The sequence below is a fragment of the Otolemur garnettii genome, unplaced genomic scaffold, assembly GCF_000181295.1.
Source record: "Otolemur garnettii isolate 467f Iridium unplaced genomic scaffold, OtoGar3 scaffold00007, whole genome shotgun sequence".
Lineage (NCBI taxonomy): Eukaryota > Metazoa > Chordata > Mammalia > Primates > Galagidae > Otolemur > Otolemur garnettii.
Window position 1 is genome coordinate 14919391 of NW_003852402.1, and position 127344 is coordinate 15046734.

Sequence of the window (127344 nt, forward strand, 5' to 3'; positions counted from 1 at the left end):
GTGGTGGGCGCCTGTAGTCCCAGCTACTTGGGAGGCTGAGGCAAGAGAATTGCTTAAGCCCAAGAGTTGGAGGTTGCTGTGAGCTGTGATGCCAGGGCACTTTACCAAGGGTAACAAAGTGAGACTCTGTTTCAAAAAAAAAAGAAAGCTACAGTGAAAGCAGCAAGATAGACATACCTTCACTGTCATACACTCTGAAGTGGGCTATGCATAGAAGTAGGCATTGTCATCTTTCAGGGAAAGTCATTTACAGCTAATTTATGATTCTCTACTTGTATGTTGCATGTTTCTCTCATTTGTGAAAGTCAACATTAGACTTCAAACTTACACGTGTTTTGGGGGGTTTTTAAGTTCTACAATGCTATGGAATTTCACCCAACATGAGTGCTTTTGTCAATGGTTAATTTCCAGGCTAGTGCCCCAAACCTATTTTATTCATATGTAGCGGAAACAAATTATATTTGAACTGAAAATTGCAGGAAGCAATACTGTTACATTATTTAAGGAAACCATTTGCATAGAAAGCTACAGCAAATGTGTATTTCATATGCATAGTGGCTCCTTAGGAAGGGTTGGTCCTGCTAAAGTGGCTTCATGGTCTCAAGCATTCTCCTTTCTTCTCCACTTTCCCAATCTTCTTCTCTTGAACTCCTGGATTTCATCAAAGCCAGGAACCGTAACCTTCTTTTTCCCTTTTTGCCAGTCTTTCTAATAGTAAAAGCTCTTAGAAAGAAATAAATTAAAACTTAAAAATTAAACTATTTTTTTTTTTTGAGACAGAGCCTCAAGCTGTCCCCCTGGGTAGAGTGCCGTGGCTTCATAGCTCACAGCAACCTCCGACTCCTGGGCTCAAGCGAGTCTCCTGCCTCAGCCTTCCAAGTAGCTGGGACTACAGGCACCCACTACAACGCCTGGCTATTTTTTGGTTGCAGCCATCATTGTTGTTTGGCGGGTCCGAGCTGGATTCGAAACTGCCACCTTAGGTGTATGTGGCTGGCATTTTAGCCACTTGAGCCACAGGTGCCAAGCCTAAACTATTTTTTTTAATATTGGTGTCCCTGGAGAAGGGGAATAGAGGGTTGGGGATCGAGCTCTGATAATTCAGTTTACAAACTCATCCTAGAAAAAGTGCTATGTAAGTCATTGCCAAATATCACTACAGTCGCCTTTGAAATATTGCAGCTGGGAAGGTATACACCGATGCCAGCCTAGTCCACCCTTCAGCAACTTTGGAACTCTTTTTCTGGAATGGCGTTCAGAGCTGTCATCTTATCAGATCTGACAATTAAGCTATCGGACTTGCACTGTGTGCTTTTGTTGGCAGCACTGTACAAACAACTTGGTAAGGTTTTGTAACTTTGGTATATCAGGGTCTCATAGCTGTGTTCATGTTGCCGTATGGTGGTGTCATGCTGAATGGAATTCATTATTGTTGTTGCCTGGTTTTGTGTGCCATACAATGAAAGCACTGATGGTTCTTCCAGAAGAAGAATCCCCAAATTGCTTTGGAAGGTGAACTAGGCACTGGGGTCAGTGCATAGCTTCCCAAGGGGAGTACTTCAAAGGTGACCATAGTGATACTCAGCAAGAAGGTATGTAGCACTGCTGCCAGGATGAGTTCGTGAACTTAATTGTCATACCTTCTATATACAAATGATTATATTTAAATTTGTTTGATTTATTAAAATGACCCAATTTAGAGCCCAGTTTCCCTTAAGCCTTTGAAGTTCAACATACAAGTCTTATTATTCTATTAATAAGTAGCACATCAAAATAAGGGGGCTTTGATTAATATTCTCAAGTTGAACCAACTAAACTCCCTTCAACCAGCTCTGTTTACAAGCTTAGTTTAATTAAATTTCCCTTAAAACATGTGAAACTGCATTCATAAATTGAACATTTTCGATTTTCTTTTTTTAAAACACATTAATCACCTACTCTGACAAGCAAAACATTCCCAAGTACTAACAGACTAAATTAAATTTATAAATACAGTATAATGAATTTAACATTTCAGTACTATACCGTTTGCAAACCATAAAATCCTCTTACACTTTTCAGCAATAAATTGCAAATCTAAAGTCAATTACTCCACTACATATTGCGAGTTGTAATTAGAAGGCTAATCTCTCAGATATTTTTATATGCCCAATAATTTTAAACATTATAAATTCTATAAATGTGAAATATACGCAGATTGTTTCTAAATTTAATATGAAAGTGTTAATACTGTGAATTTGTGCTCTTGTTTTTCCTATATTTAATTCTAAATCTTCTCAGAACTAAAGCACTTGTATAGTTAGATCATCTCAAAATGAGTTGCTGCTCTCATTCCAAGCAAGTTGCATTGATTTCTTGTCAGAAATCTTTGGCCCAAGGCAGAACATGAATTCCAGGGTGATTTTTTTTCCTGCATCAAAAATGGATGCATTTGGTCTTTCAAAAAATTAGTCGCTTACTCCAACTGGAGACTTCATGTATAAACCTTTCCAATGGGGCCAGGCATGGTGATTTATGCATGTAACCCCCACACTTTGGGAGGCTGAGGTGGGAGGATTGCTTGAGGCTAGAAGTTCAAGATCAGCTTGAGTAAAAGCAAGATGCCATTTCTACAAAAAAATAGAAAAATTAGCCAGGCATGGTGGCACGTACCTGTAGTCCCAGCTACTCAGGAGGTTGAGGTAGGAGGATCCCTTGAGCCCAGGAGGTGAGGCTGCAGTGAGCTATGATGAAGCCACTGAACTCTAGTGATGGCAGTCTCAAAAAACAAAACAAAAACACCTTTCCAAGGGAAATTGTTAGTCTAAGTTACAACACGTCTTTAATGTTATCTTAGGGCAAAGGCTGTTTGATTTACTGTTAGATTTCCAATACCTAGCACTTGTCTGGTAGGTAATTGTTACACAAAAATTGTAAGGTAGAACTGAATTGAATTTGGAACTCAAATATTTAAAATCAAACAAGAAATGGTTTACTTTGAAAGCTAGTATTTGAGAAAAACAGGCTTAATGAGTAGTCAAATGAAGATTTCGAAATTGACATATATAAAGAGTAAACTTTTTATTGCTGTCCAGCATACACGGAAAAGTGTCTAAATCCTCAGTGTCCAGCTGGATGAACATTCACATCGTGAACACTCCCGTGTAACCAGCCCCAGATCAAGTCACAGACCCTCCAGCACCTCAAAAGTCCCCTTTGTGTCCCCTAACAGTGACTTCTGAGAAAGGACACCAAGAAAAGGGCTTCAAGGGGCGAGGAAGGAAAACCCATGGAACAAGGGAGCCTGGAGGGCCCGTAGGTTCCTCTCAACCAATAAAAAAGGGCAACAATGCCTGGTCGTGCAAAGAGACCAGTGAAAGGCAACCAGTGTCAGACTGAGAGGGAGGGGCGTTTACACCCCACACTGCCCTTGTGTGTGTCTCTCTCTCATCTTTTCTTTTCCATGATGGGGACCCACTTCCAGCTCTCTTTGGAAGTACTCTAAACTGCTTCTTTGTTCTTCCTAAATAAAATCTCTCTCTGTGACCCTACAATGTGTGTAGGTTATTTTTGCTCTCTATCCACTCTGCCTGGGATGCTCCAGTTTTTCACTTTCCACTCACTTTTGCTTTCAATTGCTGCCACCGTGCCTCAGTTGAACTTTCTAGCTCAGCCGAGTAATTGAACCAGGTCAACAGGGTTCAGAGAACCGGACCCCTGACCCCCAATGGCTTCCATTTTTTTCAACTTAATTTAAAACAAAAAAAATTCTGATGGTGCTTTACTGCTTGTAGAAGGTAATAGCGCTGATATGAATGTAGGCTCTCAGGCAGGTGGATCTCTCTGTGCCTTAGTTCCCTTATCTGGAAAATGGAGATAAGAATAGTAGCTTCCTGGGAGGCACCTGTGGCTCTGAGTAGGGCACCTGCCCTGTATACCAAGGGTGGTGGGTTCAAACCCAGTCCCGGCCAAACTGCAACAAAAAATAGCTGGGTGTTGTGGCGGGTGCCTTTAGTCCCGGCTACTTGGGGAGGCTGAAGCAAGAGAATCGGCTAAGCCCAAGAGCTGGAGGTTGCTGAGATACCAAGCATTCTATCAAGGGCGACAAAGTGAGACTCTGTCTCTAAAAAAAAGAAAGTAGCTTCTTATTCCTAACAGAGTTGCTCCTAGAATATGCAATAACTATAAGTTTCTGGGTGCAGTGACTCACACCTGTAATCCTAGCACTCTGGGAGGCTGAGGAGGGTGGATCACTTGAGCTCAGGAGTTTGAGACCAGCCTGAACAAGAGCCAGACCTCATCTCTAAAAATAGCAGGGAGTTGTGGTGGTGCCTGTAGTCTCAGTTACTTTGGAGGCTGAGGCAAGAGAATCACTTGAGCCCAAGAATTTGAGGTTGCTGTAAACTACAGCACTCTACCAAGGGCAACAAAGTGAGATTCTCATAAAACATCAAACAAACAAACAAACAAAAACTGTTAATGATTGTGAGAGAGGATACTTGGATAAAGTAAGGTACAGGCGTCCTCAAACTGCGGCCCGTGGGCCACATGCGGTCCCCTCAGGACATTTATCCAGCCTGCCAGCTGTTTTTGCTGCCGCTGCAGGTCCTGCTTAGCCACTGCCTATCCTTTTCAACTACAGTCCGGCCTTCCAACAGTCTGAGGGACAGTGAACTGGCCCCCTGTTTAAAAAGTTTGAGGATCCCTGGCAGAGGTCTTCTCCAGGAGGGCCCAAGGACACAGCTGCAAGGTGTGGTGAGGACTGTGGTGACTTAGCTCTTAGGAATTTGTGGAAACTTAACTTCCAAGGACCTGAAAACTTCTTGCTTCTGCTTCTGTAAAAGCCCACTGTTCTGTAAAAGTCAAGCCACTTCTCGGGCTTGATTCCAGCTGACCCACGAGACAGGTACCTGTGTGGGCCACGGAGTTTTGACTGGGGATAAAAAGTGGAAGACTGAGGCAGGGGGGAAGTGTGGCCATTTTGGACTCTTGTCTGCCCACACTCCCTGGCCAGAATAAAGCCCTTCCTCTTTTAAATACAGTGTTTGGGTATTCTTTCTCTCCATTGGGCCTCATCTTCCTGCAACAATTGAATCAGTAAGGGTCCAGCCAGAAAAGAACCTCTTTAAATCTTTCAAACAAAGAAAAATAGCAAAGCAAAGTGATGCTGGAAGGGCTAAGAAGCCCAACAGGCTTGGGAGGCAACCCAGAGACCACCAAGAGCAGTAAGTGGATACTGGCCCTAGGCCTGGCTAAGCAGAACGGAAAAAATTGTCTTATTAGAGCCAATTGACTTGACTAGGTGGGAGCTGGTACCCCCAAGGGAGGAGCTGTCCAGCAGGTCACAGAACCGTGGAAGAATCACAACCACTGCCAGAAATAGTGGTGGCAGTGAGGGAAGGAGGGTGAAGATGAACCCTGCCTTCTCCTCTCCGCCCGCCTTCCAGGCTAATGTCAGTGCCTCCCACTAGCCAAATCTATCTGGAGGCCGGCGGGCAGGGAGTATGCTGGCAAGATGGCTCAATGCGAATGGAAGGAGGGCAGATCGTGAGGCTGTTAGTTATCATTATTGTCTCATTTCAAGATGTATGCCTTTCCTTATTCTTGATTTTAAAAAAGTGTTTCGTTAGCACTAATCTTCCATTTATTAATAAATATTAGGATCTCTGTGGGGCTTATGTGGGAAACTGAAATATGCCTCCCTAAAATATCCTTCTTTGGCATATTTCAAAATGGCTATTCAGCGGGTCTGGAGACTTTGGAATAGCTCTGAAAAGCTGTCCTCTGTGGGGGAGATTTGCATCTGCGGAGGAAATGTACATCAGTGAAGTAAACAGCAGATGCAGAGGCGTTCTCTGAGGTCCCCTTATCCAGATCTAGAAAAAATTAACTCACAGGGAAGGGACAGTAAAGCTTGATACTATTAGCAGGCTGACAGAGAATCATTTATCTCGGGGTACCATCTATTCTTTCTAAAGGCTGCTACCTGTGAGGCCTCATCTGCATAATAAGACAGCCTTTCCTCCGCCCCCTCCATACCTGTGACCACACTCCAAGCCTCCATTCCTTTCTGTGGGGTACGACAACTTTGATCATCTCATAATTGTGGGACTCCCATGTTCATTAATAAATTTGTTTGCCTCTCCTCCTGTTAATCTATCTATTGTCAGTTCATTTCTTGGACTGAAACGTCAAACTTGCAGAAGAGATAAGAAAAATTCCCACATCCCTACACTCACCAGTGGTGTTCCCGTGACCCCGTAACAAACGGCTCCACAACTGGGTGGCTTAAAATAGCAACAGTCACTTATGTGAACAGAAAAGAACCCAGACTCTGTAAAATAAGGTAAAGAGATTCATTCTGGGCTGAATACGTGTGATGATCGTCCAGAGAGCCTCACCCAAGAAGCCTTCAGCAAATGGCCTTGCTGTGGTTGGGGGATAGTTCGGTTTTTTATATTCAGAGTTAAGAATTATCTGTAAAGTCATAAGTTGATACATGAAAGGCAACATTGGTTTGGCCCAGGAATGTAGAATATCTCGAAGTCGGAGGATTTACAAGTAGGTTTAATGATTCTTTGATTTGTAATCTGTTAAAGAAATGAAGCTTTATCTTCATTGGGAATGTTTTAAGTTAAGAGAGGGAAGTCTGTTAATCAGAGGCAAGCCGCTGGACACGTACTGAATATATACCCAGACTTACACGATCTGTTTGTCGACAGAAAAGAAGTCATACTCTGTAAAATAACTTAAAGTGGTTTATTCTGAGCCAGATTTGAGGATCATGACCCAAAGCCACACACAAGAAGCCTTGAGCAAGCAGACTGGAGGAGGTGGGGTTACGGTTTGGTCTCATACATTTTAGGGAGACAGGAATTACAGATGAGGTCATAAAGCATTATGTGGAAAACATACACTGGTTTGTCAAAAAAAAAAAAAGTGGGACACCTGGAAGTGGGGGGCTTACAGGTTATAGGTGAGTTTAAAGATTCTTTAGCTGGCAATTGGCTGAAAGAGTTAGGCTCTGTCTAAAAGACCAGGAGTCAGTGAAAAGGAATGCTTAAGATAAAGTGTCTGTTAATTAGAGACAAAGTACCAGACAGACTCAAGTGGTTTGCCGTGTATATTGAGAACCTGCAAGTAGGTCTTGCATGGCCATAGGCCTGATAGTGCGTCATAAAGGACATCTTGAAGAAGGGGAGAGGGCATGATGAGACATGTCAAATCCCCTTGCTCATGGCTAGCAACTCAGTTTTCGGGATCCTCTTGGCCAATAGGGGGGCCAGTCAATCAAGATGGAGTCTTAAGATTTTATTTTAGTTCACACAATAAAAGTTTTTGCCTGGACAAATCAATCTCAGCCTGAAACTAGCCCTACTTCTACATTATCAGTCATTTGAGCCAACTTGAGTATTTTTTTTAAGTCAGTTTGAGCTGTATTTTTTGTAGCTTCTGTGGACTTCCAAGGCTCCCCATAAGGATAATTTATAGTTAAATAATTAAATTAATGATTTTGGGAATGAGATTCTTCTAGGCATATAAACAAATCGATGTAGCATCACTTTCATCTTAACTTTTAATTCAATTTTGTGAGTCTGTGTTTGCCCCTATGACCATGACTCCAAAGGGAAGGTTCAGGTCAAGTCCAAGGGAGCCTGCAGGGAAGAGAACGGTGATTACAAAGGAAAAGAAAGTGGAAAGAATTAAGCATTCAGAGAAAGGCCAGAAGCCATCATTCATTGGAAAAACATTAGATTCTACTATTGAAACAATTATAAAGGACAGAGTGAGAATAATGGAACACGAGAAGGCAGTGTTTCAACAAAAGCATTGATCATTACTAAGCAGTGTAGTGGATTAATTATTGAAATGGAAAGGTTATTATTGATTTGGTTAGAAGATGAAAATAAGCATAACTTTCTATTAGCCTAGCACTGATGAGACATTCAATGAGTGTTAACTATTAATACTCTTTCTTGGAACTTCTCCTATCTCCTATCTAAACTTTTCACATGAGTTTGTTGTTATGCTCTGTTTGCTTGAATTAAAGGAAATAGTAAAAAAAATAGAAAAAAAAGAAATAGCACAATAGTTTCTGTAACTTTTTAATAAAGTATAGAGATATTACTATAGCATTATACTGTATTATTACTACCACATGAACCATTATTGTATTATTATTATTATTATCATATGTATGCTGTTCATCAGGGATCTGAGTTACATACAAATCCAGCCCAAAGATGTTCTCAGGAACACATGTTGTCTGTAACCTGGGGACTGCCTATACTGTGTAGAATACCCATGATTCATCTTGTCTCTTGTCTTCATTTAGCCACGGCCTCTGTCTTAGACATGAAGTTCTTTCACCTGACTTTTGTTTATTGAGTTCTCATCACCATATATCAATAATTTCACCTTGTTCTTATACCCTTTACATCAAGCTAGCTGCACTTTTGTATAGTAAATCTTTATGTTTAATTAATTTTCCTTTTTTTTGTTTTTTGAGACACAGTCTTACTGTCTGTCAGTCTGGGTTCAGTGCTGTGGCATCATAGCTCACAGCAACCTTAACCCCCTGACTCAAGCTATCCTCTTGGGTCAGCCTCCTGAGTAGCAGGGACTGCAAGTATCTGCCACAATACCCAGCTAATACTTATTTCTTTAATGACAATTAAACTTGTGTTTAGAATTGTGCTGTTATTTTGCTAAGATTGCTATTTTGAAAGTGCTGTGGTTATCAAGTTGCATACATTTTTAAGTGGTCTGTTCCAACCATGTGCAAGTCACAGAACAGAGATTTTCTGAACATAATAAAATATAGATTCTTGCAGAATTTCTCGTACTTCATGCACCAGCCTCCAGGTGGCATCACCAACAACTTTGCTGTCCTGGGATTCTGGGAGGTTGGGAACCAGGGAAGTAGCAAGTTGGGGAGTACCTGTTCTCACAAACAGCATTTGTATGTATTTTATCTTTTCTAAGATTTGCTTCTTAGTCTTATCTGCCAATTATTCTTACTTAAAAATCTAAATCCTGGCTTTGGGGAAGAAAGGTTGTTCTTTCCTCCCCTGCCTGGAGCTTATAATATTTGCCAGTTGTGCATGTTTTCTTTAAAGAGCTCCTACCAGTTCTTACCCTGACCACTCTCCAAGTACTACGATTTTAGTACAACAACCCAAGGAGTGGCTGGTGTCTCCCTTGCTGAATGCCGACGTTTTGTGGAGCTGAGAGTTCAGAAGCCCTTCGCTGGCTCTGAGTAACACGTGAGATGATTTCGCGCCATCTCTCTCTTCTTTCTTCTCATTTCTTCCTCTTGCCTACCAACAGTCTGTGTTGATGTGCCGCTATAACAAATACCCCCCCAGGTTTCTGTCTCTCTTCTCTAGATTTCAATTTATATACTTGATAACTTTTTCTTACATATACATACAACACTGCTTGAATTTTTTTTTTTTTTTTTTGAGACAGAGTCTCACTCAATCCTACTGAGGTTGAGTGTCTTGACATCATAGTTCACAGCAACCTCAAACTCTTGGGCTCAGGCAATCCTCTTGCCTCAGTCTCCCAAGTAGCTAGGACCACCAGGTGTGGGGCCCAATGCCCAGCTAGTGTTTTCTACTTTTAGGAGAGGGTGGGGTCTCGATTTTGCTCAGTCTTGTCTCCAACTTCTGAGCTCAGGTGATCCGCCTGCCTCAGCCTCCCAGAGCTCTAGGATTACAGGTGTGAGTCACCATGCCTGGCCCCACTTGAACATTTTAAATAAATACATGATATTGCCATATGCTGTGCAACCACTGACTCCTTTGAATCCTTTCCTTTGTTCTTTTTTTAAAAAATTATGAGAATCATTATTGTCATTTGCACAATATAAATACTACTTTCTGCAAAAAGCCTTCCCAGGTTTTCCTTAACCAGATTATTCTGTCTTCCCCTATGCTCTGATAGTCCTTGGGTCACACTTATATAAAAGCATCTCAATGCTGGTGTGGTGGAGGCAGTAGATTGTGCCGGACGATCCACAGCCTCTGGAGTTGGGAGAGCCTGGCTTTGTTTCCTGCCTCTCCCACTTTCCAGGATAGGTTATGATAACTTAACTGCTTTGGGCCTCAGTTTTCTCATCTATATAAAATGGGAATAGTCATCTCTCACATGGCTGTTGTGAAAAGTGAATGAATGACGTATCTATGGGTACCCCGCAAAGTGCCTGATGTAGTAGTGTCTGGCACATAGTAAGGTTTCACTTGATCTTGGATATTATTTATGGTATTTGAGTATTTATTCATTCTTTCACCTAGTATGGTGGGTGTCAGGAGGCTGGTTTGGGCTTGCTTTCTGTGGGCACAACTAGCAAGTGGTTCCTAGCAACTGCAGAGTGGTTTGACGCAGCCAGCACAGAAGTACAAAGCAAGTGTGAGCTAACAGCACAGTTTTTACTTATTTTTAAGCAGATAGAACGTTCAAAAGAGAGGAATGGGCCTCTCCCTCGTGGGTGAGAGAGGACCCTGTAACAAACTTTTCCCCTTGTACTTATTCCCTAATCCCTAGCTTTGCCCCACCTACTTCTAATGTGTATGCATTTCTTCATTCATGATTATTCATTAGCTATGGTATATAAGACTTCTATCCCATGATAGTTCCCACAATTCATTATCTGCAGGGGTGGTAGCAAATGTCAATGATATTGCAATGAAGAACTTCAGTCAGCGGTAGGGGACCTTACTTAGGACTGCACGTGCTGGCTGTCATCATAAACCACAGATGCTCTTGTGGTTTGACAACTAGCTCTTACGGTCTAGTCTGCACCTGTCACTGGGATCCTATTGTCCAAAAAGGGCTCTGTAAGCTGTACCAAAGCATCTTGGGTTAGGCAGGTTCCTCTCTACCAGGAACCATCTGTTCTCTCTTTTTAATTATTCTTATTCCTGTTTTATTTTATATTTTATTGTTCCTTCTCTCATCCTGTTCCCTGTCTGTCCCTAACAGCGGGGCTTATTCTAGTGAGGGGAGACAGAGGTGACCAAATAAATACATTTGTCATATAATGACGAGTTGAGGGGATACAGAAATCAGAGACCGAAGAGGGGTGTAAATACAGCAGATAAGGAAAGCCTCCCAAAGGGGGTGACACTGGCACCGACACCTGACGGCAACTGCAGGACACAGCCATGAAAACATCTTGGGAAGGAACATTCCAGGCAGAGGAAATAGCAGGTGCAGAGGCCCTGAGCAGGGAGCATTCCTGGCCTGCTTGAGGAACAGCAAGGAGCAAGTAAGGAGAGGTGGAGAGGATGGGGAGTAAGGGAGGTGGGGAGGATGGGGAGGCAGCCAGCTCGCAGGCCCTTGGGTATGTCTTTGAAGTTTCTATAAGACTTGGCTGGACTTTGTAGCAAGTACTCTATTTTTCAGTTCACAAATCAGAGTTGGAGAGTAACTGTCTTCATTTTTCTATAGCTAAATTTAGTTTCGGTTCAAAAGTCTCAGGCTGCTCACTGGCTGAAAACTGGGCTAGTCAAATAAAGGTCTTCCCAGTCCTTTCAGGATTATTCTACCATTTCAAGTTTAATGATTAAATCAATCCTGGAAAGTACCTTCTTTCTCCTGCTTCGCTTCAGGGTAGCATCTAAGTTCCCAGATGCTTGAGGACTATCACATCTTTATGAAGGAAGGGTGTTGGTATGATCCTGGCTGACTCTCAAGTGTTGTTACCTCTCCAGGCTGGCCTCTGCTGAGATGCCCATGTCCCCATCTGATCTTTGGCCACAACCTCTCGTGACACTTTGTTCTATACTGTCCCTTTGACATAACCCTTTGGTTAGCTGGTTTTTTCTTGCAGCTAACTTTCCCAGCCGTCTAGGGCAGAGAGGAAATCTGGGAAAATCCAGCGTTCTTATAGCCAGCAGGGGGCTTGGCAGGGTTTCAAGGCCTTCTCTGTCCCATCGTATCCCATGCAGGCTTTTGTGCTGGGCCATAGAAAAGTGGCATGAGACTTCCATGGACTCAGCCTCCAGATTTCAGATGGGAAGTTACCACAATCTCTTCTACCCTCAGATCATCCTAAGCTTATCTAAATATCTGGAGTTAATCCTAGATAAGGTGAGATACTATCTTCATATTTTAGTTAGAATAAATAATTTACCATATTTTCCTTGTACTCATATCCCACCCCGGCTTGCAGACATATACAATGTTGAGAGAAGGAGTGGGAAGCAGCAAATCTTTCCTGTTTTACAAGTGGGCCAAGACTTGTGAATTTAGAACAAAAGGTTTGGACTACCTTTGCGCTCTAGTTCTGCCCCTCTGAGGTAACAAGAGTTACATCCAATGACCTGCATGGAGACGATCCCAGGACAAAAAAAAAAGAACTGCAGGGGAAAGAACATTGGCTATTATTTCACAATATCATATTGCCACATTTGTAACTATTTACACTTTCTAAATGCTCGTGGCCAAGACAAAGGATAAGAGCAAGCAACTGTTTATGAGAATATCCTTGTGGACTGGTCAGTTCATGGACTGCATCAGTTGGTGTCTGTCTAATCAGGAGGCAGAAACTACACAGTAAATCCAACAGAGAATATTTAACAAAAAGAATTTTTAGTTATTAACAGGTGATTAATTAAAAAGAGGTAACAGGAACTCTAAAAAATACCCCAGGATTAAGGGATAAACTCGGAACGGGGATTACAGGGGATTCTCTCCAAGGTGGGATTCAGGCTTCATTGGAGGTATGACAGAAGCCCCTGGGGGATAAAGAACTTGGCTGGGCCAGGTGCGGTAGATCATGCCTGTAATCCTAGGACTCTGGGAGGCTGAGGTGGGTGGATTTCTTCAGCTCAGGTGTTCAAGACCAGCCTGAGCAAGAAAAAGACCCCCATTTCTAAAAATAGCCAGACATTGTGGCAGGTGCCTGTAGTCCCAGCTACTGAGGATGCTGAGGCAAGAGGATCACCCAAGAGTTTGAGGTTACTGTGAGCTATGATACCATAGCACTCTACCGAGGGCAACAGAGTAAAACTCTGTCTCTCAAAAAAAAATAAAAGTTGGCTGGGTTGCCTTGGGCCAGAGAAGGCAGAGACTGGTAGGCAGAAAACCATGGTTGAGAATGGCCCCAGGAAACACCTTCCCAGAATGCAGATGGGTTGAGGCTGGGTAGCCAACTGCTGGTTTGCTTGCAAGACTCACCAGAATCCACCAAAAGGGATACCAGTGAACCCTGATAGAAGTAGTGCCACTGGATGTCCCTCCTCCAAGTGCCTCTGTCATAGTAGAATAGGAACAAGAAAAAGAAAACACAGCAGACCCCAGAACTAGGAAAAGCCTCTTCCTCATGCAAATTCACTCCAATGTCACTACTGACAGTGTTTAACATCGTGCCAGTGAAAAGATGAAATCTTGACAGAGTCTAGTTCTGTTAACACAGAGGAGGCAATGAAAGGTAAATTAGGAGCTGAGAGGCCAAAAAATGATAACCGACCTATGGATGAAGTAGTGTCAACTGTGATCAGTTGGCTGTTATCAGGGTCCCTAGAAGAACAATTTATTGAGAGCTGAGTACCAACCAGGCACTGTGGCAGGAAGTACTGACATGATAAAGAATATTCTACCCTCCTGGAGCCCGCATTTGGGGCAGGGAGCCAGAGATTGACTGACAATAAATAAACAAAAAAATACAAATGAGAATTGGTGCCATGATGAAAGAAAATGGAGAACTATGTCAGAAAATCAGAAGGGGGACCTTGTTCAGAATGAATGGGTGGAAGTGGAGGACCTCCTCCAAGGAGGAGGCAAATTGGGAATGATTTTGAAGTGGGCAAATAAGATTACTGGGTCTCTTTACTAACCCTTCAACTTGTTCTCTAATTGTATGATTTCACCTATTTTTGGTATCTTTGAGCTATTTTGCAATGCTGTAAATTACAGATAATTGATACCAATATAAGTGAATTCTGTCTATGGACATGCAAACGAATTTTGTCCTGTGAAAATGCAATTGATCTCTCTTCCCTTATCCCTCTGTGGATAAAGCCAGGTTTGTGTGTACATGTTCTCTCTCTCATATATGTGTTTATTTATTTATTTATTTTTGGAGACAGCGGCTCATTCTGTTGCCCAGGCTACCGTGCCATGGCATCAGCCTGGCTCACAGCAACCTCATACTCCTGGGCTCAAATGATCCTCCTGCCTCAGCTTCCCAAGTAGCTGGGACTACAGGTGTCCACCACTACACTCTGCTAATTTTTTCTACTTTTAGTAGAAATGGGATCTCACTCTTATTCAGGCTGGTCTCCTGAGCTCAAAGGATCCTCCCACCTTAGCTTCCCAGAATGCTAGGATTACAGGCCTGAACTACTGTGCCTGGCCTCAGTTTTGCATATACACATATTAAGCAAATTCATTTGAGCATTGTAATTGATGTTTGAATTCTCTTTTTAATCCATTGTAGCATCTTAAGGATTCTCTCATCATTAATGAGTTAAGTGATTTTTTTGATTTTTAGACCCAGGTCTAACTCTTTTACTCCTGATAGAATGTAGTGGTATCATCATAGCTCACAGCAGCCTCCAACAAGGATTGCTCAAACAATCCTCCTGCTTCAGCCTCTTGAGGACCTGGGACTATAGGCACTCACCACCATGCCTGGATAATATTTCTATTTTTTGTAGAAATGGGGTCTTCTTCTTGCTCAGGCTGGTCTCAAACTTCTGACCTCAAGCAATCCTCCTACTCAGCCTCCCAAAGTGCTAGGATTATAGGCATGCACCACAGCCCCCAACCTTAAGTAAAATTTTTGACATGTGTTCATGTTACATTTGTATATGAGTCATAAATTACCTTTTTAAAAATAATTATCTTTTAACACATTTAAATCCAATCCCCCAGGACTCCAGTGTGAGGGGTATTCAGCCAACATTCATATCATATCCAGACTGAATGAGCTGATCCGACTGTCTATACCTTTATTATTTGTGTGTTGATACATAAGTAACATATGCCAAACATCACCCCTGGAAAATGGAGTCAAGAGAGAAAACAAGCTTTCAATTTAGAGACTGACACTTTTAACAAGGGGGCTCATGAAATCAAGAAGATAATTGATTTTTCTCACATTGATGGCAGTTAAAAGAATGTTTAACAGCACTCATCTTGAATATTTTTGAGCCTCAGGCATGGTTGTGTTCATTGAATTTTAAACAGCATAGAAAACTTAGAAATCATCTAGTTCAATTCCCTCCTAGACAGGCTGAGAAAGCCTTGGTAACCTGCTCAAGATCATCAACTAATTAATGGCAAGCTGAGATATAAAGTCCTGTACTCTTTCCACTACCACCATAATGTTGGAGCCAATCAGAATTTCACAAGTGATTCTTGAAAATCCTCCCCCCACTCCTTCTTTGTCCTTCATACATAATATTCACTCTGAAGAAAAGGGAACTTGTGAGTGTCGATAAGGGGCAGTATATGTTAAGGAAAGAGCATGGGATTCAGAAGCAGCCTTGGTTTTTCATCTGGTGGGCAGATGTGGGCACGGATTATTACTAAATAATAAAAGACTGCATCATAAAATTATTACAAGGATTAATAATAATCTATATAAAGAACATGGCACATAGTAGGCACTTAACAAATCATAGGTAGTATTAAATTGTAATTCCTCCCCCCCCATTCCAGATACATTAAAGTAACCATCTGTGCCATAGAAACCCTTCAGTGCTTGAGGAATGCACAGTTGACAGTACTGACACTTTTATAATAAGTACTTTTATGTTTAAGTGAAAGTTACACACCCACCCACACACAGCTGTCTGTTAAAGAAAATCCATCTTTACTGAATGAACAATCCACAAACATAAGTCAACTCTACACCAATCAATATTCTCTCTACCTCCTACTGTTTCATTTGGATGCTGAAACAATTCTTGGGTCTTCAGACACATTTCAAACCACCTAAAATGAAACATAAGACATTGTATTTGTATTTATTTTTTAAAGACAGAGTCTTACTCTGTTGCCTTGGGTAGAGTGCCCCGGCAGCATCGTAGCTCACAGCAACCTCAGTGTCTTGGGCTCAAGTGATCCTCTTGCTTTAGCCTCCCGAGTAACTGAGACTACAGGCGCCCACCACAATACTCCATTAGCTTTTCTATTTTTAGAGACAAGGTCTCACTCTTGCTCAGGCTGGTCTCAAACTCCTGCACTCAAGCAAACCATCCACCTTGACTTCCCAAAGTGCTCAGATTATAGGTGTGAGCCACCACATCTGGCCAAATATTGTATTTTTAACAGTACAATAATATGCGCTAGAGCATGAGGCAATCCAAGTGAGGGCATAATCTCTGCGTGTCATATCTTCTGATGAGAAGCTTAGAGTAGTGATTAACCAAAACTCATTCCCATCAGTAAAAATGATCAATATTTGTTTCATACACACACACACACACTTTTTATTTTTAAAGAAATAAAGTCTGGCTCTGTTGCTGAGGCTGAAATGCAGTGGCACTATCATAGCTCACTGTAGCCTCCAACTCCTGGGCTCAAGGGATTCTCCTGCCTCAGTTTCCCCAATAGCTAGGACCACAAGAGCTTGACACCATGCTCGGCTAATTAAAATTAGAGATGAGAGTTTTGCTATGTTGCTCAGGATGGTCTTGAACTCTTGGCCTCAAGATATCCTCCCACCTCAGCTTCCCAAAGTGTTGGAATTATAGGTGTGAGCCATCACACCATTCATATATATAATTTGTTAAGTGTTCCTAGAGAAACCAAAGAAAGGATGATATATAATTCTCGTGGCAATAGAAACTGAGGTAGGGAAGAATATTCAGACATACTGGCTCCTTAGATTATTGAATTTGCTCTCATGTTGTTAGTTTGCTAGGGGTGGCATAACAAAGTACCACAAATTGGGTGGCTTAGAACAACAAGAATTTATTGTCTCACAGTTCTAGAGACCAGAGGTCCAAAAACAAGGTGTCAGCAGTGCCATACTCCTGAAGTCACTAAAAAGGATCTGTTCCAGGCTTCTTTAAGCTTCTGGTAGTTCTTTGGCTTGTGGCGGCATATCTCCAGTCCTCACATGGTGTTCTCTCAATGTGTGTATTGGTTTCTGTGTCCAAATTTCTCTTTTATATAAGGACACCAGTTACACTGGGTTAGGGCCCACCCTAATGGCCTCAACTTCATGACTTCTGTACCTGCGAATGTGACCTTATTTTGGAAATATGGTCACATTCACAGGTACTGAGGGTTATTTGAATTTTGAGAAGACACAGTTCAACTCACAACAGTTGCCATTTCCTTCCTTCTTTTAACCATGCCAAACACACTGATGTCCAACAGGACTCACTCATTCATTCATGTAGCAAACATTTGAACACGTCAGGTTCTGCTCTTGATGTTGATGATGTAAAAAGTAAACTGAGGCCAGGCCAAGTGGCTCATGCCTGTAATCCTAGCACTTTGGGAGGCCAAGGTGGGAGGACTGCTTGAGACCAGAAGTTTGAGACCAACTGGAGCTAGAGTGAGACCCCATCTCTACAAAAAACAGAAAAATTACCTCACTGTGGTGGTGTACAACTGTAGTCTCAGCCACTCTGGAGTCTGAGGCAGGAGGATTGCTTGAGCCTAGGAGTTTGAGGTTGCACTGAGCTATGATGTCATCACCATACTCTAATTCAGGAGACAAAGACCAAGATCCTGTCTTAAAAAAGAAAAACTGAACTTAACTGAACAGAGACCCTGTCCTTGAGAAATCACATTTTGGAGAGAATCACAGACACATTATTATGATAATAACTACTATCATTGAGCAGGTATTGTAGGTATTTTAATGGGCACTTTTATCTAATATCTGACATCTATATTTATCTAATATCACATTATTTAATAATGTGATAAGTGTTGGATCCAAGACATATGGGGGGAGGGTAAGGAGGTCCTAAATCCGGCCTACGGGTCAGGAATATTTTCGTAAATTAGGCATCATTTCATCTGAGTCAAAGAGGTGTGTAGAAATATACTTAGTAGCTCAAAAGTGGTTGTACTGAATAGTGGATTTTAAGGAAGAGAATTTTATGGAGGAAAAAACAGTACATTCGAAGGTTAAGAAACAAATCGTAAATCCCACCAGGGCCGGGTTTTTTGTCTGTTTTATTAAGTATCTTCCGTATCTCCAATGCTTTGACGACCAGTACCTGGTTCATTCGATAATTAATCTGAGTGAACATAAGAACATCGTATGTCTAAGGCATAGTTCATCGTTGCTGAAAGGTAGACAAAGACGTAATCATGAACCCTGTAAACCACGGTAAATGTAAGACTGTACATTGATGATATAACCATAGTACAGAAATTTCAGAAGCCCAGGAAAGCCTGGCACTCGTCCTGCCAATCATTTCACTTTCTCAGAGCATATACAAGGACGTGGGCCCCAAAGGCCAGCAGAATAGTAGGGGCGTCAGCTCCAAACCTTCCAAAGTGGGGTTCTCGGGCCAAAACTGTTTTAAAGCACATGGTTTGGGCTGTAAATGTAAGTGTAGCCCCTTTCATCCCATCCCGCCCGAATTCCCCGCCCTGCTCTAATGTTGATTCTCGGATGAAATCGGAGTCTTCAGGCTTCCCCAAATATCGTAGCGAGACTCCCCGAGGGAACTCCAGCCGCCGCCAGGGTTCCCTTTCCCTCTGCAAAGCTAGAGCGCACGCGCACCTTCCAGAGAGGCGCGCGCGCCCGCGAGCTCGCATCCCCGTGCTCATCCGGGTCTCAGCGAGCCTCAGCCAATGGTGACGGCTCGCGGCCCCCGGGGGCGGGGCTAAGCCTTCCCTCACAAGGGGCCTGGGATCCCCGTGGGTACCTCTAGGGGACCGCGATCAGTTGACACAGCAAGGGGGCAGAGGCAGGGAGCGGAGCATTTAGCCGAGGAGCGACGGTCTTGGGATCAGGCGGCTGCTGCTCCTCTGGAAACGTTTGAAGAGCGAGCAGATTGCCCAGTCTGAGCCAGTGTAGTAAACACACTTCAGAAACGTGAGGTGCCGGTGGTCACGTGGGGAGCGCGCCCTCCAATGCGGAGTCGGGGGCGGGGCCGAAGCCGCTGACGCGGCGGCGGTGGCGGAGTCACCCGGGCAGCCTTGGGACCGGTCACCGGCCGGCAACTGTCCAGCGGCCTCGACCATCGCCCTCCTCCGCCGTCCTCCGTCGTCTCTCCCGGGCCGAGAGGCAGCGTCGCCGACGAGGGCTGGATCCTGTCTCGTTCCTCTCGGTGACTCACCACCGGCGGGCCGTTTTGTCCTCAGGGGACGCCTCGGTGGGGCGAGGTTTCCGTGACGAACCTCCTGGGGCTGTCGGTGCGGGCTCGGGCCGTCGTGGCGGCTCACGCTCCTGGAACTTGCTCCCGCTCCGGAGGTCCGAGGCCCTCGAAGTTATGCGTAGGCAGCGGGCGGTTGCAGCGGGCTCCGGCTCCTAAAGGGCGTCACACCCGGACTCCGCCGACTGGGCCACCTCCATTCATCTTCCAACTGCGCCTCCAGCGCCCCCGCCTTCTCCGGTCCCCTCCTCAGATTCATTTTTTCCTGTCCCCCCTCTGGCGCCCTTCGCTCACTCTTTGGGTGAGGCGATTCTCCTGGAAAAGAAGGCATCGGTTATGAGCTGGACCTTCTTTCCTTAAATTTCTCGGTGGAGGAAGTCAGCGGTGACCAGCCGCCCGCCGCGCTTCTCGGCATGGGGGTGAACGCTGTGCACTGGTTCCGAAAGGGGCTCCGACTCCACGACAACCCTGCCCTGAAGGAGTGCATTCAGGGCGCCGACACCATCCGCTGCGTCTACATCCTTGACCCCTGGTTCGCCGGCTCCTCCAATGTGGGCATCAACAGGTGGCGGTGAGTTAAAAGCCCCTGGCGAATTGATTTTGGTGTTTAATGAATCAGATGTTAATGAAATGATACGCGATTAGCCAAATCTGAAAATTTAGACCTAGGACTGCCTTGTTTGTATCTTTTAAAAATTGTAGATGCTTTGAGTATTACATAGAATTGATTTCATAGTTCTCTGGCCGGAGAGAAATACCTTGGCCTTCATGGGTGAATTACTGTGTCTCTGCATTAATGGGAACTCTTCTTTTGAATATATGGAGAATTCTTGGTGGTGGAGTTAAAGAAACACCCTCCTAGTGGTGCTTGAGTGGCCTGTGGATCGATTCCCTTGGCCTCTTTGTGGCACTCGAAAGATTGTGGTCTTTAATGTTTACGTCTGTGCGTGTCTAGGTAACTCCTAGTATGGAGAAAAATCATTCATTCAGTACATTTGGTTCCAAATCCAGTTTTCTTCCACCTTGAGGTCACTGTCGGAAAAGCAAGAGAAAGAGCATTATCTGGTTTCTCTTCGCTAAGTTCTTCCTCTCAACTCCTCCTTGTGGTTGGTTAGACAAAGCACAGCTTTTTCTTTCTAGAAAGTATAATCTTTCTAGGGATGAGAGCCCTGGAAGAAATCTTAGAGAAACTTTATGATCATTTCCTGACATCGTTTCCTTTATCATCATTTCACAACACAGATGATTGTTAGCCCCCCTGGGGGGAAAGAAAGCATTAGCTCAACAGATTGTTGATCACTTTCTGTGTACTAGACACTGATTTAAATGCTAGGGGTATATAGCAGTGAATGAAACAGACAAAAAAGGCTCGTCCTTTTCAGAAATTGTAATGTATATAGTACTTTAGGTGCTGATAAGCGGTGTGGAGAAAGATAGAGTAGAGAAAAGATATAAGGAATACAAGGGAAGGATAGGGGTTGCAGTTTTAAATATGATCAGGGAAAAGTCACAGAGAAGATGAGAGTTACCTGAAGGAGGTGATGGAATGCAGATCTAGAAGAGCATTGCAGACAAAGGGAACAACAGTAAGGGAAAAGCCCTTGGGTGGAAATGTGCTTGACCTTTAGGAGGAACAGCAGAGGGAGCCAGTGTGCCCGGAGCAAAATAAGTGAGGGAAGAGTAGTAGGTGATGAGGTCAGAGTTGTCATAAGGCCAAACCCAACAGAGTTTTATAGCAATTATCAAGGTTTGGGCTTTTACTCAGAACGATGTGGGAATAATTGAGGGATTTTGAGGTGGACAAGAAGCAGGAAGACCAGTGAAGAGGCTGTTGGTTGATCCAGGTGAGAGCTGATAATGGCTTGGAACATAGTCATAATGGTGGATGTGGTGAGAAGTAGTTGGATGCCAACATAGTCAGATGCCAGCTGTATTCTAAAGGCAGATAACACAGTATTTGTTGGCAGAGCGGGTATGTGGTATGAGAGAAAGAAAAGGAGTTAGGAATGATTTCAAAGATTTTGACTTGAGGAACTAGAAGGATGGAGCTGCACTGTGCTAAGGAAGTGAAGTCAGTTGGAGAGGTTATTGGAAGAGGGAAAAGTTTTTTTCTTCTTTTAACACCTTCAAGTGGAGATAGCAAATAGGCTGTTGAATATATCTGGAGCTCCAGAGATCCAGGAAAGAAGTATAAAATTGAGAGTTACTAGTTTATAGATAATATATAAAGATGTTTATTCATCCATCCATTTTTCTGAACAAATATTTGTAAGCACTTAACTAATGCTGGGTGCTATTTTAGGTGCAGGGGACTCACCATAAACAAAATAGCCTCACATTCTCACCTTGTTGAAACTACATTCTGGTGGAGCCATGAGACTAAGAACATTGAGAAAATGAATGTAGATACAAAAAAAGAGGCAGTTCAGCAACTAAGCCTTGAATGCTCTTGGTTTTTTTTTTTGTTTGTTTGTTTGTTTTTTTGAGACAGAGTCTCACTTTGTTGCTCTTAGTAGAGTGCTTTGATATCATAGCTGAGAGCAATCTCAAACTCTTGGGCTCAAGTGGTTCTCTTGCCTCAGCCTCTCAAGTAGCTGGGATTACATGTTCCTGGCACAAGGCCCTGTTATTTTTAGAGACAGGGTCTCACTCTTGCTCAGGCTGGTCTTGAACTCTTGAGCTCAAGCAATCCACCCACCTCAGCCTCCCAGAATGCCAGGATTACAGTATGAGCCACTGTACCCAAATACTCTCTTAATGTTTAGAAACTGTGGAGCTGCCAAAGAACCAGCATAGATAGGGGGGCTGCAAAGGAGCTGCTAGTAAAGTAAGAAGAAAACCCCAAAGAGTATGTGTCTTAGAGGCCAAGTAAAGAAAGTTATTTCAAGGAGAAAGGAGTGTTTTACCTATGTCAGATGCTGCTGATAGGTCAGGTAAGATGAGAACTGAAAATTAAAAATTGGGTTTACCAATTTGAGGTCATTTGTAATTTTGTCTAGAGTGGTTTCAGTGATGTCAGGCAAAATTTTTTTGAAATCACTCAGGCAAGACTCATAGCACCAAATTCAGTGCTTTTTGTATAGTAGTCTGGTTACTATTTATTGAATGAAGTGGTATCTTAGAGTCAGAATTTTTACATTTGAACAGCTTTATTAATTTCCATATTGACCATAGGATAATGCCCAAATGTCTTAGCCTGACATTCAAGGTCTTTCTTTTGACCTATATATCTCATCTCCTACTGTTTACAATATTTGCCATCAACTCTAGTGGTGGAGGGTGACCTCCCTAGTTTTCCTTAGATGCTTTCTTATATTTCCTTCAATCTATATTTCTTAGACTTTTGGATTTAACAGAAAAGCAAAAAAATATTTTTAAACTATTTTATTCAATAAGTGTATTAATAAAATTGCCTTTTGATATTGCCATTTAAATCCATTAATCCATTTAAAAGGATTTTTACTTTTTAGTCAAGGTCTCGCTTTGTCACCCAGGCTGGAATACAGTGGCATGTACATAGCTCCCTGCAGCCTTCAACTCCTCAGCTCAAGTAATCCTCCTGCCTCAGCCTCCCAAGTAGTTGGGATTACAAATACTAGCCACTGCTGCTGGCTATTTATTTATTTAGAGACAGGGTCTTGCCACATTGCTCAGGTTGGTTTTGAACTCCTGGCCTTAAGCAATCCTCACCCTCACAAAGTGCTGAGATTATAGGTATGAGCCACCACACCTGGCCAGAAAAGATGTTTTAACATTAAAAAAAAAAAAAAGTTTAGAGGACATAATCTCACAGTAAAGTGCTTTTGCCTTGGATAAATTTATATATCCATATATCAATGCTTATATATCAATGTTCAGAGAAGCATTATTCATAATACTAAATAGAAACAACTTAAATGTCTATCATCTGATGAATAGATAAACAAAATATGATATATTCATGTGATGGAGTATTAATGACTATAGAAAGGAATAAAGTGCTAATATATGCTACAGCATGTATGAATGAACCTTGAAAACATGCTAAGTGGAAGAAGCCAGTCACTAAATTCCATGTATTATGTGATTTTATTTATATGACATGTCTACAGTGGGCAAACATACAGAGACAGAAAGTAGTTTGGTGGCTGCTTAGGGTTGGGGAAGCTGGGGGAGTTGGGAGGTGACAGCTAAGTGGCAGAGGATTTCTTTTTGAGGTGATAAAAATGTTCTAGAAGGTGATGGTTGCACAGTTCTGTGAATATACTAAAACCCATTGAATTGCACACTATGTATTGTCCTCCAAGCTCCTCCAAGCCTCCTTTAATCTCATTTTTTAAAAAATCTCATTCTTGAGGGTGAGCCCTGCTGACCTAATCACCTCCTATAGACCCCACCTCTTTTTTCTTATTTGTTATTATTTAAATAAAAACTCGACCCAGAAGGCTCCACCTTTTAATACTATCACATTGGGGAATAGATTTTAACAAATGAATTTGGGGGTGAGGGACATAAACATTCAGATCATAACAGGTATAGTTTTTATATACCCCCCTCATTTAGCAGAAGAGAAGTTAACATTTCCTTAAATTTTATCTTGTATCCCTCTATGTGAGAGACACTGTTTCTTGGTGCTGAAATACAAGTGAATAAAACAGGAAAAGTCCATGTCCTAGAGAACTTTCAATCTGATGGGGGAAATAGATAATAAAACAAATGTATTAATAGTATGTGAGGCGGTGGTAAACGCCATAGATAGAAAAAAGCAGACTGAGAACAGAGCTGAAAGGAAATGAGGAACAGCTATGCGGAGACCTGAGGAAAGAACCCATTTTGCATTCTCCACAGCATAGTGTCTTGTACATAGTAGACATTTGATAAATATTATTTTTATTTTCTTTATAAGGCTAGGGTTTAGGAATGGGGCAGCTACTTTATTTAACTTATATGTTAATGTATATTCTAAACTCATAATTTAGAAAAACTTTTCAGTGAACAGATTACTTTCAGTGTTTAAACTTTGACATATTCATTACACTGTTGAAGCTATCACATGTCAATTCTCATAATTTTCAGTTACCAAATCTATAAATGTGCCTGCATCCTTACCCGTTCTTCTATTGTATGATTTCAGTGGAAGATACTGCCTTTCTAGTGTATGGTTTCAGTGGAAGATACTGCTGCTTGTATTCAAAACTGATTCCTTTGTCCATGCTGTGTGTCAGAGACTTCGCTTGTTTTGTATTATTTCTTCTCAGCTTTTCTTTTGCTCCATCCTCTTTTTTTAGCTTGTCTCTAATCAACATTTAACATGCATGAGTTAAACAAACAAGATCAACAAAAAAGGAATAAAACTTCTCTTGACTACATTACTCTCCTGCAACTATGTGTCTCAGTTCCTTTATAGCCAAACCTCTTGAGCAAGATGTCTGATAACTGGCTGACTTCACTTCATCTTTTACTCAACCTTGAATCACCTCCATACTAAGTAGCCTCCAGTTCCATCCCCACCCACTCTGCCAAAACTGTTTTTATGCAAAGAATATGTTTAATCTTTTGCTCCCTTCCTCTTTTACAATGTTTGACACATTTGACCACACTTTCCTCTTCTTCCTTGGCTTTAGAGGACCCTCCTATGTTAGTTTATCTGTCACCCTCCCAAAGTGTTAGGATTACAGGTGTGAGCCACTGCGCTGGCCTCTTTAACATTTAAATGCCCTTGTAGTTTGTGATCTCCATTCTCTTTTCTTTTTTTTTGGCTGGGGCTGGATTTGAACCCACCACCTCCAGCATATGGGGCCCATGCCCTACTCCTTTGAGTTATAGGCGCCGCCCTTCTTTTCATTTTATATGTTCTTAGGCAGTCTCATCTCTTCTCATGAAGTCACTTATCTTCTATACACATATGATCAGAATTCTCTAGTCAGTATCCTTAGCTCAAATTTCTCTTCTGATCCTCAGATGTGTGTGTAATAGTGTGTATCCTGCATATCCATTTGCCAGCTTGAATGTGTTACCTGTTACTCACCTTGCTCAAAATAGTTCATCTCCCTTCTCTATTGCTTGAAAACAAATTAAAAAAGCCCCGAATTGACTTTTTCTGTGTTTCCTATCTTCATAAATGATACTTTGCTTATGCAGTTGCTCAAATAATTTACAGATTATAATGTTAGTTATATATTCATTCATTCCAGAAATATTTGAGTCTTTACTATGTGCCAATTACTTGCTAATTTCTGTGGGTAAAATGATAGATAATTTCTAGGCTCTCAGGGAGTTTACAGTACAGAGGAGGACTTAATTAGAAATGAAATAATTATAGAAATGCATTCTTCTCTCTCCATTGCCTCTTCAGCCCTTAGTACCATCCTTGCTCTTCTTTACTTCATTCTCTACACAGCAACCAGAGTGATCTTTTAAAATTGCAAATCAGATAATGTCGTTTAAAACTCATGAGCAACGTTTCTTTACCCTTAGGTTAAGGCTCAGCAAGCCATAGCCTGGTTTAAAATCCTTGTGTAATTTGGCCTTTTGCTTTTTTTTCTAGTCTTGAGTGATTATTTCTCTGAGGCATTTGAGCTGAGCCTTGAAATATAAGGTAGATCTTAATAAGCTAAGTATGGAAGGAAGAGGATTCCAAACAAAGGAAGAAAATTCCAAACTGAAGGAAAGTAAGGAAAGACACAGAAATCTGAAGTTGGTGAGGAGGCTGATGTAGCTGAGTCATTTGGTGCCTGAAAAGATAGGAGGTGTTGTTTAGTCCTGTTTTGGTTGCTACTGGGTTGCTAGAGTCAAACAGGCTTAACCAAAAAGAATGTTTATTAGTAGATGTAAGTGGACAATCCAAGGAAACTGGCTTCAGACATGTGTTGATGCTAGGGCTTAAAAGATACCACTAGGATCACATTTCTCTCTTTGCATCTCTGAACTTCATTTATTCTGCTTTGGCTTCTCAGACAAGCTGTCCTTTGGTGGTAAAATATCACAATAATAATAGCAGTTTTGGGTAGCACCTGTGGCTCAGTGGGTAGGGCGCCGGCCTCATATACTGAGGGTGATGGGTTCGAACCCAGCCCTGGCCAAACTGCAACAAAAAAATAGCCAGGCGTTGTGGCTACTTGGGAGGCTGAGGCAAGAGAATCACCTAAGCCCAAGAACTGGAGGTTGTTATGAGCTGTAATGCTATGGCACTCTACCAAGGGCGACAGGGTAAGACTCTGTCTCTAAAAAAAAAAAAAGAAGAAAAATAATAGCAGTTTCAGCCATAAAAAACATACGCCTGTGCCTCAGAGTCTCTGCAAGTCTTGTGGCACTTCAGTGGCTCTGTTGGGGTCAATTTCAGAACCAATCATTGTATGCTTCACTAGTGGAATCAGCTTAACTGTACTGAAATAACTAAAGTAGGAATAGGTGGATACCCTGAAACAACAAATGCCTATTATATAAGAGCTGAGATCAGAAAGTGTGTACAGTTCAGGAAACCTTTGATCCCTGTTTGGGAAAGTACAACTTTGGCAAATGAGTGAATAATAGAAGAGAGAGACAAGAAACCAATTTGGGGTCTATCAGTAATTCAGGTGAAAGGTAGTATGTACTTGAACTAGGGAAAAGGCTATGAGGAAGGGAAAGATACAAGAGAAAGATTATTATAGAGGTGCTATTGATAGCTTAGGACCCAAATGACTGCCTGGGAAAGATGCTTTCATACAGGAGGAGGGTAAGAAAGAAAAGAGAATGTAAGATCCTCATACTTTGTGACTCTGACAATTACAGGACATTAACTAAGTTAGGGAACACAGAAATAGACCATTTTAAGATGAGGAAAAAATGACCTTAGTTTCAGTCATTGATGAATTTGACTGCTAAGATTTTGATATATAAAATGGAGAGCATAGAAATTTAAGTCCGGATTGTAGATGTTAGAGCTGTGCATGTGGGAATAATTCCTATAATAAATAATGGATGAAGCATGACTGGATAAGAGTGGATACAATAAGGCCCAATCAAAACCTTGGTGAATACTATATTTAAGATGAATAAGAACCAATGAAGGGGGCTCGGTGCCTGTAGCTCAGTGGCTAGGGCTCTAGCCACATACATCAGAGCTGATGGGTTAGAATCCAGCCTGGGCCTGGCAAACAATGACAACTACAGCCAGAACCAAAATAGCTGGGCAGTGTGGCAGACACCTGTAGTCCCAGCTACTTGGGAGACAGAGACAAGAGAATCACTTAAGCCCAAGAGTTTGAGGTTGCTGTGAGCTGTGATGCCACTCTGTCTCAAAAAAAAAAAAAAAAGAAGAACTGGTGAAGGAGAGAGAAGGGAGTCAGAGCTAGGAGAGTGTTATATCATGGAAACTGAATGTAGTGAGTTATTTTTTGTTTTTGCATTGTGTTAGAGAAGTCAGATTAGGATTAATTTTGACAGTTATGCATGAAAAATATAAAAGACTTGGAAGTGGGCAAAGGAATTACTGTATATTTAGCATGCTAAATATTGTCTAGAGGACCATCTAGGAGTGATATGATTCTGATTAAAGGATATGCTTTGTCTTTGATTGACAAAGCTGTTTTACAACTCTATCAAAAGGGATGAAAGTTAAATTATAGAAAACTGATAGCAGTTCAAATGTTTCCTGCCTATACTAATCAATGCAAATTACATTTGTGTGGTACAAATGGATTTTGTACAGTGGTGAATAGTAAATGATATTCTCATTTGAACCAGTTTTAATATTTTATGTATTTCTTCATTCGTTAGTGAATTGAATAAAATTTACAAGATATTCATTTTATGAATGATTTTACCATTTTGAAAATTATACTTTAACTGTTACATAGGCTTTTGGTATACTTTGAGAGAACACTTCAATGTAGTTGTAAGGACAGAAATCAGATTTTATAGGAATTTGCTAAAAGTATGTGTGGGAGATGAGGGGAAAGAGTGGGAGAGATGACCAAAGGTTGGAGTGTGAGGAAGGGCTTTTATGGGAGAGGTGAGAAATGAGCTAGAGGCACAGGTTCTAGACAGACTGAGGAAAAATGAATTTTGGTCAGGTCACCAGACTTGTAGTCAAAACTGAGTATAGTGGATTCAAAGGATGATAAACAGGAAATACAATACATAAGTAAGGCCAGGCTCAGTGGAGCTAGAACATCTGGCTGTACAAAGCGCTAGGCTGTAATCCCTGCTTTCCTATTAGTATCAGTGGAAACAACCTTGGGTAAATCATTCTTCCTTCCCTTATTTATTCAGGAAACATTCAGTGAGAGCCTATTATTTGCCAGATACACTCACAATGCTAGGAATTGGGGATACAAAGATGAAGGTCATGGTTCTTGCCCATAAGGAAACTTTTACACCACTAAAAGGTAAATAATTATATAGAATGTTAAAAAGGACTTCTGTAGAAGTATGCAAAGACAGTTGTGAGAACACAAAGGAGAGACAACTCTAAGGTCATAGGAAAAGGAGTAAAGGTGATAGGTGTATGTTGAAGAGGATACACACATCTGCATGTGTGCTGGAGAACACAGAGTGTGAGATACTGGTTTAAGAGAGGAGTTCCAGAAAGTTTCAGAATGCTTTTTTTTTTTCTTTTGAGACAGAGCCTCAAGCTATCCCCCTGGGTAGAGTGCTGTGGGATCACAGCTCACAGCAACCTCCAACTCCTGGGCTCAAGCGAGTCTCCTGCCTCAACCTCCCAAGTAGCTGGGACCACAGACACCCACCACAATGCCCAGCTATTTTTTTGTTGCAGCCATCATTGTTGTTTGGTGGACCCGGGCTGGATTTGAACCCACCACCTTAGGTGTATGTGGCTGGCGCCTTAGCCACTTGAGCCACAGGTGCAGAGCCCAGAATGCTTCTTAATGGATGTTCAAGTCAGTGCCTTCACATGAAAAGGGAGGTACTAAAATAAACCCTCTCTTATTTGATACCATTGACCTGAAGTTATTTGAAAAAGGCTCTCATCATAAAAAAAAGAGCACATACAAAAATGGGTATTAATTTGCTAGGTTTTGATGTAGAGCTTAATTCCACTTAGCAGTTCTGCTAACTTCTTCGACCACGTTTATTCCTTGGGTAATCTCTTCTAGTTCTATTTGAATAGTTGATGATTTCCTACTGCGCATTTCCTGCACCAACCTCTATCTCGAATTCCAGATCTGCATATTTAGTATTTTTATTTTGATTACAAATAAACATCTTAAGCTTGATTTTATCCCTATTTTTCCCACCTCCCATGATTTCTCTATATTGCAATAAATGGCAACATTTACCTAATTATTCTGTAGAAGCCTAGGGGCCACCTTCTCTTCATTTCTTTTGATCCCCAACCCCTTATCTAGTCCTTTAGTAATTGTTATAGCTTATCTTTCCAATTAAATCTATACCTATTCAAATATCACCCTTTCACTGCTACCTTACTATTCAAACTACCAATATTTCTTGCAGGACTACTGTTTCCTAATTTCTCTACTTCCATTTTTGTGCCTATTTTCCCAGTCTGTTCCTTGTAGAAGCCAGAGTAATATTTTAAAAACCATAATCAGATTAGGTCATTCTGAGGCTCAGAATCCTCCAGGGGCTTCCAGGGCCTTTACATTTTCTTCTCCTTTCTGGAACATTATTCCCTGAGACCTTAGTATGTCTCTCATTTCTTCAATGCTCCTTTCTCACAGAGACCTTTTCTGGCTATCCTATGTAAAATAATTACTCCTATTCCTTCCCCTCCCCTCCCCACCTTTCACTCTCTATGTCCTTACTTGTTTTATTGTTCATGGCATTTGTCACCACTTGAAATTATTTATTATTGATTTACTTTTTTAATGTCTTGCTCCTTCAATAAATTACATGAGAAGAGTCAATATGTGTCTCGTTATTGGCTTCTCAGCCACATAACAGTGGTTCTCAGAGAGAGGTTCAGGATCTGTTATGGGTCCCTGACACTCTTTCAGGTTATCTGTGCAGCCAGACTATTTTCATAATGAAACTAACACATTTTTGACTTTCTCAGTTATCCCCTCACATGCGTTCAATTGAGTTTTCCAGAAGCTGCGTATGTGATGGCATATTGCTATGAGGCTAATGGAATGTGCACTGCTGTATTCGAGTTTGTTTTCAGCTGTAATTTCTTATATGGTAAATATTAACAGTTATTTACCTATAAAACAAAGCTCTTTGGGGTTACTTAGTAATTTTTAAGAATATGAAGTCTCCTGAGACCAAAATGTTTGAGAACTGCCACCCTAGAACAATACCTGGCACAGAGAAGATGTTTGATATGTCCTTGTGGATTGAATGTGTAAATGAATATTGTTCCGCTGATTTTTTTTTGGAGTTTCAGGTTGACTTTCATGCATAAATTATACCCATCGTTTAGTAATGCCAATCATTTTCTCTGAAGTTGATTAAAAGCTTAAAGATGCTTGTAAACCAAACTTGGGTACAGAATTCCTTTAGTACATTTTTCCTTCCCATCTACTATAGCTGTATTATCTATAGACAATTATTAGACTTTATTTGGTGACTCACCTGAAGCATTCAATTAGTTTTCAATACAACTTTATTTTTTACAGTCATTTTATCAGCTTATATAAAGCTTAAGCAAATTATGGTTTATAATAAATTCAGCTGGCATGAACAGGTTTGAGAAACTCAACTGACAATTGGTATACCTGGAATTTTTTTTTTTTTTTGAGACAGTCTCACTTTGTCACCCTGGGTAGAGTGCAATAGCCTGTCCTATTCTCTTCAAATTAAAATTAGCCATGGCTATCCATCAAAATGGTCTTTGTATGTCTTAAATAGAGTATGGAGATGGACAGCATTTAGTTATTTGGGTGAATCGATAAATGATAGATAACTAGATATTTTAATGCATTAATATGTTAGCTGCATAATTGCAAAATTCTCTTCTACCTCTAGCATCATATGATTTCTGTGATGGTAATGCCAAAATAATTATTAGTAATACAAAATATATTAACTACAGCTTCAAAAAATTATGTATTTTTTTCTTATGGTGTCTTGCTTTGTTGCCCGGACTAAAGTGGAATGGCATGATCATTGCTCACTGCAACCTCAAATTCCTGGACTTGCGCAGTCCTCCTTCCTTAGCTTCCCAAGCAGTAGCTGGGATTACAGGCATGCGCCACTATGCTTGCCTAAATTTTCTATTTTTTGTAGAGAGAGAGTCTTGTTCTTGCTCAGGCAGGTCTCAAACTCCTCACCACAAGTAATCCTTCATTTTGGCCTTCCAGAGTGCTACGATTGAGCCACCATGCCAGCCACTATAGGTTTTTAAAATATGACATTTTAAAATTTATTCTTGCCTCAGCACCTGTAGATCAAACGGCGAGGGGGCCAGCCATATACACTGGAGCTGACGGGTTCGAATCCAACCCAGGCCTGCCAAACAACAATGACAACTACAACCAAAAAATAGCCAGGTGTTGTGGTGGGTGCCTATAGTCCCAGCTACTTGGGAGGCTGAGGCAAGAGAATCGCTTAAGCCCAAGAGTTGGAGGTTGCTGTGAGCTGTGATGCCACGACACTCTACCCAGGGCGACAGCTTGAGGCTCTATCTCAAAAAAATAAATAAATAAAATAAAATTTATTCTGATGTCATTTGGGGTTTTGTTTGTTTGTTTTTTGAGATTGAGTCTCACTTTGTTCCCCTCAGTAGAGTAGTGTGGTGTCACAGCTCACAGCAAGTTCAAACTCTTGGGCTTAAGCAATTCTCTTGCCTCAGCCTCCCAAGTAGTTGGGACTAGAGGTGCCCACCATAACAGCTAGCTGTTTTTTTGTCGCAGTTATCATTGTTGTTTAGCTGGCCCGAGCTGGGTTTGAACCCACCAGCCTCGGTGTATGTGGCTGGCACCTTACCCACTGTGCTATGGGCGCTAAGCCATGTTATTTGGTTTGGATTGCATATTTTTTTATAATTGGATATTAGGGTTTCCTAGAGATGAAAGCAAAAACCTGCTATTTTAAGAAGCAGATCTATTGACTGTAGTTATTTTTGTCATTTTTATCTTATCCTAGCTCTGTCCTCTCAGTAGCAACAATAACAACAAACTAAATACCTTAATGACATTTGTGTTTTTATTTAGTTTTTTTGTTTTACATGATACAGGCCAGCAGGAGTTAAAAAGCTATAATATTAAACTTAATATTAAATTACTGTGCAGTAGTGTACACAAGAAAGTGTGCTGCCCAAGCCTTTTATTGGCTTTAACATATGGTGACTAGTCAGATTGTAATTTTGAGGTAGAAGTACCTTTTTAATAATAGGATGTAGTTAATGTTTTTTGTAAGGAGAGTTGTAATTTTGGGTGATGTAGTGGAAATAAGAAGGAAAGAATGAATAAAAGGGAGATATTGGAAAGGAAGAATCATCAGTTTGGTGACCTACATGGAACGTTTTAGAAAAGAGTCAACAGTTATTTCAAATCCGAGAACCCAGGAAGGCAGACATTTTGGAAGTCAGGATGACAAGCTCGGTTTTAAGTGTATTGAGGTTAACAGCAGGATATCCAGGTATAGTTGGTTACCTGGGACTGAAGGTAGGAAGAGAAGTTGGGACTAAGTATGTACATATAATTGGAAACAATATTTTGAGAAGTGATAATTAAAATTAAGGGAATAAATGAGAACACTGACAGGGGAACTTGGGGAAGACAGAAGGAATAGCAGTCTTTATCATTTTAAAAAATAAAGTGTGCATGTTAAACTTTTTTGTAGTACAACTTTTATGGTTTAAATCAGTAATGATAAGCTTCAAAAGGCTTTTCCTGTCCCATGATGATAGAAATATTTATCATATTAAACTGTCACATCGGAACCTCTACTGAAAAGAATTTAGCCTCTATTTTAGTAGCTTGTGTCTCCAACCTGCTTTTTCTCTTTTTACTCAGTTTATTGCACTGGTTCTCAACCTTCCTAATGTCGCGACCCTTTAATACAGTTCCTGTGGGTCGTGACCCAAAGGTTGAGAACCACTGGTTTATTGGGTAAAAAGTCAATATCTGACCTAAGCTGTACCAATTTGGAATTTGAAAAAGGAATGCAGAGACTGTAGTCAGTTGGTGTTGGGCCTTGACACTGGCTAAGCAGTCATACTGTAAAAAGCTAGGTATCTTAGCATCAAACAGTAATTGCAGAAAGAAAAGAATGAGCACATATACAGAACTAAACAAGCAAGAGACAATTCAATTCCAAAAAGAGGTATCCTGGGTTATAACGTTCCAGATTTCTCAGACTTGACTTTACTTCTTGAACACAGGTTCCATGAGATACTCCTGTATTCTTTTAATACTCTTTTTTTTTTTTCTTGACCTAGTTTGAGTACGTTTCTGTTTATTGCAGTAAAATAATTCCTAACTTAGGTCATCTTTGACATACTTTTGTTTTTTGTTTTTTTTTTTCTTTTTTTGAGACAGAGTCACACTGTGTTGCCCAGGCTTATCTTGGACTCCTGGGTACAATCTGTCCTTCCACTTCAGCCTCTGAGTAGTTGAGACTACAGGCCCACACCACTATGCCTAGCTAATTTTTCTATTTTGAGTAGAGATGGAGTCTGACTCTTGCTCAGGCTGGTCTCAAACTCCTGAGGTCAAGTGATTTTCCCACCTTGGCCTCCCAGAGTGCTAGGATTACAGGTGTGAGCCACCACATCTGGCCTGTTTATTTTTAATTGAGACAGAGTCTCACTTTGTAGAGTCTACCCTCAGTAGAGTGCTATGGCATCACAGCTTACAGCAACCTCAAACTTTTGGGCTCAAGCAGTTCTCTTGCCTCAGCCTCACTAGTAGCTGGGACTACAGGTGCCCGCTACAAAGCCTGGCTATTTTCTTGTTTTGTTTTATTTAGTTTAGTAGGCCTGGGCTGGGTTTGAACCCACGAGCTCTGGAGCATGTGGCCGGCACCCTAACTACTGAGCTATGGACACCCAGCTTGGCCTGTTTATTTTTAAATGGAGATAATATTACCTATCTTAGTCTGTTTGTGCTTCTATAACAATCACCCAGACTAGGTAGTACCTAACAAACAGAAATATATTGTTCTCAATCAGTTTTGGAGGCTGGGAAGTCCAAGGTGTAGGGGTTGGCATCTGATAAAGCGTTCTTGCTGCATTATCCCTTGTTGGAAGAGCAAAGAAGAGAAGAGGGGGAGAGAGAGAGGGAAAGAGTGCGCGCACACTGGAGAGAGGACTGGACTTATCCTTTTATGAGGAATTCACCCACTCCTGTAATAACATCACTAATCCATTCCTGAGGGTGGAGTCCTCATGGCCTAATCACCTCTTAAAGGTCCCATCTTTTAATACCATGACATTGGGGATTCAGTTTCCAACACATGCTTTTTGAGGGATGCATTCATATCATATAGCACTATAATTCTATCTCATACAATTGTTTGAGGATAAAATGAGATAAAGAAAAATATTTAACAAATGTATCTGGGAAATTATACTCAGTAAAAAGAAGTATATTTATTAATACCATCAATGCATATAATAAATTATTCTTTTGTGTTTTGAGTGTGTAATTAGAAAGAATGGGGAGTAGAGCTGGTACTGATTCAAATTAAACATGATCTCCTCAGGTTATCTTTGAGATCCTTAGTTCCAACGTATTTATTCATACCCCCCCCCCACTCAGAGGATGCCAAAAACATGTATACACATTTTAAAGAAGGAAAAAACTATTAAAATTGCAATACTCAATATATACCAATAATAAAAGATGAATACAAGTCACACTTCTTGTAATTGCAGAAGTCAAATGTAACTTGAGTATTACAAATTTCATATGATCTTTTCCTTTCTTAAAATATATACACATTTTGAGCAGCGCCTGTGGCTCAAAGGAGTGGGGCACTGGCCCCATATACCGGAGGTGGCAGGGTCAAACCCAGCCCCTGGAAGAAAACTGTAAAAAAAAAAAGAAAATTTATATATATATATATATATATATAATATACATATAAATATAAATAATATTATTTATTATTATATAAACATATATGTATTATATACATATTACATATTTATTAATATATACATTAATATTAAATGTATATACATATGCATATGTATATATGCACATATGTGTGTGTGTATATATATTCAAATGGATATATATACACACACACTTTTTTTGGCACTCTCTGTATTTACTAAAAACTATTACTTATAGACAAAGACTGAGTATATGGGCAGATTGCATTGAGGATCTCATCATAGCTATGAAGTTAACTAAAGCCTATAGGTCATTTGACTTGCTGCCAGGCTGTTTTTATTTGTTGATGGTAATTCTGAACCTAGGTGCAGAGCCTTACTTACTTTTGCAGATTCATCTGATTTTGGAATGTAGTGTTCAGCTGTTTGGTATAATTCTTAATTCTACCATTGTGAGATTATTGTACTATTTATGTCAGATACATGTTATCTACGGATTTAATATCATGTATTATTTAAATTGGAGAAATATTTATAAAATTTTAGAACTATACAGGGGTCACTACCAAAGTTTTGAGACAGACTGTATTATAGTCCATTATTTTACTTCCAAGAAACAGTCAACAGTGTGCTTTCTGATTTACCCAGGCAAGTTGCAGCATGCTCAGTTTATTGTTGTGGCTTGAAGGCTTCATTTGTTTCCATCTGCATGGATTTTACGTTTAATTTTACTTCCCTCTATGCATGTATGTGCTTGTTGGTTAGTTCCTATTTAATAGTGAGTACATGTGGTGTTTGTTTTTTCATTCTTTTTTTTTTTTTTTTTTTGCTGTACTATCGTAGCTCACAACAACCTCAAATTCTTGGGCTCAAGCGATTCTCTTGCTTCAGTCTCCTAAGTAGCTGGGACTACAGGCACCCACCACAATGCCTAGCTATTTTTAGAGGCAGGGTCTTGGTTTAGCTGAGGCTGGTCTTGAACCTGTGAGCTCAGGCAATCCACCTGCCTCAGCCTCCCATTACAGGCATGAGCCGTTGCATCCAGCCATATTTTTCCATTCTTCAGATACTTCACTTTGGATAATAATCTTCACTTTGGATAATAGTCTCCAGCTCCATCCAATTATTGCAGAAGGCAATACTCATCTTCCTTCATAGCTGAGTAGTTATTTTATGGTATACATATACCACATTTTGGTAATCCACTATCCCCAACCTTTTTGGCACCAGGGATCAGTTTCATGGAAGACATTTTTTCCATGGACATGGTAGGTGGGCAAGGGACAGAAGACAGAGCTCAGGCCATGATACCGTGGGGCTGAGTTCCAACAGGCCAGAGATGGAACCTTTTTGGCACCAGGAACCAGTTTCATGAAAGACTTTTTCTATGAATGTAGAGGGTCAGCATGGAACAGGAGATGGAGCTCAAGCTGTGATGCTGTGCAGCTGGGTTCCTAACAGGCTATGGATTGGTACTGGTCTGAAGCCTGGGATTGGGGACCTCAATGTTAATCCACTCATGAATTGATGAGCCCCTGGAAGAACTAAAAATAGACTTACCACTTGACTCAGCAGTCCCACTTGGGTATTTACCCAAAACGAAAGAAGTCATTTTATCAAAAAGACATCTGTATTCAAATGATTATTACATCATTTTTCTCTAATATGAATCACTGTCAAAAAGTTTAAAAGTCACTGATTTAGTCTACTTATAAGGTGAGGAAATAGGTTGTAAAATTGCCTATTTACAGTCAGATAAAACCACTTGCCTGAGGCCATGTCTATGCTTATAGTATCTTATCAGAAAACATGATTGATTACATTCTATATTCTAGCTTCTTTGTTAAATTAAAAATAATAATGAAATGATCAAGAGATGGGTAGATGAAGAAAGCTTGTGGTACGTTTAGTATTAGAGTCTTCATTTCAGGTTAATACTTACTTATTCAGCAATATTTTATTGGTCACAATTTATATAGTTAAAGATCTTTGAAGGTTATCTGTCATCTACCTCCACTTTCCAGCAACTTAGAATGTTTTTCCCATGTTATTTGAAAATTGTTTTTGCAACTTCCTCAGGCCCATGGTAAGTAACAGTGCCTTTCTTCAGAAAGAATTTAAACTTAACTTCCTAGTGACATTACTCCAGGGCACTTCAAATTTATTGTTTGAGGTTTTTTTTTTTTTTTTTTTGAGACAGAGCCTCAAGCTATGCCCCTGGGTAGAGTGCCGTGGCATTACAGCTCACAGCAACCTCCAACTCCTGGGCTCAAGCGAGTCTCCTGCCTCCGCCTCCCAAGTAGCTGGGACCATAGGCGCCCGCCACAACGCCTGGCTATTTTTTGGTTGCAGCCATTGTTTGGCAGGTCCGGGCTAGGGATTCGAACCCACCACCTTAGGTGTACATGGCTGGCGCCTTAGCCGGTTGAGCTATAGGCGCTGAGCCTGTTTGAGGTTTCTTATACCACTGTGATGATCATTTGACATGACCTGTCATTATGACATGACTCTATTTATAGTATATTTCTTCAAAGTCCATTATGTTTGTGATTATAGCTACAGCAGCTTTCTTTGTTGTTTTTATGATGAATCCTTTTATCTCAGACTTTTCTGGAGCCTTTGTTTTAGATGTCTCTTATAAACAACATGTACAATATTTGGTTTTTTAGTTAATTGATATGATAGTTTTTAATTTTATAATGGAAGCCTTTCTTTATCCTGTATACATTTGTTTCATTTACTAAGGATTTGGATTTGTATCTACATCTTATCCTGAGTTTTTTGGTCTTTTCTGTTCTATATCTTCACTTCTTTTAAATTCTATTAATTGTCTTATATTTCATTAATTTCTTTCTACAAGCTTGGAAATTGCATGTTATTTTAATTATTCTTTTAGCATTTATCAGAGGGGCATTGATCAATTTATAAAGTTAATTAATAGGCACTGGGCACAACTGGGTCACACTTGTAATCTTAGCACTCTGGGAGGCCAAGGTAGGAGGATCTGTTGAGCTCAGGAGTTTGAGACCAACCTCAGCAAGAGTGTGACTCTGTCTCTACTGAAAAAAAAAGGGAAGAAAGAAAATAGCCAGACTTTGTGGTGTGTGCTTATAGTCCCAGCTACTCAGGAGGCTGAGGCAGGAAGATCGCTTGAGCCCAGGAGTTTGAGGCTTCTGTGAGCTAGGCTGATGCCATGTCACTCTAGCTTGGGCAATAGAGTGAGGCTCTGCCTCAAAAATAAATAAATATTATGGAAAAAATAAGGTTAATTAATAACTTGTCCCTTTATTAGGTGATAATATAAGGCCCTTTAAAATAATTGGCCTCATTCTGGTTTATACAGGGTTTATACAGCAATTGCACATGAACGTTAAGGCCACTCTGTATGTTCTAATTCCCGTCTTTTTTTGATTTCTTTTTTAAAAATCCAAAAATACATTATTCTTGTCATTTTATAAACCCATATTTATTTACCCATGTATTTACTACTTTCTAAGTTTTTATTTGCATCTCAAACCCTGCATTTAGAGTCATTTTTCTTTTATCTCAGATGTATCTTTAAATTCTCTACATTAAAGAGCTGCTAATGGCAGACTCTCACAAGTTTTGTCTGAAAAGTTTTGTCTTATTTATACTGGGTATAGAATTCTAGGTTGGACAGTTAATTTTTCTGAGCATATTGGAGATAAAGCTATCTTTCCCACTATTAACTTTTTTAAGGATAATATGTTTTTTTCTTTATGTCTAATTTTAAATCTTTTTCTCTGATGTGTTCTGCAGTTTTTCAATGATGAATCTAAGTGTGAGTTTTTTTTAATATTTTTCTCTCTTGGATTTATAAGGCTCCTTCAGTTTGGTGTTTCATCAGCTTTGAAGATTTTTCATTTGTTACTTTTTAAAATGTTGCTTCACTTTATTCTCTTTTCTCCTTTTTGAAATACATTTGTACATTTGCCAGATATTTTTACTGCATTCTTCATATCTTTCTTGTCCTTTGTATTTTCCATTTCTTTGGGTCTCTGTGCTTTGTTTTATGGAATTTTCTTTCTTTTCTTGTATTTTTCTTTCTCTTTTTCTCTTTCTTTCTTTCTTTCTTTCTTTCTTTTTTTTTTTTTTTAGATAGAATCTCACTCTGTTGCCCTGGGTAGAGTGATGTGGCATTATCGTAGCTCTCAGCAATCTCAAACTCTTGGCCTCACAAGATCCTCCTGCCTCAGTCTCCCAAGTAGGTTGGACTACAGGGACCTATCAATGTATGGCTAGGGTTTTTTTCTATTTTTAGTAGAGACAGGGTCTTGCACTTGCTCAGGCTAATCTCTCAAACTCCTGAGCTCAAGCAATTCACCTGCCTCAGCCACCCAGACTGATAGGATTACAGGTGTGAGCCACCACAGCTAGCCTATAGTTTCTTTATATTAACTTTCTATTTCATAAAATTTTTAAATTATATCAGTTAAGATTTTAATTTTAATTATATTTTTATATATAGAAGTTTTCTTTGGTTCTTCTTCTAATATTTCTTATTCCTTAGACATTTTTATGGCATTCTGCTGCCTTGTTTGCTTTTATTTTTTTATTTTAAATGTAATAAATTATGTTGGCTCTTTCTTCAAAATGTATTCAGGCTCATGTCTCCTGCCTCCATTGGTCAAAGCCAGCTTCCTTTAGGTTCTCTGGTTCTTCCCTTCAGCCCTTTATGATTCTCAATAATCCAAAAAAGATCAGTCCTTTAGTGGCCCTTTAGTGGCTCTCAGAGAAAAAGGCAAAGCCCTTACCATAGTTTATAAGATGTTATGTAAACTGGAACATGATCACTTTCTAAACGAATCTCTTACCACTGTGCCTTTCACTTTCTGCTGCAGCCATACTGGTTTCTTAAGTATTCTTAATTTTTTTGAGACAGAGCCTCAAGCTGTCCACCTGGGTAGAGTGCCGTGGCATTACAGCTCACAGCAACCTCCAACTCCTGGGCTAAGCGAATCTCCTGCCTCTGCCTCCCAAGTAGCTGGGACCACAGGCCCCCGCCACAACACCCGGCTATTTTTTGGTTGCAGCCGTCATTGTTGTTTTGGCGGGTCCGGGGGGGGGATTCGAACCCGCCACCTTAGGTTTACGTGTCTGGCGCCTTAGCCAGTTGAGCTATAGGTGCCGAGCCTTAAGTATTCTTTTTAAAGTGCTATGCATATTCTTCATCTAGATTGCACATTCTCTGTTCCCTTCTACATAGAATGTTAATAGTGGTCTCCATTTCTTTATTCCCTAAGATCCTTATTCTTCCTTTAACCTGCTATTATTCACTTATTAACATCTGAGCAATTTACCTTTTTTCTGTATTATTCTGTCTTTACTCCCTCCCCCGTTAGAATGTAAGCTGCAAACATTAGGATTTTTGACTTTTTAAAGAATGTCACAGCAGGGGCGGCACCAGTGGCTCAAAGGAGCAGGGTGCCAACCCCATAATGCCGGAGGTGGCCGGTTCAAACACCCAGCCCTGGCCAAAAACTGCAAAAAAAAAAAAAAAGAATGTCACAGCTGTGTTTCTAACATCTACTATAGTCCCTGGTATATAGTGGGTTATCAGTAATATTTGTTGAATAAATAAATGATGATGTAACATTGTTCACGGGACTGCCATTATAGATATTGGAGAAGAGTCACAACTTTAATTACATTGTAATACTGTGATTTACCTTCTAGGGCCTTGATTTTCTTTTCTTTTTTTAAAACATTATCAGGTTAGACCCTGTGCGGTGGCTCATGCCTATAATCCCAGCATTTGAGAGACCGAGGTGGGTGGATTACTCAAGCTCAAGGAGTTCGAGACCAGCCTGAGCCAGAGTGAGACTCTGTGTCTAAAAAAGTCAGGCACTGTGGCAAGTGCCTGTAGTCCCAGCTACTTGGGAGGCTGAGGCAAGAGAATTGCTTAAGCCCAAGAGTTTGAGGTTGCTGTGAGCTGTGATGCCACGGCACTCTACCGAGGGTGTGACAAAGTAAGACTCAAAAAAAAAAGTTATTAGGTTATAATTGGAAAACCTTGGTGGCAAATGTGAGGTAGTTATTTGAAATTTATATCCTAGACCAGAAAAATCAGAATAATTTTCTGCTTTTTTGAATAAATTTATTAGAGAAATTTCTTTTACACTGAATACTGAAACCATTATATTTAGCTCTAAGACTGTTTGCCTTTTACAGATGTTTAACAGATTTTATTTAGTTTCATGTAAGTCTCCTAAAGTCCCCAAATCTTGAATTTGATTTTACCTTCCTTTGGGGGTAACAGTACAGTGCTCTTTAAAAATAGACATGGATTATAGGAGGCCTAGATTACAAATACCCCTGTGTTATTTTTGAAATCAAAGTGGTATAAGTTACATAGACTTGTACTAGTGTAATTCAATTACAGAAAACATATACTTCTTTCAAAAATCATTTTATGTTGCTATCTCAAAGTGAAATGCTATAATTGTGAAAAGCCCAAGCAGACATCATCTCTGTGAAACTTTAAGGGTCTTCCTTGACAGATTTATTGACTCCTCTGTGTTTCCTTAGTGCCCTATACTTTAATAATATAGTTTAATAGGTAATACAGTAATTTACTTCCATGTATTACTATGCATTTTGCATCACCACCAGTGGTATACGACGATTTCAGTTTCCCACATCCTTGCCAACCCTTGTCTTTTTGTTGATAGTAGCTGTCCTTATTGTTATTTTCTTTTTTGTTTTGTTTTCTAAGAGGTGGGATCTTGATCTGTTAATCAGACTAGAATAACAGTGTTATCATCATAGCTCACTACAACTTCAAACTCCTGGGCTCAAGTATTCTTCCTGCCTCAGCTTCCTGAGTAGCTGAGACTACAGGTGTGTACCATCATGGCTAGGTTTTTTTTTTTTTAATTTTATTGTAGAAACAAGGTTTCATTATGTTGTTTAGGCATGTCTTAAAGTTCTGATCTCAAAGGATCTTCCCACCTAGACCTCCCAAAGGGTTGGGATTACAGGCATGAGCCACTGAGCCTGGCCCTTAGCCCTTTTTTTTTAAACCAGGTTATTCAGTTTTTGCTATTGATTTGCAAGAGTTCCTTATATACAGGGTGGACATAAAGTTTGTGTGCAATTTTGGAAATTAACTCCTTATCAGATAAATGATGTGCAGGTATTTTCTTCCATTTTATGGGTTGCCTTTTCATTTTGTTGATGGTTTCCTTTGCCACATAGAAGCTTTTTAGTTTGTCGTCTTGTCTATTTTTACCTTTGTTGCCAATGCTTTTGGTGTCTTATCAGTGAAAGCATTGCCAAAACCAATGTCATGAAGCTTTTCCCCTATATTTTCTTCTAGGAGTTTTATAGTTCCTGGTCTTACATTTATGTCTTTACTCCATTTTGAGCTGATTCTTATATCGTTGTAAGACAAAGGTCTGATTTTGTTCTTTGGTATATGAATATCTTTTTCTCAACACCATGTGCCAAAGAGACTGTCCTTTCTATGTTGTATATTCATGGTATCATTTTTGAAGATCAGTTGACCATATATTTGTGTGACTTTATATCTGGGCTCTCTGTCCCGTTCCCTTTGATCTATGTGTCTGTCTTTATACCACTGCCATATTGTTTTAATTACTGTGGCTTTGTAATATTTTGAAATGAAGAAATGTTACGCCTGGAGCTTTGTTCTTTTTCAAGATTGTTTTGACTATTTTGGGGTTTTATGTTTCTATATGAATTCAAGAATTATATATTGTATTTCTGTCAAGAATGCTATTGAGATTTTGATAAAGAGTGCATTGAATGTGTAGATTACTTTGGGTAGTATTGATATCTTAACAATATTAATTCTTCTGATATATCAACACAAGATACCTTTCCTTTTGTGCAGTGGTTCTCAACCTTCCTAATGCCGTGACTCTTTAATACAGTTCCTCATGTTGTGGTGACCCCCAACCATACAGTTATTTTCATTGCTACTTCATGAACAAAACGAAATTATTTTCAGGAACTGTATTAAAGGGTCACGGCATTAGGAAGGTTGAGAAACATTGCTTTTGTGTCTTTTTGTTTCTTTTAGCAGTGTTATAGTTTTCAGTTTACAGGTCTTTCACCTCCTCATATAGGTTTATTCCTGAGTATCTTATTCTTTTTGATGCTATTATAAATGACACTGTTTTCCTAATTTCCTTTTCAAATAGATTGTTATCACTATATAAAAGTGCAACTAATTATTGTATATGAATTTTATATCCCACAACTTTACTGAATTCTTTTGTTCTGACAGTTTTTTGATAGAGTTTTTAAAGTTTTCTGTATGTAAGATCATGTTATCTGCAAACAGGGACAATTTTTTATATCTTCTGTTCCAAGTAGAATGCCTCTTATTCTTTTCCTTACCTAATTTTTCTGGCTAGGACTTCTAGGATTATGTTTAATAGAAGTGGTGAGAGTGAACTTCCTTCTTTTTTCCAGATCATAGAGATAAAACTTTAGTATTTTTACCATCAAGTAGAGTGTTAGCCGTGGTATTTTCTTGTGTGGTCTTCTGAGGTTCCATATTTTGCCGTGTATATTGTGCACCCATATTTTTTGCCTGGACTTTTAGGAAAATGCCCCTCTGGAAAGTGGCCAACTCTCCACTGGGAGTGTCACATCTCCAGAGGGGTAACACTCCCCTAATAAATATGCAGATCATACCATCCTACCTCAGCCCCTCATTCTGTAAAGGCTTCTGCTTCCCTCTCTACCACCTCATCTGGGCTTATAGCCAAGATGGCCACACATGTGGCCAGCAGGCAGGAGCTGCTTCAATGTGCTATTGCATTTGTTTTCCTGATATTTTGTTAAGGCCTTTTCACCTTTTCCTTAGATACTGGTATTTTCTTGTGGTATCTGTTTGGCTTTGGTATCAGGGTAATGCTGGCATCATAAAATAATTTTGTAAATGTACCCTCCTCTTCAGTGATTTTTTTTTCCCCCCAAGAGTTTGAGAAGGATTGGCAATAAGTCTTTAAATGTTTGGTATTCACTACTGAAGCCATCTGGTCCTGGGCTTTCTTTGTTGTTGGAAGTTTTTGGTTACTGATTCAATCTAGATTTAAATCTAGATTTAGATCTGTTTAGTCTTTCTATTTCTTCATGATTCGGTCTTGTTAGGGTATATGATTTTAGGAATCTATCCATCTCTTTTAATTTATCACATTTGGTAGTGTATAACTGTTCATAGTAGTTGTCTGTGATCCTTTTTATTTCTGTGGCATCACTTGTAGTGTCTTCTCTTTCATTTCTGATTTTGAGTCTTCTTTTTTTTTTTCTTAGTGTAACTAAAGGTTAACTCTTAGTTTTACTTATTTTTTCTCTTGTCTATTGCTCTAATCTTTATTACAGCCTTCCTTCTGCTAACTTTAGGCTGAGTTTGTTCTTTTTTTTTAAATTTTTTTTACAGTTTTTGGCCAGGACTGGGTTTGAACTCGCCACCTCTGGCATATGGGGCCAGTGCCCTACTCCTTTGAGCCACAGGTGCCGCCCAGTTTGTTCTTTTTCTAATTCCTTGAGGTGTAACATTTTTTATTGGAGAAAGCTCTTTTTTATTTTATTTTTTTGAGATCACTCTTTTGTATTGTAGATGTTTAGCACTATAAACTTTCCTCTTAGTACTGCTGTTGCTGCATCTGATAAGTTTTGATATTGTTTTTATTTTCAGTTGTCTCAAGATATTTTCTAGTTTCTCTTTGACTTGTTTGACAAAAGTATATGGTTAAATTGCTCCATATTTGTGAACTTTTTAGTTTTCTTTTTGCAATTGATTTCTCGTTTCATTCCATTGTAGTTGGAAAAGATATATGGTATGATTTTAATCTTATTAAATTTGTTAAGAGTTGTTTTGTAACTGAACATGTGATCTGATCTATCTTGGAGTATGTTCTGTGTGTACTTGAGAAGATGTTTGTGTATTTTGCTGCTGTTAGGTGAATGTTCTGTATATGTCTGTAAGATTTCTTAGGTCAAAAATGTTCAAATCTGCTGGGTTTTTTGTTGATTTTCTGTCTAGTTGTCCATTATTGAGATTGGGACTCTGAAGTCTCCTTCTATTATTGTATTGTCTGTTTTCTTCCTTCAGTTCTGTCAATGTTTGCTTTAGATGCTATAGTGTTGACTATATGTGTGTGTATTTATAATCATATATATTCCCAATAAGTTGGACCTTTTATAGTTAAATAATATTCTTTTCTGTCTCTTGTGACAGTTTTTGACATAAATTATAGTTCATCTGATATCTTGATCTCTTTGGTTACCATTTGTATTTTTTTTTTTTTAAACAGAGTCTCATTCAGTTGCCCTAGGGTTGAGTGCTGTACTGTTAGATAGTTCACAGCAACTCTCCTGAGCTCAAAGGGTCTATTTGCCTCAGCCTACACAGTGCCTGGCTGTTTTTAGAGATGGGTCTCGCTCTTACTCAGGCTGGTCTCAAACTACTGAGCTCAAGCAATCTGCCCATTTTGGCCTCCCAGAGTTCTAGGATTACAAGCTTGAGCCACTATGCTCCACCCAGTTACCATTTGTATTGAATATCTTTTTCCATACTTTGACTATCAGCCTATATGTGTCCTTAAATCTTTAAAGCAAATTTCTTATAGACAGCATGCAATTGGATATATATATATATTCCCCCCTCCTTGGCCAGGGCTGGGTTTGAACCCGCCAACCGCCACCTCCAGCATATTTGGTGGGTGCCTTACTCCTTTGAGCTACAGGCGCCACCCAATTGGATGTATTTTTTAAATCCATTCAGTCTTCTGTATCTTTTGAATAGAGATTTTAATCTATTTATATTTAAAGTAATTATAGGGAAGCTTTTACTGTTGATATTTTATTGTTTTCTGCTTATCTCATAGTTCTTTTACCCTTTTCTACTTTCTTATTGTCTTCCTTTTTGTTCCTTTGGTTTTCTGTGTTCTGCTTCAAATTCCTTTCTCTTGTACCTTCCATAGGTAGTTTCTTTATGGTTACCATGGGGCTTATTTCAAATATCTTATAGTTGTACAGTCTATTTTACGCTGGCAGCAACTTCAATCACATTGAAAAAACTCCACACTTTTCTCTCTAACATACTTTTATTGTTGGTGACACATTTTTATATCTCTTTATATTGTGTGTTCATTAATGTCATTTTTAGTTGTGGTTATTTTTAGTACTTTTGTTTTTTTAACTTTTATACTAGAATTAAAAGACATTGACCCACCACCATTACAGTAACAAAGTGTTCTGTGTTTGCTCTTGTATTTACCTTTATTGATGAGTTTTATACTTTTTTATGTTATTGTGTTGTTATTTGGGATCTTTTCATTGTGGCTGAAGAACTCTTTTTATCATTTCAGGGTTTTTTGTTGTTGTTCAGTCAGGGTCTTTTTAATTGTCATTTGTTTCTAGTTCTATTTTTTTTCTTTTATCAAATTTCAGATTAATATGGGGGTACATATAATCAGATTATGTAGTTTGCTTTTATGAAGTTAAATTCCATGATGTAGTTGTGCCTTTCATCAGAAAGTGTACAGTATACTCATGCATTGTACCTACTGGGTGGGAATTTACCCAACTCCCCTTACTTGAATTTAATTGAGTTTTTCTCTCACGTGACTGTGTGGTTGTTAATCTACGGTTCTAATTAAGTACTGAGTACAAGTGGTGCTTGTTTTTCCATTCTTGTGATATTTCTCATAGGAAAACATTCTCCAAATCCATCCAAGTTATTACAAAGATATGAAAACTCCATCTTTTTATAGCTGAATAACTTTCCATGATATACATACAGTACAGTTTATTCATTCATGTGTTGAAGGACACCTGGGTTGTTTCCATATCTCTGCAATTGTGAATTGTGCCACTATAAACATTCAAATGTTTGTTCAATACTTTGAATATTCTTCCATTCCCTTCTGGTTTGCAAGATTTCTACTGAGAAAGCTGCTGATGGTCTTGTAGTTTTCTTGTACATAATAAATTATTTTTTTCTCATTACTTAAAACTTTTTCCTGTGTGTTGAACTATTTTTTTTCTTTCTGAGACAGAGTCTTACTCTGTTGCCCCATGTAGAGTGCAGTGGTATCATCATAGCTCACTGCAACTTCAAACTCCTGGGCTAAAGTGATCCTCCTGCCTCACCCTCCTGAGTAGCTGTGATTATAGGCATGTGCCACAATACCAAGCTAATTTTTCTATTTTTAGTAGAAATGGTATCTCACTTTTGCATAGTCTGGTCTCAAACTCTTAAACTTGAGCAATCTGCCTACTTTAGCCTCCCAATGTGCTAAGATTACAGGAGTACCAGGAACTACCACACCTGGCCTGCCTTTGACTTTTGACAATTTGATGTGTCTTGGTGTGGATATCTGAATTCAACTTATTTAGAGCTGTTTGGACCTTTTTGGAGCTAGATGTCCATTTCTATCCCCAGTTTGGGAAGTTTTCAGCCATTCTTTGAGTAAGTTTTCTTATTCTTCCTATCTTCTGCTTCTAAAGTTCCCATAATACATACATTGGTCCACATTTGAGCAAAGATCTGAAGAAAGTGAGGGATTAACTCATGTGGATATATAGGGAGGAAATATTCTAGATGCAAAGAACACCCTGTGCAATGGCACTTGGGTAGGAGCATTTGTGGGCACATCCAGTGGCTTCCAGGGAGTATGTATGGCTGAAGCAAAGTGAGAATAGTTAAGAGATGGAATCAGAGGGATATTGGTTGCCCAGGTTCATTCTGTAAGACATAGAAGGACATTTTAAAGATTTCTTTTTTTTTTTTTTTTAAACTTTGACCGGGTTGGGAAATCATTGCAATTAGAGGATTTATTTAGAGAGATGACTTGACCACTTAATGTCTGGGTGAGGACTAGATTGGAGGATAGTGGGGACAAGTAAGATAGAAAGAAGGCCAATGCAATCATCTATAAATAGGTGAGAAATGATAGAGGATTAAACCTGAGTATAGAGGTAAAGGCAGTGAGAAGTAGTCAGATTATGAATATATTTTTGAAGATAGAGCTGGTAAGGTTTGCCATTGTTTTTAGATGTGTGCTATGAAAGAAAAAGGGGTTGAGCATGATACAGTGGTGTCACCTATATCCAATATATTTCCTTTTTTTTTTTTTTTTTTTTTTTGAGACAGAGTCTCACTTTGTAGCCCCAGTAGAGGGCCCTGGCCTCACATAGCTCACAGCAACCAAACTCTTGGGCTCAAGTGATTCTCTTGCCTCAGCCTCCTATGTAGGGACTACAGGTGCCTGCCACAATGCCCAGCTATTTTTAGAGTCGGAAGTCTTGCTCTAGCTCAGGCGGGTCTTCAACTGTGAACTTAGGAGATTCCTCTGCCTCATTGTCCCAGAGTGCTGGGATTACAGGCGTGAGCCACTGCATCTGGCCAATATGTTTCATTAATTTGATCTTTCTTACCTGGGCTGTGAGGTATTTCACTTCATAGCTTCCTTTGCAGCCTTAGGAGGCCATGTAACTATGTCTGGCCAAGGAATTGTCAGGAAATACTTGGCTAAAGCAGTATAAAGCCTCTTTGTGTTTCCCTGCTAGGGAGGAGGCCTTGTGTTGAAATTATAGAACCTAAGGTCATAGTAGCTGGGATGGTAAAATCACTATTTATAGTATAACTACCTGGAGGTGAACGTGGCATGAGCAAGATAAAAACTTTTGTCAAGGGCGGCGCCTATGGCTCCAAGGAGTGGGCACCACCCCCATATGCTGGAGATGACAGGTTCAAACCCAGCCCCAGCCAAAAAAAAAGCTTTTGTCCAGCTACATTTGGGGGTTGTGTTTTACTGTAGCATAAGCCTGTTCTAGTCTGACCAAACAGGTGAGAGTTTGGCCTAATTAACTTGAAGGATAGAATCATCAACTGAGATTGGGAGATTGTTGTGGAAATGGTCTGAGGTAACCTTCCAAGGGAGGTGTTGACTAGGCAGAAGGATATCAAGAAATCCTTCTGGCTCCGTGTCTGTAGCTCAGTGATTAGGGCGCTGGCCATGTATACCAGGGCTTGTGGGTTCAAACTGGCCTGGGCCCCCTTAACAAATAAGCAACAACAACAAAAAAAATAGCCAGGCATTGTGGCGAGCACCTGTAGTCCCAGCTACTAGAGAGACTGAGGCAAGAGAATCACTTGAGCCCAAGAGTTTTAAGGTTGCTGTGAGCTATGACACTATAGCACTCTACAGAGGGTGACAAAGTAAGACTCTGTCTCAATTAAAAAAAAAAGAAAGAAATCCTTCTGTAACCACTCTGTGTAAAATTACATCCCTCTCTAAATATCCCTGTACACTGTTTAGTTTTCTCTGTATAAGTTATCTCCATTGAAATACAGTATAGAGGTTCAAGATCTTAGAATTTGGAGCCAAGTTAACTGGGTTTAAAATCTTGGCTTTACTACTTTACTGTTCATGTGTCTTTGGAAAAATTATTTAACTTTTATATGCTTTAATTTCCTTATCTGGAAATGGAAGAAGTACCTATATCAAAGTGTTGTTGAGTGTTTACATGTAAAGTGTTTCTAAATGTTTGCACTGATTTTCATCGTTATCATTGTCATTATCATCTAACATACAAACTTTATGACACCAGACACTTAATTTTGTTCTCTTATCCACAGGGACTGCAACAATCTCTGACACATAATAAACTCTCACTATATTTTTTAATAGAGGAATGATAGATGGCATAAGTGACTGTCACTTTTCACAGTAATGTCAATATGGTAAAGATCTTGACCATTGGCCAAACTTCAGTCAAATAGCTAACAGTTACATAGCTAGATCATAGATCAAAAAAAAAAGAATAATTTTTCAGCACTAGTCTCTTCTGAAGGTCATAAATCTCAAACATGACTGTTAGACTACAGAAAAGCATTACGCATAGATCTGAGATAGCATGCTTTTGAACACGTTAGACAGATGTTATTTTAGTTGTGTGTAAGTCCTTTAAAGCCTAGAAGTATATCTTCTACTTGCTTTGTCCTAACCTGATAGAGTCACAATGCCGTGGTTTCTAAAATTAGATAAGGAATATTAAGATTTCTAGATTATAAATAGCTCTGTGAGATTTGGGGGATTAGAGAGGAATAAGTTACATAATTTATATTAGTGTAAATTGATCCCAGAAACTAAGTGATTTTATTTTAACCTTCTGAAGCTCTTATTAATTCTATTTATTTTTCTCTGTTTTGATATGATAGTACATCTGTCATATGTATTAGTCATGGTTTTGTTTCTTCCTTTCCCATGTTTGTTCTTCTGTTATAGGTTGAGTATCCCTTGTCTGAAATGTCTGGAACCAAAATGTTTTGGATTTTGGATTTTCTTTCCAGTTGGAATGTTGGCATTAAAGTACTTACTGATTGAACATCCCAAATCTAAAAATCCAACATCTGAAATTCTCTAATGAACATCTCCTTTGAGCATCGTGCCAGCACTTAAAACATTTTGGATTTTGAAGCATTTAGGATTTGGGATTTTCAAATTTAGGATGCTCAACTTGTACTAAACAGGTTAGGCTCACTAGTACTAGATTGCAGTGGTAGCAGGCATCCTTGTCTTTTTCCCATTCTAAAACAAATACTTTCCGTATTTTACCATTAAACATAATGTAATATTTTCCATAAGTATTTTTATTTGCCCATCCTTTTTTGGATTAAGGAAGTTACTTTCTAGTCCTAGTTAATTGAGGCTAAATGGAAATTGAATTTTTCTTGCTACACTTTCTATATCTTTTGAATGGGTCATATAATTTTTCTTGATCCTATGAAGAAGTGAATTATAGTAATCAGTTTTTAAATACTAAACTAGTTCGGAGGACAATGCAGAAGGATAGCTTGAGAGCATGTGTTCAAAACCAGCCTGAGCAAGAGCGAAACCTTTTTTTTATCTACTAAAAATAGAGAAATTAGCCAGGTGTGACGTGGTGTGCTCCTGTGGTCCCAGCTATGTGGGAGGCTGGGGCAGAGGAATCACTTGTGTCCAGGAGTTTGAGGTTGCTGTAAGGTAGGCTCAGGTACTCAGCCAGGTCAACAGAGTGAAACTCTGTCTCAAAATATAAATAAGTACAGATTAAACTATCTAACTTTCCATGGGTAAGCTCAGCTTGATCATGATACATATTTTATAGCTGGCAGGATTTAGTTTGCTAGTCTAATTTTGGTGTCAGGGTAAATCTAAACTCATAAAATAAATCAGCTGTTTCTTCTTTGTTTATCCTTTCTATGACAGAATTGTCTCTATGACATAGAATCCTCTGTAAAATTGAAATTATCCTTTTGCTGGTAACCGATTCCATCTGTAAAACTGACTGGCTCTTGTGTTTTCCTTGTAATATTTTTAACTATGGATTCAGTTTCTTTAATAACTATTACTAGAATCATTCGTGTTCTTTTTTATTCTTGAGACTATTTTTGTAAATTATAAATTTCTTTGTTAGTCAGTTTTAGTGAGAAATTTATGTATCTGCATTCCCAAATTTATTTTCATAAACTTGTCCATACTTTTTAACTTCTACTGAATCCTGCTGAATTTCAGATTATTTCTCTTTTTTAATTTTTTTCATTATTTATTTGTTTTTGAAACAGAGTCTCACTCTATTGCCCAGGGTAGAATGCTGTGGCATCAGCCTACCTCACAACTTCAAACTCCTGAGCTTAGGCGATCTTCTGCCTCAGCCTCCTGAGCAGCTGGGACTATAGGCACATGGGATTGTGCCTGACTAATTTTTCTATTTTTAGTAGAGATGGGGTCTCACTCTTGCTCAGGCTGGTCTCAAACTCCTGAGTTCAACAGTCCTCCTACCTTGGCCTCCCAGAGTGCTAGGATTACAGGCATGAGCCAGTGTTCCCAGCCTGGGATCACACTTTAAATGCAAGGTTGAGTGTTTGAAACCACATAAATTCCATGAATTTGCACTGAGATTATTCATTCTCAAGGGGGAATATTTTGAATAATTTTAGATTTATAGGAAATAGGTAGTAATAAAGAGAGCTTGTGTGTACCCTGTACCCAGTTTCCCCTAATATTAACATCTTAAATTACCACAGTACTTTTATCAAAACTAAGAATCCATAGTACTAACTAAACCCCAGACTATATTCAGATTTCCACTAGTGTTTTTCTTTTCCAGGATCCCATTTAGAATACTACTTTGCATTGAGTCATACATCTCCTTTGTCTCCTCTGTGACAGTTTCTCAGGCTTTCCCTGTTTTTAATGATTCATTTGTTTGATTTTATTTTTCATGATTAGACTGAAGATACGGGTTTTGGGGAAAAATATCACAGAGGTAAAATGGACTTCTGATCACGTTAAATGAGAGTATATACAATATCAATATAATGTATTTATTGCTAGTAATGTTTACTCTGATCATGTAGTTTTAAGGTAGTTGAGGGAAGCACACTACTGTAAGATGGTGACCTAATGATAGAGTGGCACCCAGTGTGGGGCCCTCTTTGCAGTATCTGAGTTTTGATTTGTAAGGGAAGGGCTGTTTCTCAGAGATCAGCCTGGCCAGGTCCCAAATTCCACCCCAAATGGGCTTTCCTGCCTCAGCAGCCTATATAAACTGCTAGATTATAAGGGAAGCTGCCTTTCAACTAAGGTTAAAGGCCCCTCCCAGGTTTATATGAATAAACCTATGTTGATTGCTGAGCCACACTCTGTGTCCATCCTCTATTTACCCCCTTTGTATATGTCCTTTCTTTACGGTACTGTTTGCCAGGTTTCTTTATTTTTAATTTAATTTAATTTTTTTTTTCCTTGAGACAGAATGTCACTATGTCACACTGGCATCACAGCTCAGAGCAACCTCAAACTCGTGGGCTTAAGTGATTCTCTTGCCTCAGCCTATCAGGTAGCTGGAACTACAGGCACCCACCTCAATGCCTGGCTATTTTTTGTTGCAGTTGTCATTGTTGTTTAGCTGGCAGGCCAGGTTTGAACCCACCAGCCTCAGTGCATGTGGGCAGCACTGTAACCACTGTGCTACAGGTGCTGAGCCCCAGGTTTCTTTACTATAGAGTTACTATTTTTTCCTTTTCCATTTAGGAGGAGATTTTATTTTCTTCCACACCAGACTGGATAGAAATAGGCAAGTTTCTTTGTTGTCTTATTCTTTGGCTTATTAATACAACTTTTATACTTGAATTGTAGTGAAGTTTTTGGAAGTTCAGCCTTTATATTGAGGATCTCTTAAGCAGTATCCTTATTTTGGGTGGGCCTTGGGGCTTTCTCTCCTGTCCTCCTCAACCTGGATTAAACTCAAGGTTTTAGGGCTCTGTAGAAATCTGCAGGGCTAAAGCTGATTTTCACAGCTTTATACCTTCTTGCTTTTGGGGTGGTCCAGTGAAATATGTTAAGAAGTTTTTCATTTTTTGCTGTTGTTTGTCAGTTTGTTATTAGTTGTTTCTGATTGGGTACCTTAATAATTTACTGTTAACAACAAAAGTTGGTAACAGGGTTTTTTGACATTGATTTTGAATATATTTTGAAATGTTAAAACTTGAGTTTGAGGAGAATATACATCCTAGTATAGAAAGTGTAATAACTTGTAGTTATTTTCCCAATTATCCCCAGCCCCCAGCTCTTATGAATTTCCTTGACTTAAGCATATATGTACTGTTTTCTGTGTATTGATTGCACTCTTCTGCTTTATCCTCTTGATCAATACCTAGTTATTCCAAACTCAGATTTTTTTTCCTTCCTTATATCCTCCCCTCCCCAACATACAGAATTGTTTTCTAATGTGATGCTACAATACACTCTTCACAATAAAATTCACTACACAGTACGTAAATATCAGTGTTTAAATATTGTGGCAGATATTCTTACTGTTCATCATTATCCAGTGTCTCTTCCTGTAGGAAGATTATGCTTTCCTATCTTCTTAAACTCTGACATGGGCATGTGACCAATTAAATGCATGTAGAAATGCATTAACTGATCTGCAATAGATATATAGCATGAATGAGAAATAAACTTTAGTTATTTTAGGATGTGGGACATTTGGGAGTAATTTGTTACCACAGAATAACCTAAGCTCTCTGTCTTAATTGACACACATGCCTAGCTCCCATCTTGAAGAGAAAAATTATATTTTAGTCATCTTTATGTTCTTAAAACTATGAGATCATTTTACCTAAAATATTTTAGATTATTGCATGGTCTCTAGGAAAGTGGCATTATATAAAGCAAAGAATGTGACTCTGGAATCAGATACATCCAGATTGTTTTTTACTTTTGCTTGACTTATAAAATGTCCACGATGAGTGTCAGATTCCATAATTTTTTAAAAGAGATAACCATATGAAGTTGTTGGGGATATAATATATATAAAATAACCAGCTCAATAGACATTCAGAAGATATTCTTCCTCTTTCGTGTTTCTTTTCCATTGACTCTTGAATTAAGTCTTAATCTCCTTCTCCTCCCTTCATGAATCAATTTATTGGGTTGGTTATTAGATAGATACTTATTGAACTCATTATATGTCAGGAATTGTGTGGACACTGGGAAGTAGTAAGCAGGGATTATAGTCCAGGGTCCAATAATTCTCCTTCCCTGTCTCCAACTATTAAAATCATATTAATACTTCAAGGTCCCCCCTCTCTACCATCTCCATATCTTTGAAATTTTGCCTAAATCTCTTGCCATATCAAAAAGGGGTTTTCTCTCCTGATTTTAGCACATTAATGATATCCATGTGTCTCATAAAATACATTGTATTCTACCATAACAGATTCTGTTATATTTAATATGTATATTGTATACATATGCAAGTACTTTTTCTAGATTTTAAGCTTCATGAGTATTAGAACCTCATCTCATGTATCTTTGTATTTCTCATAGGTCAGTGAATGAAATTATAGAAGTAATTGAAAGGTATCACTTCTTACAAGGCATCTTCAGAAATTTGTGGAGGCATTTTTTTGGGTGTCACAATGATTGGAGGGTACTAGTGAAATTAGTGAGGAGAGACTGATAATGGAAGACTTCTTTCAATGTTCAAAGTAGTTCCTCAGAATAAGTATTTATTGCCAAGCACAGTGGTACATAGTGGTAGTCCCAGCTACTTGGGAGACTGAGGTAGGAAGATTGCTTGAGTCTAAGCATTCAAGGATATCCTGGGCAAAATAGCAAGACCCCATCTATTTATAATAATATCTAGATAGATATGCTGAGTTCCATACATGATAATTTTCAAATGTTCTCCCAATGTTTAAATAAATGTGATATAAGATGTGAATAACCTTATTCATAATTTTCTGAAATCAAAGCCTAAATCCATTTTTATATATAAATATTAGAGTTTTTTATATAATTTTAAAATATACTGAGTTTTCCTGGGATGTATTTATCACCTATATACATCAAGGGAAGACTGTACTTTGTTTTGTTCAGAACTTTGCTAAATCTTGCTCACCATTTCAGGAAATCACATCCCCAAAGGCACTACTACTCATGATGTTCAAGTCACTAATAATACTACCGTTATCAGTTTGTTTTGTAGCCACTAAATTTAAAATGATTCTGTATGTAAGTTTAGGCATAAAACTAATTGTGTTCTTGCATCATGCCCAGATATTTACCTATAGAATTACATGTTACTTATAAAAAATCTTCCATGGGCAGTGCCTGTAGCTCAGGGAGTAGGGTGCCGGCCCCATATACCGGGGATGACGGGTTCAAGCCTGGCCCCGGCCAAAAACTGCAAAAAAAAAAAAAAATATATATATATATATATATATATATATATCTTCCTTTAATTTTTTCTACATGAGACAATTGAAGCATTATACTAAATCTTTAAAATTGTGTATGTGGGTATGATATATATATATATATGCATTTCATTTCAGGATTTTAAAAAGAGCATTGCAAAATATTTGTTATAAAATGTGACATTGTGTCATAAAAGTTCACTGGCTTTTGGCTTTTAGAGTCTGGCAAATATAATTTTTTTAAATGTAGTTTTTGTCTTTGTTGAATATTAAACTATTTTGTGCAGAGAAAACATATTTCACAAATATCTTGACAATTTGAATAATGATTAAGTTAGACAAAAGTACCAAAAATTTGTTATAAATAAGAGAGAAGGGGAGCATATGTAAAATTCATTCAGTTTATAGAGACATAAATTATTATTTTATGTTTACAGTCCCTAATAAAACATGGCAGACTTTGGTTAGCGACTGATAATCTCCATTATTTTCCTTTATGATAATATATCCAGAACTTTTGTGTTTTTCTAAATTTAATTTTGTTGTTTTATGTGGATGGTAGGAGATAGTCTCCATGTGGTTTTAGTGGTTTTAGTTTATAGTCTTTAAATCAGTTTTCTAGGGTCAGAAATGAATTGGTTTTGTTTAGATAGTCTAAATATAGTTTACATTGCTGAGCATCTGATAAGATATTTTAGAAACTAAAGTACAGAACCAGATGGCTTTATTCTAGTATGATAAATGTTAATTCATAATGCCTTGTTTTCAGCAGCAATAGGATTATGTTGTATCTTGCCATTGCCTTTTTTAGACTACTTTATGGAAAGAACTAGAAATTCTAGTTATATAAAGCTGTTCTAGCACAGGCTAGAAAGTAGGTCATTGTGACGGGAGTGTACTAAACCGCCCACTGGTTGCTATAGCAATGACCTACTTTATAAAACTATTTCTGTTGATTCATGTTGAAATCATCTTTTGGAAGTGGAATAAGGAAGCTTACTGCATATGATTTTTTTTTTATGATAGCAATAGGAGGAAAAGTAATCCTTAAAATGTTTAAAGTGAAGTAATATATTTTCTTACATAAATACTTCCTCAGTTTATTTTAAAGTGGTGCATTCAGTATTGTAATCAAATAGCACGATAACTATGCTTCTGTGTATGCAGTAGAAGGGATGTAGTGAGTTTTACTACCATTTGGCCTATTTAAAAAACAATCTGTTGCATGTAGTTGATAACTTTATTAACTGAGCCTTCAAATGAGTGTAGTTCAAGAAAATAGTATATATGCCAAGTTGTAGAAGCTCTGGAAATACATTCCTGTTAAAATTATACCCTGTGTATTTTCAATGGAATATATTAAATCATTCATTCAAGATTGAATGTCTGTTCTAAGCATCTGCATTTGTAATACATAGAGGTTGAAATCGGTGTGTTCTCTGGAATACACTGAATCTGAAGTCTAAAAGATCTCTCTTCCCAATCGAGGGTAAAGGATGAAGCATTAGATTTTATATAATTTTCAGGTAACATTATTTGTTTAGCACTAAGAAGAAATTGCACCTATCAATGAGTTGATACTTTGAACCTGAGCTAGGGTGGTGTTATCAAGAAAGAATTATATGCTTAGAGATTAGTTGATTCAGAGTCTTGATTGCACTGAACCTTGTTTTATATACCTTCATACTCACATTGGCCTTATCACTGCAAAAAAGGTTTCCTTTAAACCTTAGTTCAAAGTTATATTCAGATGAAGTTATGCAATCAAAGTGATTATATAGGTACAGTCGTCAATTATTTTCTATTGTCATGCTTAGGTATTTACATGTTTAAATACATGCTCTCTTTTTCAAAAATAGAAATTATTCTTAAGGGAAAATAATAACTTCTGTTTAATAAATATCTACTAGGTGCTAGAGACTCTACCAGGTGATTTTATGCTAATTTTAATCTTTTCAGCAGTTATACAAGACAACCCTACTAGGTCATTTTAGTCTGGTTTCAAATCTTTTCAATAAATTTTGCAAGTGAAATGAAGAGATTTGTTTGCCAACTATAGAAAACCAAAGCACAGATTAAGAAAACTGTGTAGTTAGGAATCAGACATAGGTGCTTAATTTGAAATCCATCCAAGGTTTTCTATGTTTCTACACACTCTCCTAGAAAAACTCATATGAGGTACAGAGATGTCCTTTGACAGTTCAGAGGTTAGAGAAATTACTTTCAACTGGAAGACTTAATGTTAGTAGGATATGAACTTGAAAAGATGGAAATTGAGATTAGTATTCCAGGCCAAAGAAAGAGCATGGAGCAAATTCCAGCAGATTGAATGTATGGAGGAAAAAAATAGTTTGGTTTGGTGGGAGAGAAAGGGGAGAAGGGTAGGAAAAGAGGAGTAGGGTAGAAAATGAACCTGGAATCCTAGGTTATTGACCAGGCAAAATAATTTGTTCTTTATTTCATAGGGAATGAATCTTTGAATACCTTTGTATAGGAAAGTGTGTCTCACAAAGATTTGGTAGTGTATATAAAATGGATTAGGATGGAAAGAGTTTATTGGTAGACAGATCTGTTTTAAGGCATTGCAGTCAATACACAAGGGATAATAAGAACTCCCTTTACTATTACCGTAGCAAGAATAGAAGTGGGGTATAAATTAGCTGGAGCTGCAGCAGCAGTCACAAGACCTCCGTAGCACAGGGGGATTAGTGATGCTGAGGGAGTGGGGACAGCACTGGCTACAAGGACCCAGTGACATGAGAGGTACTAGGTTTTGACAAGTTTACATCAGTAAGTATAAGTTATTCTTTGCTCAGGAAGTGATGAAAAGTTGGCTCCTACTTTACCATTTGTTCCAGGAAGATTTTGGTGTTTTTTTTTTTTTAATATGATCTTTTGGCATCAATTATCAAAAGAGAAAAAGAAAAAAGAGAGACTTTTTAAAAAGAAAAATATGATTATAGAATAGAAACTTCTCATAGAAAGCAAGTTGAAGTATTGATTGACTGAAAAAAAATAAAATGAATGAAAGTTAAAGTAGATCCACAACAGTATTTGCTTGAGGTCTTAGAAACTACAGGAATGGAACAATTTTATAGTGATGAGGGAAGTCCACAAGGCTGTTCAGGCACGGTGGCGCATGTCTATAATTCTAGCACTTGGGAGGCTGAGGAGGATGTATTGCCTGAGGTTATGAGTTTGAGAACAGCCTGAGCCAGAGTGAGACCCCATCTCTAAAAAATAGCCAGGTGTTGTGGCAGGCACCTGTAGTCCCAGCTACTTGGGAGGCTGAGGCAGGAGAATTGTTTGAGCCCAAGAGTTGGAGGTCACTGTGAACTAAGATGATGCTATGGCACTCTACTAAAGGTGACAAAGTGTGACTCTGTCTCAAAAAAAAACAAAGATTTTCATTTTCATTAGATTGTTCCATCATAGCATAGTCAACACTTAACTGATTTATAAGATCTGAGAGAGGAGATTCTTCCCAGTTAAAGATAATGATGTTTCAGCAATTCTGGTCACTAATAACTGTGACTTGAAAGATGAAAGAGTTGTAGGAAAGGATAGACTAATGGCCAATAAACACATGGAAAAATGTTCAATGTCTCTAATCATCAGGGAAATGCAAATAAAAACCAAGTGAGGTATCTCCTAACTCCAGTGAGAATGGCTTTTACCAAAAAAATCCCAAAAAACAGATGGTGCTGTGGATGCAGAGAGAAAGAAACTCTTATTGTACATTGTTGGTGGGACTGCAAACAAGTATAGCCCTTATGGAAAGTCTCCTTATGGAGATTCCTCAAAGAACTAAAAGTAGACTTACCATCTGATCCATCAATCCCACTATTGAATATTTACCCGAAGGAAAAGAAGTCATCTTATCAAAAAGACACCTCCACTCTAATGTTTATTGCAGCACAATTCACAACTACAAAGATGTGGAATCAGCCCAAGTGCCCATCAATACTTGAGTGCATCAATAAAATGTGGCATATATGTATCATGGGGTATTACCTGGGCATAAAAAAATATGGTGAATTAAAACATTTTGTAACAACCTGGATGGAACTTGAGACTATTCTGAGTGAAGTTTCCCAAGAATGGAAAAACAAACACCACATGTACTCACTATTAAATTGGAACTAATCTATCAACACCCACATGCACATTTGGCAGTAAAATTCACAGAAAGGAAGTGGGGGTGGGGGCAGGAGGGGAAAAGTAAATTCACTATCCAGGTGAGGGGCACAGTTTTGACATTGACTCAAGCTGTACAAAGGCAATTCCTGTAACCAAAACGTTTATATCCCTGTAATAGTCTGAAATTTAAAAACAATCTAACAAGACAGTGGAACAGCTATATATTCATGTAATCTTATGCAAATCAAAAATGTTAATGAGAGTTTTTATGACCTAGTGTGGCAAATTAACAGAAAAACTCCAGCCTGGAAAAGCTTACAAAAAAACCCGTAAGCCTGGAAAGGCTTACAAATGTCTTTATGTCACCGACTTTATTATGCCAAAGACATTGCAGCTCTGAACCAGATCTGAAGAACTGTTGCCTACTCTATAGTGCCAGGATTCCAAATTTAAGCCTTCTAGCATCTTTTTTTTTTTATTTTATTATTATTATTATTTGCCTTCCAGCATCTTAAATGGACTTTCTTGTGGTGGTGTGGTGGTACTCTTAAGAGGTGGTTGAAAGCCTACTATGTCAGTTTGTACCATTCTAATCACTGTAATATCACAGGAAGGATTTGTACTTATGTAGTAGTCCTAGAGGGTGCAGCTGGCAAAACCAGAAACTACATCTAGTATTCTTCATCCACCGATGTTATATGTATATGAAAATGCTACACTTTAACATGTCCCATACTTTGTATTGGAGAGTAAAATAATGTAAATACTAAAAGAATCTCTATTTTAGCATAAGAAAGTCCACAGAGCTCCTATCTAGACTATTCCTGATGACTTCATTTCCTTGGCAGTTACAGCTTATTGTGATTTTTTTTCCAAGGTAGAGTGCTATGACGTCATAGCTCACAGCAACCTCAAACTCAAACTCAAACCCTTGGGCCTCCCAAGTAGCTGGGACTACAAGCACCCACCACAACACTCAGCTATTTTTTTGTTGTAGTTGTCACTGTTTGGCAGGCCCAGGCTGGTTCCAACCCACCAGTCCTGTTGTATGTGGCCAATGCACTAGCCACTGAGCTACAGGTGCCAAGCTTTTATTATGTTTTTTTTTAAAAAGAAATTCAAGGTCATTATTGTATTGAACAAATAAACACTTTTGCTAACATAACTATATAATTGTGGGGTTTTTTTAATTTTAATAATATCTGTACAGAGAGTGATCTTTTCTTTATCCTTTCAATATAATGTCTTAGATTAAAGACATTGCCTTTTAACATCTGTTAGGAAGGAAACATCCAGACTTTTCAAATGACTTTTAAATCTTGTATTATGTGTTTCCTTTTTTGTTTACAGTGGAAACAATATAGTTGTTTATACAGTGGGGATCTAGAAGAAGTGTATATTTTTAAACTTTTTTTTAATGATCTGACGATTGTAAATCACTTTCAGGTTTCGGCAGCTGTAGATTCTCACTGTGAATCTTTTGCTTGCTCATACATAAGTATATTTGCAATACTAGCTATGTAGGTTTAGTATTTTTGCCTGTTAGTGATTATTTCACATGTGTAATGTTTTGGTTGAGATGTTAAATGGTGGACAAGTACTATGGATATGAATGTGGAAAGTAATTTTAATCAAGTGTACTTCATCACAAGGCCTAATTTGCAGTACCTATTGCTATTTTATTTAACAATGCCTTGTTGTTTTGTGTTTGTTAATGTTTGGGAGCCATTGTATCTAAATTGACCAGCCTAATGTTACAACTACTTTGGGGTAGCAAAATGTAAACTAAAAATGTGAATTAGGCCAGGCACGGTGGTTCACGTCTGTAATCCTAGGAGGATTGCTTGAGGCCAGGAGACCACCCCAAGCAACATAGAAAGACCCTGTACCAAATTAGCTGGGCTTGGTGGCATACATATCAATAGTCCCAGTTACTCTGGGGCTGAGGCAAGAGGATCTCTGGACCCCAGGCATTTGAGGTTGCAGTGAGCTATGATGACACCACTGTAGGTGGTTGACCTTCTCTCAACAACAACAAGCCTAAATTAAAATGGTGCAGTTTTATATAATTTAGCATCAATAGTTCAATAAATTTGGATTGCCTTTCAATTATTAAAAAAATAAGATTTGAAGTATGAAGTCTAATTAGGGACTAATTAGTAGTAAATGACACTTATATAATAGTACAACATACTGAGAGCTTCATATATATTTACTTCTCACAAACAATGCTATGAGATGGATCCTATTACCGTCCCAGTGTTACAGATGAAGAAACTAGATAGGACATTTGAGGACTGATGGAAGGACAGCAATTTGTTCTTAGTCTTATTAAATTATGAGATAATTTTGCAGTGGAATACCATGATACTAAGAAAATTGATGCCATATAAGTATGTCTGTTGCTTTGAAAAGATGTTCACCATGTATTAAATCAGGTTTTCAGGAGATATATCTCATTTTTGTCCTACTTTGCAAGAATGTATACTAATTATCAATTTTAAAATTTTTGTCAAGTTAAAAAGTATATGTTCCTCTCTTCCTCACCCCATCCCAAACTCCCACTCCCCATGGGAGCATTTTTCTAGTTCTTTGCTTTTGCTACATATAAACATAAGTTGTATGCATGCAACGTAAATTTATCAAAGTAATCTATGCATATAGTTTTAAAAACCATAATGCAAAAAAAAAATTAGAATAAAAGCATCACAGTGTGTTCTACTCCATTATTTTCTCTTCTTTTTTTTAATAGATCTTTTCTACCTAAAATATTTGATGACAAAGTAGCTATATTATTTTTTAAAATACTTCCATTTTTAACATCCACTGTACCTCTGCAATTTTTATGTGAAATGAAAGATGTAAATTATAAAGATCTGTGGAAGAAAAACATCACAGTATGGAACACAAACACTACCAGTATCATCTGTGGAAGAAAACACCATATTTAAATGCAGCTTCTTTTTTTTTTATTTCATGTGCAAAAAAAAATTAATTTTTAGGTTGTAAAACATTTTCCGTTACAGTGCATTATTTCAGCCCATATGATTCTGTACCATATTTATAGAATATTTATTGGGAAGCATTAAGAATGCTTATTCAGCCTGCTACAAGAGAGAAAAAAGTAAAGGGATAATTATTAGTCAATCTAGAGTTATCTGTTAATTTTATGAATTTCCTATCCTTTTGGCTTTTTCCTTTTCCTGTCATACTGTCTGTTATTGACCACATAGAATCATCACACAGAATCATTTACACCAGCTCAGCGCCTGTGGCTCAAGTGGCTAAGGCTTCAGCCACATACATCTAAGGTGGTGGGTTTCACCAGCCCCGGCCCGCCAAACAACAATGACGGCTGTAACCAAAAAAAATAGCCTGGCATTGTGGCAGGCACCTGTGGTCCCAGTTACTTGGGAGGTGGAGGCAGGAGACTCGCTTGAGCCCAGGAGTTGGAGGTTGCTGTGAGCTGTGATGCCACAGCACTCTACCCAGGAGGATAGCTTGAGGCTCTGTCTCAAAAAAAAAAAGAATCATTTACACCAGCGGTTCTCAACCTGTGGATTTGGACCCCTTTGGGGGTCGAACAATCCTTTCACAGGGATGGCCTAAGACCATCCTGCATATCAGATATTTACATTACAGTTTACAACAGTAGCAAAATTACAGTTAATGACATAGCAACGAAAATAGTTTTATGACTGGGGATCACCACAACATGAGGAACAGTACTAAAAGGTCGGGGCATTAGGAAGGTTGAGAACCATGGATTTACACCAAAAAGTTGAATTTAGAGAACTCCTACTCCTTACTACCGGCTCTGGTAAAGATGGTGAAACAAGTGAGGGAGGGAAGAAATAAAAGGCTGCTGAAACTAATGGTACAACAGAAATTTAGGAGTTTATCTTTGCCTTGGATTATCTCTGCAGAATATTTTAGTTTCTTACTAAATCAGTTTAAGAAACCTTAAAATTGCTAGTTCATTCAATTTCTTAATTTTTGATATGTCTAGAAATTATTTGATCTTTGTTCTATCTCAGAACTTTTATTGCCAAGCAATTACATAAAATTAGATGGTTCCCAGTACAGTTTATCACCAGACATGATACGTTATTCATAGTTGAAATAATTTTATGGAACTTAGATGCTTTTATGTCTCTGTGCACCTACCATCAACAACAGTCTTCTTCCCCAAAGTATTTGTACATTGGCAGTGGTGGGTTGAGTTGGGGATCAGGTATTAGGGAAGTGGCTCTAAACCAAGACAGAAAGGAGATGGGATGAAATAGAAATGTGAGGATAGAAAGGTTGGTCTTCTATTTGTTGACTCCTGTCCAACTTGCTCAGGTGAAATGGTGGGATGTCTTTAACATCCTTATGAATATAGCATTGTGACTCTACAACCTGTAGAAGTACAGAGTCTTTTTTCCCCTTAAAGGAAAAGTGTGTCAGACCTTTGTATACTTATGTTGCTAATAACTATAATTGTAAAAAATCTACAAGACTACTGGTAAAATGATGGTATCAGAAGGAGCAAAATGATCTACGTAGACCAAGCAGCCTTCTTAAAACCATCATTTTCCATTAGAGCTTTCTGCAGTGATGGAAGTATTCTTTCTTTGTGCTGGTCAATATGGTAGTGATACACCTGGCTGGCTGTCAAGGACTTGAAGTGTGGCAGGTATGACTGAGGAACTGAATTTTAATTTTTAATTAATTTAAATTTAAATGGTAACGTGTAGATTTTGGCTACCATATTGGACAGCACAGTTCTGGATTAAGCCTTTCCCTGCCTCTTAATCTCTCTTCTTCACATGTAAGACTTAATCACTATTCTCAAAGAGCACATTGCCTGAGGAAAAGACAGATATTTATCCTAAAGATTAAGAACACACATAAAGGAAGAAAAATAGAGAAAGGAGTAAGATGTGTCCAGCTGAAAGGAACAGAATTTAGATGAATATTAACATGAGGCCAACAATGAGGTTGGACCTCGGACCTTCCAAGAGCAGTACCTCTTGGAATTGGTCTTTGGAAATAGTTCATTTCTTTACAATAGAAGATGCACAGTAGGCAGTCTTCTGCTACTGTCCCAGAATTTTCCTAGATTTTTGTCATATGTAAGCCTTGTTACTATTTATTTCATTGAAAAAGTCATAAAATCATTTTTTAAGAAATAAATCTGGTATTCTCTCTATATAGAAAGTTAATACCATGTAATTTATTATCTATTTATTATTCATTTTGTCCTTAAATTATATTAGTAACTTGAAAGTGGGTATTATGATTTTGCTCTTTTAGATGATTACAATATGCCCTAGAACTCATATTCTTTTTTTTTGCAGTTTTTGGCCCTGGCTGGGTTTAAACCCACCACCTCTGGCATATGGAGCCGGTTCCCTACTCCTTTAAGCCACAGACACTGCCCTAGTACTCATATTTTTAAATTGTACACTTACTCAGAGTCATTAAAGGGGATGTGTGTTTTTTCCCCCAGAAGAAGATGTTCTGAATTTTTCAGTGTTTCTTTTCTATATGAAAAACTATCTTCATCTAGAAAATCTTTCATTTCATGACGTTTAAACAATGAAATCAATTTATTTGTTTTGATATTTCTTTATATGGTGATTTTATTCAGCGTATCATTAAAATAATTGGAAACTTGTACTGCAATTTATAAAAATGTATTAGTATGATTTCTGAAAATATTGATTTATGTATCAGAGGTAGTAATAAGATGGTGAGCTGGTATTTCAACTTTTAGAATAACATGATTTTGAGATATTTTATATCCTCCAAATACATATTTTTAAGGTTTTTAATAATATTTTCTTCTCTTTAGATTTTTGCTTCAATGTCTTGAGGATCTTGATGCCAATCTACGAAAATTAAACTCTCGTCTGTTTGTGATTCGTGGACAACCAGCAGATGTGTTTCCCAGGCTTTTCAAGGTAATTTTAAAAGAACTTGCATAAAATAATAATTTTTTTGTCAATGAAGATAACAGATTTGGTAAATAAGGCCTTTGGCTAATTTAAAGTTTGGGGAATATAAATGTTTTAAAATAAAAATATTATGGGTTTTTTTCTTTGTTATATGAAAAAGTTACATGTGGTAAAATCAGACAGTGGAAAAACAGTTTATAATGAAAAGTTGAGTCTTTTTTCTACCTTAAGCTGTTAGTGCCCCTCCCAAAAGCAATAACTACTACCAGTTTCTTGTGTATCATCAATTAGAAATATTCTTTGCATAAATAAGAATGTATATTATGTGTTTATATATATAGCCATATGTTTATGTCTTTGTTATTATTCTTTTTTTATTCTTTTGAGACAGAGCCTCAGGCTGTCGCCCTGGGTAGAGTGTCCTGGCATCGCAGCTCACAGCAATCTCCAACTCCTGGGCTTAAGTGATTCTCTTGCCTCAGCCTCCCAAGTAGCTGGGACTACAGGTGCCCGCCACAACGCCCAGCCATTCTTTGTAGTTGTCATTGTTGTTTGGCAGGCCCAGGCTGGATTTGAACCCACCAGCTCTGGTATATGTGACTGGCGCATTAGCTGCTACAGCTACAGGCACCAAGCTACTGTTGCCTTTTTTAAAAAACAAGATGAGCTACATACACCATTCTGTGCCATGCTTTATTCACATAACCATATATTTTGGAAATTGTTACATATTATTTCCTCAATCTTTTAAATGATAGCATAGAATTCCATTGTGTAGATAACTATAATTTCTTTGAATGGATTTCTACTGAACATTTAATTATTGTTCTATAGGCTTTTTACCAGTAAACACCCTGTCCACATGTACATATCTTTGCTGACATGTGCCAGTACATTTGTGGGATAATTCTTAGAAGAGGACTTTCTGGGTCAAAGGGCTGCAATACTAAGCATTTTACCAATAACACAAAATTATAGTGTTGTTTTTTTAACTTGGTAGAATCTTAAAAATCACTAAAATTCTTAAGATACCTGGTCTTAATTCCCTCCTATATTTCCTAGTGAAAAATTAAGCCTCGAAAAATAAATGAGTTGCCCAAGATCGTATAACTAGCTCATGAAGTGCTCAAACTAGAAGTTGCGTTTCCTGACTATCACTATCCTTTTTATATTCATCCTTTCCTATTTACATTTATCATTAGAATTTCTAAATGCATATCTGGTTTTTTTCACTGCTGTTTGATTCATCAAATTTTTATAAAATAGACAAGAACAATTCTAGGTCCCCAGTGCTAGGTATTAAATTAACATTACTTAGCTTTTTTTTTTTTTTTTCTGGTGTGAAAGAAACTTAATGTTCAGGATTTGGTCATGTAACAGCTTGACTAGTGAAAATTTATCATTCATTAAAGATCACTTATTACTATAATGCATCAAGTTAGAATTTATCCTAGATATATGGAAGAATCTAACAAGAAAGCATATCAGAAGCAATGGTAATAGTTTATCAATTTACAAGTGTAAAAGTTTGTATTTCATCCCTGTCTCTTAATCCATTTGGAATAAGTAAAATGAATCCTAAGAGGACTTCAGTTGCTTTAAAATGACAAAATTTTATTTATTTGTTTTTGAACCAACTTTTTCAAACTAGCAAGCATTTTATATTCTTTGAGATTTCTTCTGCCAAGAATAGCATATTATTGGATCGAACCATCTTGTGCATTTAAATGATGTCCTATCTTTTCAATTTTGCAGAGAGGCATGTATTTTCATATGGGCCATAAAAAATAGTTACACGGATACATATGTATACATGGAATGCTTATTATTTTATTCTGATTTTCCCCTCTATTTATGAAAACTTCTTTACAGATACTTACTGTATCTAGAGCCATAGAGGGAATTAATCCCTTTTTAATTGAATTAATGTTTTGATTTTTACTTTTTGTTTAGAAATATTACAAGTGTTAAAAAAATAAAAATCTAAAAGCATTCATAATGAAAATACAAAACTGCATCCATTTCACTCAGAATAAAATCTGAAGTCCATAACATGGTCTATAAACCCCTATTATCTGGCTGCTGGCAACCTCTCCCACACCCCTACTCTTACTCTGACATCCACAGTTTCTCTGAAGGAGAAGATTTATTATTCCAGTACAGCAATAGTGAAAAATTTTAACAAGTAGTTAATTCTGTTTCCCACATTGGAAGTAAAACTGGTTTAGACCTGATAACAATGCTTTTTAGTTAATTGGGATGACAGTGACTGTAGTACTGATGTCTCCTGTTGTGTTTATCTTCCCTCTATGGCCTTGAGTCATCTTATTCTATTTATATTGAGTAGATTTAGGAATGAGTTAGAGCATTTTTATATACACGCATATGTCTGATAAACTATTAGTTTTTCTGGTGTGTTTTCTACTTAGATTTTTTTCTGTTAAACTCTGACTTAGTGTAGGCTAACAATATGGCTTTTTCCTTTATCTCTTTTCCTTTTTGTTGTACTCAGATATCTTATGAAGGATGACTTTTTCTTTTAACTTTTTCTTTTCATGTTTTACTGACGAAATGACAAATTAGAAGACATTAGTCTAGGCAAAACTTAGATGACACTATAATCATAAGTATGTTATGTAAATTATTATTATTATTATACATTTAAATCCTGGATCTTTCACTTTTGGTGACAGACTGGTAAACTACCTCCATGTGAATTCTAGGCCCTGCAGTAACTTCTAATAAAGAGTTTAAAGTATTGGATAGAGAACGGGTATATATGAATATATGTATACCTAAACTTTCGAAAAATATTATTATAGCAAAGGAACAGACATACAAGACTGAAGTCTTTATAGAGAGCATATATATTCAGAAGTTAAATTTATGTTCCTAGGCTAAAAAAAATTTTTTTTAAAGTCTGATGCAGTGGCACACGCCTGTAATCCTAGTAGTACTCAGGGAGGCCAAGGTAGGAGGACCACCTGAGTCCATGAGTCCAAGACCAACCTGAGCAACATAATGAGATCCCATCTGTACAAAAAATAGAAAACTTAGCTGGGCATGGTGGTACATACCTTGTAGTCCCAATTGCTGGGGAGCCTAGGGCAGGATTGTTTGAGCCCCAGGATTTTGAGGTTGCCGTAAGACATAGTAATGCAATGGCATTCTGACCTAGGCAGCAGGTTCCCTCCCCAAAATAATAATTATTTTTGAAAAATAAAGTCTAGGTGGGTACACTTCTGAAGCTATTATAATAAAATATTTTGTTCAAAGTCACAGAATAAATAAAAGAGCATATAAAGCCATTAACATTTCAATGATGAAACTTATGTTATCCTTTTTGTGTTATTTTGAATCTTGCTTATTACTTAGTGACACGCTCAACAGAATTTATTTAGCAGATAGTGATGGTGTGCCTACTTTGTATCAGGCAGTGTCTCAGGTGCTGAAAATATAATGATGAAATAAACAGAAAATGTTTCTACCTTCAGGGAGCTTACACTATAGTGGAAAAGAAACAGATATAATAAATAAGTAAAAATACACTGTCAGGTTGTAATAGGTGCTATGGAGAAAAATGAAAGTGTGGGATAGTAAATGCCTAGATGAGAGAAGGGTAGATACTTTATATGGACTCATAGAAGGCCTCACTGATGAGCTTATATTTGAACACATGTATGAAGGGAGCGAGCCATGCAGAAATCTTGGGAGTGGTATATTGAAATCACAATGTTTTACAGCTCTGTCCATCAAAATACAGAGTTTATCTCCCTACCCCTTTGTATCTGGGTTGGCCTTATAGCTTGTTATGAAGGAAGACATGATGCAAATTCCAGATCCTAGGCCTCAAGCAACTTTGCAGCTTCTTTCTTTCCCCTTTTGGGATGCCCCTTCTAGCATGTAAGGAAGCCTGGGTTAGAATGTTGAATTATGGGAGACCACGCAGAAAGAGTAGCCTGAGATGTGTGAGAGAAATCATCGATACATGCCTTCCAGCTCCAGGCAAGCTGCCAACAAATTGCAGCCTCATGACTAAGCCCAGGTGAACCAATAAAAGAACCATCTAGTTAAATGACAGAATTTGGTGAATTAATAAATTATTTAATTAATATATTGTTGCCACCAAGATAACTGCAACATGGGGAAGGAGCATTGCAGGCAGAGAGAACAGTAAGTAGTTACATAGGCCCTGAAATAGAAGTGTGTGTAATTTGTTGAAGAACAGCAAGATGTGTCTAGGGCTAAGTGAGTAAAAGCAAGAGAGAGTGTCACAGAGGTTGCCAGCAGCCAGATTGTAGGGTTTTGTAGACCGTGTTATGGACTTCAGATTTTATTCTGAGTGAAATATAGTTGTGCATACAGGACTGACATGTTTTAAAAGAATTGCTCTGGGCTCGGCTCTTATTGCACAGTGGTTAGGGTACCAGCCACATACACTGAGGCTGGCAGGTTCGAACTCAGCCTGGACCTGCTAAACAACAATGACAACTGCAACAAAAATAATAGCCAGGCGTTGTGGTGGGTGCCTGTAGTCCCAGCTACTTGGGAGGCAGAGGCAAGAGAATCTCTCAAGCCCAGGAGTTTGAGGTTGCTGTGAGCTGTGACACCATGGCACTCTACCAAGGGCAATATAGTAAGACTCTGTCTCAAAAAAAAAAAAAAAAAAAAAGAATCGCTCTGGCTATTCATGAATTGGCTATGAGAGTGGAAGTGTTGTAAAGCCAAAAGCAGAAAGATCGATTAGGAGGCCATGGCAATTGTTTAGGAACAAGGTGACTAAGAGAGTATCATAGAAGTGTTAAGAAGTAGTAGGATTTGGGATATATTTTGTAAATTGAAGCTATAAGGTTTGCTTCTATGTGGCATATGAGAATTAGGGATGACTAAGTTTTTAGCCTGGACAAATGGCAGGATGGATTGCTGTTTAATAAGAGGGCAAATACTGGGAAGAACAAGTTTAAGGAAAAAAAACAAGTTTGTTTTTTTAACCTTTTAAGTTTGAGATACATTTTAGGCATCTTAGTATACAAGTTAAGGAAGCATTTTAAGTCCAGTGCTCAGGGGAAAAGTCTGGAGTATATTTAGAAATCTTCAGTATATAAATAGTGTTTTTGACCCTGAGACTAGGTTTGTGAAAACAAGGAAGGGATGATGGATAGATGGATGGAAATTTTTAGTTTTTTTTTTTTTTTATATTTAGATTCTTTTGTAAGGTACATTTTCTGTGTAATTATGCTATTTAATATGCTGTCATGTTAAAAATAAATGCCTTCTAGGAAGTTTGTGATGTATAACTTTTAGTTTTTCTACCAAATTTTACATTTGTTAATTATTTTCACAGTATTAATCATGACTGTTTAAGAATTTTGTGTCCAGGGTGGCGCCTGTGGCTCAAAAGGGTGAGGCGATGGCCCCATATGCGGGAGGCGGCGGGTTCAAACCCAGCCCCGGCCAAAAAAAAAAAAAGAATTTTGTGTCCACTTTGTGGTTTATATTATCCCTTCTAAATGATTAACAAGTAATTGTGACACACAAAAGTGGATACACATTCCAGTGCTTAACACTCTACAGTGAATATTCATTTATTCAAATGGAAATATTTTAGTACTACCTGCAATTTTGTTATATGTAATAGTCACAAACCAATGAGGGGGGTGAACACACACCATCCCTGACCCCTACCCCCATTGGTATGTGACTTAGGTATTGAAATTCAAAGGAAGCATCCATTGCTCTAAAGAGTAGAGGCATTTCTACCTCTTATTAAGATATAGAAACTCACAATATATCATCATTTCCCATCTTAATAATGAGATGAAAGTGAATATGCCATTAGAGTTTTTGTTTTATTTTAACTTGTCATAAGATTGAGGACACATACAAACCTAAAGAAAGGGGAGAGTTTTTAAGAAACAAGAGTTCCATGGCTAAGTCCTTGGAGCATAGCAGGAAGAGAAGGGGACCTCCCATAATGGAGAATAAGTTATGAATATTATGGAGCTTGTAAGTAAATGTAGAAATAAAAGACATAACAATAAAATCACAAAGGAGGAAGAAGGTAAATAGAAGTTATATAATTTTGTACAATTTTCAATAACATATTGTTTGAAAATTAATTGTAATAAGAATTTATGTTGTGATTCAAAATAACACAGGAAGCTATAGCTGATAGTTTAACATGGGAGTTTAAAATGGGATGCTAAAAACATTTGACTCATTTAAGTGAAGGCAGGTAGAAGGAAAAAAGAAATAAAAGAAGAAATGGGCAAAAAGACAACATGTACCAAGGCACAGTGGCTCATAATCCTATCACTTTGCGAGGCCAAGGCTGGAAGATTATTTGAGCTCAGGAGTTCAAGACCAGCCTAAACAAGAGTGAAACCTCATCTCTACAAAATTAGACAGGCATGGTGGTACCTACCTGTCATCCCAGCTACTTGGGAAGCTGCAGGAGGATTGCTTGAGCCTAGGAGTGTGAGATTGCTGACACCACTTACACTCTCTCCTGGGTAACAGAGTCTCAAAAAAAAAAAAAAAGAAAGAAAGAAAAAGAAAGCGAGAGAAAGAAAGGAAGGAAGGAAGGAAAACATACACCAAAATGGTAAATTTAAGCCCAACTTTATCAGTGATTACACTGAGTACAAATGGTCTATTTTAAACTCTCCATTTAAAAGACACAGGTTGTTGGGCGGTGCCTGTGGCTCAAAGGAGGAGGGCGCTGGACCCATATGCCGGAGGTGGCGGGTTCAAACCCAGCCCTGGCCAAAAAACTGCAAGAAAAGGACACAGGTTGTCAGAGTAGACTAAAAAAATAATAATAATACCTAACTATATACCTGTTACAGCAAACACTTTAAAAATATTAAGAAACCTGCAAGATGACTAGAGATGTTGCCAGATGATCTCAAATAGAGGAAGAAGTTTCAGATGAGAAAGCATAGCCCAGGTGAAATACTGAGAGAAAGGTGCTATAACCTACTCTCACTGGGAATCCCATGAGAAGAAGTGGCAGAGCAAAGCAAAAATAGTGGTAAGAGACTGACACCCAAGGGATTTGGAGCCTGAAAAAAACAGTAGGTGAGAATGTTTACCTCCCGCCCCATCCCCCCCCCCACCTTTCCTAATATGTCAGAGAGCCCTGCCCTGATGAATCCAGGTGCTGCTACTATTGGTGAAGGGAGAGGTTCTTGGGAACAGAGCACTGGACTGCAAGCCTGTAATGGGGTTGCCTCCCCTCACCAAGAACCCAAGCTGAGACAGTGGATGCCGCATTGCCTGTGCATACACCAAGTGCTTTTAATCTGCTGGGAAAGTCACAACCCCTCAGTCTCCCTTTACCTGTATGCTACACGAACACTCATAGCACACAAAGGAACAGAGACACAGGAGAGTAGCAGTGTTCCCAGAGGCCTGTTTGGGGCAGGGTTACCGCAAGGGTACTGGGAAGACCACACATGCTTTTTAGGACAGAGGAAGGTGGAATGCACACTGCCGTGCACCACAGAGCTCCTGGCTAATGATCCACAGTTGTCTGCACCCCTCCCAGTGGAGATGTTTCCAACCATTTAGAGTCTTCTCCTCTTCCCCGCCTCCTGCCCATGCTGCTGAGACAGCCACAGCTGAAAGGCCGTCCCCACTCAGGACTGGCAAGTGTTCCACAGGGTGTGACTGAGCCAGGGCACTTGGGAGTGGCTACAGTGCCTCTGACAGAGCACCTATCATAACCAGGCTGGCTGTTCATGCTCAGGAGGATCTCAGAGGGGACAGATAAGCCAGGCCACTGGGAGCGGCTTCCTGGCCTCTAACAGAGCACCTTTCACACCAGCATTTCCACAGAGCTTGGGCCTCACTCCTTTCTCTGTAAAAAGAAGCATTGCATATTTTTATGTGCCCCAAAGACAAAAGCTACCAATTCCTGTGAGGAAGAACATGACTAGCAGTCCCCTCCCCGACTTAGAAACTGCATGTGTCCTCTGTGAGGAGTCTACCCAACCTGGAGGCAAATCCCTAACACAGCCACACCTTCTTTGCTGGAGCATTTCTGCCATAGCACACAGCCAGTCTGGTAGCCCTGCATGTAGTGAGTTGAGCTGTCTCCACCACCTCTGCTGCAGTTCTGCCAGGGTGGGATCTGGGATCTGGGCACTTCTGTGTTCCCAAGGAACAGAAGCCACTCTCATTGCCAAAACAGGGAGGAGTGAATGGCTTTTGTGTCAGAGGGCCCACCCTTCTGTTGCAGGCTCACAGTGCATTCATCCTCTTGTGCTTGAGCATTCTTCTGGAGCAGGAAAGCCCCCAGCTCCTCACTATCACAGCCAGCACCTGAACCCAGGGAGGCTTAAGAGCAAGCTTGCCAGCTTCATCTGGTCTTGTCCCCGTTCAAGCATGCTGTCCAAGGACCTGGGAACTGAGAATTACCTAACCTGATCCACCACTACCAGCTATTTACCATATTAAACAATATATCCTGAGCCTCCTCTCTTATTCCTTGTCATTATTGACTACCTTCTAATAGATAACAATTCTTTATACAGGCGTACCTAGGAGATTTGCAGGTTTAATTCCAGACCACCACAGTAAAGCAAATACCATAACTAAGCAAGTCACAAATTTATTTCCTAGTGCATATAAAACTTAATGTTTATAGTATACTGTAGCCTTTTTAGTATACAGTAGCATCATGTCTTTATATACCTTAAATGTACTTTATTGTGAAAAATTCTATTGATCATCTTGAACCTTCAAGTAGTAATCTTTTTGTTGGTGGGGGAGGGTCTTACCTCAGGGCTGATGGTTGCTGAAGTTTAGGGTATATCTGTGGTAATTTCTTAAGAATAAAGTTTGCCATAGTCAAATGACTGGTCTTTTCAGGAAAGGTTTCTTTTTTGCACATAAGATATTTGAGACCATTTTATTTGGAACCACAGTAGAACTTCTTTCAAACTTAATAGTCAATCCTCTCAAACCTGCTTCTGCTTTATCAACTAAATTTATGTAATAGTCCAGATCCTTCGTGGTCATTTCAACAATGTTCAAACATCTTCACCAGGAACACATTCCAGCTCAAGAAACTACTTTCTTTGCTCCTCTCTAAGAAGGGAAATTCTTCATCTGTTCAGGTATTATCATGAGATTGCAGCAATCCTCTCACATCTTCCACCTCCACGTGTAATTCTAATTCTCTGGCTATTTCCACCACATCTGCACTTCCTTCAGAGGTAAGCTAGAGCTTCACCTTACACTTCTATGTTACGGAGATGGCTTCTTTCTTTAAAACTCATAAACCAACCTCTGCCAGCTTTCTTCTTTTCTTCTATAGCTTCATCACCACTCTTGCCCTTCAGAGAATTGAAGAGAGTTAGGGCCTTACTCTGAATTAGGCTTTGGCTTAAGGGAATGTTGTGGCTGCTTAGATATTCCATCCAGACCACTAAAACTTTCTCCATGTTGGCCATATGCCATTTTACTTTCTTATCAGTCAGATTTCACAGGTAAGTAGCACTTTTAATTTCCTTCAAGAACTTTCTTTACATTCACAAGATGGCTGTTTGATATAAAAAGTCTGATTGGGGGGCTATCTCAGCTGCTGACAAGCTTTCCTCACTAAGCTTAATCATTTGATTGAAAGTGAGAGACATGTGACTTTATCTTTTACTTGAAGACTTGGGTTATTAGTTGACCTAATTTCCATATTTTCTTGGCTCAGGGGATAAGGAGGCCCAAGGAGAGGGAGAGAGAAAGAGAAAGATGAGGGAGTGATAGTGCAGCAGTAAGAACACACACATTTGTTGATTAAGTTCTCCATCTTCTATGAGTACAGTTCACAGTGCCCCCAAACTATTAGTATATCAAAGATCACTGATCACAGATCACCATAACAAATATAATAATAACATTAAAAGCTTGAAATATTGTAAGACTTGCCAAAATATTACACAGAGACATGAAGTGAGCTCCTGCTGTTGAAAAAATGGAGCCAGTAGACTTGCTTGATTCAGAATTGCCAGCCACAAACCTTCGGTTCATAAAAGACACGGTATCTGTGAAGCACAGTAAAGCAAAGTGCAATGAAATTAAGCATGCAGAATGAAATTTTTCTCATTCAAATTGCTGATGTCATTTCTGTGTTTTGATGACTTAGTCGACAAAGGCAAAAAGTTGGTTCTTTGAAAACAAATAATAAAATTAATAAATTCCTAGCTATATTGAGAGCAAAAGAAAAAGAGAGAAAAAAGTTACTTTATTATAAACAAAAGAGGACATCACTAGATTCTCCAAATTTTAAAAGTATAATAAATGATATAACCATCGTAATGCCAATAAATTCTACAACTGAGATAAATTGAAAACATTTCTTGAAAAGCACAACTTACTAGATTCTTTTAAGAAGAAAAGGAAAATCTAAATTGTTCTATATCTCTTAACAAGGTTGTATTTGTCATCAAAAACCTTCTCATAAATGACCTCCAGGCCTGAAATGCCTTTACTTATGAATTCTGTTACATTTTTAAGAAGGAAATAATGCCAGCCCTATAAAACTCTTTCAGAAAAAGAAAAAGTTCAGAAACACTTCTCAGCTCCTTTTATTAGGCCAGCATAACTCTGATACTGAAACTTGACAAAGAAATTCTAGTAGAAAATAAGCCAAGTGTCCCCCCATAAACATAAACATCTTTAAGACTATACTAATAAATTGAATGTGGTAATATTTTTAAATAATACATAGTGATCAGAGGATTTATCTCAGGAATAAAAAGTTGGTTCAGCATTGAAAATGAGTTAACGTATTCTATCCTATTAATATAGTAGAGAAAAAGCTAAATTTTCTCAATAGGTGAAGAAAAGTGACAGAATTCATTGCCTATTTATGATTTTCAAAAAACTTAGAGCTAACTAGAAATAAAAACATGCTAAATAGCAGTTCGTTTAAGAAGGTCAGAACCACAAAATCATACTTAACTAGTGAAACACTGAATGCTTTTCACTTAAGACAGGGAACAAACACATCAAGGATATTTGCTTTTACCACTATTGGAAGTCTAGCCCATACGGTTATGGAAGAGAAAGAGTAGATAATTAGCTTACCACCTCATACTCCACCCCAATATTCTCTACCGTAGCATTCTTTTTTTTTCCTGATAGTTATTACTGTATGTAGACATTTATTTACCTTTGTATTGAGAGTATTTCTCAGTAAGTTCCAGGAAGGAGGGACCTAGCATGGTATCTGACTGGGGAAACTTTCTCTTCCCTAGGTTTTTGTTTTTCTTGTGGAGAGATGTTTGTTTATTAATTTACCCCTAGGGAAAGAGAAGTGAATGATCTTACTGTGAGTTTAGGAGGAGCTTGGTGAGTTTGTCTTAGATCATTCCTTTTATACTCTTCACTTGCAGAGAGCACACATGACATTCTCAATCCTTCTGTTCAGTAAGTTTGATAGGGGCAGCCCACAGTGCAGGGGAGGTATGACCAAGTAGGTAAGTTGGTTTGATTTAGCAGTGAAATAGTATTAGCAAGCTTACCTGCCTTATTTAAACTATTTTTTTCCTCCAGTTCAACTTTACAAGGGATGTGGTTTGTATTTCGTCTTTAACTCTCTGTCTTGTGTGACTGAACTCAAGAAGGAAAAAGGATGGAAGTATTTATTGGCTCATCTCAAATATTTAGTGTCTTATAAAATCAAAAATATTATTTCTCAAAAAAGTCATAGTATTAAATTGCAAACTGCTAATCAGAAAAAAATTGTGACATATATAATGGAGAATGAGTTGCTATTTTTTAAACATAAGGAGCTCTTACAAAGTCATAAGAGAAAAATTAGTTGCAATAAAAACATAAGGTGCACTGCAGAAAAAAAACAATACAAATGGCTAGTAGTAATAATTTCTGTCATTCATTGAGGTCTTACTATGTACTGTGCTCTGTTCTAAACACTTTACATGTATTATCTCATTTAATCCTTTAGCAACCCAGTAGTCTAAGCAACCCAGTAGTCTAGGAAACAGGATTGGAAAGTTTAAAAGTTTGTCTAAGCAGTTAAGCCAATCCTTGAAATCAGGGTTTGAGTTTAGATCTTACATTTTTTAACTGCTACTCTATATTGCTTCACTATAAAACAAAAGAAATGTAGTGCTTTCTTATTCTCGTTTTAATGTTATTTTCAAATTCCAAAGTAGCACATGCTTGTATTAACAAATCTGAATCTGAACAATGCAGCAGTGAGTAAAATTAAAAATGCTCCTTATTTGCATCCCCAAATTCTACTCCCCAAAGTTAATAGTTCTTAACATCTTGGTGTGCATTAACACTCTGAAAAAAGGAAAAATTTTTAAATGATATACTGTTTTTTCTCCCAGTAGTTTAGCAGATGTTTTAAAAGATCACTAATGCATATTACTGACAAGTGCGTGGAGACCAAAAACTTCGGTGTTCTACTGATGGGAATATAGATTTGTATATTTGTACATAATGGTTTATCAGAATTTTAAATGTACTTATCTTTGATCCATCATTTGTTTTTCAAGGAATTTTTTCTAGGAAAAATAGGTTAAATGCCCCAAAATGTTGCATATGTATGCATAGAGATAAGGATATACACTGCAAAGTTTATAATAGTTTTTAAGAGTTTGGAGAATTATAAAGTGTTACTATAGTCAGTTAAATAATGGTAGGCTTACATGTGATTTTATTTTCATTGTGAGATAAATCAGAGCAGATTTTAGAATTTAAAAACAGACTTAAAAAGAAAATAAGGAGAACAGACTTAACTACCTCCTTAAGAAAAATCACCTAGTCCCTTTAAGTCAGTCTCCTCCCTTAAAATCAGTATAACTTAGTGATACGGCATCTGATACTCAGTGAGTAGCTGTTCTTATGATTAGTAGCTTCACATTTCCCACAGTTAATATTTTTTAGTAATCAGAAATAAAATATTTACACTTACGGAGTATTTCTCAAAGGGTTGTTAAATACAAGTTCTCAGAATCAGCAGACTTAAATAAGTTCAGGTGGCTTGGGGCCCATAACTCAGTGATTAGGGCACCGGCCACAAATGCCAGGACTGGCAGGTTCCAACCTAGCCTCCGCCTGCTAAACAACAATGACAACTACAACCAAAAAATAGCCAGGCATTGTGACAGGCGCCTGTAGTCCCAGCTACTTAGGAAGCTGAGGCAAGAGAATCACTGAAGCCCAAGAATTTGAGGTTGCTGTGAATTATGACACATCACGGCACTCTACTCAGGGCGACGTAGTGAGACTCTGTCTCAAAAAATAAAAATAAAAAAATAAGTTCAGGTATTCTAGCTGTCTGTGAATTCAGGTAGTCTCTAAACTTTTAAAATAATCTTACAAGAAAAATGGAAATACCAACTGAAGTGCTGAACCCGGAAGGTTGTTTTGAGGGTCAAATGAGATAATGTAAAGATAAGTTATTTGCAAAAATAAAGTGCTATGCAAACATATTTGGTGTAAGAGCTGATGTTAAACATATTGCTGGATTGTCTATTACCTAGCATGACGTGTGGAATCTAGTGGTTCTACCTTTGTTATTTGCGTATATTTTTGAATGGGTAGTTTGTGTATTTTTTCCTGTGTGTTTGAAGTTTGATTTATATATAATCCTTTGATCTGTAGATTTTGAGCTCTTCACTTACTATGATTGAAAAAATAATTCTTAAAATTCGTGTACACTGTTGTTCCTTTTACTTGTTTTAGGAATGGAACATTACCAGACTTTCAATTGAGTATGATTCGGAGCCCTTTGGGAAGGAACGAGATGCAGCGATTAAGAAGCTGGCTACTGAAGCTGGAGTAGAAGTCATTGTACGAATTTCACATACATTATACGATCTAGACAAGTAAGTCTTTTTTAGAACTTTTTTATTGTAGGACAAATGCATATAATATTTGCTATTTTAACCATATTAAAGTATGTAGTTCAGAGACAAAGTACATAGACAAGTAAGTTTTAACCACTAGGACTTAACATTTGTAAAATGGAAATAATAACATATATATCATAGCGCTGTGGGAGAATTAAATGCACATACATCAAATCCTTAGCAATTTTTTATTTTTAGTTATTATGGATACATAATAGTTGCATATATTTGTGGGTATCTGTGTATGTTTTGTTATAGGCATTATTTAGGTGCTGTGATTTTTATTCATCCAGTGACAGATACAAAAATTATAGACATAGTGCATAAGATAAAAATACTTAGTATTCAAGTTTCAGAACTATTATTAAGACTATAATAACATTTTTTCCCTGACTACTCGAATTCATCCTACTGGGATATTGCCTTTCTGGGCTCTTAACTGTATTCATTTTATAGTTTTTATAATACATAGCTTTAAATTGCCTTGCTTTTTTTTTTTTTTTTTTTTTGAGACAGAGTCTCATTTTGTCACCCCCAGTTGAATATCATGGCTTCATAACTCACAACAACCTCAGACTCTTGGGCTCAAGTGATTCTCTTGACTCAGCCTCCCAGGTAGCTATGACTACAGACACCTGCCACAACACCTGGCTATTTTTTTTTTTAAGAGATAGGGTCTCACTGTATCTCAAGCTGGTCTTGAACTTGTAAACTCAGGCAATCTGCCTGTCTCGGCCTCCCAGAGTGCTGAGATTACAGGCATGAACCATCACTCCTGGCCTGCCTTGCCATATTTTGTATGATTGTCTCATTTCATATATATATATATGTGTGTGTGTGTGTGTGTGTGTGTGTGTGTCTTATCTGTCTATCTGTATTTTAAGTCCACTTGTAGATTAAATAGAATATAACTTTGCATAGCTGTAGTCCTCTGAGCAATGACATAATACTACATTTCTTGAAGTATATTACACGACGCACCACTCCTCGGTAATGCTTTCTCAGATAAAGATGCCATCGTCAAATTTAAGTTTAGAAAGTATTATGTGCTGTGACTTTGGAGGGTCATAAAATTTGCTAACTTATTCAAGTTTTTGGCAAAAATTGGTCTTTATAAGTACTGAAATCTCATCATTTATGTACCTTTCAAATTAATTTACCTTTTTAGTAATTTGTACATTTTTCTCAAATTAATACTAATTCTGTAAATAATGTGATAAACTAGTTAATTTTACTTCACATTTCTAAGTGGATCAGCAAATTATGGTTTGATTGAGACATTGGTTTTACTTGATAACAAGCTAGAAGTTATAAATCCTTTGATAATAAACTTGCCTTCTAGCTTATCAGTTTGCTTAACTTTAGGATAGCAAGGAAGAGGCAAAACAGGATAAGAATAATTGCTTCTAAGTGTTACCCATACATTTAGTGGATTGAATGTGAATATTTACCATATATCTCATATTAAAATGTAATGTACAGAAAAATTTTTTTCTAAGGTTTTCATTTTGCTACTGTTATGTAACGGTCTTCAGTAGTATCATTGCAATATCATTACAACCAGCAAAATTCATTATGACCCTGTGTTGAAACTCAAAATATTACACCAAAGCAAAATTAACTTAAAGCAAAGAAAATAGCTTTATGGGGATTACTTTCTGTATGTACAATTGATACATCATTGCATGTGGCATAAGGAGAAAGATACTGTATTGGACTAAGAAAACTTTGATTTGCCATTTGTCAGCCATGTGACTGTGGTTGCTTAACCCTCCTGGTAGGCTTCAGTTCTTACATCTATAAAATAAGGGGGTTGGATTGCACCTGTAATTTTTTATCGAGGTCAAAAAATACTAATAAACAAGTAGTCAGAGTGAAAAAGAATAATTAGTTATTCCAAAGTAGTGTCTAAACTTTATCTAAACTGCCATTGGCAAAGCTAGTTATTCCCTTTTGTTGAAATATGACATAACTGAAGCAATTAAAGTAATTGTGAATTTACTTTAATAAGTAAATTTAAAGGTACTTAAATTCAAATAATTTGCAGCGTTGGGGCTTACATGTTCCAAGTGTGTGACATAGATACATACACTGACATCTCTAGGAAGGCATGAGCACAAGGGAAAATAGCAAGTAATTGTCACTACGATTTTATAGAATCCTCATTAGTGAAACTGTCTGGAGGAAATATGGAAATGTAGGTCAAAGTTGCAAATACATAAGATAAATAAGCTTAAAGATCTAATAGTACAATAGGAAGACTAGAGTTAATAAAATTGTATTATATTTGGGAATTTTGTTAAGTTTTAGCTGCTTTTGTCATACACATAAAAATGATGACCTGAGATTATAGATACATTAACAGACACACTAATTTGTTTCACTGTAGTAACCATCTGACCTATCTATATGTGTTCTATAACATCATGCTATAAACCTTAAATGTACCCAGTAAAATTTATTTTTTAAAAAAAGATTTGTTGGCTTAGTGCCCCTAGCACAGTGGTTATGGTGCCAGCCACGTGCCCTGAGGCTGGTGGGTTCCAACCAGCCTGGGCCAGCTAAACAACAATGACAACTGCAACAACAGCAAGAAAAAATAGCCAGGTGTTGTGGCAGGCACCTGTAGTCCCAGCTACTCAGGAGTCTGAGGCAAGAGAATTGCTTGAACCCAAGAGTTTGAGATTGCTGTGAGGTGTGATGCCTTGGCACTCTACTGAGTGTGACAAAGTGAGACTCTGTTTCACAAAAAAAAAAAAAAAGAAAGAAAGAAAAGATACATTCTTTTATACTAACTGCATTTTACTAACTCTTGCAATAGGATCATAGAACTCAATGGTGGCCAACCACCTCTAACTTACAAAAGATTCCAGACTCTCATCAGCAAAATGGAACCACTAGAGATACCAGTAGAGACAATTACCTCAGAAATCATAGAAAAGTGCACAACTCCTCTGTTTGATGACCATGATGAAAAATATGGAGTCCCTTCACTGGAAGAGCTAGGTGAGTATAAAATATAAACATTGTGGAACTTAAGAATTAAATCATTAATCACTCAGAAAATTCCACTTCTAATTTTGCTGTATATTTTGCATTAGAAGGGAAAGAAAGATGGAAGGAGAAAAGAAACTAAGAAGTGATAAATCTGTACCTTATTTGTGTGCTCTGTAAATATGTCATCTATTGTTATCACCTTAAGACATATATCTTAAAGAATAGAGATGGTGTCATCTCCCTTATACATGAGGGCCCCAATTCATTTTTATGCTATTCTCATAATTTTTTCTGCAAACCCATTTATTCTCTGAATTATTGTGGTTAAATAAAACTTAGTTTTATAAGAATAGTTTTTTTCTTTGCTTTTATTTTATTTTTCTTTTTAGGTTTTGATACAGATGGCTTACCCAGTGCCGTGTGGCCAGGTGGAGAAACCGAAGCACTTACACGTTTGGAAAGGCATTTGGAAAGAAAAGTATAACAATGTTGATTACCTAGCCATGTTCATATCTACAAAATGTCATTTAAAATAATTTCACTCTCTTTTAAAAACAAAAAATACACTGTCAAAAAGGAGGGGCTGAGGAAAATAGTAAAAACAGCAGAAACCTAATTTTTGTAGAATTAACACTATCTCCTCATTTAAATGCCCTTTCCCCTCCTCCTTTCAGTATTTCCTTCTTTTTTTTTTTTTATTGAATGGTAACTATGTACATTAATGCACTTCTGGGGTACAGTATGGGGTTTTCACATGCAATCCGAACTACTTCCATCAAACTGGTCAACACAGCCTTCATGTCATTTTCTCAGTTATTGTTTTAAAACGTTCACATTCTACTCTTAGAAAGATTCACTTGTACCCCTATAAGATAAACCTCAGAAGTGATCCCTCCAAACCCCCTCCCTCCACCCATTCCCCCCTCCCTTCTCCCTCCCCCCTCCCCATATTCTTAGGCTATTTGGTTATAGCTTTCATATAAAAGGTATAAATTAGTTTCATAATAGGGGTGTGTACATTGGATACTTCAGTATTTCCTTCTTAACTACCACCATGCTTTCTCTTGGGTTCTTCCTAAGCTAATATGTGATGACCATATTTGAAGGTCCAATAGAATTCTTCAATTTTATTTTTTCCTGGCGTTCAAGAGACAGGTTGAAGATTTTCTCTGCCTTGTGTTAGAAATTTGAAGATAATTTATTTCACATGAGTATGTCTCGACAAAAGAATGCTCACTTTTTTTAATCCTGTTTTATTTTTTATTAAAATATGTAATTTGTGATTGCAATAATAAGATTTTATTACCAAGAACTATGTAACTTTTTTAAAATCTTGATTTTTGAGCACTCTGTTAAAATGGAAAAGGCAATTAGTTAACATAATTTTCTCTGTGTTTTCAGGCTTGGGTGGCAAACTTTGAAAGACCTCGAATGAATGCAAATTCCCTCCTTGCGAGCCCTACTGGACTCAGTCCTTATCTCCGATTTGGTTGTTTGTCATGTCGACTGTTTTACTTCAAATTAACAGATCTCTACAAAAAGGTATTATCTAAAAATTGGAGCTTAATTTTCACAATCCTTTTTTTAAAATTGCCAATAATACTTCTTTGCTTTTTAATCATAGGTAAAGAAGAACAGTTCTCCTCCCCTTTCTCTTTATGGGCAACTGTTATGGCGTGAATTTTTCTATACAGCAGCAACAAATAATCCACGCTTTGATAAAATGGAAGGAAACCCTATCTGTGTTCAGATTCCTTGGGATAAGAATCCTGAGGCTTTAGCCAAATGGGCGGAAGGCCGGACAGGTTTTCCGTGGATTGATGCCATCATGACACAGCTTCGTCAGGAGGGTTGGATTCACCATTTAGCCAGGCATGCAGTTGCTTGCTTTCTGACACGAGGTGACCTGTGGATTAGTTGGGAAGAAGGAATGAAGGTAGGTATTCTAACTAATATAGCGTCTTAATTTGAAGGAATCCATACTTTATTAAAACAAATCCTAAGGGCTATTATATAGATTTACTTATAGTCTTGTTTTTTAGTGGATAAAACCTCAAAATACAGGCATATACTTTTAGACAGCAAGATGGTGTAATCAAATAGGAGAAATGAGGCTAAGCACAGTGGCTAACTCCTGTAATCTTAGCACTCTGGGAAGTCAAAGCTGGTAGATTGCCTGAGCTCAGGAATTCGAGACCAGCCTGAGCAACAGCGAGATCCCATCTAGTAAAGAAAAAAAAATAGCTAGGTGTTGTGGTGGGTGCCTGTAGTCTCAGCTACTTGGGAGACTGAGGCAAGAGAAACACTTGAGGCCAAGAATTTGAGCTTGCTGTGAGCTGTGACGCCAAGGTACTCTACCCAAGGCGACCTTTCTGGTCTATCATAAATTTTCTCTATCCAAAGACCATTTCTGAACTTATATTTTTTTCCATCTCCCATATTTCCTAGTACACAGAGAAAATGTTTAGCACGCACTTGACAAATGCATAAAAATCACTTATTTTAATTATTTTCTTTGGATCAGGAAATTTGAAATTTATGTAATGCTAGTGCATTTTTTTAAAAAGTACATTTATATTTGAGTGTGCTTCCTTTAACCAGGCCAATGTATTAAGCTTCTAAGTTTTTGTTTGTTATTTACTTGGTAACATTTTTGCCTTCTTGAAAATGGTTTAATTCATTTTCTCTATCTACTAATATCCTATCTTATCCTTTAAATTAGTGACTTGAGTAATTTTTATCCCTCCTTCTCCCAATAACATGGCAAAGGTTGAAAAAGTAAATTCTGTTCAGAAGTCTACTGTATTATCGATGTGTTTCTTTCCCTGAAATAGCTCATTATATAGCAGCATACACAAGGAGGCTAACTTTGGATTTTTAATTTTACAGTTCTTTGCTAGGTTTTCTTTGCTTTGAGTTTTAATCTACAGTGACCTCAAAAATGCTTGATTTGAGAATTATGTGTGTGCAAACTAATTGGTTACTGTTACTTCTAAAGGTATTTGAAGAATTATTGCTTGATGCAGATTGGAGCATAAATGCTGGAAGTTGGATGTGGCTGTCTTGTAGTTCCTTTTTCCAACAGTTTTTTCACTGCTATTGCCCTGCTAGTTTTGGTAGGAGAACAGATCCCAATGGAGACTATATCAGGTAAATCAAGAGTGATTATTATTCAGTTGGAAATAGTTAATCCAGGAAGAATTTTTATGTTTAAGCAACACTTAAAGTATTCCCACTCAAGAAGGGCAGCGGAGATGAGGAGAAGGGTAAACAGATCATTTAAATGGTATTGATTTGCTTTTGGTCACTCACAGCTAGTACTTCATTATAATTTGCTTATAGTACATTTTATTAATAAATTTTCTTCCTTCTCCCAAAAGGCGTTATTTGCCTGTTCTAAGAGGCTTCCCTGCAAAATATATCTATGATCCCTGGAATGCACCAGAAGGTATCCAAAAGGTAGCCAAATGTTTGATAGGAATTAATTATCCTAAACCAATGGTAAACCATGCTGAGGCCAGCCGTTTGAATATTGAAAGGATGAAACAGATCTATCAGCAGCTTTCACGATATAGAGGACTAGGTATGTTGGTAACTAACTTTGATTTGTTTCTTTGGCAGCTGTTTACATACCTGTCTTTGAATTTGATCTTGATCAGAATTTAATAGGAATTTTTTTTGCCCCTTAGGTCTTCTTGCATCAGTACCTTCAAATCCTAATGGGAACGGGAGCTTCATGGAGTATTCTCCTCCAGAAAATATCCCAGGTTGTAGCAGCAGTGGAAGTAAGTGAAAAGGACATTTCTGTACTTCCTAATATAAAGAGACTAATAATCAGATATATTTTTATTGAACCTCTTTGTAATATGTTTTATAAAAATCTATCTTGAAAATTAATAGTTTTGTATACATGCGTACATGTGCACCCACACACACATGCCCTCACTCCATTGACAATATTTTAGAGATGGAAAACATCATTACTTAAGTAGATACTGGGTCAAGTTTTTTGTTGTTGTTGTTTGTGTTATTTTTGAGACAGAGTCTCACTGTGTCACCCTCAGTAGAGGGCTGTGGCATCATAGCTCACAGCAACCTCAAACTCTTGGACTTAAGTGATTCTCTTGCCTCAGCCTCCCGGTTAGCTGGGACTACAGGCACCCATCACAACTCCGCACTATTTTTTGTTGCAGTTGTCATTGTTGTTCGGTTCAAACCCAAACCCGCCAGCCTCAGTGTATGTGCCTGGCGCTATAATATACGCTGTGCTATGGGTCCCAAGCCAATACTGGGTCAAGTTAAAGATCTTGCACACTAAATGAGGAGAGCAACTTAAGGATAAAATGAAACTCAAATCTCATGTTTTCAGAATGGCCATTGTGTTTTACTCTCTTTAAGTATCGGCTGTGAGTTAGTTACAGCAAAACTTTTTAAACATTGAATCTTCTGAATTCCTAAATACCCTGGATCCTGTGGGAGCAGCATATATTTTATCCTCTGAGAATTAGTTTCAGAAGCAAGAAATAAAAGCACTTACATTCTGACTTCCTACCTTGTGCCCAATAGTAGGGTATTTTTGCCTACGTTCTCACAATAACCTGTGGTAGGGGTGGGATCCTTATGACTGGTGAAATAATCCTGGAAAGGTTAGGTAACTTAGCCAAGATCCTACAGTTAGTAAGTAGTTGAGGTAAGATTCAGATCCAATATGATTAGCCTCAGGGTGCCTGCTTTTGCCTGCATCCTTGGGCTTTTGTAAATGGAATGCTATTGTATATATGTGATAAAAGATAAAATATTTTGTTACTGGAATGTGATTCACCCAATAGTCAAATAGTTGCCAGTGATGGCAGTATACTTCAGAAGTGTTCTTTCTCAGGATCTTCTACAATCTAAAGTAAACTTCGACCAGATATCATGTCAAAAGTTCTCTCAGATGTGCAGTTCAAAGCCTACCTTGTCAGCCCACATGTGTGTGCGGGACAGAAGCTCTGTGAGGCACTAAAATAACAGGCAGGTAGCAGAGGGATGGGAACCAGCAGGCCCAGGTGCTTGGCTAGCGAACAGCAATGATACATACTGCTTCTTAGTTCACTCAAACCTGCATCCTTTATTTGGGATTATCTTCAAAAGCTAGTCATGGCAGCAAGTTAAATTGGGGTAAACTTGCCTCATAAATTTATAAACATAAAATATTTTATAATAAAAGAATAACTTTCAAAATTTTTTAATCATGTAAATATTTAATATTCACCTATAATATACTTTGTAGCTAGATTCTATGAGACTTTCAAAAGATAGTGACAGCATAAAAGCTACATAGAGCTTGCAGTCTAAATTAGGGGTATCAAGAGGAAACAAAAACAAATGGAAAAAGCGATAAATTGTAAGATGCAGCCTCCACATGAAATAGAAGAAAATGGAGAGATCATTGAAAGCTGACGGAACTAGAGAAATTATCTTGAAGGTGATGGATTGGGTAGCATTCGGATAGTCAGCTGAAGGAGAAACATTTTAGATCTGGAAATGGGAGTAATTTTGAAAAGATTCCTGGGGCTGCGCCTGTTGCTCAGTGGGTAGGGCGCCAGCCCCATACACCGAGGGTGGCAGGTTCAAACCCAGCCCTGGCCAAAGTACAACAAAAAATAGCTGAGTGTTGTGGCAGGCGCCTGTAGTCCCAGCTACTTGGGAGGCTGAGGCAGGAAAATCGCCTAAGCCCAGGAGTTGGAGGTTGCTGTGAGCTGTGATGCCACAGTACTCTACCGAGGGCAATGAAGCGACACTCTCTGTCTCTAAAAAAAAAAAAAGAATTATGGAAAAGTTCTTAAGACTTAGGCTATGCTATCAAATATTTCTATACCCAGGATTCTGCTCTATTTCGTTAAAACTTGAAAGTACTTCTGTGCTTTTAGAGGATATCCTCTTATGCCCTACACTTATCCTGTCTAGGCATATAATGCCTTATAAGGCATATCAAAGGACAAAATTTTTTATGAACTTTCTTAGGTTTTTAAATGACTATGGAACATCTATAATCTCTGCAACACAAATTGTATTTTTTTCTCCCTTTTTTTATTTTTTTGTGTTCTCAAAGGAACAAGCTGTACATAGATGTCCTTAAGTACTGTGTTCTTATACCACATGATAGAACAGTTGACAATCTATTTCCTATAGCAATATATTTTAGTTTTTATTTAATTTTGAGTTTGTTTTCTATTGTAAGGTACCTTTCATCAGCATTATTGGTCATTAAGAAATTGCAAATTAAAACCACTGTGGATAGTACTTTGCACCCACTTAGAGTGATCAACTGCCTCTGATTACCTGGGACTGAGGGTTTTCTTGGAACACAGAACTTTCAGTGCTATATCCTGGAAAGTCCAGGCAAATTGGGGCTAGTTGGCCACCTTATGCCCACTAGAGTGGCCAACATACAAAAAGACAACACCAGGTGTTGCAGAGGGCAGGGAAAAACTAGAACCTTCATATGTTGCTGAGAGATGGGTTATAAAATGGTACAGCCACTTTGGAAAACACTTTGGCAGTTTCTTAAAAAGCTAACCTTAAATTTACTATACAAAGCAGAAATTCCATTCCTAAGTATTTACCCCAATGAAGTGAAAACATATGTCCACACAAAAACATATAAATGAATGCTCATAGCAGTATAATATATCCATTACACAATGGAACATTACTCATGAAAAGGAGCAAAATACTGATATATGCTACAACATGTATAGACCTCAGACACATTATATTAAGTGGAAGAAGGCAGACACAAAAGTTACATGCTGCATGATTCCGTTTATATGAACTATCAAGGAAAGGCAAATCTTTAAAGACAGAGTAGATTAGTGGTTACCTTGGGTCTAAGGGTAGGAAAAGAGAATTAATGTGTATAAGTACGAGGGATATTTTTGGAGGGGATGGAAATGTTCCAACACTGGATTGTGGTGATGGTTGGCACAACTCTATGTTAATTTTAAAAAACACCCAATTGTACCATAAAACAGGTGAAGTTTGTGGCACATGAGTTATGCCTCAAAGCTGCTTTTATAAAAACCATTCACTACAGAGAATTTTTTTAAAACTCAGAAAATAGAAAAGAGGAAGAATGAAAATCACTCACAATTCCATCCAATGGAGACAGTCACTATTAAAATTTTGATATATTCCTTTCAATATATTTTACACGGTTTTCCCCTCACACACAGTAATTTAAAATTTTCAGTTTTAATAAGTGGGAAAATCCTTGTAGTGTTATTGAAGGCATAACACGAGGGCAGAATGAGGGTAGTTTCAAAACTACCTTTGAAACAAGAACTACTTTCTTTAAAAAAAGGTATTTTACTCTAGGGTTGCCATCTTGACATTTTGACATTTAATTGCTAAAATAACCCTGAAGACAAACGAATATGGGGATTTTCACTTTTGTGAGTGACTAAGCTAATAACAATCCAGTTGATCAGCAAAGCTTTGTTGTATACTCATTGTCTCTTGCACCGTTACCATGAAAACATGAATGTGTCACCATTTCTTTGAGCCGAAATTTAAGTTTTCCAGATTTTAGTATGTGATTTGGGGTTCACAGTAAGGTTATTCTTAAATGCATATGCTGAAAATTGAATTTTTAATCTTAACTTTACAGCTTGGATTGGATTTTAAGTAATTTTACTGTATTTTAAATACTGACAGATTGCTCTCAAGGGAGTGGTATTTTACATTATGCTCCTGGTGACGGTCAGCAGCCTCACCTATTGAAGCAAGGTAAGAATTTGAACATACTGTTCTTACTTTTCCTATCCTAAATGTAATTTTGTTGTTATTGGTAAGACAAGGTCTCAGTCTCCAGGCTAAAGTGTAGTGGCTCAGTCATAGTTCACTGCAACCTCAAGCTCCTGGGCTCAGGCAATCCTGCCTCAGTCTCCCAAAGTGCTGGGATTACAGGCATGATCCATGGTTCTTGGCCTTAAAAATGTATTTTTAAATGTGTAGGAAGAAGCTCCATGGGCACTGGTCTCAGCGGTGGGAAACGTCCAAGTCAGGAAGAGGACATGCAGAGTGTTGGTCCTAAAGTCCAGAGACAGAGCACTAATTAGGTAAATACTTCGGAGCTTTATTTCTTCTTTTTAGTAGAGTATATAATAGCATAAATTAAGGTAATTTACAAAATGGAACACATCTCTGTTTTCAAACCAGAGAATCTTAAAGCATAAATTTTTAAGCGATTGTTACCAATCAGTTAATTTTTGGACAAGAGAGATGTATCTGTTACTGGGTGTAATTGCTACACTCAGTTTTATGGTCATCTGAATTGATGCCATTTAAATCTGAAAAACTTATGATTATGATCAAGCTTTTTCCTAGTTCTTTTTATTTTAGTAGCATTATAATATACTCTTTTTATGAACTTTCCCCCAAATTTTTGCCTCTTAAATGTTTGTAAATTTTTTTCTCTGTTGTGATGTTTCCAAACTGTAAATTCGTTCCAGTTTGGGAATAGTTTAAATTTTTTTAAATGTTGGGCCTTTTTAGAAGTACCAGAAGCCATGCCTGCGTTCTGTTTTAATTGATTTGGGATACTATTTTATGATTGAATTAATATGAAAAGTATTTCCTTATTGTCTTTACCAGTCCTTAAAAACTTTTTATTTCTTCATTTACCTTAAACTGTTTACATTTTTTATCACTTCATTTTTAATGCCAAATTAATTAGACTGTAAATATCATGAAATAAGGTCAATAAATATTTATCAAATTTTTATCATTTAATTCTTTGCAATCAAGCTTTACTCAGTTTTTTTTCCCTTAAATCACAGAAAACATTCAGGAGGAATACTGTTGCAGCTGAAATTGGTGGGAAGTTCAATACTTTTCAATTAAATTATTTTAAAATGTTCTTCATTGATGGAAAGCAGTTACATTTGAAATGCATTGTTTCTAATGACATTTCTGTGGTTTTTAACTTTTTAATGAATTTCACATAGGGCAAATGGTAATTTGTATATAAAGAACTTGGTAAAAGAATTTGCTTAAATGTAAATGTAAATAGCTACAATTAGTATAGACCCATCAATATATTTTTGATAATTTTTCATGTATGGTAAAATGTTAAAGTTAACAGATATTCTGATACAAAATTCAAAGTTTTGAGAGTCATTGTGGGAAAACAGGAGGTTTTTAGACTTTCTTAAAAACTTTGTTAAAATTTTAGGACAAAATTTTCTTGATGTTGTTTAATCTAAACTTTGTACTCTTTGATAATAATGTTTTAGAAAATGTGCATCATCAAAATTGGTAGTGGTAGCCTCTGTTAACACAAGATAGTATCTGTTTTAAAGCTTCATGTACATCTGTTTTAACCTAAACTTGTGGAAGATCATGTACTAAATTCTCCTTGTCGCCCTTTCTTTATTCATTTACAGTTAAAGTGACTTTGTTATTAAAGTATATGCAAATATAAAATCTTGTTTATTGGTGGTTTTTTAAAATTTTGGTAAGAGGGAAGACCATTGCTACATGCAAAACACAGAGACAGATTTTGTAAATTCTGTAAACTACATATCATTTTGAATGAAGGAACAGCTACGATATATTTAGTAAAACAATAGTTTCAAAAGTATCTGCAAGAAGGATTTAATACCAAGGAGAATTTTCTCATAATGGCCCTTGTAACGACGAGTTAGGCAGTAGAGGATAATGAGAATGTGGGCTGTGTAGTCCTAATGCATGGCTCATGTTCTCTTTAGCTTTGAGCTCTTGGGAAAACTCTTAACTTTCTCGTAAATTTGTGCCTTCTTTTTTCTCATCTATAAAGTGGGGATGAGAATAGTATCTGCTCCATAGTCCAGTTCCACGCAAAATGCTCATAGCGGTGCCTGCATGTGGTAGGACCCTCCAGGGCTCCGCGCTGCTTTACTCCCTCAGTGTGTTGTGCAGAGATGTAAGCCACAGCTCTGATCAGCAGCTGTTACTGCTAATACACATGTTATTACTCCTTTACTGTTTTCTAGTTAGGCTAGATCTTACCATCCTGATTTATATATCACAAGTGACTTTTCATTTTCTCATCTTTACTAGTGGTAGATATTCAATGTAATATTTCTTTTTTTCTTCAGATTAATATAAGGGTACATACAATTAGGTTACATTGTTTGCATTTGTTAGGTAAAGTCCAAGTTGTACTTGAGCCCTTCACCCAGTATGTGTGCTGTTACCCCTAATTTATGCCCAGTAGGTGACAGCTTACCAAACCCTCACCCCCCTCCTGCACCCCCGTCTCAGATCTAATTGTGTTTTTCTTTTCTGTGGGCATCTAGTTGTTCATCTACTAGATTCATATTAGTATTGAGTGCACTGGATGCTTGCTTTTCCATTCTTGTGCTTTACGTAGGAGCATGTTCTCTAAATCCAGCCAGGTAAATACAAAAGATGTAAAGCCATCTTTCTTTATGGCTAAATATATGGAGAATCCTCAAAGAGCTTAAAAGTAGACCTTCCATTTGATCTGCAGTCCCATTACGAGGTATCTAATTCAGAAGAAAGCAACATGTTCCATAAGGACATTTGCTCTAGAACAGTGGTTCTCAACCTTCCTAATGCCGCGACCCACAGGTTCAGAACCGCTGCTCTAGAATGTTTATCACAGCTAAATTTACAATCACCAAGATGTGGAAACGACCAAGTGCCCATCACAAATGGATAAATAAACTATGGTATATGTATAGCATGGAATACTATTCAGTCAATATAATTCCATTGAAAGGTAACTAATAATAAATTTAAGGCAAAAATGTAGAAACAATATATTTTAGATAATATACATTTAAAAAATATCCTGGATAATTAGCAATGATAAATTTCATTGCTGAGAAATAGAAGGAAAAAAACTGTGCTTTATCTTTCTTTTGTCACCACTGTTGAAAAGGAGTAACGTTTTTATTGTTTTTCGTCATACCTGTACTTTACATCCTATTTTTTGAACCTGATTGTACTGTGCAGAGGTGATAAATTCATGGATCTGAAATTTACTGTTACCATCCCAGGGGAGAAAAGATTCCATTTTAATGTGAATACATAGGATTGCCGAAAAAGCAATCCTATGTACTATTTCAGCACATGCACTGATTTACTACTTATAAACGTAGAGGAATTGTGTTTTGTTTTTTAGGGAGGGTTTTAGAAAACTTTTTTGTTTTCTTCTAAATTACGGTCAAAATGAAATCACTACAAGGGAAGGGAGGAGTCAGTTACTGTGCTCCACTTGAGCATACACTCAAGTTTGAACATAATATTCCCCCCTTACTATTAAATATAAAGGAGTAATGTTCTAGACATTCTACCTGCAGTTGAGGGATTTAAGACCTTTTATTATTCAACAAATACTAAATTCTCATTCCCAAAAACTGCAAAACAACTTGGAAAAATTGAATGGAGGAAACCAAAGTTTTGGATGAACCTATGCAAAGTCCTTGCGTTTTTCACATTTGCTTAAAATAAATTAGTTAATTTGAGATATAAAAGATTGATCATTGGTTATGATAGAGCAGTTTCTGAATTGTACCTTTTTTCTTGTGGGGGAGTGACGTTTTCTAATGGGTACAGCGACTGGGTGAAACATGTTTCCTAAAATGCTGGCAAGGAAAGGGTATGAAAATGCCAGCTACCGCCTTTGTTGCCACTGGGCACGGGTTCCCTGGAAAGCAGGTTCCCACGCCGGGCCGCTTCGGCCCCGCCCCTGCGGCGTGAGGGCGAGCGCCATCCTGTGTCCCTCTTTCTGATTGGCTACGGGACGTGCCTGCGGGCGGTCTTCCGAGCCTTGATTGGCTATGGGCGAAGGGGCCAGAAGTCTGGTCGGCTCTTCGCGGGAAGGTACCTGGTGGCTTGGAACCCAGACCCTGGACCGCGGGCGTGGGGAAACAGCTGGCCTGGAGGAGACTGACCAGGGAGGGAGGAAGGAGCCAGGACTCCAAGGCTCTCTGCGCCTTGCTTGGGGAGAACGCCAACAGGTGAGTCGCCCCTTCCTCTACTCCTGGAGGTGGTCCTCACACCAGCAGCACAGCAGGCGGTGTCGGGGCCGCCGAGGCTAAAGTCGTACCCTCCAGACCTTCCACTCAGCCGGCCCGGCGTGGGTAGACGCCCGGTGCTGTGGGCTGAAAGTTTCTCTAGAAAAATAGAGGTCCCACTTATGACTGTGCGACCTTTTGATTGGTCCCGGAAATCCTCTTCCTTGGACCCTCGTTATTTCTTGCTTATTATAAACATTGGGATTAATTTGAAACCGTCAGCAGATCATACATGTTATAAAAGTAGGACTTGATTGAAATTAGTGGTGCTGCAGAAGGGGCCGGACTAAGTATAAAAACTGTATACATTACAAGTGAATTTCATTCCTCAAAAATGCTTAAGAAACATGAAACATCAGAAGAACTCACACTGTGATTTAACAAACATTTACAAGAGCATTACTATACGTGGGCACAGGGCTCTGAGCAGGTCTCCGGAGTCAAGGGGTTGGGTTTGAATCCAAAGTCTGCTGTTTATTAGCTGTGGAACCTTGGGCAAGCTACTTTACCTGTGTGTTTCCTCTTCTTTAAAATGAGTTGTGATAATTTAATGAATTAGTATATGTGAAGAGTTTTCTGAATATGGTATTAACTCATTTATCTATATAGTCACCCAGGAGATAGTGTCCTCATTTTCCTGATGTCCTATCTGAGGCAGGGAGAGGTGAAGTAACTTCCTCAAGTCACAACACTACTGACCAGGAATTAAGCCCAGGCTGTATCCAGCAGCCCACAGTTGTAACGGCTACATTAAGTTACCTGATGAACTTGCTTTGTTCACTCAGTTTCAATTGGCAAATACTGATTTTGGTCCTCTATGGACCAAGTTCTTTACTAAATACAGGAGATAAAGCAGAATAGCAGTCAGACCTCGCCCTCCTAGTGCTTATAAATCTAGTACAAGTTGTTCAGGGCTGGACCACAAGGTGTCCATGTATCCTGCTAAAATCATTTGCAAAATGTTGTGGGTATGTGTCTTTTTTTTCCTAGGAAGAGTCTGTGGCTGTCAGATTTTTAGGTGGTCCAATAGTTATCCAAAGAAAGGTGTGAAGTAATATTGTTTTAGCAAAAGAGTTAGTGCCTAGCATGATGCCAGACACACATATTGAGCCAAAATTAATTCTTCCTAGTTGAATGACGAAATTCCAAGAGTATGAAAGTGCTACCATAGTAAGAGTTAACAGCAGGGTGCTGTGGAAGAGTGCCAGGCATCATCCCAGCACACAGGAAGGTCACCAGCAGCGTCAGCTGGTGAGGAAGCAGTTCACCCCAACACCGGTGAACTGTCTCTGCCCTTGAATTGAGACAGAAACAACTCATCAATAGCTGTTGTACCAGTACCATGAAACTCCATAATGTCCAGGAGGCTTCATTTATTCATTAAAGTAAGAAGTTTCCTTGAGAAAGTGGCACTTAGACTTAGGAGTTAGGGCATTTGAGCACGGAGAACATAGCCCACAATCTTCAAAGACCACATGCTTGGAACCAGCGTAGCACCAGGACTGAAAGGAAGCGGTTGTAGCTGGTGTAGCAGAGAGACAGGTTCAGGTGACGGCAGAGCCCAAAGAGGACCTGCAGTCCATGGTAAGGTACCTTTATGTTTTATTTTGTCTTTATCCAAAAATGCCATTGAAAAGTTTACTGCAGGGAGATGATAAGATTACATTTGAGAAGAAGCTGGAGAAAATCCCAAGTGGATAAACTGAGGTCTGGATGAGAACAAGATCTCTGGAGAGAGATTGTCAGGTAAGAAGAGGACCCTGCAGAGCAGATAAAAAGGTGGCCCAAAGTACAGAAAGGAAGGAGGAGAAACGAGAGATGAGAGTGTCCTACAAGTGCAATGAGAGACATTTCAGGAGCAAGTGATCCACTGTACTGAAAGCTACAGAGATGACAAGAGATAGGAACTAAAACTACTCATTGGCTCCAAGCACCTGGAAGTTATCTTTGTCGAGAGGCATAGAAGTTAAGAGGAGAAGAAAAGGAGAGAAAGAAAGATAAGAATAGTTGAGGGGCCAGGTGTGGTGTCTCCCCCATCTCTACTAAAAATAGGAAAACTTGCCAGGCATTGTGACGGGCACCTGTAGACCCAGCTACTCAGGAAGCTGAGGCAAGAGACTTGCTCAAACCCAGGAGTTTGAGGTTGCCTTGAGCTGTGATGATGCCACGGCACTCTACCCGGAGTGAGACTCTGTTGCCAAAAAAAAAAAAAAAAGAATTAGTTGAGGGGAAAGGAAAGGTAGGGTTTTGCTAGAGGGGCAATTAGAGGAAGATCCACAGCAGTGGAGCATCAAAGGAGGATACAATTGAAGGAGTGAATGCCTGAAAAATAAGAGCTTAAGAGTTCTCAGGCCAGGGTAGTTGGGCTCAACACAGGAGCAACAATTAGCCCGGATAATGAAAGGTATAACCATAGAGAAGGGGAGATAGTGGTCTGTTGATGTGATGAGTCGCTCTCCTTTCTTTGTACAGGTAAGAGGCAAAGGCACTGGTTGAGAGTGAAGGAGGGAATGGGGACAGGAGGCTGGGAGTCTAAGTTGAGATTTGATACAGTTGGTAGAGATGTGAGTTGACCAGAGACTGATTGAGGATGGTCTGGCAGAGGATGCCCAGTATGCAGCAAAGACCAAAAATGAGCCTCTGGCCCTTTCGGGAAATTGCAAAATAGGGGAATGAAGATGGAACCTAGTTTGAAACAGAAGTTGTATTTAATTTCTGGTAAAAGAGGCATCCTCAACCATGAGGAAGAAAGGATTGTTCAAAATATGGTACTTGGGGATAATTATTGATAAATTCTGTTCAGACTCTCAGCTCACATCTAGAAATTTTAAATGAACTCTGGTTCCTGTAGGAGCTAACTTTTAAAATTCAAACAAAAATGGGTACATATTTACTGATTCTTTGATGCTTAAAAGCAATAGGAATTACAAAGGAAGGGGAAACTTCCCCAACCTTCCTTTAACCATTAAAAATTAACCACTTTATTCTGGCATATGCTACAATACAGATTAACTTTGAAAACAATACCCTAAGACTAAGTGAAATAGTCCAGATATAACATATGATTCCACTTACATGAAGTAGCCGGAATAGACTTCATAGAGACAGAAAGTAAAACAGAGGTGCCTGGGGGCTGGGACGAAAAGGGACTGCAGAGTTATTTTTTGATGGGTACAATTTGTCTTTGAGATAATGAAAAGTTCTGGAAATAGATAGTGGTAATGGTTTTACAACATTGTGAATGTACTCAGTACACAGAATTGTACACTTGAAAATGGTTAAAATGGTAAATGTTACGTTATTTCTATCTTCCCATAATTTTTTTAAAGTGACTACTTTCGCATGCTGATATACTATCAACATCTGAAAATAATTCCAAAAATGAGAAGATTGTATTTCTCAATATATAGACTTTATGCAAGTCAGTTTTTAGAAAGCAGAAAGATTGCAATTTAAAAGGGAAAAGGAGGAAATAGTTGATTCACAAAAGGAAATAAAGATGGTCAAGATAATTTGTTAAGAAGAGCTCAACCTCATTAACAATAAAGGAAAGTGATGTTGAATTAGTGTTACATCATTTTCACATATCAAAGTGAAAACTGGTGAATCACTCATACAGCTTATGAGAATGTCAGCTGAGATAGTTTTTCTTGACATTAAATTTAGCAACTTGGCTTTTCAAATGTTCACATACCTCTTCAGGAATTAAGTCTAGGAATTCAACCTAAAGGAAAAATATGAAATGTAGACAGACATTCAGTATATATGTAAAAATTATAAATAGCCTAAATGCTCAATGTTAGGAATAAATTACAAAATCATAATGTATCTACCCTAGACCATGCACTCATTTTAAATGTTTACAGAGCATTTTTTTTTTTTGAGACAGAGTCTCACTTTGTTACCCTTGGTATAGTGCTGTGGCATCACAGCTCACAGCAACCTCCAACTCTTGGGCTTAGGTGATTCTCTTGCCTGAGCCTCCCACGTAGCTGGGACTACAGGTGCCCCCACAACACCCAGCTATTTTTTGTTGCAGTTGTCACTGCTGTTTTAGCTGGCTGGGGCTGGGTTCAAACTCGCCACCCTCTGTATATGGGGCTGGCACCCTATCCACTTAGCCACAGGCGCCACCCTACAGAGCATTTTTAATGCCATAATTACAGTGTTTAAAATAAAAGCAGCAGAAAATAAATTGTATATATTAAGTGCATTCATTATGTAGAGTCAAAACATTAAAGCTTTTGACTTTTATAGTCAGCTGTGTTTGCTTATCAGACAGAGATCAAGACGGACTTTAATTGTTCCAACAACTCACCAGAACACGTCATAGTTCACCCTGGAGTGAGCAGGAAATAGGAAACAGCCTGATTTTCTCTTAGCCTCGTTGGGTAGGAACCTCTCTGTTGGTGGGAGTACCTTGCTATGGTCAATGTACTTCTTATGTTTAATGATTAATTTTCTTTAATGTATCATAACTCCAAAACCAAGCCAGCTGCTTCATCCGGTGCTTAGCCAGACCAGGAGATCTCTTCCAACCCTGAAGAACTCCTGGCTAAGTTGGATTTGCTGGGATACAGTATGTTGGTCTCCTATGTGGCCTTAGGAGATTTTCAAGGAAAATTCATAGTTTTTATAGTTTTTACTTCATAGCCTCAATTTAGAACCTAATTCCCATATACAAAGCAGCCTTGCTTTATGTATTCTTTACGTCAAAATACGAACAATTGTCCTTAGGTGGTGGGATTATGAAAGTCTGCTTCCTTATACTTTTCAGAATTTAGCGACTTCTCTGTAATAAAGGTGCGTTGCTTTTATAAGCAGTTATGTTGAAAAACAAGCATTTAACATACATTTTTTTACTTTTCAGTTACTCTTTGTAAATAATATACCTCTGTTTAAATACAATATAAAGTCATATTACTACAAGACTTTTAGCTCCAGAAATTTCCTAGTACTGGCTACTATTGTTTGAATACTTCCAATGGACCAGGCACTGTGCAAAGTACTTGACGTGCATTTTAACCTTCCCCATATCCCCGTAAGGAGATTCTATTCCCTCCTTATATAGATAACTGCTGTTATTAATACTCATCAAACATTTACTGTGAGGCCCTGTTCTAATCACTGTTACTCTGTTTTATCTGAGGCCAGCCACCTGACCCAAGGTTGCCCTGTAATTATGAGCCAGGACCGGGTGTAGGCAGTTGACTACAAAGCCCACACTCCTCCCCAGCATGTGGGTCAGAAGAGGGACCTAACCTTGGGGAGGTCACGCAAACAGTGAATAGGGAGTGGGGCCCCAGCCTAGATCTGCCTGTGCTTCATCATTACGCTGGACCTTCTTATTTAGCCATTTTTTTTTTCTGAGACAGAGTCTCACTCTGTTGCCCTTGGTAGAGTACCATGGCATCACAACTCACAGCATATCAAACGCTTGTGCTCAGGTGATCCTCTTGCCTCAATTTTTCATTTTTGGTAAACAGGGGGGTCTCACTCTTGCTCAGGTTGGTCTTGGACTCCTGAGCTCAAGCGATCCACCCACCTCGGCCTCCCACAGTGCTAGGATTATAGGCATGAGCCACTGCACCCGGCCAGCCTATACATTTTAAAAAATACTTTAAGCCAGGCATGGTGGCTCAAGTGTGTAATCCTAGCTACTCAGGAGGCTCAGGCAGGAGGATCCCTTAAGCCCAAGAGTTCAAGGCTATAGTGAGCTATGATTACCTTCCAGCCTGGGTGACAGAGCCAGTCCCTATTTCTTTAAAAAAGTACAGTGGCTTATGCCCATAATCCTAGCACTCTAAGAGGCCCAGCTAGCCTGGACAACAAAGTGAGATTCTGTCTCCCAAAAAAAAAAAAAAAATTTTTTTTAGATAAAAATCCTTTAATATTTTCATCTTAGTTAATGGTATTTGAAATTATCTGAAGAAAACTCCAGTTGAACCACTTAATTATTTGTCTCTAAGCACTAACAGTGACCTATCTTTACAAAGGGTAAACCAAAATAGGAATGTTGTTCCTTATTTTTCCTAATAATCATTTATTCTGATTAGTTAAGACATGCTTGAAAGTGAAAAGTCCTCAGCATATATGGCAAGGGCATTATTAGAGGGATGGGAAATGGCTTTTCTTTCAAACCTACAAAGAATAAGGGAGCGCTGCTAGGACTGAGGCCTTTACACGCTCTGGGGTTCAAACCAATAAATTAGGTGTGTTTTCATTACCAAAGACAAAAGTATCAGTGAAGAAGTTAAAAATACGCCACTCTGATACATTGACTATTTTGAGTTAAAGGCATTTGAAAAATAGTAGGTTCAAGATCATTCTGACCTCTTTTGTTTCTTAAAAGCAGATTAAATTTTCAGGTAAAAGATACTCTTCCCTACAACAAAAGGATTAACATCCTTATCCTCAAGGACCAGAAGTCAAGACTGAAAGACTATGCACCCTTGTTAAAATAATTTCTTTTAAGCCTCACCCACATAAGTAACTGGCTCTAACTGCTTCTTTGGGTCATTTCCTTATGAAGGCTCCCGTACCACATAAATTTGTATTAAATAAATTTTATGCTTTTCTCCTGTTTATGTCAATTTCATTCTTAGGTCCAACTGGGACCTCAGAAGAATGGAGATGGAGTTTTGCTGCCCTTATAGTGTCAAAGACCATTCTGCATCCGACACAGGTCATCTCACAAAGCCTAGAGATGTCAACTTAGACAATTTAAAAAGTGTGATCACCATTCCACAGCTGACCTGATTTTCTCTAGCTCCAGTGGGGCAAGTTATGTGGCATTTCTCATTTTACCTGGCTAAGACTTATTTTAATTCTGGATTAAAAGGAATTTCATTCACATAATTCATATATATATATATATAATAAAAACAAAACAACTGGCCCATGGCTTAGCGCCCATAACACAGTGGTTCCAGCACCAGCCACATGCCCCAAGGCTGGCAGGTTGGAGCCCAGCCCAGGCCAGCTAAAGAACAATGACAACTGCAACAAAAAAATAGCCAGGTGTGTGGCAGGCGCCTATAGTCTACAGTCTCCCAGTTACTTGGGAGGCTGAGGCAAGAGAAGTGCTTAAGCCCAAGAGTTTGGTGTTGCTGTGAGGTGTGATGTCACAGCACTCTACCAAGGGTGATATAATGAGACTCTGTCCCCCTAAAAATAAAAACTGGCCATGCTGGGTGATTACTCAGCAAAAATATTTACTCATAAAATTAAGCCTGGCATGGTAGCTCATGCCTATATTCCTAGCACTTTGGAAGATCCAGGTGGGAGGATCACAAGAGTTCAAGACCAGCCTGGGCAACACAGTGAAACCCAGTCTTTACAAGAAATTAAAAAATTAACTCAGCTTGGTGGTGCATACCTGTAGTCTTAGCTTCTCAGGAGGCTAAGGCAGTAAGATTATTTGAGCCCAGGAGTTTGAGGCTGCAGTGAGCTGATGGTGCCACTGCACTCTAGTCTGGACAACAGAGTGAAACACTATCTCAAAAAAAATAAATAAAATTAGAGATGATCCCCCACCCCTTTCTTAATAAGTAACCTGCTTCAGCTAAACATCAATTTGAAAGTGTGAAACATTTCAAAACTTGTGTGTGTTTGTATGTGTCACCTAAAAGGAAACAACAGTTATAGGAAAAGGAATTTTTCTTTTTTTTTTTTTTTTTTTTTTTTTGAGACAGAGCCTCAAGCTATCCCCCTGAGTAGAGTGCCATGGCATCACGCTCACAGCAACCTCCAATTCCTGGGCTCAAGCGAGTCTCCTGCCTCAGCCTCCCAAGTAGCTGGGACCACAGGCGCCCGCCACAACACCCGGCCATTTTTTGGTTGCAGCCATCATTGTTGTTTGGCGGGCCCGGGCTGGGGATTCGAACCCGCCACCTTAGGTGTATGTGGCTGGCGCCTTAGCCGCTTGAGCCACAGGCGCCGAACCAGGAAAAGGAATTTTTCAAAATAACATTTGAAGTCTGTGAACCACTGAACTCATTGTGGTCTTGCTGTTGATCTGTAAAGTGGAAGTTACTACTTCACGGTGTTATTGCAAACCTCAAATAGACTATGTATAAAATGTAAGATATCTAGGTAATGAAGAGGTGCATTACATTTACTTCAAGAAACTATTGAAGATTTTTTTTTTAAGACAGTCTCTATTGCCCTAGGTAGAGTGCCATGGTGTCACTGTAGCTCACAGCAACCCAAACCTTAGGCTCAAGAGATCCTCCTGCTTTAGCCTACTGAGTAGACAGAAGTACAGGCATGCACCACCATACCTGGCTCATTTTTCTATTTTTAGTAGAGATGGGGATCTCACTTGTGCTCAGGCTGGTATTGAACTCCTGAACTCAAGCAATCCACCCACCTTGGCCTCCTAGAGTGGTAGGATTATAGGATGAGCCACTGTGCCTGGCCTGACAGAATAATTTTAATACTTCACCTGACTAGTTTTCCTGTTTGAGTCCATTTTATTTCCATACTTAAAAACAGCTGAAATTTGGAAGTGTATGTGTTGTAAAAGTCAACACCCTTATATTAAAAACCTTTATTTTCTTTGATACAATGAGTACATTTTGGGTCCCGGCAGTGTTAGCCAGTAGATTGCAGCACGCTGTGAAGGTTGCTAATGCAATCCCAGCCCTGCGGGCTGTGTTCTTTCAGAAAGTTGTGATCAACTCCAAAATACAGACCTTTTTTAGCATGCTTCACCTGTACAACTGATAGACAGTCGAAGAAAAAAAAGACAACAGAAAAGCTCTATAAATTTTCAATTGACATTAGGCGGATTCATAGATTAAGAGGCTGGGTGTGTTCAGTGGATAAAAATCCTATGTTGAAGAAACTGCAACTACTTAACAAGAACTAAGCGCTGATGAGACTGCCATAGCCAGTATTTTGGAATGCTGCCCCAAAATAATTGTCTGTAGTCCAACTGCTGTTAATACTCAGAAAACTCTGACAGTTGGTCTGCAAAAATGAGGAAGAGTTAATCAAATTAATAGAGCAGTTTTCAGTTCTTTTAGGAGCTGACTCAAGAATATGGTCATCAGAAGAATTTTTACAACTTCATCTAATATTTTTTTCATAATCTTGTTAAGGATAAGCAAATGATAACAATTCTCCAAGAGTTATCTAAATGTAGGTGGCTCTGGGGCAACATAGAAGTTTGGCTACTAAAATGATTAAGCGAACATTAAATTCTCCTGCAGCCATAAAGGAAACACTAGAATTTCTCTAGGAGCAAAGTTTCTCAACCTTTGAAATTTCAACTTCTGTCCAAACTCAAAAGATGTCTTTTTCAACTTTGTCCAAGAAGTACAAAGAACAGTATATTCCCTGCTCTAAAAATGTTTTTAAAAGCACAGATTATGACCTTAGACAATTAGTTTTAAAACATCTTGCCCTTTTATATTATTCTGTTCCAGTTTTAGAAAACAGAATGTAGAGAAAGAATTTCCATAGCTCAGGTAAGAGCGACCCCAGTGGTTGCTGCATTAATGCCACAGACAGTACAGTACAGTATAAGGCTGAATTCCTTAGGCTAGTGGTCCCCAACCTTTTTGGCACCATAGACCAGTTTCATGGCAGACAGTTTTTCCACGGACAGGGTGTTGGGTGGGTAGATGGGGCAGGAGGTGGAGTCAGGCAGTGATGCTGTGTGGCAGTCCACAGCCAGGGGGCTGGGGACTACAGCCTTACGCTATACAGTAAAGGATGTACATAGCAAATCTAAATGGATCCAAAAAAAAAGTGTGAAGTTAATTTTGGTAAAATTCAAGCCAAAAAAGGAAGACTATTATCTAACACTGTGGCACCACTAAATATTGAAGAGTGACTTACTGATACTTTTGCTAGCAGTACACATTGAAACTGGCTAGCAAAGACTTATTCAATTCAGGCAGTTTATAGGCACCTGTAATTTTAAGGACCTGCTTAGCTGCTGAGGTATGTTGAAGTTACCTCTAAATAGATAACCTCTGACTCATATGCTATATATTAAAATAGAAATTGCATTTATTTTAAATACAGTTGGCAACTTTGACCTTAAACTGTTATATCAGAATCATATATAATATTAAATGGTACATCAGTGTGATATAACTGAATGGTTTCTAAGAAACTGACAACTACTCCCTTAATTCAAAGTAGGAAGCACATCTAATCCAGGATGCAAATCCTGCCTTCCTCACTACCACCTCTGAAACACACCCTACTGTAGTCTGAATCCTATAGCTTTGTTTTAGGTAAAATATTACTAAACTTCTATACCTTTTCTTAGAGAAAACCAATTTCATCTTGTGTTGGTAACAAAATCTTGGAGAACCAAATATTACTCGTACAAAAAGAATAGTTACAAAGGCCGGGCATGGTGGCTCACACCTGTAATCCTAGCACTCTGGGAGGCTGAGGCTGGTGGATTGCCCTGAGCTCACGAATTTGAGACCAGCCTGATCCAAAGCAAGACCTTGTCTCTAAAAATAGCAGGCATTGTGGCAGGCACCTGAGTCCTAACTACTTGGGAGCCTGAGGCAAGAGGATCACTTAAGCCGAAGAGTTTAAGGTTGCTGTGAGTTATGACGCCATGGCACTCTGCTAGGGGTGACAAAATGAGACTCTGTCTCAAAAAAAAAAAAAAAAAAAAAATAGAGCCTACTTGATCAGGCCAATTATATCTCAGTTATTTCAATTCTCTCTCTCAGGAAACACGTGCATTTGTTACTTTCCTCCAGTCTGTCTTTCTCATTTCCTGGGTAGAGTGTCATGGTGTCAGCCCAGCTCACAGCAACCTCAAACTCCTGTGTTCAAGCCATCCTCCTGCCTCAGCCTCCCAAGTAGCTGAGAATACAGGTACGGACCACCATGCCTGGCTAGTGTTTCTATTTTTAGTAGAGACAGTCTTTCACTCTTGCTGAGGCAGGTCTCAAACTTCTGAGCTCAAATGATCTACCCACCTTGGCCTCCCAGAGTGCTAGGATTATAGACGTGGGCCACTGTGCCTGGCCTACTTTCCTCATTTTACAGATGAGGAAACTGAAGCTTGGAGAAGCCATTTAATTGCCGAGTAGCAAAGCCCAGATTTATTAAAATCTGGCTTCTGTTACTGTGTGAAAAGAAAGAGGATTACATATAAATTGGCATAAGAGAACTCACCCCTACCTGACGTACCAAAGAAATTAGTACTAAAACAAATTAGGGGATTTTTATGCAGTTTGCATAAAAGTTTTCTCTGTAAAATTTCTTAACTTATAAATTACCTAGGGCGGTGCCTATGGCTCAGTAAGGCATCAGCCCCATATACTGAAGGTGGCAGATTCAAACCTGGCCCCGGCTAAACTGCAACAAAAAAATAGCTGGGCGTTGTGGCGAGCGCCTGTAGTCCCAGCTACTTGGGAGACTGAGGCAAGAGAATCGCCTAAGCCCAAGAGCAGGAGGTTGTTGTGAGCTGTGACGTCACACCACTCTACCAAGGGCGATAAAGTGAGACTGTCTCAAAAAAAAAAGAAATTATCTAATTCATATATATTTTCAATGAATGCAGCTTTTTAGAAAGCTTTCTGAAAATCCAGGTCTGCCTATAAAGGAAAGGCAGTGTCATTGCTGGTACTAATTTTAGGGGTGGTGTTTTCAGTTTCCATTTCTAAATCTTGTTCTAAGATAAACAATATCCAGATACAGACTGGCTCACTTTCTGCTGTGAAGTTTCAACTTTGTAACAAATACACAACCAATTGACTCTGATACTGACCATTTGTGTACTAAGTGTGCAATTCTGAGTATGAAAAAATTATGAAAAATGCAAGTAGTATCCTCAATCTTTATCCTCCATTCCCCAAATGCAAGTAACTTTCATTTTCCAAATCCATTTGATTCCTTAGGGTAGCGAGAGACAGCTCTGTGTTCAATGCTTCACAATTCTAGGAGTCGAGTACCATTTTTTACTATTCTACAGATGAGACTGAAGATAAGTCATATAGTCAAGGTCACACAGGAATGTTTGTTCGAGAAAAAGAATAGCAGCCAGTATGGCTGGAGCAGGGCTGAGTTAAGGGGAGAGTGGCACAAGAGGAGATAAGCAACACAGGTCCATAAAAGGAGAAGAATCCCATACTAAGTATGATGGGAAACCCTTGAAAAGATTTTGGTTTATGCTTCTCAGCCTGGCACAAATTATCAGTGGTGCACGCTCTCAGTTTGGAATATATTGTATGGTTACCTTGGTAGTTAGGTGTCAATTTTGATATGCATACAAACAGGTAAATGTCTAAGTCTGGAGTTGTGCCAAGTCAGGACTGAAAGTACATATGCGTTATCTGCATAACTATGGTATTTAAAGCCAGGGCTCTAGCTGAGACTGATTGGACAAAGAGTATAGATTTGGAGTAAGATGGCTGGCCAAGCCTGAGAAAGGCTGATCAGAGGAAGAAGCTGGCCAGAGAATGAACAGAGGACCTGATCAGTAATAATACATACCAGTGAGAGGTTGGCAAAAAGGAAACCATCGTTTTACCCTATCAAGAATGGTTCTGGTATAATGAGAAGGTTAAGAAGGCCAACTGGAGTGGTTTAAAAAGAAAATGAGAGATTAGGAAGGAGCAGGAACGTAGGAGACTGAGCACCAGGCTTGCAGAAGCGGTCACCCGTTCTAGAGCGGGACAGTTTTGTGGCCTGGAGACAAGCCCTCAAGCAACTGTATGTGTTAATGAGGCCCCCACATCTATTGTATGATGTTTCAGTAAAAGGCCACAGCAGAGGTTACTCCGGGCTTTGCCCTGCACCCATGGGAAGCCCACCTCTTGCAAGCATGTACTTCTAATTCATGTCTCCGCTGTTTTTATTCGCACGATGATGGGGTGCCACAGTGGTACTGACACAGAACTATAAAGTTTTTCAAGAAATTTTGCTGCAAAGGGAATCAGAAAAATGGAGATTGTAAGGCTGAGTAATTTTTGTTTAAAGAACATGTTGGGTATGACCACTGTTTATTTTTGCTTAAAGAACACTGATAGGTATGACCCACGAGGGACAAATGAGAAATGAAAAAACTGCAGGATTAATATTCTTGAGGAAGTGAGGGCGGGGTGACTTTGGATAAGAGCTGTTGGCTAGTTGCCTTTTGAGAGTAGAAAAGGATGGAGGAAATACATAGGAGGGTTGGGAAGAAGAGAATAGTCATTTTGAGGAGTGGGAAAGTGAACATATAGCAAAACAGTCTATAAGAAAGTTCAGTAGAGTTGAACAGCTATGTATGTTTTGCAGCCATTAATTTAAAAAGAAACTGGTCAGTACAGTAGCAAAATGTAGGTGCTTAGGTGTAGGCACAGAGAACCAGAGGCAGTTAGTTACAGGAATACGTTGGTAGTGTACTCTTAAAGATCTACATCATGCAGTATACTGACTTTATTTTCCCTTAAGCCAAATCCCATTCCATTGTCTTTTGGCCCTTAAACCTCTGAAATGCTTTTGCTTCACTTTTTTCCATTCTTACATACTAACTCAGATCTCCCTGTAAAATACAATTTTAAAAATTCAGAATGAACAGCATTAACAGGGGAGATACCCTTACATAAATCACTAAAGACAAACTTTATTTCCTCTGTGAAAAAAAGCTCTACCCAAATTAAATTTTCTTCAGTTTATATACAATTACACTAAATTCATTTCTGTAGTAAAATATAATTAGTCACCAAAGTGAATGTGATCACCTGGAAGACTTCCAGTGAGCCTCGAGTTTGCCTAATAAATCAAGCACATGCGCCGCACAGAATGTCCACACCGGGATAAAGACCTAGTTACTCAGTTGCCCCATTTCTGTTTCTGGACATAAGCTGGAGAAGCTGAGCCTTAGACTAATTTAAAAGAGATGAGAATTCAACTAACACCGCAAGTTAACCTATTCCACATTTGTAAAAAGGAAATAAAGATACTTCCTTCAGGCTGCCACTGTGGCTCTTGCCTATACTCCCAGCACTCTGGGAGACCGAGGTGGGAATATGGATTGAGGGCAGCTGTTCAAGACTAGCCTGACCAAAAACAAGACCAATCTCTACAAAAAATGGAAAAATTAGCCAGGTGTAGTGGCACATGCCTGTAGTCCCAGCTACTTAGGAGGCTGAGGCAGGAGTTGCAGGCTGTAGTAAGCTATGATTATGCTACTGCACCCCAGCCTGGGCAACACAGCAAAATCTTGTAAGAATCTCGTAATGATTAAATGAGATGATGTATGGACATTAAATACCTGGCAGATAAGGAGATACCCAGTAAATATCATTTTTCTACTATTCCCATCTCTTTTAGTCACATCTCTCTAATGAGATACCTAAATTGGTTCCACAGCTACTCAGAACACAAAGAAACACTCCCCTTTTCAAATTCCCTCCATCGGTTTTCAAACTTTAATGTGCACAAGAGTTCCCTGCAGAGATTATTAAAAAGCAGTCCTGGGCCCCGCTGTGCAGAGATTCAGCAAGTTGGGATAAAACTTAAAATGTAGAAATCTGCATTTTAAATTTTAATTAAGAGTTACTTAAAATATATTTGTATTTCACTATTGTATTAGCATGAAAATACTTATCTGGGGATGTCAGGTTTGCATTGTACTACCAAAAAAATTTTTTAATTGGCCATAGCACTTTCTGAACTGCTATGTAACTAAAAATTTTAAGATCAACCTGTTTTAAAATTTCTTTATTTCTTTAGATCTTTATGAAACATTCCATCTTCTGCAGATCATAGTGCTTTATTAACAAATTTGTGTGTTCTTTTCCATTCCTTTAATACAAAAAAAATTATTCAGTTATTCTCATCTGACATTCCACTAAGTACAGGAGTCATAATGTCAACATTATCAGATCAGTCATTCAAGTGGGTCACACAAGTTTATCCCCATTGTGTCAAATACCCACTCAAAGGATAAGTTTAATAACAGATGCCTCCAGGTGTATATAACAACCTTAATTTCTTGACATGAACTAGTCCTGTTTAACAGGTCAAAGTGCTAGTCTACGTAAATAAGCTGTTAAGACTCAAGTATACAGCTGTACATATCATCAAATGGCAAGTTCATTTCAACGAGAACTTCTACACCTGTACTAACGTTAGTACAGTTTTCTGCTGCCATTGCAAAAGCCCCTCTGAACAAACTTATAGTTTAGAATTTTAAAAATCTTAATGAGATAAAATGTACCAGGGTGGCTTTTCTGTAGCAGAAATTAATCACAACCATGTGTCCTCAAGCAATTTTAAAGACAAGCAAAGTTGAAAATAAATATGCAAACATACAGTAAGCTAAAGTCTAAACTCAGAAATTCAGATATAAAGCACAGCAGAGTCTATGACTGTAGAAGAGAAATTAGAAATATAAACTAGCAATGAAGCAATAATTTCTTCCAAATAGCAGGAAACAAGTTCTCTAATACCATTATTTAGATCATTATTTAGTGTTCACCTATAAACTTTAAAAATCCTCTTACTATGACATTTGACCAGATATACCAACAAATAATACCTTAAATTGTACTGCATGAAATAACCACTTAATTACTAATGAACTCTTTAATGACTTTTCAAGTTTGTATATAATAAAAAGGTTTTGCTGATATTTATGAAAGCTTTAAAAAGTTAAGTTATATTCTTATCCATTTGTTAATCCACATTATTAATACTCTTAGTGTTTCACAAACACTTAAGCCTCTGATGTTACAGCACTCTGTTTCAAGTTCTCAGGCATGCTATTTTAACTTATTTACTGCAGGGAATCACCCTCTCTCCTCCCCCACAAAAAAAAGGTAACAGAGTGGAGACAAATATGCAGATTTAAGCATAAAGTTAAGATTTTTCAGGCTTGAATCATAACCCTTAGTTTAAGAGGAATGCCAAGTATATATGCCAATTGTTAAATTTGTGTGAAATTGAACATAAGTTTCATCTAAGTCATATTCTTTGAGAATGAATGAGACATGATAAGACATATTAATAAGATATGACACTTATCATCCATCATCAAAAACTTCAATTCCCTGCCTGGAATTAGCTTGAAAAATGGTACAAAGTCTACAGCTGCTTTATAGAATTATATGGTAACAGATTTTAAAAGCCTACATAAATCTTGAAAACACAGATTTTATATTAAAACTAATCTCTGAAGTCCATTTCATTGAATTTGAAAGTCAGTCCTAACATACTGTAGTTGTTTTTACTGTGTTTTTTAAAAGGGGTACTACTAAAAACACATCCTAGAGATAGAATGTGAGGGATTCTTTTTATATCTTAGATGCCTTAGGTAATTAAGAACTTAAAATTATTACTTGTTCCTCCTTAATATGAAATTCTTGCAACATAGCTTCTGACCAGTGAAAAATGTTCCTTAGGCACTGTGAGGTGTATTAATGATGGAGCATGAACCTAGGCTGAAGTGTGTCATTTGATTTTTACTATTGACAAGACAGTCAACAAGCACTATCTTATCCACTGAGAGCAAGAAATGCCTTTACCTCACTACTCCTGAGATTCTAAACAGGGAAAACTAATTTAACAATCTTCAAAAGAATCCATGGATAATTCTAAGAACTGAACATACTTAGGGTATTAGAAAAGATGTTTTCTTTTGTAAGGCATCAATGATTAAATCAATAAAATGCATATCTAACAAAAGATGGTTAACAGTATCATAAAACCATTTACCTTTTCTTTTAAATTTCTCTAATTCCTGCTACTTTTGCCAACTTAAATAAGAAAAGAATGCCTCTTGGCCTAATCAACTATGGTTATAAAAAAAAAACTAAGACACCTGAAACTATTAGGCACATCAAAGGTACAGTTTATATAGTTCAAGGTTCCCTTCTTAAGGGGTAGATGAGTTACCTGGCACATTATACATATGGAATTGTAAAGATCATCTACTGAATTCAACTTTCACATTTTTAGTCAAACTGAAAGACTTATAGTAAATATTCAAACATACCATATCTTCAGTTACAACGGAGTAATAAGTATAACATTTTACCAGATAAAAAGCTGAAACTTAAGTATGAGAAACCTTCATACACTGTGCTTGTATTGGTCTCTTCTTTTTAGACGAAAGCCACTCATCAATACTTTCAACACAGCAGTTTAGAAGATAAATGTCCAAAACAGGTGACTTGGTTATAGTCCATAATTTAGCAATTCAATGCCACTGGCATCATAGTGCTGTGGAGAGCAAGTATATCTCCATACTTTAGTCAGATTTGTCTTTCTTCTTTCCTGTTAAGGGCACTTTGTTTACAACAGCAGACCCAACAGCTGTCACTCCTCCAGCCACCGCAGAGACACCTCCTTTCACCAGCCCTATTCCCATGGAAGGCACAGTTGTAACAGCTGTTTTGGTCACCTCCAAACTTTTTCCACCAATCCAAGCCACACCACCAATGGTGGCACCAACCGCTCCCTTTGTAACACTGAAGATACCCCCAGTCACACGGGACAACATGCCTGGCTGCTGCTGTGGGTGATCTTTCATTGAACCTAATGAAAGAAAATACCATGAGATAGTCAAATATAAGTCTTTAAAAGAACAGTACAAATCATTAAGTAACCCAAGACTCCTTCACAATCAGGAGTTTGATTTGATTAGGCCAATCACACTGAAAAGTTCTTCCCTCAAGGGTACAGGTGTACCCATATTTTTACAGTATCTTGGTCTACTGCTAAGTCTTAGTATCATGAGAAGAAATGCTTAAGGCTAGTTACTACAAATTAGAATCCTATTTTAAATGCTGCCTTCATTTACAGTTTGACATTAATAAATAACCTTTATTTTGTATCTTAAAAGGAACAAGAAAAAATAAAAAGTTAAATACTTTTGGCCATTATTATCTGGATAGGATTTACTCACTTAATACTGAAATAATCTTCATAGAAAGTAGTAGTTCTCAAGGTATAGTCTGGGACCTCTGATGGTCCCCAAGATATTTCCAGGGGTCCACCAGGTAAAAACTAGTTTCATAATAATATTAAGATGTCATTTGTCTTTTCACTTTCATTCTGTCATAATTCTACAGCAGTTTTCTACAAGCTAGATGGTACACAATAATTCAAAACACTGAATTCAGAAGCAAGTGCAAGAATCTAGGAATCATTCATTAATCCAAACATTAAAGAGGTTTTTTAAAGTGTATAAATAATATTACCTTGCTCACAATTTTTATTTTGAAAAAGTTTACTTTTCATAAGAATATGCTAATTATGTAACATGTAATGAGTATACTCCATAGAAGGGTTCTTCTAATGAATCAAATATTCAAGTTTTCATTGCTAAAATGGTAAAATACTAACAAAGACACAAACAAGTTCTTTAGGGCCTCAATTCTTGAGAATGTAAAAGCATCCTGAAACCAAAGTTTCAAAACCTGCTAAATATACACAGTATGACAATGAAGTTCACAAACTCATCACCATGTGCTTACACTGGCAGCACTGTGGAAACAGCTCAGTAAGGTTTCATAACCTTAGTGTATCAGTGTCTCATAGTTGTGTTCATGTTGATGTGTGACAGTGTCTTGCTGAGTGGCGTCCTTTACTGCGTTTTTCTGTGCTGTCATGAGAATGTCAGAGCTTCAATTAGAGCAATGAACAAACCTTCATAAATTAAATCAGGGACATGTTAGTCCAAGTTTATGGGGATAATGCCATGAAGAAAATAGCAGTATACAATGGGCTTAAACATTTTTCTGAAGGGAGAGAAAGTGTTCACTGTGGAGAGAGGTCAGAGCAGCTAGTAACAAGCAGAACTGATGAAAACCCTGCAATAATTCATCAAATTGTGCATCAAAATTTTCAGCTGACTGTGAGAAGCATAGCAGACCAAGTAAACATCAATAGAAACACAGGAAAATCTTAACTGAAAATCCTGGCCAACAACTCATGGCTCTTGCATCATGACAATGCACCAGCTCACGTGGCACTGTTTATGAGGGATTTTTTAGCCAGTAAACAATAACTATATTGAAACACCTTCCTACTGACCTGATTCTGGCTCCCAATGACATTTTTCTTCACCCAAAGATAAAGGAAATATTGAAAGGAAGACATTTTGATGATACTCAGGACATCAAGAGCAATACCACAAAAGCTTTGATGGCCTTTCCAGAAAAAAAAAAGCAGTCCAAAAGTGCTTTGGAGGATGGACTAGGTGCTGGCATCAGTGCACAGCTTCCCTGGGGGGGTACTTAGAATGTGATCATGGTGATATTCAGCAGTGAAGTATGTAGCACTTTTTCTAGGATGAGTTCTCAAATTTAACTGTCAGACCTTATATTTGGGTCTCTGCTCTATGTATCCCTTAATGATGTATTTAAAGACACAAAATTACTCATCATTTTGATTTAGATGTTAGTAGGTAGACAAACTACAGCTTTTTAATACTTAAATCACCACCTCTGTAATTCTTATGGAAGAGTGTGTGTGCTTTAAGCACCTAGGTAACGTAATGATTTAGGCATCAACAACACTTAAGCAGTTGTGTTTTTCTTTCTCTAAACCTCAAAGAAAAATATTGGGTACTTAACACAATTAAGGCTTTAACCACTGAACAAGTACAGTCTCACATACAAACAAAAGGTAATTCTTTAGTACACCTCTCCAACTGAGACCACCAAACCAACTAGATCCTGGTAGAATGAGTTTATTAAAGACAGTAACATGGGGAATCTGACAATATTTGGTGGAGGAAAAAAAATTCTAACAATTGAGCCCTAATACAAAAGGCACAAATTTATCTTGAAATAGTTTTTCTTTTGACTGTTTAGAGGTTTTACATTCTATCACAAGTGGGAAAATCTCACTAATAAGCCAAAATAGTGCAATAGATATAGCAATGGCTAAATGTCAAAAACCAACTAAATTTTTATTAAAATTATGTAAGTAATAAGCATAGTTAATATAATTTTTTAAATGTCTAAAAGACAACATATAGATGAGTGTATGAATATTATTAATTATAAAATTACAATGAATATGATGGTATTCAGCAAATATTAAAAAAGAAAAAAATTATGAAAGGACTATATAAATTGGTAATTCTTTTGTAATCAAGGTCAATACAGAGGGAAAAGAGGCAAAATCCTGTTTCAAGGATAAAATATTTACTGTCTCCTGCAGAATACCTCATTACTAAAATTAATCTTGCTAGGCCAAATCTGGTACATGTGCATTTAATGAAGACAAATAATTTTTCTTTATCAAATTGGATGTTAATACAGTTTCTCTCTTCATTTATAGTGTATTCTTAATTATCACCATATAAATTATCTGCTTTGCAAATTACTCTTGCTCAGCAGTTGGCACAGAAAGACATTCCTTAGGCTTTATTCTCTTTAATAATCATGCTATTGAATGGCCTTTATTTATCCCTTTCCTAATTTCTTTTTTTTTTTTTTGCAGTTTTTGGCCAGGGGTGGGTTTGAACTCACCACCTCCGGCATATGGGGCTGGCACCCGACTCCTTTGAGCCACAGGTGCCGCCTCCTTTCCTAATTTCTTTCTCACAAAGTCCTTGTTAACTTTCTCACTGAGCCCTAACTTTTCTTTTTAAAACTCCATTGTTCTAGTCCTAAAAAGTAAAGTAAGTTAAAGACCTGAGCTAATAATTTTCCAGGTTATTTCTCCACCAAACAAATTAAACTAAACCTAATCAGCTAGTTCCTCTATTTTCTTTTAGCTTTAACTGTAAGCTTTTCAAAGTTATTTTCATAAGTACTTTTTATATTGGTAGCAATTTCATTTTTGCCTACCAATATAAAAAGAAAATTTTAGACGGTGGGGAGGTAACAGAGCTGGGAAGAAAATATAGTAACTAGAGTCATGACCTCCAGAACTATCAACATGGAATTCTCTGAGAAGATCACTATTTACATTAATTTTAGTACATAGTCCATCCTTCCTCTGTACCCACCCTTACCCTTTCACATATGAAAAGAAATCTTAATTTATAAAATGGTCTTAAAAGAAAAAAAAGGAAAACAGACCTTATACAACACGTATACTAAAAAATTGTTATCTCTGTTCACCAATGTCTGTGCTTTCTCATTTGAAGCTACAAACATTACCCTTAATTATTGTTGCAACATATTTACTGACTAGGTAAATGGGTTATGTTTCTTTAAACTTAATAAAAATAATGAGAGTTTTAATTTATCAAAATGCTTTTTCCATTCTTAGTTTTATAGATACATACTTACCTTCTGGTGGTTCATCACTAAGGTATGATGGGATTTCCTGTTGATTTTTATCTGCCTGATTCATGATCTCCTAAAAAATAACAAACACATTTGATATTAAGCTCCACATGTGAGACTTTCTCTTAACACATGCTACATTAAGACTTACTCAACCTGATTCAGATAAGCATGTTAAACACCCATCCCAAGACTACTTCATCTTGTCTCTTTCCTACTTCAAAGTGTAGCATTTAAGAAATACAGTAGAACCTCAATAGTTGGCCACTTCCTTACACTGACTGCCTCCATAAGTTGAACTAATTTTCACAGACCGGACATGCACCACATGTACATATCAGTATAGTAGGCCTAGTTCCTTATGTTGACCACCTCTGTATCTTGACCAGTTTGGTACAGATCCTTGGGTGGTAGTTGCATTTACACCAATGGATAATATAAATCTTATCTAAAACACTAAAGAGTGCAGTCATGGTATTATAAGCTTTCTTTTCTTTTCTTTTTTTTTTTTTTTTTTGAGACAGAGCCTCAAGCTATCCCCCTGGGTAGAGTGCCATGGCATCACAGCTCACAGCAACCTCCAACTCATGGGCTCAAGCGAGTCTCCTGCCTCAGCCTCCCAAGTAGCTGGGACTACAGGCGCCCACCACAACACCTGGCCATTTTTTGGTTGCAGCCATCATTGTTGCTTGGCGGGCCCGGGCTGGGGATTTGAACCCGCCACCTTAGGTGTATGTGGCTGGCGCCTTAGCCGCTTGAGCCACAGGCACCGAGCCTATTATAAGCTTTCTTAATGTGGTTTCTGTGGTGCTTCAGCTTAAACTGAAAAGTACTAACTGAAAGAGAGCTGGAAGGTGGAGGTTAACAGACAAAAGTCTTAAAAGTTTCCTCCTACAGAATATTGGTTAACTTAATTGCAATTTCTTTCACAGCAGGTTTAAAACTTACACCATAACTAAAAAGTGTTCTTTTTAAGTTGTCTTAAAAAAAATTGATATCACTCTATTATAAAGATGACATTACAATCTGAATCAGTAAATGATAGATTTTGATGACTTTATTAATCTTAGAGTTCTTATGAACACAGGTAGTAACAGAAGTCAAAATCTATTATGAAAAAAATACATACACTATGATTACCTCTAAATGAAAGAAAATAATAAATAAATAAATATATAAAATAAGCCATGTTGGAGTAAAGAAAGCATTGGGCTAGGTGCAGTGGTTCATGCCTATAATCCCAGCACTTTGGAATGTCAAAGTGGGAGAACTGCTTGAGACCAGGGGCTCGAGACCAGCATAGTCATCATAGTAAGACCCAATATCTATAAAAAAATTTAAATTAGCTGGACATATTTGTGCATGCCTGTAGTCCTATCTACTTAGGAGGCTGAGGTGGAAGGATTGCTTGAACTCAGAAGTTTTAGGCTGCAATGAGCTATGGACCAAACCGTTGTGCTCTAGCCTGGACAAGAGAGCAAGACCTTGTCTCTTAAAAAAAGAAAATATGATTAAACTCTTTTTTACCAATTTCATTTACTATCTTAAAATAATTACTTTTAAATTACCCACGTAAAGAATAGGACAGATAAAGATTGGTCTCAAAGTATTCTTTATGACATACCATTGTCCTTGGTGAGAAAACTAGGGCTGTGATCCCAATAACCAATAAGGTATTTTCTGGTCGTACATCCTTAGGGCCTATATTCTAGTATCTCTATACATACAAGAGATATTTAAAAGGATATTGTGAAAACAATGTACTTCAGTAGATTAGTTAATTAACAAATATTGATTGAGCACCTACTCTGGGCCAGGCAATGTTTTAGGTGCATGTGATACAGCAGTGATCAGTACAGACCAAAAACAATCTTGCCCTCATGACATGGACACAGCAGTAGGGGAAGGAAAATAAGACTACAGTGTATGCCAGGTGCTGTTAAATGCTATGAGGGAAGAGAATGTGAGATATATATATATATATATATATATATATATTTTTTTTTTTTTTATTGCCAGGGGCTATGTTTGAACCCACCACCTCTAGGGCTGGCGCCCTACCCCTCTGAGCCACATGCGCCGCCCTAAGAATGTGATATTTTAAATAGGGTAGTTTGTGAAGGCTTCACTGCCTTCATGACTGTGGAAGGAGGTTAAGGATACAATTTATTTAAGCGAAGAGTATTCAAGGCAAAAGACACAGAGAAAAGGCCCTGAAGCAGGAGGTTACCTGGAGAAATAAGGAACAGCCACAACGAGTGGCTCTGGCCACATCAAAGGGCACTAAGAGAGAAAGTCCCACAGTGAGGTCTGGAACACATAGGCCCTTACAGGCAATGACAGTGAATGGCTTTTAACTCTGAGAAGACTATGAAAAGAACTCAACAAAGTGTGAAGTGTTCTGATTCACATTTTTATAAGACCATTCTGGTGGCTTCCAGGAGAATAAGCAATAGCAGAACAAGACCAGAGGCAGTAATCCAGTCAAAAAAAATGTTGGTGGCTGGGATGAGATACGTGGTAGAGACAGAGGTTGTGAGAAGTTGGGATTTTCAAAGGTAATTTAAACTTCAAGCAATTCATCCTACTATGCCTTTAAATCCTAAATCCTGTGTAAGATGCACCCCACAGAGTCTAATAGCACATGTCGTGTGTTTCATAAATATCTATCTATTGCTCTGACTCAGGCCACCTATCCACAGCATCTGATCTTCTCCTTGTTGGTTTGTGATTTTAGCACATCATCCCATACATACTTAAAGGTTTAAACTATAGTAAAGCTATATAACCTCTTACAGAAAAGCCAAAATAGTAATAATAGCCAATAATAATAGCCAATCTATTACTGGGAAAAGAAGCTTTTGACTGATTTGCCCTAATTTTAAAACTTCCTAAACCAGAAAGTTACATTTATTCCCATTCACACTTTCTATTTATTTATTTATTTGCAGTTTTTGGCTGGGGCTGGGTTTGAACCTGCCACCTCTGGCATATGGGGCCAGTGCCCTATTCCTTTGAGCCACAGGCACTGCCCTCTATTTATTTTTTTACCTGGAATTAAATGTTACTTTTTAACCTGCAATATATTTTCTTTGATCTAGTATCATAGCATAATCATAACAAATCATACAGTATAGTGGTTAAGGCTCTAGGAGCAGACAGCCTGAGTTTGAAACCCAACTTGACCACAAATTACAAGGCAGAAGACAAAATAACTTCATTAGATCCTTGTTGTTTAGGAGATTTAAAATAGAAATTAAAAATATTCTAGCCCTAGCAAGGCATAGTGGTTCAAGTCTGTAATCCTAGCACTATGGGAGGTGGAGGCAGGAGGATCCTATCTCTACTAACAATAGAAAAATTAGCCCGGCATTGTGGCTGATGCCTGTAGTCCTAGCTACTTGGGAGGGTAAGAAAGATCATTTAAATCCAAGAGTTTGTGGTTGCTGTGAGTGAGGCTGATGCCACGGCACTCTAGCCTGGGCAACAGAGTGAGATTCTGTCTCCAGAAAAATAAAAAGATATTCTAGCCCTAACCCTAAAATGAGAAAACTATTTAACAAATTCTAAAACAAAACATGCAGAAATTCCTGGCAGAATGTGTGTGTCCCTTCTGAGGAATATGACTATTTTGGAGCCATTTTCTTCCCCACTGGACTGTTAATTTCCCGAGGATAGACACCTTTGTCTCATAAGCCCACTACCTGTACATTATACACACAAATCCAGAAGATCAACAGAAGCCACAATACCCTATCCAGAACTATGGGGAAATTATATGTACTCATACATCTTATGTATTTTAGCTAGAGTTTAAAAATGGGTATGACTATGATAGTAATTACATACATTTCAAAACTGACTTTCTGGTCCCTACCCTACAAAGCCCTGGTAACAGTTCTACCTTTTCCTCCTAATACAGAATCCCTTAAAAAAATTCTTTTTCTACATTCTATCTTATAAGTAGAAAAAGGTCTCCATGTAAAAAGATTAGCAGTGCTCTATCCTGTGATAAAATAAAGATATATGTGCATCAATCTACATAATATGAACTGACTTCATCCTTCTGTGGGCAGTCAATGAGGAGCCATGAACAGAAGAATACTGTCAGATCTGTGCTTTAAAAAGCTAACTGAAGCAAGAACAGATGGAAGGACAGAAAGATTTAAATACAGTTAAGTGGCTACTTTAGTAATCCAGTGAGATAGAATATAATAGTCTAAACTCTGCCAGTTTTTCCTACCTAAATAAATGCTTGGGCAAATATCCTAGGATCACCCATGACTTCCTCTTTTTTTATATCCCCATCCAATCATCAGTAAATTCTGTTGCCTAAATAAATACAAAATACGATCATTCATCACCTCCACTATTAGCATTTCAGTCTAAGTCATCACATTCTCTTACTTGTACACACCACAAAATCTCTGGTTTCTGAGCTTTGCCCCACACCTTTGCTCTTCTTCCTTCAGTCCAGCCATGTCATACTCAGCTGAAAACCCTCAACTCCTTTTTACTTTGCTCAGACTAAAATCCAGAGTCCTTACAGAGGCCAGACATTTAACCCTCATTTCTACTCTTGATATTATCTCCTGCCATTCTTGCTCATTCTACTCTAGTTACAGTTCCTCGTTTATCTTTTTCTGAAAGGCTCTTCCCAAGATAGAGATCTACATGGCTCGCTTCCTTACTTCATTCCAGTAGGTGTGCAAACATCCTCTAATCAAGACATTCCCTGACCAGTTCCTAAAAGATGAGCACTCTCTGTTCCTCTATCGTTTTCACCTAATCCTTCTCTATTTCTTCATAACGCTTATTGCCATTTGATATATGCACGTTTACTTTGTCTCTCCCAATTAGAAGGTAAGCGCCATGAAACAAGGAGTTAGCTTTGTTCAATACTCATCTCCAGAGCCTTATCAGATGCATGATGGACACGCAAATACTTGAATTTTTTGTATGAAGTAGATTATAACTTGAATATTAAAGTGAGATGAAAGGGAGAATCTAAGATGGCAGATTTCTAGTGTAAACAACTAAGTAGAAAGAGATGATGATGAAGATGGGGATCTTAGATGAGAAACTGCTTCTAAAAGATGAAGGACTTGTTTTTTGAACAAACTGTATGTGAAATGCCTTCAGGGCATCCACAGGAATGTTCACCAGACAATTGGATTTAAGAGGACGGGGACAAGCATGCATGAGTTACAGCTGCAGTTCTGAGAGTAGTCTGAAGTGATAGCTGAAGCTGTGGGCAGTGGGAGATAAGATCAAGGATAAAACATAATGAGAAACAGACTAATAACTTTAACTAGACTGCTTATATTTAAGAGGTAAGAGAAGCCAACAAAAATAAAACATACCTGAAAATGAAGAGTCAAATGAATACAACCTTATAGAAGGCAAGAGAGGAATTTGTAAGGTTTTTTTAATGCATACAAAAAGACTGGAGGAAGCATACCAAAATGTTAACAAAGATTGCCACTGGGGGTAGAAATTTATATAGCATCTCACATATATATGTATGTATGCATTATATAGTATATATAGCATTTATATATGTATAGTACATATGGTATTTGTTCTGCATCTTGTGATTAACACCTATATTTTAATTTTCTACTACAAACATGTATTGCTTTTATAACTTAAGTCTTTGAAATCAGTGATATTCATAAAGGATATTTTTAAAGATTATGTAGTTCATCTAGTCCTAGTTATTCTTAGATTTCATCCACAGATGAAGCTGATCATCTAAAAAACAATGCACTTGAGTCACATAATGCTTAAAGAAAATGACAACACTGAATTTTGTTCACAGTTAAAAGGAAACCCTGACAAATAGCCTTATGCAGGCTATTACTACATTAAGTACACACTATTAAGAACATTACCTGCTACTTCACTCGATGGTTCTGCCATGGAACTCCACATAAGAAATTTCTTTAAAGGTTAATTATTCAGAAAATGTCTCATTTCTGTCAAATATTTGGCATGTTTTAAGATCTATGTCTTTTCTATTTAAAAGATACAAAAGTGTGATGTGTCTCCCTTGTCCTTTCGGCTTCCAGGAGGTTTATAGCTAAAATCCCAGCTCAACTAGGTAGGCTCCTGTGGCTCACATAGCTATGTCCTATTCTTTCCCACATGAGCCCTCCCACACACACCCCCCACCCATCTTAAGACCTCCACTTTGGTTGCTATTTTTCCCTGCTTTGAAATTTGAATATCTTATTTATATTTTCACCATGTTTTACCATTTTGTTAATGCCTGTTTTTCTTGTAATCTACCTGATAGTACTTGTGGAATAAGTGGGATAAAAAGAAAGTATTTGTATCCACATTAACTTTAAGCATCACAAGAAAAGATACATACCAAAATATAGCTCAAAATTTGGTTAAAAAAGAGAAAATTCTAAGCTACAGTTGTGCTTTTCAAACAAATGTACCCTTTTTGCCTTCACTTAATGTTTTATTGTTTTTAACTTCAAAATATTAAGGGAGTACATGATTCGTTCTTTTAGTGCTTGAGTCCTGGCTGTAGGTGTGCCCACTGCCCAAATAGTGTTCATGCTACCCATTAGATTGGTTTATTCCACTCTTCTCCTCCCCTCTCCTCCCTGGTTGCCTTCCACTGAGTTTTACTTTACTCTGTGCACATGTGTGCTCATAGGTTAGTTCCAATTTAATAGTGAGTACATGTGGTAGCTCTTTAAAAGTAAGCAGTGGTATGCGAGGGACTTCAAGAAGCCAGTGGAGAGAAACGATGCATACCTTATACTCTAAAGTAATTTTTAAAAATCTAAAATGCAGTTTTATTTTTAAATGCACACACATTAAAAAGTAAAATGAAAGTGCTTGGGTATTTTTGAAAAATAACTAGACTTTCCAAAAATTTCATTCTCACCTAGGGCTGCTTCAAGGTGTACTCCCAGCTCTCCTTAGCCAGCCCAACCATACTCCCACTCCCACCATCAGTTCAGTTCGCTCTGCCCTTAAATTAGGAGTATTTCTGTAGTAGAGTTTGAAATGTAGAAAGCTAGATACAGTTATCATATAGAAGTATTCATTTAAAATTATTAGCAGTAGTTACGAACAGGATTATCAATAAACAACAAAATAGCAAAACTAGAGGCCTAACAGGCTGGGCATATCTACCTAGATGGACCTTCAAAATCGTAAGAGACACACTGATTGGTTTTGTTTTGTTTGTTATATAAGTTTCTTGTACATCACCTGTCTCATATAGTATTAACATTCCTCTAGAACTCTAAGGTTAATAAAAATTGTGTAAAAGCCACAGTATTTGAGATTTTTTTTCTGAATTCCTAATTTGATCATTAGTTACCTGAATTACCTTATCCAGGTATTTGCTAAAAATCCTTAATTATCTGTAGTGCCATCTTCACATAACCCATTCCTAACCTTTACACACATACAAGTGCCAAACCTTTAGAAATATTCCACTTTATGGATATTACCACTCTATTACTAAGGAGAAATACTTTTTCTATTTCCATCCTGCTCATTAACACAACTCATTATCACCATTGCAAGAAACCTATTTATCTTAAACTAGGAACTGTGAAGACAAACACACCCCTAATCTTCTTAAACTGCAAGGTGTAAATAATCTAAGAGAATTAAAATGTATTTATGTAGAGGCTGGGTACAATTGCTCACACCTGTAATCCCAGCACTTGGGAGGCCCAGGTGAGAGGATCCCTTGAGCTCCGGATTACAAAAAGTAGCCAGGCATGGTGGTACATTACTGTAGACCCAGCTACTCAGGAGGCCGAGTCAGGACTGCTTGAGTCAGGAGTTTGAGGTTACAGTGAGCTATACTGATGCCACTGTACGTTCTAGGGCAAGAGAACAGATTTTGACTCAAAAAAAAAAAAAAAAAAAGGTATATATGCAGAGACAGAGTACAAACTGACAGTAAAATTTCCAAAATGACCACTGTAAAATGTTACCCTTAAAAAACAGAACAAACCAAATTATTAAATTCTATACAAACATCTGCCCTAAACTCAACAGGCTTGGGCCTAACACGTGCCAGGCACCATTATGCACTTAAGATTTCAGTGTGATTAAGCACACACAGGCACTACTCTAAACAACAGTTTACAATCTAGTGGGAATACACTTTTCCAGCACTTACCAGTTTAGTGAATCACTCATTCCAGAAACAAAATACATCTGCTCTCTGTAGCTCATAATGCAAATATATCTATTAAAAACATACTAAGGCAACAATCACAAGCAACAGCCTTCAGATCAGGACAAATGATTTAACTTATTCTACGGACATACATCAGTTCTACCTTTTGGTCCTGATATGTGAAAAAACTATTACAGTACCAGCTAAAACTGGTTATAAGTGAGTTTTTAAGAAATTGCCAAATGTCAAAAACTTCTTTGCTACAGAATGGATATTATGACTGCAAATTTATCAGCAATGACTTCAAGCATTATGGGGAGTAAAATAATTCTTGTCCAGTACAATGGCATCATAGATGTGGCAGCTGGCAAATGTATTGAGCAAGGATTAATAACACCACAATTCCATAGAGGGTAATTTATTCCAATAATAGAAATAAGTAAACAAAGGCCTCTTGAGAACCATTTTTTCTTTTTAAAGGAGAAAAGATGAATCAATGTTGTTTTGGTTTTCAGTAACATTTTATATATAAAATTTTTATTCATAATGAAAACAAAGTCTGAAAATAGTACATAAATTTGCCTCTGGGTATCACCCTGTACGTGCCAAAGAAAGTTAAATAACACTAACGTGTTATGTAAGCCTATCTACAAAATATACCGCACTAAGTTTACCTTACTCAAAATACCTGTTATTAAGCATAAGTAACAATAGAAGAAAAAAGATCTATAAATGAATTAACCAAATTCTTCTACATATTCTATCTATAGAAACTTTGCCGCATCCTCACTGCCACATTTTAGCTTCTTTGACAAGTAACTGCAAGGAGATTAGAAAATATATTTGTTATACAGAGTTGTAATACATATACACCAACAAGCAGTAAAACACAAGCTCACTGTTTCTAGACTTCTCTAGTTAACTATCCTGAGCAGGCTGCTTTTAAAGATGGCCCCTGCCCATTAAATCAACAGCACATAGACCACAATAAGTGCATTGACTCCAGCAAGGAAAAGAAAAATAATCTGCACCAAAACTCCTAAGTGCACATCTACTGATAAGTAACTGAGTGTCAAAACGGCAATCTTTAAAGTGTACTTAAATCAAGCATTAAGCAGAATCACAATACTCTGTCAAACTTGAGAACTAGTATACCAGTCATCTTCACTACATTAAGCCTCATTAGATCAACAGATATTTGCTTCCCTAATGTTCACACACAGGCACTGAGGCATCTCTGTGAACAGGCATAGAAAGGCCCTACTCTCAAGGTGTTTATAATCCAGTAAGATATCTTCAGAAAGTAGAAAAAGAATACTCAATGACCGGAACAAAGAAAGGTAAAGATTTTCCTGGAGTTTTAAAAAATCAAATCCACATGCACACACTGACAAATCTACATTTACATTTGTCTAATGTAGCAACCACTACATTTCTAACCATGCTTTATATATACATATATATATATACATATATGCATGGATGAATTGTCACTGAACTTTGTTTCTGGTACGTCTGTTATAACAAAGACTAATGAAAGTGGAAAAAACAAAACAGGATACATATGGGCTTATTAAAGGTTACTTCCCCCTTTCTATATAGTAGGCATGGGCACATGCACACATTTATTTACCTGCTGGTGTGATAGTGTGATATCAATATTCCCGGGAAATCCTTGAGAGCGCCCACACAAGTGGGAGTTTTAAAGGTTAAACAATAGCATATAGCAAATAATCACAGATAGTAAATGCCGTATTTTCATTTGGAATTAGCACAGTGTTTTCACAAGGGCACAATAAGTCAAATAAGAACTCTCCTCTTTAAGTGTTTCTAAACCTTTCCTGGCGGCCTCTCCTCTCTCATCGATTCCTTTAGGTACTACCAAGTTTTTTTTTTTTTTCTTTAGCAGAGGGAGTGACGTGGCAGGAGGCAGAAAATGACCCTGTAGGCGCCGTGGCTAGGGCTGAGCTTGGCACCTCCTACCTCCGCTCCACGTTGGACACCCAGCACACCCCACGCCCGTAGGGTTCCAGAATTTCTATGTAAGGAGGGTTTGGGAGAGGCGATCTGAAGTGTGAGCTAGGGGATCAGTTTTGAAGCTGTGTGTGCACAGCAGACAGTTTCTGTCTAAAGACTACGGAGGCAGGGATGGCACCAATGGGTACTCCAGAGCCCCTCTCCATTCCCGCACTTTCGGCTTTAGGTTAGGCGTGGGGGGTGTGGGGGTAGACCCTTCCTAATCGGGAATGCACTGGGAATGCCCACTGGGGGGCCAGCGGTGTGTGTCTGACCCCCAAAGGAAGGTTTATCAACAGGTCGTGAGTTAGTGGGACCGAGAAGCCCAGCACACAAGCCCCTCCGCCGCATCCCTCTCCCAGGCTGTGGATGACCCACCCCCACCCGGAGCCTGACACCTACGATGCTAAGGTGTTTGGCGGAGGCCCCCAATCTCCAACCGTGGAGAGAGAGTCGGCGACACATAAAAAGGAGTAACCCCACAAGCGAACCACCATCCGCCCGCAACTTCATCCCGCCCCTCCCTTTCCCACTCAGTCTCCCCCAAAGGCCCCTCAGGGCAGCCAGGCCCGGGAGGTGGGAGGTGGGAGGTGAGGTGCGGGAGCGCTAACGGAAGAAGGCTAGCGAGGAGGGCAGGAAGCTGGTACTGCGCCCCCTGCCCTCCCAGCCGACTAACTCACCGCTAGGGTCAGGGGCCGGCGCCTAGGGCTGGGGCCGGGCGGAGGGAGTGGGCAGCACCGAGGAGGGCTGAGGCTGCAGTGGCGGCCGGCAGAACCCGAGGCAGTTACGGGCTCCGGAAGCGTCCCCTGAGGCTGTGGAGCCAAAAGACACCGTAAGCGGCGACGGCCTCGGGCTGCGGACGTGGCGCCCGACGCGACCCGCCCCCTCCACCGCCTCCTCAGCCCCCGCCTCGTCTCTCGGCTCAGGCGCCGACGCGC

The 127344-nt window shown here is 38.2% G+C and overlaps 3 protein-coding genes across 4 annotated transcripts; 2 read left to right on the forward strand and 1 right to left on the reverse strand.

Annotated features, from left to right (window-relative positions):
• The first annotated feature begins 18778 nt into the window (after positions 1-18778).
• CRY1 (cryptochrome circadian regulator 1) lies at positions 18779-92404 on the forward strand. Its single transcript, XM_003783274.2, has 13 exons — positions 18779-19851; positions 65955-66063; positions 79777-79919; positions 82765-82949; positions 83330-83418; positions 84342-84482; positions 84565-84876; positions 85939-86090; positions 86321-86523; positions 86630-86725; positions 90639-90710; positions 90939-91042; positions 91763-92404. Exons 1-12 carry the CDS (start codon positions 19694-19696, stop codon positions 91040-91042), a joined length of 1764 nt encoding a protein of 587 aa, XP_003783322.1. The 5' UTR covers positions 18779-19693; the 3' UTR covers positions 91763-92404.
• Positions 92405-92805: 401 nt separating this feature from the next.
• MTERF2 (mitochondrial transcription termination factor 2) lies at positions 92806-104849 on the forward strand. Its single transcript, XM_023509202.1, is given in 14 exon segments — positions 92806-92886; positions 94606-94814; positions 103634-103835; positions 103838-103959; positions 103961-104022; positions 104025-104092; positions 104095-104203; positions 104206-104278; positions 104280-104343; positions 104346-104455; positions 104457-104558; positions 104607-104629; positions 104739-104767; positions 104769-104849. Coding segments are annotated over 14 exon segments (1335 nt in total).
• A 4833-nt stretch (positions 104850-109682) lies between these two features.
• Positions 109683-127324, reverse strand: TMEM263 (transmembrane protein 263). 2 transcript variants are annotated; one of them, XM_003783275.3, is made up of 3 exons: positions 127087-127324; positions 116230-116299; positions 109683-112516 (listed from the first exon to the last, which is right to left on the reverse strand). In XM_003783275.3, the coding sequence occupies exons 2-3, from the start codon at positions 116291-116293 to the stop codon at positions 112230-112232; spliced, it is 351 nt and encodes a 116-aa protein (XP_003783323.1). In that variant the 5' UTR covers positions 116294-116299; positions 127087-127324; the 3' UTR covers positions 109683-112229. The 2 variants fall into 2 exon arrangements, with proteins under 2 accessions (XP_003783323.1, XP_012656701.1); XM_012801247.2 differs by lacking the exon at positions 127087-127324 and adding an exon at positions 126024-127077.
• Between the last annotated feature and the right edge of the window lie 20 nt (positions 127325-127344).

Coding starts and splice junctions, on each gene's coding strand:
- CRY1 (XM_003783274.2), top strand. CDS start 19,694: ATGGGGGTGAACGCTGTGCACTGGTTCCGAAAGGGGCTCCGACTCCAC. Junction 83,419..84,341: donor AAAGGCATTTGGAAAGAAAA/GTATAACAATGT, acceptor CTGTGTTTTCAG/GCTTGGGTGGCAAACTTTGA. Junction 86,726..90,638: donor AGGTTGTAGCAGCAGTGGAA/GTAAGTGAAAAG, acceptor AAATACTGACAG/ATTGCTCTCAAGGGAGTGGT.
- TMEM263 (XM_003783275.3), bottom strand. CDS start 116,293: ATGAATCAGGCAGATAAAAATCAACAGGAAATCCCATCATACCTTAGT. Junction 112,517..116,229: donor TAGTGATGAACCACCAGAAG/GTAAGTATGTAT, acceptor TTCTTTCATTAG/GTTCAATGAAAGATCACCCA.